The 120,631-nt window shown below is 40.8% G+C and overlaps 2 protein-coding genes across 5 annotated transcripts; one reads left to right on the top strand and one right to left on the bottom strand.

Annotated features, from left to right (window-relative positions):
• Window positions 1-1,841: 1,841 nt before the first annotated feature.
• On the bottom strand, window positions 1,842-73,136 carry mtss1lb (MTSS I-BAR domain containing 2b). 4 transcript variants are annotated; one of them, XM_035162443.2, is made up of 16 exons: window positions 72,516-73,136; window positions 51,654-51,715; window positions 50,936-51,009; window positions 23,406-23,490; window positions 22,584-22,675; window positions 21,142-21,216; window positions 20,222-20,230; window positions 18,146-18,303; window positions 17,423-17,530; window positions 17,217-17,314; window positions 15,921-16,209; window positions 15,673-15,747; window positions 13,375-13,530; window positions 12,714-12,896; window positions 11,577-11,742; window positions 1,842-11,063 (listed from the first exon to the last, which is right to left on the bottom strand). In XM_035162443.2, exons 1-16 carry the CDS (start codon window positions 72,600-72,602, stop codon window positions 10,186-10,188), a joined length of 2,595 nt encoding a protein of 864 aa, XP_035018334.1. In that variant the 5' UTR covers window positions 72,603-73,136; the 3' UTR covers window positions 1,842-10,185. The 4 variants fall into 4 exon arrangements, with proteins under 4 accessions (XP_035018334.1, XP_035018507.1, XP_035018598.1 ...); XM_035162616.2 differs by having other exon boundaries at window positions 15,921-16,068; XM_035162707.2 differs by lacking the exon at window positions 13,375-13,530.
• Window positions 73,137-91,458: 18,322 nt separating this feature from the next.
• On the top strand, window positions 91,459-99,597 carry dhcr7 (7-dehydrocholesterol reductase). The gene is made up of 8 exons (XM_035163011.2): window positions 91,459-91,555; window positions 92,253-92,361; window positions 93,826-94,048; window positions 94,185-94,275; window positions 95,408-95,621; window positions 95,794-95,998; window positions 97,325-97,456; window positions 97,774-99,597. Exons 2-8 carry the CDS (start codon window positions 92,255-92,257, stop codon window positions 98,236-98,238), a joined length of 1,437 nt encoding a protein of 478 aa, XP_035018902.1. The 5' UTR covers window positions 91,459-91,555; window positions 92,253-92,254; the 3' UTR covers window positions 98,239-99,597.
• The last annotated feature ends 21,034 nt before the right edge of the window (window positions 99,598-120,631 follow it).

Raw genomic sequence — 120,631 nt, 5'->3', positions numbered from 1 at the left:
ACAGGAAATGAGTCCTCAATAGTTATGCAGCAGCTCCCTATTAGCAGTACTTGTACTTAACCATTTGAAATTTATTGGCAACATGAGAAGGACAGAGCTGCAGATAGACTCCCACTCGCTTCTCTACCATTTCAGCCACACACACAAATACACAAAGACAGTACAACAGGCTTACAGTATTAGCTTGCTGCATGTATGAATGATGCCTCCCTCAGATTAATTGTGGCCCACTTTTTTTTAATTAAATAATTTAATCGTGTAGTTTTACGCTGGTAACGTGGGAGTAAGTGTTAAGTAAAAGAAGTCTGTCCTTGTTCCGTCAGTGTGGGTTAGTGAAAAGAGGATGAAGAGATTTGGCTCAGTTAACCGATACACTGCTCGCTGATTCTCCGGAGATGAGGCCGTGCACAAGCCTTTTTTGTCTGTTTGGGTTTTTGTTGGAAACTAAAAATCTCTCCAGAAAGTGACAGATAATGAAAAAGTTTGGGAATTTTTTTCTGGATTAAGTGCTACTTCATGCTTGAAAAGAAACACACTACTTGAACTTCTTCTATATGCATGGTTTCCGTTACCCTTCTCATACGATGTCCACACTATAAGCCCACAAAAATGAACGTCCATTCATTTCTGAGCCATCAGGAAGTCAGGCGACGTGCGGACATAAGCTGGTGTGTTGGCTGAGGACAGCACATCCTGGCTGCCTGTCTGACTACTTCTTGTACACCTCAGGTCGCTCACATATCCGCATGAAAATGGCCCATCTGTACACATCCCTTCTCCACACGCCTCAGACATGGGCAAGTAACAGGTCTTGGGTGCCCCCTGCCAGCTCACAAAAGAACACATCTAGTTTCTCATGACTTTCCTCACATCATAGGTGGAGACCATACACTGTAATATCCACCAAGGTGTGAACAGGACATAGTTTTCTCAGCTCTCAGCAGCCTGATCATTTTCTTTACAGTCTATTACTTACCAAAAATATAACTGAACTGTTTATAGTTAATACATTATAGCTTTAAATAATGTTTTTTTCCTCTTTTGAAGTTGAACTTTAGCCCAATACTTAGTTATCATGCAAATAAATCCCCTTGATCAATTGCTTTTTCAAACTGTTTTCCTGAGTTATTATCTCTGCGGGAGGCTATGTTTGTTTATCTGTTAGCAGGATTATACCATGAATCCACATTGAAGGATGTGGTATGGGTCAGGAGAGAACCCATTAAATGTTGGTGCAGATCTGGTTCAGGGGGTGTATCCATGATTTTTCTTTAACATTGTGAGATAGTGTGTTTTTCAAAATGTTCATTAATTTCTCAGAGAATAAGTCATGGATTTAGATTTTTAAAAATCAAGCCTGTTCAGGGGCCTGGTGTTAGTGAGTTTGAGCAATTTGGTGCTGATCAAAACAAAAGTCAGGATCTAGTGACTTTAAATGTGGTTTCATAAAGGGACTATGGAGCGTCTGCAGAGGTATTTACTCTGCAAGTGTGTCCTTCTAGTTATTTTAGTAAAGCAGTAGAAGCAACATGTTAATTTCTGGATATACAAGTGATTTGTTCTGTATATTTGGTGATCGTCACTGACAGATTAAGGCATATTTTTGATTTACTGCCATAAAACTGACAACCGTTGGTCATTTTTTTAATGTATGTTTTCTGATTAATCTAAATATAGTCTGTGATGAAAGGACAGTCACCTTGTTTTATGTAATGTCTTCCTCACAAAACTGTACAGTGAAATTGAAGAGTAGCAACTGCACTTTGTAGGTTAGTCCAGGACATGCACCATCTTTCTAAATTCTATACATAATATATTATGACCCACTGCACACAGCGGCACACAGTTTAAGTACAACTTTTATTAATACTGGAATCATCACAGTGCGTTTTGTTACATTAGCAGTGACTAAAGTTAACAAAAAAAAAAGACAGAAAAGATAAAACCTCAACATCAGCAACTGAAAGGCCAAAAAACCTCAGAAATTAATTCACAATAAATTAAAGAAGAAGAGCAGAAGACGTGAGAGGGGGAAAAGAGAAAAAGACAAGACCACAGTTCCTGCAGGGCTACTCAGGAGGGACGAGAAGAGCAGAAGATCGATTTGTACAGAAAGATGAAGCTGATGTCGACTCCGTCACAATGATGTCGTTTGAACAGAACAGACCCATAGAAATAACTTGACGGCTTGGTTGTGAAGAGATTTCTCTGTAGAGTGCAGAAGGAGGTTTGTAGAGGAAGAGAGCAAGCGAGCGAGAGACTACTAGCAAGAACTGGAGCACTGACAGAAAGACATTCAGTTTAGTTACAGTGACCGTAGAACCAGGAGGCCACTCCCCTCTGCATGGCTGTATGACAGGAAGTTACACTGCGTTTCATCATGACCCCCTCTAGAGATCTTCAGTGTCATGTGAGTTCCAAGAATCTACCTTAGTCGTGTGTGTGTGTGTGTGTGTGTGTCTGTGTGTGTAGTGGATTAGACAGTAGGAACGATTGACAGATTGTGTGTAGGAGGTGGGGGGAGGAACAGCAGGGTTCTGAACCACATGCAACACAATACAGTGTACACACACACACACACACACACTCAATATAACCTGGGCAGATGGCTAAAGGAGTGGGTTATACATACAGGTCTGATCATAAATACATAACTTTCCCTTCAAAAGCAAATATGTATCTAAATAATTTCAAACGGTTAAGAATTCTCCGTGCATTCAAATGCACACATCACAATCACACCAAATTTCTAGTGGGAAGTTAATGCTGTGTGCACTCAGAGAAAGTCTGTCTATTTCCCATGAATCTGAGTAACTACGGAAACTCATCTGAATGCATGGATAGTTGTCAAAATTAATGAGTGGGTTGGCCACTGCGGAATGTTTTATGGTCATTGACCATCAACAGGCAGCCCAAGCTCCTGCCTACTTTACTTTTAATCCCATTATGTCATATCTGACAATAACAAAAGGACACATTGTCGATTCCTGCGACTCAAATCTTGGTCTCTACATTTCTAACAGTGGTTGGAGAATGGCTTATTAATGAAATGGTAAATTGAGTTTTTAGTAGCTTGCCAATAATGTTATGGAAGATATGGATCTGGAAAGATGAGATCTTCATCTCAGACTTTGATGAAGAAATTCTGATGTCAAATAGTTTGTTGCCACACTTTATTAAAAGCTCTCACTGCTTCAGAGCTCATCTTTCCAGGCCCTGCATCTATCCAGGCACCAGGTTTTAGCTTTAAGTTGGCCGGGACTCATTCACCTCTATTCCACAAATGCATGAGATCGATTTATTAAAATGGGAGCAGTGCCAAAAATAAAGCACAGACAGCGCATCCCCAAAAGCAGGCGAGACAGCAGCCGAATCAGAAATATAGCAAAATGGCTACGAAGCTCACCCTCAGATTGTTTGCGATGGTAATGTGGGTAAAATATCCCTCTGTGCGTTGAATTACTACTCACACTTGCATCTTGCAGGTTTTTTGTTAACAGCTCACCAAGAAACCATCAAAGTAATATAAACAGCCTGTGAGATTGAGCCAAAAGGATATCTCTGAAAAAGCTTGATCAAAATTAATTAAAATGTAATCTAGTGCTGAGATGGAGACATCCAGCTGCTCGCTTTAAAAACCAGCTCACGTTACTGGTACAGGAGGGAGAAGTTTGCCCTGGCTGACACTTCTTTGAACAGCTCACTCTGGACCCATAATGATACCACCCGTTAGCCATTACCACACACACACACCCACATGTGAGGTGCTGCACACCGACATACACAGACATGGAGAGAGGGGGAGGAAGAGGAGTCAGGGGGAGGCAGAGAGAGAGAGAGAGAGAGAGAGAGAGAGAGAGAGAGAGAGAGAGAGAGAGAGAGAGAGAGAGAGAGAGAGATGAACTCTTATCCAGTGTGAGGAAAATAAAGACTTCATCAGAATTATTTTTCATTAGCTTTGATGGGCTGAGAGGCACAGAGACAGAGTACAGCGATCCAGACTCTATGACAAGCAATGTTTTGTGATTTGTCAGCTGGATGGCTTCCCTGTGAGTATCGATCTGTGGAGGTTAAGGGGAGTTTTAAGAACGGAAAGAGAAACAGAACAAAGAGTAAAAAGAAGACAGGGATACGGAGGTGTCTGGGGATCAGAGGGATTTGAAAATCCAGATTTCTTTTGCTTTTGGTTAAAGATGTGTGTGTTGAAAGGCAAACTCAAGACTTAATTGGCAGTTTTCATCCAGGCTTTGCAGACAATGTTGCTGTTGAGTATTTATGTCTCAGTCCAAATGTGTTTCCACCATCTCAAACAATGGATCAAAGTTTTCATCGAATGTTGAAAGGAGTAGATCAGCATTTTGGAGAATTTGGATTCTTTTGTTTTTCTTAGGATGCACCCAATGGGTGTCATGGGGGTGTGGTGGATCAGGTTGGAATTCCTGTTGGAAGTTTGCATGTTCTCCCCGTGTCTGCGTGTGTTTCCTCTCGGTGCTTTGGCTTCCCCCCACAGTGGAGACTCTAAACTGACCGTAGGAGTGAATGTGAGTCTGACTGAAGTTATTTGGCTGTATGTTGACCCTGCAATGCAATGGTGACCTGTCCAGGGTGTACTGGGATTGGCTCCCCCCACAATCCTCAAAGGATGAGTGGTGTAGATATTGGACGGATGCCCCGAATGAAAGCACAACGCACAGTTTTTGTGTGAATTCAACTTGAAACACTGGTGGATTGTGTAACGTTGAATGAGGTTTAGATTTTTCTGTTCTTCCATCTGTTTTTATGCTGAGCTTCACTAACCATCTACAGGCGGCTTACAGGTGGAATCAATGTCTTCAACTCAAAGGCGATGAATGTTTCCCAAAATGTCAAACAACTCCTTTAACATTTTACAATCTGTATGCACAAACTCAATACTCAACAGCACTATAGTCTTTGGGACTGGTTGTATCTAAAGAAAGTCTTTTCTGAAGTCATTATTTCTGAAGTCAGTTTGCATACTGTATGAAACTCCCTGCAACGTGACAGAAATGTAGCATATGTTCCATGTTTGTATTAATCTAGGTGTTATAGCTCACACGCTGGCAGACAGCTCAGAGCTGAGGATATTTAAATGTTTCCATGTCACTGAAAGATGGGAATATTTCCCACATTTTAAAATGTTTTTTTACGTTGGTTGTTCCGTTTAGACATGCTGTAGTCACGGATGTGTAGTCTCCTCCCTGTGTGTATCCTACAGTGTGTATATGTGTGCGTTTGTGTATGTGTTTTTGTGAGTGTGTGTATGCACGCATGCCTGCACGCATGTAATAGTGTCAATGTGTATTCCTACAGAATGTTGTCACTGTAGCTCTGCTTTGCTGACTTCTACCCACAGACACAACAACTCGTAAAAAATGGGCATATTGACACGTGTGTAGCAGAGCAGTTATTTCAGCTTGTTCAGACAGTTAATTCAGTACACGGTTAATACAGCATGTTAAAAAAAGAAATTATTGTTTAGTTGGATGACTTGTGCTGTTATTCGGGCGATTTAAAGGAAAATAGCAGCGTTGTATCTTACACCCATCTCACACTCATCCCATAGCCAGTCATCCTGTGTGCAGTTACATCTGACTATCTTGGCCTCTCAGTCAATGTGAAAACCCAATGTTTTCAGAAGCCTTATCCTGAGTTGTGTCAATCGTCTGTAAATGAGCCGCGTGTCTGATCTGCAGGGTGTTATAAACACTTTACTCAAGCAGTAACTTCCTGTAGACAAGTGGCAGTGAGTTCAATTGTGTCACTTTGAACTTAGAATTAATATACACACAGCACATACACATTCAGACTAGTGGAATCGGCTCTAGCAGCGTCCTTGGATAGTTTTCAAATGTCCAAATCATATATTTAGAGCCGTGCAGTATGGAATAGCTTGTAGATGGGGGAACACCAAGTATCCTCGAGTGGACAAAACAGTGGTACTTTCCTTTAACACGCCCACACTGGAACATCATGGTGAATGTACGTACATGCACACTATTATTGTGTTGCTTCCCTGCCCTTCAGACAGGAAACTTCATTCAGTTGTACAAGAACAAAATTCTAACGTTGCAACATTTCACACAGCTTGTAGTACATTCAGCATATGTACGTATATTCGTGTACAATGTGTCCTCTGAAACAGACACGTCAGATGAACATTTTCATACCTTTAACTTTTCTATTTTAGGGAGGGGGGGGTGAAGTCCGAGCCCTCTGCTCTCCCCTTCCACCCTCTCACCCAGTCTGATTCACCTGATACAACACGCATCATCAGCATGTGACAGGACACGTACAGTGTTACCCCCCCCCCCAGACAAAAACAATAAAACATCCCTTGCTGAAGCATAAAAAGAAAGAAAAGTGCTTGCAGAGGGTGACAATGTTTGAAACTTGCAAACATCCTCCTCTCTGTATCTTTATATTAAATCAACCTAATTTTATTTTGAAAACAGTGGCACACATGTCTAAAACAGTGCTCTATTCAGCAAAATATAATAAATAAGTGGACAAAAGGAGCGCTGATGTCACTGGCTATGTTCAAGTCACTGCTAAAAGCGCGTACAGACATGTTGATGAAGAGTTCACCTAGCCTACAGTTCAACAGCCAAACAAAGACACACTCGCTCTCGACCCACACACCCCGCATCCATATGTTACACAGCTTAGTAGTTTGTGTTACAACTGGAGTTTTTTTTCTTCTTTTTTTTACATTAATTAAAAGTAAGACTTAATATTCAAACAGTAGCCTACTGCAGGATGAAAAAATAATATTAACTAAATTGTCCATGTAATATTTCCAAACAAACCTTTATACCAAATCTGTGCGCCTGATTCTCGGTTACAAGTATCAGCATATACAGTACACACTGTATGAACAGGCAGTGAAATGCTCGTTCCACACATCTTTTCCTCTCTCTGTCAGCTTCACGAGTCTAACTCTAACCATTCTTCTTCTTTGTCATCAGTAAACGCATCATCACCTTTTCTTAATGTCCACAAATGATCCTTTCATTCTGCCGTGCCCTGAGCCCAACTGGGTTATCTGCAATGAGCTGGACTGAAATGCACTGGGGTAGACTGGTAGTTTTATTTAGGTAAGACAGCATTGTTGTGCTCACACAACAATCAATAGGCTAAAAGAACTTGATCAATGGAACTACATTCATTTTCTGTGACTAAATAAATGGTAGGAATGTGGTTATGTTTGAACCGTTTCCAGTGCTGAACTTGAACTGATATTGGGCCATGAAAGTACCATGAAAAATGTATTCAGTGACTTGTTAAACATTACATTACCTGAACAGTAGTCAGTAAAATTACTTTTAAAGACTGCCAAGAGCTGGTGACTTCACAGAGCCAAAAGCAAAGCTACCTGTTGCTAACTGTTAGCTCAGAAAACATTATGTGTGAATGTTGTCAGAAGACTTTGGAGTTCCTGGGAGGTGTTGGTTTATCCTTGTTTGACAGCTGCAAACCGCCAAGCTGCACCTCTCGTCCCTGCACCAAGCTGAAGTCTGCTATCTGACACACAGTTTGATGCCTAAACTGTTGATAAGTAACTGTAATGTAATATCTGGATGTCGAAATTCTTGCCCAACACTGTTAGCAACAAACTGTACTTTTTGTGCAGTATCATTTTGTATGAAACACATGATTGCTGTAGGTCATTTAATAAAGGGAGAAGGTTTTGACTGAAGTGAATCTGGGGCTAAAGGTTCAAGGCTTAACTTTGCCTCCCCACTATGCAGGATTACAGTATTTAAGACCATAATTGCAGGTAAGCCAATGTGCTGATATGTATTTATACATAAATATGAGATAACTTTGTAATATGGGGTTTGGACACAGGAAAAAACAATCCCACTGTGTTCAATTTGAAAAGTCTGAATACAGAGCTCAGAATACATACATGCCACTCGAATGTTTGTCCAATGATCATAATCTACATGTAAATTGCATCTCAAGTCTATTGTTGTAGGTTTAAAAGTCAGTGGAGCCCAATTACAAATAAACATATTCTGTGATATTCTGCTTGGTGATGGTTTGGGATTTATTCGCCCAGGTATTTGAGATTTGCTATTCCTGCCTCCAAGCCAGTACAATGGAGGTTAAATTAATTGAATCTTTTGTGCTTGCAGTATCAAAACATATCATTTAAAAAAATCCACAGTGATGAGTCTGAGAAAGTATCCAAGTTACTGTAACATCTCCTGGTAGAATATATATAGATTTAGAAAAGAGAATCTGTCGATGAACCAGAGAAACAAGACTTTTGTCTCTGGGCAGAGAAAGAGCTGTTTTTAACATGATTCTTTTAATGTTATGAGCATCACAAATAAAATTGCCTTCACCTTGATTGTTGGGGAGGAGACAGAAATGTCAGTTATATTAACCTGGACAAAATTAAACCAAAACAATCTGCATGGCTAATGAGAACATGTCTGTTCGTCGTGAGGTTTGTCACCAACCATCTAAAGCTTATTTCCAAAAGTAGCCTGACCTCTCTGTGCAGAGTTGTTCTAAGGGATTGTGTGCTCAGTCTCAACCACATCATGAAACCCCTCAGCACTATTCAAGAATCCACAGCTGGCGATGGCTTGTGGAGCCCTGAAGGGCCCTGACCTCCAGTCCATTTTTAAATAAATATTTAGCTTTTACTTCCTTATCCCATCTCTCATTTGACCAATCAGTCCACTCCAATTACAAGTCTTCTTCACTTCCTCTTTCTTCCTCTCCTTCCACAAATTAAATAATTTCCTCAGGACACAGTCTTATTGACAACCTTCTCTTTCACGCTCGTGCTCCCTAACAGACTGTATGACTACAGCGACACCTAGTGGCTATAGTACATACTCTACACTACCACCTACTGTTTCAAAGTGCTTACAGTTTTCCTTTTTTTCTCAACATTTTTTGTGATCAGCTTCCTCCCCCAAACAGAGACAGGGACAGAGAGAGAAAAAAAAAAAGGCCAAACCTGGCTTGGCATGAATTCACAGTCGATGTGTAATTTAGCATTCCTGATGATTGCCTGAATGTGACAAAGGAGAATCCACAATACTCCCATCAATCCTCTTTTTTTTTCGAAACAAGAAAATAAAACACATTTATTGCTCCATTTCTGATTTAACATTTCTCTCTGGTTCTAGAAAATATATATGAATATATCTATACGCCTGGATTACTTCTCCTAACGTCTCGTACAGTGGCAACAAGGTAAATGACGTTACGATATAAACAAGAAATTACACGCACGACACACAGGAGAAAAGCCCTGCCCTCATTGGGTAACCAGCTGTCCTGCAGCAGAGCTTTACCCACCCCCCTCGCGCACGCACACACATTCATCAACATGCGCACGCAACCATCTTTCACATTTGCCCACATACATACACATGAATGCACACACACTATACAGAGAGAGAGAGAGAGAGCGAGAGAGAGGGGAAGGGGCACTAGCACGGTTCAATGCCAACAGTATTTTTTTTTTTTAAATTGGGATGAACCAGAGGAGCCCTCTGGTTTGTTAGCTCCCCGTGCTAATACCAAAGCTTCAGTTCACTGGGCTTATAAGTACAGTGTGTTGTTGCTGAGACAGCCAGTTCAAATCCAGCCGGTCACATGGAACTCTGATCCCCCCTCCCACTTCTCCCTTTCGTCCCCAATGGCCCCTCGTTCAGTCATCAGTCTTTCATCTGGGAATAGATGGTCGGGTTAGTTAAAGAAGAGGGTGGGGAAAAGTGTAGGTTGGCAAACAGAACAGAACCCAGTCTTTCGCGCTTTCTTCGCCTCATTTTTTGTACCTGTCTTTCCTGTGAGTCTGTCCGTCCCTGGGTGAGGGTGTAGAGAAGACAAACATGCGTCCAACACACACTAGTTATAGTGGCCTGCTAGGAGCCTGTCAATATTCAGTATTTAACTTTGAATTGTCAGCATGGATTAACATTAACAATGTTATTATCATTGTAATATTATATATCATTTACTCTAATGATGTTTTAAAACTTATTTTTTGTGTATGTTTTCATTCATCTTCTTTTATATTATAGCTTTCCCTACATGGTTTAGTTTTTTGTGAATGTACTAGGCGGTTGGATTGGACCACACCAACACCTGACTCCCTATTGGCTGACAAGTATCATCTTCTTCCTGCTTCTCCTCCAATCACAAGATGCGAGGTGCAGAGCGGTCATTGGACACGGTCTTGCGAAGGCGGACTCCTCTCCTGATAGTGGTCAACATATCACCGGACCCTTCTGCCTCCTCTGTCCCTGTCTGAGCATCGGTGGAGCCGGTTGGTGGCAGGCCTGGGTCATCGGGAAGGGTGGGGAAAGGGAATTGCCCCTCCCCAAGGGCGTGTGCACTGGCTACCAACTCGCCGATCTTCTCTACTAGACTATGCCGATTGGCCGCGATCATCTGATCCTCCTCTGATCCGGCCCCTGAGCCTGTCCCCATTACAAGACCCCCATGCTGTTGGGCATAGACCTCTAATGCTGCCCCTGATCCCCAGGCAGTGTTAGGCAGGCTGAGGCGCTTGGGTGACGCCTTCACATAATCAAGCGCACCCTGTGCGTCCTCCACTCCAGCATAGAACACACACTCCTCACTGCCTACACGCACAGGTACACCACCCGAATGTCCTCCAGCTGCATACGCACCACCCCCTGCCCCAGGTGAATGTGAGTCTCTGGGAACCGTGGGGGTCTTGACAGGCACAATGGGTGGTCGGATCGGGATGGGACCCGCACTGGACAATGTGCGCCTAACACCTGGTTTAGTAGATGGGGTTCGTCGAATGGTGGCAGTGCCTGGAGTCCCTGCTCCGCCTCCAACAGCTCCACCAGATTGTCCTGATATCCCATGACCAAGCACACCACTGGGTAGGCCGGCTGTACTGGCTGGCCTCTTCGTCTGGATCATGCGCCGGTAGTTCTGGGCGATATTAGAGTGACGAGGAATGGTGGAGGACTTGTCGAACTCTGTCTGTCCATCTGGGCCTTCAGCATCACCATTCACTGAGTAGCAGTCATAGTCTGAACCTAATGCACAGGAAGAAAGACAAAGATCAAGGGGTTTTGATTACACACCACACTCGAAAAATGAAGGAGCCATTGGTACAAACAGATTTGATCCAACGTTGAGCGTGCCAAGTGATTTGGGAGAACAATTTACCAATTTTCTCGTATTCTGAGTTTTCTTTTCAGGTGCAAACTGAATTTTCGAGTGGTCCAGCCCTGTCGTAAAAGTGGTTTAAAATGATTCATGTTCGTATGAACTGACCATAAGAACAAATGTTGGAGAAATTCAGAATAAGAGTTCAAATATGTTTTTACATGAGGCCTAATATTCTATTGTAAGTGATAAATTCTGCAGAGCTTGTAAATCCTGATAAATCCTGATTAATCGAAAAATAATTTTGCCCAGCACAAGTAGACTTTTCTGAGATTGTACACAGACAATAACATGATGGATGCAGCCGGGAGAAATATAGAAAATATGGGCTGAAATGGATGAAAGCTGAGTGGAGCCTATTTCAGAGTTCAGAGCTTCACCTTGTGAGGGGATGGTGTCCTCAGAGCAGGATGGGGTTGTGGTCTCTGTGCTGTATCCACTGGAGTACTGCAGCGAGTCTCTGCTGTTCTTCTGCTGCTCCATACTCAGTCCTCTGGTCAGCACCATGGCCAGGTCACTGGCTGCTGGGGAAACCTCCTCTCCATGCTGACGAAATGCAGAGGCCACATAGACAGATGTTTACAGCTGGTAATAGCTAAACTCAGACTTTTCTTAGTGCAGACATTTTGTTGATTAAATATGGATTATGTTTTATTAACTTCCATTCTCTGCATCACACACTGAGCAGCAGGAGTGAATGTGCTTATTATTAAGTCCAAGACAATATTAAAACACAAAAAAGAATAACAGTATACTAGCCTGACTAACTGACTTCATATGGATAGAGACCAATTGTTTTGGAAGACAGTGTTTCAACATGTTGTATAGTCTGTATAGTCATAATATTTTTATTATCATACTTTTTATTGCAATGATGTGAGATTGTAAAAGGGTGAAAGTAAATTGTTGTGTATTGCTCCATAAATGAAATCATAGCTCCACTGACAAAATACATTTTCTCCATATTGATTGTCTACTGTCTCGTCTTCAAAATAAAACAGTATACAGTATACAAGTATTAAAAAAGGAGGACAAATGTCTGTGTGCAGCTCTTCTCATTCAGGTGAAGTTTTTGTGTTACACATTGTAGATCCAAATGTCTTACATAACCTTTGGCAGTTTACAAGTACTTTTTATGTTAAGACACATAACTGTATGTGCTGAAGGTCTCCATAGTGTATGTTGTTATGGTTAGTTAGTATTTTAATGCTTATTCTTATAACTCAATATTGTGCTTGCATGTGTGTGTTGGGTTCATCTTAACACAGGCAAGTGGAATCAAACTTTAAACATTAGAAAAAGTTGAATTAAAAGAATTTTTTTTTTAGATGTACTGATGTGCTGTGTTGATATATGCCTTATTATACTGCCAAATAAATATCACTGTCACAATTGATTCGCAGGTTTATTATACCCATTTTACATGGATTGCTGTATTGCAAATATCCCTCTACATATTAGCCTAACATATTCTTCTATATCTTCAACCTGCTTGTCCGTGTCACCCGCGTCATTACCTTGGCAGCAATAGTAGCCGGGGTCATCCTGGCTCTCTGGCCGTCATCGGGGTGTGATGTCCCAGCGTACCCCTGGGAGCCTGGTGATGCTTCGCTCTCCCTCAGTCTGTCGAGGGGCTCCTTTCTCCTCTGAACTGCTGCTGCAGCCACGGGCTGTTCATACTGACCTGCTTTGGACCAATCCTGAGGAGGTGAGTGGAATTAATAAGCAGGAAGTGGCAGGTAGGATTAGCATATAGAGACTTTGTCCACTATCCAGCAGTTTGAAGCCCTTCATCTGAGCGCAGAGAGAGGGGGCCTTCACAGGTGGGTGCTTGGAGGAGTATATGTGCGTGCGTGTAGAGGGGTAAGTGTGTGTGGGCAGGGGCCTTTTTGAGCATGTGCTGAAGTTGATGAGTTTGATTGGTCAGCTCTCCACATCCTGCTAAGTTTTCGTCAATCTCCGGTCGGTTAGATTGCAAAACCACTGAGTGAGACAGGGGAGGCCAAAAAAAAAAAGCATGCACACACAGCAGATGGGTGTGAATACTAGCAAAGCAAAGCAATGTGGTTATGAATGAAAATGTAAAGAAAATACACCAAACATGTTAAACTTAATGTTGGACAGAAAACAGAAGAAAAAAGGTGCAACTGAAGAAATGGAAGCGAATGGAGAACAAACCTTCCAGATAGGAACCTTTGATGTGGGAGAGGAGGAGCTGGATCCGGGGGGGCGGTTATAGGGTGGGGACGCAGGAACGGGAAGAATGACAGAGAGAGGCCTGGTGGAGCCAGAGTGAGAGAGAGCGGGGCGGAAGGTTGCGAAGGACGAGCCAAACTGCGGGACGAGAGACATAGTCGTATAATCAGAGAGAGAAAATAAAGACGTGGACGTGGACCAGGAGAGGAAGAGAGTGAGAGAGGCAGCCAGCTGTGGTGGGAGACCCCTGGGCCGAACACATGAAACAGAAAGACATCAACAACGACAGACACACACACATACACACACTCAGTGTGAAAGAGAAGAGCAGGATAAGATCAGCAGTAGGTTTGACAACAGAAAACATTAGTCACTGCTGTCCATGCATCAAAATGACTCCAAACTATGTGTGATTATTAGTCTGTAAGAACTACATCGGTGAATTCTAGGTAAACTACATACCACAGCTTGACTGTGCATATTAAAAAGGTGATGGAATGTGTTTAAGAAGCCCCAAGCATGCACTAAAAACTCTTATGGTTTGATTTGACCATTACCTCTTCAGAGCAGTAATTCTGCATCATTGTAGGACAGAAAATGGCTATTTGACTATAAATAGTTTATTTTTGATAACCTATAATGGGCTGTTTACTGCTCCCTGAGGCTGGAGCACAGACCACCTGCAACTTCAATTGGCAGGAGCTGTGGTTAAAGTGAGTGTTTAATTCCCCATTAGCCATAACACAGAAATCCCAAAACAAATGGACTCGCCACAAACAGGGGAGAATATTTTCACTCAGTCTATAGCATGCAGGATGGCTCCACCACGTCATGTTGCTGCGCTGTTAAGCCAGTGTTGTTTGATGTGGATATAGAGGAATTACACACTTGTAACGTGGAGAGAAGTTTGGATTTCACAGGTAATCCGACAAGTTTGCATTATTGTAATATTTCCTCAAGGTAACTGGTGACTGTGGTGCACATGATCCATCTTGACAATGGGTATCACTTGAACAAGAGTTGGATGCAGGGCTAACTGCCATCATAAGGCTGTTAAGGGTGATAATCCACTGAGGGAAGGAACTTGTTTGTTCAAGGTGCTGGGGATGAAAGATGCTGCTTACGATCGAACATGAATATTTACTGTGCCTCATGAGCATCATTGTATTGTGTTTGTTTTCTGCAAACAGATGTGCATAGTGCAGAGAATGCATAATGAACAGCAAAGAGAGAAGCTGTTGAACAGGAATAGAAGGAAGCTGGGGTTTCTGAGGTTTACATGGCGGCACCGACACCAAGTACAGTGCACAGCATATTTAAGCATTCCGTGTAAAGTTTTGACGTTGACCTGATCTTAATTGGTGAGAAGGACGTGGTGCAAATGGCTGTAAATCTTATAAGCAAAAATGTGATTAACACTCCACTGCACCACTTCTACTACAGCAGTGACCCACCAATACACAAAACACGAGCAGGTGAAGAAAATACTGTCTTCATGCGCAGGACAATACCATTTTTCATAAAGTGTGACTGCAAAACAAGCAACCCTCTATGTGTCTGATTCCTGACATGAAATATTCTTATTTTGGAAATCACAGGAATACATGAATTCAACCAACACCTCATGCACAAGTTGCATTTTAAAAAATAATTCTCTTGTGGATGGTGTTGAATTTGTTTATGCCAAAAATAGCATCTCTGCAAATTTAGCCCCAAGAGAGCAAATGCTACCTTGTGTGTTGAAGGTTTTCTTTAACATCTAGAGGTCAAAATCTCCATTAGACTTTGCTTTGGTAAATTACATTTTTTTTTAGGTAAGCTATACCTAAGCCAAGGATGTTTGTTGGTTTGTTGGTTGGTTGGTTGGTTGGTTGGTTGTTTTTTTTGTTTGTCAGTAAGATTACACTAAAACATCAGTATGGATTTCTAGAGGAGAACCCTTAAAAAATGTTTAATCACTTTCTTTAACATTGCAAGACGTGTTTTTTTGACATTTTTACTTATTTCGCAGGGAATCAATTATGGATATTGGTGAAAAAAATCAGGCATCTCTAGGGAAGTGTGTATGAGTGTGTGCACTTGTGCAGCTTGATTGGATTTAAGGGGACTGTTGGGGACATACTGAGGTATGTGCTCAATGACAGTCATCCTAGTTATATCTTCAAGCTGTTTTAATGGATCATTTGATAAAAAAATGTTCCCTTCAACTCATGCCACACACAGTAATTTGTAATATACTGGTGGACTACATATTATTGCAGTATGAATACCAGTACTCACAGTTGTGGGGGAGCTGCATTCACTGACCGACTGGCAGGTTTCTGAGGCCTCGGATGATGCTGAGCTGGACGACTTCTACAGCAGGAACATGGAAAGAAAAACACAACATCTTGTCAACTGATTTAGATGTACATATCAAGAATCTATATGTTCATGTGAACATTGTGTGTGCATGAGTGATATCCATCTTTTTTTCCAAGATAAATAATTCTGGTTGATATAAATATGTGTGTGTAAGGCATTTGCACCTGGCTCGTGATGTCCGAGGGCATGGGTGACGGGGGCTTGGAGTAGATATTAGCATCCTGGGACACGAAACCCGAGTCGTGGGAGGAGACGCTACTGAGGCGGTGTGCCGCGATGCCCCCCGGCGGCAGAGGCTGGTGCGGCAGGCTGCTGCGGTACCGATAGGAGGAGGAGGAGGAGGAGGTGGGTGAGTGCGGTTGGGAACCTCCACCACCACCACCTCCGCCAATACCACAACTACCACCTCCTCCTGACGAACGGGAGGCACTACTGTGGGCGCTGTTGACGCTGCTGTGGGGGGTGAAGGGTGCAGAGGAGCAGGAGGAGGACGGATTGTTGAAGAGGGGTGAGGAGGGTGAAGAAGGGATGAAGGTGACGTCAATGTGGAGTAAGGACAGTGTTTAGGGAGAGAGAGCACGATTGCAGAAAAGTGATTTAGAAAGAAGGAAATGTGTAAGATGTGAAGGGTGGGTGATGGTAGGTTGATGGTTGGAGGATGGTGTGGTTGGTTTCAGGTGATGGATGGAAGTTTCAGGAACAGTCCACAGCAAGTTGTTAGTGACACACCAGTCACAGTTAAAAAGCAAGGACCCCCAAATAAGAGAGGGAAGCAGGACAACCAAACACCCGGCAGGAGAGAAAGAGGGCAAATCACCAGTTCACACACAAACAGAAAACAGTGAGACGAGTACAGAGTGTGGTTGAGGTGAGGGGAAAGGGGGGGAGGGGGAAGGGGGGGGTAGACAGAGAGTGTGTAAGCTTATGAGGATCCAGGGCACTCACACAAATACACACTACACAATACAGGATAAAGGCTGTGATATTGCATGCAACTGCTACAACATGCAAATACTGACAGAGACTGATTCACTCATACGCTGAATGAGATTTATTTCAGATAAACAACCACAGACATCTGTTTCTACTTTACTGTATTCTTCTTGTTGTGTTATTTATCATGGGGGCACAATATGTTTGCAAACGTAACTGGAGAGTTGTGTAACTGTATCTCAAAACACATGCAAATCTGAAAACATTCTTTTTTAACACATTTACAAATCTGATTACACACACATGGACTGAATGATTCTACTACACTGAGGGTGACTGGACAAACGGTAATGATGGACTGACACACACAGAGGGACTGACAGTCATAATGAAACATAAACATCAGGGAGGGCTCCTCTTTCTGATCCTCAGTTTATACTGATGCACAGTTAAGAACACTGCAGTGCAGCTGTGAGCTCTGGTTGTGTATGTGTGTACTGTGCATGTGTGTATTTGTGTGTGAGTACCTGCACATGCTGCTCTTGCGTGAGCCAGAGCTGCTGGGAGATGAGGGAGGGGTCTGATAGGACCAGCTGTAATCTGACCCCTTCAGATCCTTAATCACCTGAGAGAGACACAGACACAGGGAGTTAAAGAGAGTTTGTTCAGCTTGTTCCTTTACACGTCTTCTGCATGTTGTGTGGGTGAGAGTGTGTGTGTGTGTGTGTTTCACCTGTTCACTAGCAGGGGGCAGTTTGTGAGGATCTGTTGTCAGCACAGTGAGGTCATCAATGATGGCCTGGAGGTGAGTGATCTCTCCCAGCATGGCGATCTCTCCGTTCTACAAAACAAGATAGAACCAATCAGTCATATATCCTGCTGAGCTCCAAGTCTACCCTTCCTATCCTTTTTCAACCAAAAGTCCAAAACAGACCCATGGATTACACAAAGCCTCTAAAGGTGTCCCTAAGAAGTTAGAGTCAGATTCTTTCAGTCCAGTAAATTGTAATCAATGGATTGGACTCTTCAGCACATCCCAGCACACAGCTCTGGGGAACACCCTGACCTCAAGAGGCTTTATTTTAACTATATAATCACATGGTCTGAAGAAGATGGCTCAACTATATTTCTGGTTCACATGCATTTTTGCTTGTTTAACATTGAGAAAATAGGTCACAGCACCAGCTTATAAATTTGATACTGTCACATATCTTGTCAATATGTAAAACCCACTTAAATTGCAGTATATTGTCTCCCAGACAAGAAAACACCTTGTATACTTGATGTATTTCAGCATCATACAACAGTCACTACTTGGGTTACTTTGGACACACCCACATCTCAATCAGAGGATCAGAGGAGCTCTGCAACCACAGGAGACTATGACACTGCACAGCAGATCAGAAAATGCTCCTCCACTCTACCACCACCCCTCCTCCTCTATCCATCCCCTCACCACAACTGGTTGCAGGAAGCCAATGAAGGTGCAGAAGCGACCCCTCTCCTCCACCAGGGCGCGGCGCACCGCCTGCTTCTCTGTCTCCTCCATCAACAGGCACAGGTCGGTGACATCCTGCATGGCACTGTCCACCTGAGGCTGCAGGTCTCCTCGCCCTGGGAGAGGAGACAGGGGGGTCAGGGAGGAGATGAAGTTAGACAGGTATGAAGGGTAGAAGTGGGGTTTTCATCGAAGAGGGTGGATGATGTAGGAAAGAAAGATAGAGGGGCAGATCATATGAGTGAAAGTGACTCTGGGTATAAAAGGTTAGAAACATGAATTTGGCTACATGGGCTCTCTCTTCATCAGCCTCTGTTTTCCATAATGCACTGCTCCATCAAACCACTAGCATACACAATGAAAACACATTGTTTGATGTTTTGGCTGTGTACTTGTTTTACTTTCTATGTGGAGTTTATTCTGTGAGTACATCACATTTCTCTTATGTCCATGTCATTAATTAACACTGACAGCAGCCTAATGTTGAGCATATTATATGTGGGACTCATGGAAGTCATATCAGAGAAGTATTTGTCACTTCTATATGGTTTTGTCCAATAGCTTGATGCCCTAAGTCTAGATTGTATTTATATGCACATAATATGATACATTCTGTAATATAAAATATAAAAATGTCCCTGTGGCAAAGGCTCTAAACCTACAATACCTATTTTGACCACTTGGGGGCAGCACAATCAAGCTGCTAGGATACTTGCATATATAAGTGTACACAACAGCATTTGTTTTCTGTGAGAGCCGAAACATTTTCGTATTTATCACAGTTTCCACTTTTTTGGAGAGATGCTCAATATAGTAAAATAATATTTTGGACTAAATGTGCAGAAAAAATGTGCAAGTGTGTTAATCACAGCACATGACACAGTACCGAGCCAAAACAATACATACATACACATGGTGTGGACAATCTCAATCCTATCTACTGTTAACAGAAATAACACACTAAATCCAATGAATGGAAAGCAAGACATATAACTCTATGTAGTCTTACAGCATGCAAAAAAGTGTGCAGACGTCTGCAGTACCAGGGATAGAATGAAAGAGAAAATACAAAAAGAGATGACAGTAGAATGAAAGTTTGAGGTGTGACTCGTAGTAGCAGCTACAGAAGTCATGCAGGAGTCAATACAGAAGAAATGACATCATAAATTGACCAAGTGAAAATTCAACTTATATAACTATACGGAACTGGAAAAGCTGAATTTAAACCAGTCACAGGAAGGCAACATTAAAACAGATAGAGTGAGGACTAGAACAGATTTTAACTGAATAGATGAAGGAATCAGATGGGCTGTAAAATGGTCCCATCTCTGAAGAGTCACTAAATGTTTTCAGGTAAAACTCATACACTAATAGACTTTCGACACCTGCATGGTTACCTGATCTTGAGGTTCTGTCTTGTTGTGGGGCCCTAACATAAAATCTATCTTTGAACCTTTTATTAATTTAGGTTTTTATTTCAATTATTTCAATTACATGTATGTTTATGGCCCTTCTTTGACATCCGGTATATCTTTGTGCCTCATTCTTGTGACATTTTTTTCAACAACCTATAACGCTGGTCATCTTTTTTTCTCATTTTTATGTACTATTATGTGTTGTATCTAATACTTGGAAGAATTGGAATATGAGCAGTATAAGGTAATAAAATTTAAATGTATTATTCACTACCGCAATGTGGGGTAAATATGAGGCCTAAGACTGATTTGTGAGGCCCCTGGTGGAATAATACAACCCTGGTTACAAATCTCTCTCTGTTGATCTGAAGACAAGATTAAAGTTTCTTCTCTACCGTAGAACAATTCTCTAATATGCACAGAAAGCTTTTCATGACCATTTGGAACAATCATATCACAATTTCAGTATCAACCATGAAGTGATAATCTGAATAAAGTAAGCTCAGTTGGGTCTCCACTACATTCAGCATGTCTGTGTATGGTAATGGGCAGGAGGAGAATGTGAGTAAGAAAGGAGGTGATGCAACAGAGCTGCAGCGAGCAACAGGCTGATACTTACCCTGGATCTCTATTACCACAGGGAGGGAGAGACAGTCGAGAGGGGGGGCAGCAAAAAGGAAGCAAAATAAGAGAGAGAAAGAGGGGACAGAGAGAAGGGAGATAGCAAAACTCATTGTTAAGGTTAGTACAAGGAAGCCATCACAAGACAGCCACAGTGCCACAGGTTAGAGCAACGTAATACTGCTGCAACCAAAAATGCCATCCAGAAATAATAATAATAACCAATACAATAATAATAATAACAGCAACACCGAGCGTCAGCACTCACAGAGCTAACAAGACACTCACAAGCATAACAGCAAAGAACACTGTTCTCTCTCACTGTCAGGTTTAGCTGTTGTCAAATGCTACTAAATGTATGATATGGATCATATTTAATGTATCACTATTTTACATAACATGTACTCAGCTAAAGTCATGGAGTTGTATTTAACAAAAGACAGGATGTCATTTTAAAGTAAGTGAAATTTTGACATTTTGCATTGATGCATTCATCTGCCTGGCAACTGAATGGAAGCTATTCCAGAGAGAAAGCACTATTTATTGGTTGTTGCATCACTGAGTGAAGTGTTTCAGGACGAATGAGAAAAAAGACCTGCAATGCCGTTAAGTGCCACTAGATGACAACATTAACCTACAATTCTTTTGACCTCAACTGTTCTAAGTCTATGGTGTTTGACCTCAGTGTTTGACTCAAGCTGCTTCACTTGTGTGTTCACATTTAAAGTGACCACTGTATTTTGAGGGTGTTTTGTGTTTTGTAGTGGTTTTATCCCCGCTCACATACACACTATAAATCAATATCATAATAAACTGTAATTGTGGTCAAAAGAAGCCTCCTTTTAGTGTGACCTTCTGTCTATTCAATCCAATGTGACATGAGCCTGAGCTGGACTGTTGAAGATTGCTGACTGTTACCTTTACGAGCCTTCTTCTGTAGTTTCATGGTGTCAGATGACTTCTTCTTGATCTCGTGGCGTGACCTCTTGTACTCTTGAAACAGGATGAACAGAGAAGTTTCAGTAACAGGAATGTAAAACCCTCTGTGTAAACTCATATTATCTTTCATTTCCCATACTGATCAAAATAGAAATGCCTCCAGAAGCTGTGCGACCTCGAGCACGCTGGTAAAGATCTTACACTGTTTGGAGGCACTGAACATTCTCTTTGTTTTGTCCAAGCTGTTTGTGCAGCGGGTGTGAAATCAATAAGATTTACATGAAAGCATGAGGAACGCTATTAAAATACATAGAAATGAGCCTCACAGTGTCTTATCACCAAACCTGTTTACAACTACTATAAACTACATACTAATATCAAATCAATCAGCAAATCACAAACTGCGAAGGAACTGATGTATATTCTTATGATATATTAATGCTCATGGTAACACGTATGCCTCAGGATGTGACAGAGGGGATTTTCCTCCTTTCCCCTGATCTGCATGAAAGACTGTTCTCCATGAGGCAGTTCATTACGGAATATTGACCACACAGGGATCTGGTGAGAAGAGGTGTTACAGTTTTCCCGTTGGAAAAGTCCCACAAATAAAATAGTGAAGTATACCATAAGTAAGATTTCAGTTTTTAGCTATTGAGCTATTTCAAGGAAGTAATGGATGTGTATTCTTAGATTTATTTGTTTGGGTTCTTTTTTAGTTATCTGTCAAACTAGATAATAAAAAAGCTCTATGATAATTATTCTCTGTATAAATTAGTTTTTCAACTGGTTTAACCGTACAGGGTTAGTAACATACCGCTGTTAAACTATGTTTTATAAGTTCTTTTTTTTCCAGAGCTGGTACTGGGAAGGGGAAATGGTATCGAATGATCTCCTGATAACTCTTCAAACTCTTGTTGATATTAGTATGGACCTGGATTTGACTTTGTCGTGTTGGTGTGGCAACATGTTCACAACTAATTTTTGTATATTTTAATATAGTGCTTTATTTTTGGTTTGAGGGAGGAATGCTCTCAATTCGTTATTGAAGCTGTGCAACACTATCTCCTAAGAAACTGTTTGTATACTGATGTGCATACAACATTTTGTATGGATTATATTTTCTATTAGCATAACAACAGTATGCTCCTAATTTGAATATTTGGATAAATTGCATCATTTATTGATGCTGAAACATATTGGCAAAATGTTGACAGAAAACATATTTTCCACGGAACAACATCCAGTCTTGCAGTACACTTTGTAGTGATCATAGCCGTTAATAAGTGCAGAGCTTCAATCATTCAAATACTAGATATGTTGGACATAAACACTTTTTTAAAAAAAAGACATATTTACTGTTGCAGTTGTACAGACAGATAATTTCTAGGGGACAGGGTGGAGCTGTGATGTGTTTGCACCTTTTGCATGATCCTTATCCAGCTGGTTGGCTGTTTTCTTCCAGTCCTCAATCTTGTCCTGGAGAGGAGTGATGAGACTCTCCATCAAAGCACTGTAGGAGAGACAGAGATTTAAGATGGTTATAAATAAATTAACATTTCAGTCCCAGGGTGAATATTTCCATGGTTTGCTGTCTTGACTATACAGACTTATTGCGTACAATTGAGACCCCCATATTCCCCCCAGCGGGCCCCACTGAAAATGAGAGGCTGTGGTATATTTATGGAGCGAGATCATTATATCAATTTCCTCCACGTGTCGTTCCACTTCATGATTTTAGTATCTGGAACACTGCCTCCCTCCTTTTCCAAACATTCATACATATGAACGCTCACACAGAAAATGTAATACTAGTGGGGCAGACACACAACAGCTTTGAGATGGCTTCAAAAGAGACCCCTGCCGTTGTCATGGCCATAGATCATCCTCATCGTCACCATCAATGTAATAGCTTCCGTGGTGGAAAAATTAAATAGTGAATATGGAGAATGAGGGAAGCAACGACAACAGTCTCTTGGTGAGGTTTCCAGAGCGAGCTGTGCTGCGTTCCAATGGCTGAATTCATTTTGCAGTGATTTAAATATGTACAGACTGAGCAATGTTCCTGATGGAGTCCACACAGCTGACAAGAAAACCTCACCAAACATTTGTCCCTTCATAATATTGGCGACATGACAGGAAGCAAAAGTAGGAAGGTGAGATGACACAAACAGTGATGAAGGAAAGGAAATGAAAGGGAAGAAAGAAGGAAGGAAGGAAGGAAGGAAGGACGTGTATCTTACTTGGTGAACTGGCGAAGTTTGGCCTCGATGCTGCGATGCCTCATGCACATCCTGGTCAGAGCTGAACCAATATCTCTGGTTGCCCCTGGAAACACAAAACAGCCAGGTTCATGTGATGAAACGCAAACACACACACACACACACACACACACACACACACACCAGTGTCTCATTGCACATTTACCACAAAAAGGCCCTTTTTGTTTGACAGAAACCACAAAAAGCTGTGATCAGTATTTACATTACAGCTATTAGTGCTCTGTGTAAAGTAAATGCTGCTAAAAGCATTGTATCCTTCAACAGATGAACCATTACACAAAGCTTTTCTTATCCTTTTTACACCCGGCCAATATTTACACAAGACCCCGATCTGACTCTCGTAGACACGACACACACTCACAGCTTTGTCCAAATAAAGAAGTATCTCATGAGCGTGTGTTTGTGGGAGAGCCGAGTGCTCGGGAACCGAGATTCGAGAGCTGCTAACCTGCAACTGTAAACACAAGTCTATTTTAAGGCCGAGTAGATCCATGTGGAAAAGCTGACCCCGGAGCTGGAGTCACTTTAAGTGATGGCAGACAGAGCTAACTTCCAAACAAGGTGCTCCGAGCTGCTGCTGCTGCTGCTGCTGCTATACAGGTGGAAACCAGCAATAAAATGATACTGTGGTTTCATCTTCATAGTATGCACTTTCAAGTTTATGAGCAGGGGTACGGCTTATACAGTACGAGGTGCCTAGAGAATTCCTTAATCACTGCTGCCACTGAAATGTACACACTGGAAAATTCAGATTAAACAGGAGCCAAATGGGATTTCCTCGAGAGACACTGTTTATCATGAGGGCTTACACAGGCTTACACGCTAAAATGCAGGGAGTGCAGAGAGAGGAAGGGCATTATTCCAAAATGTGTTATGCACCAGATTAATATTTTCAGCTACAACTGAAAACTCCTGTGTCAGACCAAAAACAGTGGGGGGTGGCAACTTCTCCAAAATGATTCAAACAACAAATTCAGAAACTGTCAGTGACATGTAACCACGTTGTTGAGGAAAGGAGTCAGCAACACTTGATGATAAAAAATTATTAAATTGAATTGAAACATTTGAATTGTAATTAAAAGCTATGGTTGGTAATCCTGGAATAGCTGCAAGAGCAGGCTACACTTTGAAGCTAAAAGACCGATACATCTAACCCCCTCCCATCGGCACTCTGGTCAAAGCTACACCCCCAAAACACATGAATGTACACTGACTGACAACGACTTTCCCGTGACTTGCTTGATATAACTTCTGACTATCGTCCTTGCTTCAGCGGTATATGGCTCTCCGGCTAAAGACCCATGGCCATGTGCAGTAACAGCACGGGTGCAGGGAACCAATTTCACCTGCTCGGGTGCAATTGAAAGTTTCAACAGGTGCAATGGAGAGGCCAAAGCAAGACAACCCCCAAAAAGGGAATGTCTTTACATGTGGTGACCACAGACAGCTGCTCTCTCCTTATCCTTCCTGACTGATTCTCCTCTAGTTTTGTCTTCTGCTAGTGTCCTTGTCACTACTGGTAGCATGAGGCGGTCCTGCAGCCCGATCAGGTTGCACAGGTAGCAAAGCTTCTCCAGGATGGCACATCCACACGTGCAGAAGAAGGTTTACTTTGTCTCCCAGCACAGTCACAAGAGCATGGAGGAGATACCATGAGATGGGCAGGGCTGTATAAGGGCATCAACCGAGCAGCAGGACCGGTATCTGCTCCTTTGTGCGAGGAGGAACAGGAGGAGCACTGCCAGAGCCCTACAAAATGACCTCCAGCAGACTACTGGTGTGCATGTTTCTGACCAAACTGTCAGAAACAAACTCCATGAGGGTGGCATGAGGGCCCGGCGTCCTCTAGTGGGACCTGTGCTCCCAGCACCGTGCAGCTCGATTGGCATTTGCCTGAGAACACCAAAATTGGCAGGTCTTCCACTGGCGCCTTGTTCTCTTGACAGATGAGAGCTGGTTCACACTGGGCACATGTGACAGGCGTGAAAGAGTCAGGAGACACTGTGGTGAACGTTATGCTGCCTGTACCATTATCCAGCATGACTGGTTTGGTGGTGGGTCAGTGATGGTCTGGGGAGGCATATCCTTGGAGGGTCACACAGATGTCCCTGTCATAGCCAACGGTACCATGACTGCTGTTCTGAAAAAATGTGGCCAGAGTGTGTAGGCAGTTCCGGGACGTTATGTATCGGTGTATCCAATGCTGCTAAGCAGAGGAGCTCCCTGATGCCCTGACCCAGGTCTGGGAGGAGATCCCCCAGGACACCATCCACTGTCTCATTAGGAGCAAGCCCAGACGTTGTCGGGAATGGATACAGGCATGCGGGGGCCATAAACAATACTGAGTCACGTTATGAGTTAACATATAATCAATGTTAGTGATGATAGTGTCAGATCGATCAAACTGGCATATAAGGTTGACATTTTTGTTTAGGAACAAAATATCTCGACAAAGTTTAGATTGAGTGTCTTGAAGACATTTCCACCATCAGGAGTGTTTGTGATAACTTTGGTTTCTCAGCATTTCTGGTACCGACTTCAGACCAACTTGCTAAGCTAAGATGGTCAAAGCCAGTGTGTTAGCATTGTAGACATGCAGCATTCAGCTAACAGCACTGCTTCACTTCACAGAGATGCTTATGTGAACATTGTATGAATGGACAGAAGTACCTGTGGTGGCGTGACAGCTGAATATCGAAATAACTATAGATTTACAGTAAATTATAGTAAATAGAATCCTGTTTCATGGTGATGCAAAAAGAGCAGTTTACAACAAACTGGGGAGAGTAAGTAGTGTGTAAATACATATATATATATATATATAGAGAGAGAGAGAGAGAGAGAGAGAGAGAGCAACAGACTGAGTATTTAAAAAGACAAAAGAGCATTTGAATGTAGAATTAGTTTTTATGATTATTTCATATGAGGAAGGAATATAATTTTCTTTTTATTCCTCATTAAAACTTTACTAATATGAATCACTCTTTAATACCAGAGTAGCAGACAGAGAGGTCAAACACAAATGAAATGAATAGATTCTATAGTGGGATTTATTATAGAATGATGAATGAATGAATGAATGGCCTCAGTGCTGGGCTGAACAACCCAGAATGCATTGCCAATGACATGTACATGAGAAATGCATATACATATTGGGCATATATTCTCACAACAGCAACACACACACACACACACACACACACACACACACACACACACACACACACACACACAGACACACTTAACACTGTGTGTTGTTCACATCCAGAGAAAAGTGTTCCATTCATAATTAACAAATTCCTCCCTCACGCCTCCTGTTCTACCCGGCAACCATTCATTAAAATAGAACCACCCTCCCCCAAACACACACACACACAAACAAACGCACACACACACACACAAACATACACACACACAGATCAAGTACACACCATGCATGCCAATCAGTTGTACAACTGAATCTATTTTCTACTGTGTCGACAATGTGATCTAATCCAATATCAATAAGTGTATCTTGACACTGACGTTGAGAGAGTAAAGTCATTTAAATAACGAAGAGAGAGAGAGAGAGTGTGTGTGTGGGGGGTACTTTGTATTGAAGGAAGAGGTGGATTGGTGAGGGAATGAGAGAAGAAGAGATGGAGGAGAGATCAGAGTGCATGAAGACGAGAGGGGTCGCCTCGCACATTTTAATGAGCTCACTGCAGCAGAGAGAACCATGGGACTAGAGTTACAGCCAAGTGTGTGCATGTGTGTGTGTGTGTGTGTGTGTGTGTGTGTGTGTGTGTTTGATCTCTGCATTTATGATGGCCCTCTTCCTGTTTGTTATGAGCAGGATTCTCAGACTCCATAGGAGATCAACAAGATTAGGGGGTGGCACCGAACACACACTCACATCTGGAATAGAGCTACTGTGTTTGTTTGTGTGTGTGTGTGTGTGTGTGTGTGTGTGTGTGTGTGTGTGTGTGTGTGTGTGTGTGTGTGTGTGTGTGTGTGTGTGTGTGTGTGTGTGTGTGTGTGTGTGAGACATAGTGTTGATTTGTTTCCAATGCAAATCAGCATGTTTCAGGACATGATTTGAACTTGAAGGCCCGACAATCCCTTTAACACTTAGCCTGACTTGATTCTTTTAAAATTCACAAAACCAAAACAAAGCAAACAAAACAAATACAGCTAAATTTTTACAATTTTAATCATATTTCTATTCAATTATGTGAGTGTTAGTTGTTCACATAATGAAGATCATCAGTGACGTAAAATTGGTTTAACAGGAACAATTAAAAAAAAAAAGTGTTTCCAATGCACTAGCACAATTGTGTTCTCATCTTTAAAATGTAAAAAATATCAAATGGAAATATCAAATAAAATACCGTGATGTATCTTTACACTAACTTTCTTTACAGAAAGCGGAAATAATCCTATTGTTATATAAGAATGGATCAAATGACATCATGTGGTGTCAAAGGTCAAAGTCTGTGTTTTACTTTAGAGAACATTTTTGTGTCTTTCAGCTCATTGTTTTGAATTCATGATTCTGATGGTAGATCCCAGATTCAGCTTTTTCTTCTAGTGAAAAAGTACTGATGAGCCCACTTTGCACTTCCTGTTCAGCGCTCTGAGATAGTGGTTAGCTGTGGACACAGCACACAATCCGGGAGCTATAGAGAGCCAGGGATTTCCCACAGCCTTGAACAGGAAGCTTAAAGGAGTGAATATTGGACTAAGACTCATCAAGTGGCTGCAAACATGACACTGAATGAATGCTAATGTTGCTCTGCTGGATAAGTGAAAGGGAAAGTGTCTACTAAAAAGTTCATTAAATCAACCTCAGAGTGGTTTCAGTGTTCAGTTTACATATTTTTTCCACTGCACCCAGGTTCATGCAGGTTTGCCCAAAACAAAATACAATATAGTATTTGATAAAACAAGGCTGTCCTCTAAATGGGACCTTAACTGTGACTATGGTACACAGGTAAACTGTTTTGAGCTAGTGTTTTATATTTGTCTGGGTTCAAAATTTTATCTCAATAAAACAGCATTAACTGTCAGCGTGTGGCCCTTTATATAATTCATTTACAGTGATTTTAGTATACTTCAAAAAGCAAAGACAAGAGCAGCCAAATAGAGTCATAAATCCTTACATTTAAAGCAGCTTCTTCTGATGGCATTCGAGTGTATGAGTGTTTGGAGTTAAGCACTGCCCTCCTCACCCCTCTCTCTATCTGTCTGAGGGACTCCCTCATGGGATATACTGAACACTTCCTTCCTCTCACTCACTCTCCTTCCCTTCTTTTAACCTCACAGAGGAAGGAGAACTAGCCTTGCAGTAGATAAAGTTACATTTATGATTTTGAAATGAGAAAACCATAACAGAAACTATACAGATCAAAGTTTTGAAAGGAAGTGCAAATTGAATACTGGTGCTTATAGCAGAGTACCAAGCATTGTGATATATGCTTTGCAATGCTATGATATGATATATGCTATGTAATGCAATAAAATTATATATTATGATATATACTATGTTATGCCATGATATACATACATGCTTTGTGATGATATGATATCGCAAAGCATGGTTTGCAATGTAATGATATATTATAATATATGCTTTGCTTTGCTTTGCTTTGACATGACATGGCATAAGTCCGGCCTGTGAATGGCACAGTAACTATTCTTCCTCTATTGCCTAGCAACTGACTTAATTGACAGGTTTGTTGCTGTTTCCATGACAGTGCAGATCTTTAGCTTGTTGCTAAGATAAGAATCAGAATATTTCTTGCTCATCAAATTGTGTGCTGCTACGGAAACAAATGAAGACTGATAGAGAGACACTGAAAAACAGAGGGAATGCCTCACACGAATACAGTATGTGGTCACACACACACACACACACCATCTGGAAATAAGTACAGTACATAATACTCTATACAAATATACAGACAAAACATACTGTATATTCTGTCACATATGCTGTCTCTTTAAACTGTCTACTCTCCAATGATAGCATATCTCTCTCTCTCTCTCTCTCTCTCTCTCTCTCGCACGCAGGCAGGCAGGCAGGCACACACACACACACACACACACACACACACACACACACACACACACACACACACACACACACACACACACACACACACACACACACACACACACACGCACACGCACTGTCTGCCTCTCTGGTTCTTTCCACCGGTGCATCTCCATGACAACTTTTATCTTTAATCTTGCAGAGGGATTCGTCAGTGTGTGTCTCTTCACTTGCTGGGTGCAACCAAACATGCAGTTCCAAAAGTGAACTGCAGTGATAGGCAGACGGCCATTTGACTTGAATACATGCACAGAGTATGTGTATGCATGTTCTGTGTGAGTATGCTATATTCCTCATCATTGTATATGTCACAACTCCAAAAGAAAGTTCCAAACTATTTGATGGGAGACACTTAAACTGATTGCACAGTGAATGTCTCATGAAGAAGTAAGACAGGTCTGTTTAGTATGTTTAGTCCAGTTTCATGTTGCAGGTTATGTAAATTCCTGACATACATTCAGAAATGTTAACTAATATTCCGTGTGAATAGAAGGGACAATGGCACTTACTTACTATAGATCAAGAGGTCAGTTATAGTACAAACAAATAATGGAAAGAAAGAGAAGAATGAAAGGAGGAAGACAATATTAGAAAGAGGAAGAGGAGGAACACTATGTAACAAGTAATCTGAGGAGGAAGAGGAGCATGGAATCAGAGATGATGAAGTGTTTTTTTTCCCCAAGTGGTATAACAAGGAGAGAGGGTTCAAGCCGGAGCAGGTGAGGCTGTGGTTTCCAAGGTTACAGACGTTTGCAGCGACCACCCATCTGTTCCCCTGACACCAGCATCTCTGCAGTGACACAGCAACAATGAGAGGATGGAGGGAAAGAGATGGGCAAAAAAGAAAAGACAGTCAGTGAGACAAAGAGGGGCAGAGAGGGAGGTGATGAGGAGACAGATTAAAGAGGGAAAGACTGGCAGAGGCACTGAGACTGCAGCAGCACCAGCGCCACAATAAAAAAGCAGAATTATACATGAGGCCTGGATTCTCCTCTTACTACAAAACCAAGTCTGAGATTGAGCTTCCCAGACAACCAGGCAGCCAGTCACCCTCGACCCAAACAAACCATCAGTCGCTGAGACAACAGCAGCTACAGTACACACACTGAATTGGGTTCAATCCTGTTCAATCCTGTGCAGCAAACCTCCAATACCACAAGCTGGAGGAATGCATAACAGCATGATACATTATACTTAAGCAATAAGCCACAAGAGGCCGGGGTTTGGAAGCGTTCTGATTGAGGAGAGAAAATGAGTGGTAACAGTGCAAAGGCTCATTAGGTTTTCTGATCAATAATGGAGCTTAACAATGCGGTGTTCAGTTATATCAGAGTGTTGATATGTGGTAATGAGTTAATAACATTACATCACATTTAGCTGACACTTTTATCTAAAGCAACTTACAATTAGTGCATTCAACATCTATGAGGGCCGTTTTTTGGGGGGTTTAGCATCAGCCCAAGGACACTTTGGCATGGGCGGGGGTTTGAGCGCCTGACCTTCTGGTTGGAGGACAACTGCTCTACCCCCTCAGCCACAGCCTTACATTTCATTTAGCTGACGCTTTTATCCAAAGCGACTTCCACTTAGTGCATTCAACATCTATGAGGGGCCATTCAGGGTTCAACATCTTTCCCAAGGACACTTTGGCATAAGCTGCGATTCAAGCAGCCGACCTTCTGGTTGGAGGACTACCACTACCACTCCACTCATGAACGTACCTGAAACTGAGAAGCTGTGTCGCCTCACTGTATTTCTAGTGTTGCATCTTGTACGATACTTTGGAGAAAAATTGCTGTTGCATATTGTTCCCAACATGTGAAAAACAACAAAAACGTAATGGCTGTTAACACGCGAACGACTGGAAGTTCAATGCGCTTCAACACTGCACAGAAAAGGCGCAGCGTCAGTGTCTAGATTGCCAAAATGAAGAAGAGGAAAAAATTGCACACATTCAATAAGGTTTCATGTTTCCATCGATGCTGTGTCTACTGAAGAGTCATTTGACCCGGGAGTGAATTGTATCCATTACCATTGCAGACAAAATCCAGATGCTAGTGGGTGTTAGCGGATTCTTTGAACAGTGGAAAAGGGTTTTAATAGTCGTATACAGTTTACACATATAACCTGAGCTCTGTTACAACATATCAGAGCATCACAAGACTATTACTGTTGACTTGTGTGTTTTTACAGACAACATATCAAGTTTTAATGAGCTCATGGTGAGTGTGTTTACCTGTCCGCCTTCTGCTTCGATCAGAGGCAGGACGATTAAAGGTTTTAATGATGTATTAAGGTCAGGGTGTGGAGACTAGTCTTTATGATCACAGGAATACTGATATTTATTCATATTTAGTCCCCAAAAAACATCATACACATATTTTACGTAAAGTATTTAATAAAGGATCTACGTCACCTCTGCTCAGCTCTAACAGCACAAGTGAAAAAAACTGCACAACCAGCTAAAATGTTTTCCAGCAGGACAGGAGCTCAAAGTTCATCTGTCAAGCTCTTCCAGTTGACAGAAATTTACACACACACACAGATGCACAGACACACGCACACACACACCAGCTTTGACCTCTGACCCCTCACTGGACCCATGATATCAGTCAGAAGGTCATGGCAAGGTCACTTCCTGTCAAAACACATATCTCCACCCCAACTGCTGTTGCCATGGTGACGGGACGGTGAGTCTGGCTATGACAGATGAACCGACACATGTGCTCAAGGCTAAAAAAGTTAAAGCATATTAGTTGTTTCCCGCAACTGTCAACTATTTTATTGTTTTTTTTTATTAATTTCCTTTACACTTCTTAATATTCTCAGTGTTGAAAACAACTGTAACTGTTTGCCCTTCTTTTCCACCTTTCCAGACTAATTTTGCTACAGTGACAAATATGGTTCAAGTACATTTCTTTCAGTCCAGTCTTTTACATGTTAGCATAATTTAAAAAAAGGATCAATTGATTTGTCTGCCCATTTATCATATTTTCCATGCAAACTCTTGTAAGTAAGCCGAGCAGCTGATTAATGCCGCTGCTGCCCTGAATCATCCAGTCTCCTCAGCGACCTGTCACACTGGTGAGTGTGACCCAGATGAGTCTGTCCTATGATGAACCTGAACAATTGATGTTCGATGTGGATTTCAAGTGCCAGTTTCATCCACTGTCCCCTCAAACAGTGCACTGCATCTGTGCATCTTTACAAAGTGGTGTGGCCGCAACTATTAAGAAGAAGAAGCTCTTTATCTGTTCAGTTTATTTGGGTGAAATACATCACAGTTTACAAAGTAGGCCAAATATTATGCATGGGTTTATAACATTTTACTGATTTCACATGTTGACATGTTGACAGTCAGTTCACATTTTCCACATAACTGTTTAAAAAGACAGATAAAGCACGCACACTGAACAGACCACAGCTAAAGGTGTCACATGCTATCCAGTCACATGCTCGGTGCTTTGCAAAGATAAATTATACTATGAAATGTCTCTAAACTCACATATTAACATATTTGTGTCATGTTAAAGATGTGGTTGACTATATAACTGCATGGTGGGACACCTGACACCGACCACGTTAGGGGTTAGGGTCTAACTGTTGGCCTTATTCTGAGTAGAGCTATGGTTAAGGTGGACAGATTATTCATTGCGTGCACCAACTGTGTCATCAACAAGACACCTTTCCATTTCATACTCTTGCATGAGGCGCGAGTGGTGCTGTCTTCTCCTAACAATAGTTATCACCACTTCTTTGTCTTGAAAAACCAGTCTTGGAGTTTTTTTCTATAGTTTCCTGCAGAATTTCATTACCAACTTCCCTAATCTCCCTCCAGGATACATCTAGAAATCTCTATGCTACCTTATTGAGGGGTAATAGAGATGTATGTGGAGATGATGCTGTTTGCAGACTTTTGCCTCCAGCTCAATTCATGTTGCGCTGCATGGCACGTGCTAAAAAGGTTAGGGGATGGTTCACCAGCCGAAACTATGCTGATGGCGCCCACCAGCAAAAATCAGTCTGAAGTCATTTCTGCAAGGATAGGAACAGTGAGCATGAACCAGGTTTAACCAGGTGTATTTTCATATGTTGATATGACTATTGTCTTGATCAGTTTAATAACGGATTATTGCAGTTTCATCAATGACTATATGTGAGTCATTGAGGAACTTGCTTTGACCAAAGGTTTTAAGACAGTCTGTTCGTCTGTTTAGTAAGAGCTGAGCCAAAATGCCGCTCCAATCCGTGTGAGATGCTGCAGCTTAAAACTGACCTCCGGCAAAACTATAAAGTGATTATAGCTTTTCAGCCCTGATTAGCTACTCTTAATGCCACTGAGTACTCAAATTAACCTAACTGGTAATTAACACCTCATCACTGCTCACATCATCAACTGATTGTGGCCTTTCACACTTGATACCAGTGATGGTGCATGTTTTATTAATAATAATAGGAATAGATAGATAAATGACACATCACAACATGCATTCTGCAGTTCATGACAGCCTGGTGGACTGTGTTAGTGCTGACAGGAGTTGACTTGTTGACTCTACTGCTCTGTCTAAGTCTGGACCTTTTCAAAAACCTAACCATGTCCCAAAAACATAACTGCATGTTTATTTCTGTTACCATGACCCTTCAGGTCGTAGCCAATCAATAAGGATGACTATGGTTTAGAGAATTTCAGCACCACAAAACAAGGCTGGGAAATGGGGATATACCTCCACAGGACATTTACAAAATGACACGGACAGCTGTGTAATCCTAGGCAGTAATCCTCAGTTATTTGTTATCATTGAGTGGAAGGTTTTTACTTGTCTGGTAATTTTTTATTCTTAAAATAAAGATTCCTATCTGTTTGTTTTAAACAGAATGGGTTTTGCCATACAAATATGCACCGTGAGAAGATTTTATCCAGAAAATTCACATCACAAACTGATAAGAGCAAAATGATAACCCTTGTGTGGATGTAACCTCTTCTATGTTTAGATAAAAGTCGCCATGATCACAGACAGTATGAAATGGAAACCAAGAGGTCAAAGGTCAGAGTCAGAAGCCTCAACTCCAAAGTAATTGGATACAACTGACTCTGTTTGTATGTGCATTTCCAGGGATAAGAGCATGTTAAACATTTGCAGCTCTACTTTTCTGTACTCAGCCGCGCTCCCTCCCTTCCTCTCCGTCTCTCTGTAATACTCACTAAATTCCTGAGATGTGTCGCTTTCCTGTCACATGGGAACAACCATCCAAACAACATGGCAGCTCAAAGCACTGACTTGAAACTGCAAAAAGCCATAACACAGCCATAACAGGGGTTTTCTTTGTATTCTGGTTGCACAGTAATTCTCCTCTTTCCCACATTGGTCATCCCAAATTAGGTCCCATGACCGAACCCTGAGATCCTGAAAATCGAACATGAATATAGCACGACCTGCTCCAGGATTACAGTGACCAGCTGGCAAACAACCCTGACATCAAAGAGCTTGCTTTAGCATCATGGAGGAAGTCCACTGCTGGACAACTTCCTCACCCAGAAAACTCACACATACCCTCAAGCCCAAGCGCCTTGGACCTATTAAACTGCGGGACACTATGGAACAGCGAGTGTGCGGGTGTAATGGTTTAGAGTGGAGTCAGCTGGGCCTGGGAAAGCATGTTCATTCTCTGGCTTTGATTACAGAAGCTTTAAATCTATCTTACACACATACTCACTTATACACAGACACACTCAAACATACAGACTGAAAAACAGACACACACACTCTCCCCTGAGACCAAGGCAGAGCTGAGCTACAGGCCTCCAGACAGGGTATATTTACTTAAAAAATGGGGGTTGTTGGCAAAGGACAATTTCTGTTGCTAAAAATACCGACACATAAAATGTATCCAGCCAGGACAGCGTGTACTGTCATTCCACAAAGAGTGCTGGAAAAATGTCAAAAGAGAAGAGGAAAAAACCTGAGTTCAGCACTTTTTCTTGAGCCTGCCTCCTTTCCTGTTGAAGGACCGAAATGTGTTTTATAAAGTAGTAAGATAAGTTGTTAGATGTAGGAGTTCTATCCATTCTGATCTGATTCTACCCGTGTGGTCAAAAGATTGGAAGTGTTTTTGTAGGTATTGTTTCTCTACAACAGATTAAGCTAAATCCTTTGGACACCTAAAAGTAACTAAATGTATTTTAAAGTAAGTTAGCTAGCTGACTTTGTTTGTGTTTGTTAGCATGCTCTAATGCTAAATAGTTGCTATCACAAGAATTGAGATATACTGTATGTATGCAGTACAATGCACGATGCAAGATTTACTGCTGCTGCAAATCAGCCGTTTGAAGTGAGCCAATGTTTGCTGCTGTTTTTCTGCTGTAGAGATTCGCACAACAAAGGATTGCAGAAAAAAGGTTTCAGGAACTTTACTGAACTTCTTGGTAAGTACAGAACATACGGCTGTTAAATCAATGGGGGCAATTATGCTGGGTTGTGGGCTGTAGCTGTAGCATAAAACAGCAATTTAGCACTGTTCATGCACCATTCAACCTCCTTAGGGAAAAACAAACTCTCTCTGAATCGCATTCCTTGTGCATGATAGTCCCGTTGAGTTAAAAATGTACCTGTTATGAGCAGAACACACCACATATTTCTGAGGGGAGGAGCAAATTTATCCATTATGAACTTTCCTAGTAGTTTTATGGCAAAAGTTAGCTGCAGCTAAGTAGCAAGCTAAAAGGTCTTACTTGTGGTTGTATCTATGCAGTGTTTTTAAGGTTAATCTGTAGCAGAAAGGACTGTGACATGCAAACAATGGAGTTCTTATATTAGTGTACTGTTTGCTCCATTATATTGAAGGTGTATTTTTTACTTTGATTAGTTGTAGGTACAGAAACTCCCAGAAGAACCACATGGCCATCTTTAGCACTCTTATTAGATAGAGAAAGAAGATCAGAGCATTATCATACAGCAAATTACAATTCCTTTAATCCAGCAATCTGACACTGCACAAGAGAGAATGGAGAAGTCCATTCTCTGCAAAACTCATTTATTAACCTTGGCAACTTGATCTGACATCTTTCCCCTAATCAATATAAATGTTGAAGTTTAGATTTCAGCGTTCAGAGTACAGTCAGTGCATCCTTTTATAATTTTGATATCAGTGTAACGTCTGAAATTCTTCATTCAAATATTAAAATCTTGTCCATAATCTAATAGGAAGCCAGAACACTCTTGTTTAAACAAAGCGCTTGTCTGACACCAGTGTAGGCGGCAGTGCTTCTCTCAGTGCCAGCTGTTGAGAGGCTGGTTTTCTGAGCTGCCTGTGCTCCTTAACCTCTTGAGTCTTTATGACACATGATCTTAAAGAGCTCTTACTGCTCCAGCAAATACTTAGAAAGCCACTCTGTATTAGGTTCAAGTGAAAGCTGCATCTCTTTTACAAATTCTTGTCACGGTGTTGATGTAAGTGCATTCTCTGGTACAATGTGTTGCCATGGTCAGCTGAACAATACTGTGGCCGCTGGGCAACTTTGTCACTTTGTACTTGCAACAGTTCAATAATGATCAAAGAACCGAAGGGAAACACTGGAGGATGTCACACAGACTTTAGAAAACATTAAATATTCTTATCAATATACTGTAGAAATATCTGCCAAATGAGTCATGCAAGCTCATCTGGAGTCTTGTTTTTCTTCCTTAAAATAACAGAAAAACCTTTGCCAATAGGGTGAGGTAATCTGGCTTGTTTTCTGAGCATATTCAACATAGGAAATTTCCAAAAGTGGTCTTGAAAGAATGAAGCTCTCTATTTTGTGGAGATTACCTCTCTTTCTATGGTTAATATTTTTGGAAAAATAAAAGAACAGTGTGACATTGTTGGAAATATGGAAAAGAGATCAATCATCCATACGTAAATATGTAGCTAGAAACTGCAGCTAGAACTGTAAAATGTTGCTTCCAATTCTTTGGGAGGGTCCCAAACAAGATGGGATGTCCATCCATAGTGCAGCATCTATGACCTTTCCTGGTGAACATTTTGACCTGTAATCATGTTTTACCACCGTCCACAGGGAGATAAGAGGTCAGGCCATCAAGCCTGCGGGTGGTGGGGAATCAGTGTCTGACTCAGGGTGATGCGAGCCCAACTGGTGGCTTTGATTAGACAACAGCAACAAAACATAATTTATAGTTTTTTTGTTTGCTTGATAGCGATGAAGAAATAATGACGAATCAATAGTCAGGTCAACTTCATATGCACTCTAAGAAATGAGCACCTTGAAAAGCAACTGTCCCACGCAGTTTGTGTCTAACATACAGGATCAGGTCCTGCGTGGAAAGGTGTGTGGAATTCCCTGCCCATCACACTCCATGTGACCAATTACACACAGCAACATGCATATCTCTCCCTGCATGCCTATACTGAAACGCCACTTCACATATGCTCGTGTGTGTACAAAATGCAAACATACACATTCTCACACAATCTTAATATCACTCACATGTTAACATGCACAATAGTAGCCATGCGTTCTGCAGATGGTATCAAGTGTAACATGCATTTATGCCATCTGCATGAATGCATCATGTGAGCTGCTTGAGGGCAAGAGATGTGTGTCAGGAGCACATACAGAGGAGGACACACACACACTTGGATATTAACCTTAACCTTAATGCCTGTTTGATATCAGACTAATGTGTATCTGACAAACATTTGGTTTATATTTAGAAGAGAAAGCAGCTGAATACCACTGATTGCAGCAATTATTATACCCAGTAATCTTTGTTTTAATTAGATGGTGAATGAATTTTGTTTTCTGGGGGTAAAAGCTATTAAAGTTATAAATTATAGTTTTTATCAAACGGAAGATGTCATATGCTGTACATATTGAATTTTGTGCTATATAGATAAATAAAATGGACATGGTTTAACATGCTTTCTAGCCATTATGGGTGTTGTAACTGACCAGTCTTTCTGAAAAATATCATTTAATAAAAATATGTGTGTAGCTGTAAATATTTTGTAGCGACCAGTCAGAGCTGTGCTGTCAGACCATAGTTAGGCTTTGCTGTGCTGAGTCACACACTGCAGAGGTCTAAATATAGCATTGTGGGTAATGTAGTCTGGGCATCAGCCTCTCTGCAAACCACTGACTCCCACAGAGCATTAAGGAGAGTGAGGCCGGGGGAGAGTTAACAGAGACTAGAGACAGATAATGTAACATTCAAACATCAAATAAACGCTCACTTTTCCTTGCTGACACACACACACACACACACGCACATACACACGGTCAGTAGGTGATAGCATGTCTGTGAGAACACTTTAGTTTTGAGCAGACTGGCTGGCAGGAGGCTGTGGGAAACACTCATCTGTTGTTACTGATGAAGTTTCTCTCGAACAGGGCATTCAGCATCCTACAACGTTCAAGAGAGCTGTTGATGTACCACAACAAATAGTGTGTACCTTAGCAGCATGGAGGTCTGACAAGATCACCTCGAGTGGACCTTTTTATGTCACATAGAGGGATGCAAAGGTCAGGAATAAAGTTCCCTATGCTAAAATAATGTAGTTGTTGATTTAACATAAAAAGTGTGAGGAGGAGTTAGACAGAAACCCCCAAAAATGTGTGTGTGTGTGTGTGTGTGTGTGTGTGTGTGTGTGTGTCTGTGTCTGTGCATGGCACTGTTGCCATGGCAACGTACCCCTTGGGATCACTGCAATGAGAGAGATGAATCAAGGGTAGAGGGAAAAAATGAAGCAGACACACACCTACGACACCTGTACACAAATACACACTATGTGCGTCATGCAAGGAAAATGGATGCAAGCAGCACTATAGGGCACCTTGCACAAATGAGGAAGGAATATTATCTTGCAAACATGGCAAAATATGACTAAATATGCCACTTCCACAGATTCAGGGCTTTTTATGAGGATCAGAGAGGAACTGTTGACAAACAGATCCAGTAAAGACTGAACACTGCATTTCTGCTTAAAATTGTCAGAAAGATTCAATAATAGCTGCTGTGTCAATTTTCTCAGGAGATAAAATCCCTCCTAATAAATTAGAAAGGAAAGATTTAGCATGTGTTAAACCTTCAAACTCATCATCCTGTAACTCAAACTAGAATACCTGGATTTTATACCACTGTCTCAGTGGTATCTGAGGAATTAGACTACTCACAACCATCCTTCAAACCTACAGAGAGCGAGTGATTCTCAAGAAAGATTTTGAGTGGACAAACCCTTGAAGTTTAGAGAAAGGGCTGAAATAAATCATGTAGTTCTGGTCATTACAGTCAGGGTTTACAGAATAATGTAGTCAGATGTAGTCAGTAGAGGGTGTGTGTGTGTGTGTGTGTGTGTGTGTGTGTGTGTGTGTGTGTGTGTGTGTGTGTGTGTGTGTGTGTGTATAGCTGAGCCAGCAGGAGCAACACCAGTTAACACGCCTGGCTGATGGCTGTTAATGCTGCGGATTAACACGCAACTCTCACTATATTCAAGCACACACATGAGCAGATGCACGCGCACACACAATATTTTGACAAATTCAGTAAGAGATATTACACATTACTAAAATACCCCACATCTTACTGAAAACACCAAATCTTTATTTTTTTTTACTCAATGATGCTTTTCATGAAAAATATATCACTGACCCACCAACATACACACACAAACACATACATGCGTACCACTCCTCAGCCTCTTGTCTCATCAAACAGGACTTGGCCTTGGAGCAGCAAGACTCACTGAGCACAGCTTCCCATGCTTACTGACTGAGTGCACTGCATGTGTGTGTGTGTTGTGTGAGACAGAGCGTGTCTTGTGTTGTTGACCTCTGGGACAATACTGCACTGTGGCATCAGGAAATGTCCTTAGAGAGCTGCCAGAGAAAGAGAGAAGGATGGAGGGAAAGAGGAGGGCAAAGGCGGAATGAGAATGATGGATGGCAGGATTTGATGGGAGAAACGTGTTGGGAAGCAAGAGGGAGTAGGGTGGGAAAAAAGAAAGGAGGGAATCGGAACAGTGCATTTAAGGTGAGAGATGAGGGTAGAGGAAGCACTGAGGAGTCGGATAAGTGAGAGAAAAGCTCCATGGAAGAGGAGGAGAGGGACAAATGGAACTGGGGGCTACAGGGAGGGAAATAAATGGATACTGTGGCTGTGACTTAATTAAAGACAATAATGTTGTTTTTGTAGGTCTCCACAACAACAGGCCTCTCAGCCATGGCCTACTTACTAAGGGAAAGAAAAAAAAAAAGAATGCAACCATCTTGCGCATTTGGAGCAAGACTCTGCACAATAGTGATCAGGGGATGGAGATGTGGTAGCGTGGTCCCATCGATAGATGCACACACGACCAATCGTGAGTCAGTCTCTGCTCCACTCATAATGTTTAACTCCATTTTTAGAGCATTTTTAGAGCACTTCAATTATTTTCGGCTTGTACAGTGTCATTCAACAAAATTTGACTGAATATTCAACTGACTATGAGCCTAGCTATATGCTTGCTAGAATTTGAGACACTGACATCAGCTGTGTCCCAATTCAGGGGTCACCTCCTTCGGAAGACACAGTCTACGCAGCATACTAAGACCGACTCCTTTGTGGGCTGTGTCCACCAAGGCTAAACCGAAATGAGACGGTCTAGTCTACGGAGTGCTTCCCTGATCTGCATCACCAGCTTGTCCCATCCTTATCATTGTCACCTAGCAACAAAGCCGTAGTTGGGCACGATGAGAACGTTTTAATGCCCCTTGGTTTTTATAACACGTGTACCATTGAGTTGAAGCATTCTATATTTAAACCTGTATTCATCGAAGCGAAATGAATCCTGGAGTAGGTTGGCCCAAGAGGGATCCACCAGTTGGAGCCTTTACTGCTGGGGGATGAAAGGAAGCATTTGTTGGATGTATTTCAAGGAGCCTTTCCAATGGGACAGCCTAGTGGCACCCCCACGATGCAATCGGTCTGCAAATGAAGCCTCTGAAGGAAGCAGCCCCTGAATTGGAACACGGCTTGTGTCAGTGTAGTGGTTTAGCCACTGACACATCACCATATAATTCTACACAGTGACGCTACACCTTAGTGTAAAAAGTAGTGCATGACTGTAAGAATTGCCCTCATTTTCTGTTTTCCTCTCCAAATAACAGGGTTTTATTCATCTAGTTTAACTGTGATTGTTAACAACCTATCTTTGTCTGACTGTCCCACTGGACACAGGAAAAACACACTGGAGTAAAAAATACACTTACATTTTAAGAATATGTATTTAGCACATTCGGGTTAATGTCAATAGCTGACTAATCGTCATGCTAACCCAGTTATGTATGGTACAAAAGCCCAGGTGCATGATAAACTGTATCAGATCAAAAGCATCTCTAGCTGACTGTGAATGGCATGCTATCTGTGAAATGCAATTAAGCCATCTTGCTCAGATTTCTCCTCTCCTCTTGGCAACAACATGGCTATTTTTTTCCTCTGCCACCACTTCCCTCTCTTTCTCTCTCTCACACACGCACTCTCTCTTTCCTTGTTGCCTGGCAACCGTGCTCGTAAATGTGATCCCACTTGTCTGCGATTGGTTGAAGGGACAACAGATACATGTCACAGTCAGAGCGAGGAAAGGGGGATGACACGCATGAATCTCACACACACACACAAAGAGAGAGAGAGAAACAGAGAGAGAGGTTGAGAGAGAGAGAGAGAGTGAAACTTAAAAATATCACTTAATTGAAATGCAATTAACCGTGGGCCTATACACTGTGTGTGCTCTTCAAGGCAATGCCCACTGACCATTCTTCACATTCCAGTTCTGGATGCTGTGGATGGACCATGCTTGAGTGTATGTGTGTTTGGTCAGAATTGCTTGGTATGCTCTGAACAGTTTACACATGTTTACACACACATACCTGTGAGCTAATATGCATGCGTGTCAGAATTGCATGTGTAGGGGGATGTGTGTGTGTTTTCTGGGGGGGGGTCTGTGTTCGTGTGAGCTGTGCTATTAAGTAGCAGGTGTCCTTGCAGCCTTGCAGGCGAGGGGAGTGCCATGCTGCGAGCTGAATAAGGGAAAACTCTTGCTGAGTTGCATGTTTGTTTGTTTGTTATATGTCTCTCTGTGTGTGTGTGTGTGCGTGCGTGCGTGCGTGTGTAGCTGTATTAACTCTAGTGACCTAACATCTGAGTGCTACCTCTTAGTCCCACTGAGAGGGTCAACCAGCATGGAGTGTCATGCTGGGCAGCTAATGAGGGAGCGTTCACTGAACGAAACACAATTTTTGACCTACAGATCTACAGTATGTCTTGCCTAAACAGTGACAGTTCAACTATTTAAACTAAAGGAACCCAGTTGGCTGCATACCTCTGCCAAGGCCCAATATGCACCTTCAATGTAATCAAGCTACACCAAATTGCAAACACTCCTAAAATGTGTCTCAATTCCGGGGCTGCATCCTTCACAGGACAGGGCATACCCGGCCCAAGAAGACTCATTTGTGGACTATAGAGGATTGCCATGTCTCCAAGCCTTGTTGCAGCCGCATAGCAACAGAGCTGAAGTTTGACAAAGTTTTAATGCCCCTTGCTTCTTTACAACATCTGTATGTTAGCTGTTCAGTTGAGTTAAAGCATGACACTAGCATCAGACGTCTGGTTGCTCTCCAGCGCCATTCCCTCTTTGAAAAAAATGGTTCATCAATGTAGCGCAAAGAATCCTGGGATAGGTTGAGCTGGAAAGGATCCACCCGTCGGAGCCTTCGTTTGTTTGGGATGAGAGGATGCATTTGTCCCCCACATTTGAAGGAGCTTTTTCAAAATGGGAGCCTTCGAAGGATGCAGCCTCACAATCTTTTAGAAAATGCAAAGAAATTCCTGGATCTGCCCCCTGATCTGCACCAAAATTGTATGGATTCTTCCCTGACACATTCCACCTCCTTGGCGAATGAAAAAATCCATCGTAGCAATTTTCCCTTTTATAATTGATACTGTTTAAAAGCAGTTAAAAATCACAAAGGGACTCTTGGCTGAATCCATCAGGACTGTGGGGATACATAAAAAAAGAAGGAAAAAAAAGTTGAGCGCTACAGACTGATGCTCGTGTCCACAGCGACAGCATAGACCTGCCGTTGAAGACGTCCTCACAATTCCCCACAACAGACCTCTGTCCATTCTCCGTCTTTATTGCTTGCTTCACTCAATGTTCTCTCGAGCATGAACCTCACTGTCTTTTCATACAGTCGTCGCTCCATTCCTCAGAGGTCTGGAACAATCTTCAACTGTTGCTCTGCATCCTTTCACTACCACTCTAACACATCAACTATCATTTCTCCACACAGCGCCACTGTGCCACAAATCTGAGGCTCTCTGTTTACGGCAAATCAATGTGTGGCTCTTAAATGTGCTGCTTGGAGCAGTTTTAAACACCAATAAACTGTTAAAATGCCTACCTTGGTAACATGACTGTGAACCCATGAGGCTACAGTCGGGATCACTGGCAGCCTACATGTCACAGCAGTGGTATTATTAGTGGTACTGCTTCTCAAAATCAAGACCACATTTCCCATAAAGTTCATTGCTTCCTGCCCCCTAGCTCCCTTCCTCTGGCTTCACCGAAGATAAACATATTGGAAAGGAGTTTTCCAGCTTCTCTTCTCTCCCTCTCACCATCTGCAGTTGAGATGAACCTGGGCTCCTGTTTCTGCCCTCGTTCAGTCACATACAAAAACATTCAGTCTTTTCCGTCATTGTATGAAAGTTTAACCAAAACAGTGTGTCTGTTTGGCATCATCAGCCAGAAAACATTAAAGTGAGGGAGTGCGACTGCGTGTGGTCCAGTTTCCTTGTTTTACACCCACAAACAGAGCTTTTCCAAAACAACTTCCAGAGTGTGTAAAACTGAAAATGTCAGCTTGGTGTTTCAGCGTGTGTGGGGTGACTGACATTATGGTGTATTCTACCTAGTGAGCCGCAATCTAATCATTATTTTAAACACAATGAGTGTCTGACTATGTTAAAACAGGTGAAAGAAATTATTTGTGGACATTTGAGGATGAAAAAGTGATTATGATCTGTTGGGATGAAGTTTAAAACATGTCATATTTTAAAGGAATTGAAATAGCTTAACTTAATATAGTATTTTCTGAAACTAAGGCCTTGTTCAGACCTGGCATACACATGCATCCTGACAGATCTGACAGTGGAAAGATCTAATTACGTAAGTTCATGCCTGGCATTACAATGGGTTGGATGCTTCGTATGTAAATAAACACATTAATAATTTCTTTGCACAAAGCCAAAATTATGCTGATTTTAACCAGTCTGACTATACAGATGGGTTTTGTTAATGTGTCGTAGTGTGTGTCTGTGTGTTGGTGTGAGACAGAGGAAGGGAGAGAGAGCATTTTGGTTGTGTTCACACCTGAGGGGACACGACCTTCTTCTTCGCCGCCCCCTCCCTCTGGAACTCTCTCTCTCAACACTTCAGACATTCTCCCTCTCTCTCCTGCTTCAAAAATGGACTCAAAACTCACCTTTTTAAATCTGCTTTTAATCTGTGATTTATTTATGTAACATAATTGTTTTTAATGTAAAATAAATGTATTTTAATTGCTAAAATGGGACCTTGTTGTTATTGTTTTTACTGTCACTGTTTTTACTATGTTAAGTGCCTTTGAGTACCTACACTACAATGGGAAATCATGGTTGCTCTGTGGCAAATGTAATCTAATGCTGTAATGTAGTGCAAAATCTCTAAATTGGTTTTGTACGACCCATGTTTAAAACACCCAAGCTGCTATTTTATTACAAGTCTAAGGAATGGGGGGGATCTATATGTATGAATGTATCAGTGTTTGTGTGTGTGGTCATAGGATTTATGATGTTCATTATAAACCCTTGCATTGGGATGCAGGCAGGCAACTTGGCAATAAAAACACCCAACATTCTGCACCACAGATCATCAACACACACACACACACACACACACACACACACACACACACACACACACACACACACACACACACACACACACACACACACACACACACACATTTTATTGCTGGGCCTTGTGCAAAGCCTGCACAGTGAGAGTCCTGGGATTGACCCAGGTTTTACTGCATCTACTGCGAAGAGAGTGTCGAGATAAAAGAGAGAGAGCGAGTGAGTAGCTAAAGACACACATCATCAACATCCTAGAAAAAGAGCTGATGAGTCAAACTGTTAAAAAAGAAAAGAGTTATGGAACAAACACTCCTTCAGGATTTAATCTAAAAACTTGAGCACATTATCATACATCATCATTATCACATTTGACACACAGATGTGTCTGGTGCTAAACAATCTGTTAAAACTAAAATATAGCGAATGTTTTTTACATGAGCATTTTTCTGTACTGTAGCTCGCAGAACTTCTTGCCAACTGTTTCAATTAAAGCTGTGTGATTCAAACATATATCTTGTAATAGCAAACATTGTATTGTTTGATATTATTCTCCATCATCCTTGAGCCACTTATTATGGGCTATTTCTTTAATTATTTTCCTTAATTTTGATGACTGTGTTCTCCCACACAGCACAAATGCAGGTATAAGGGCAACACACACAAACATGGAGGAGAGTGAACATGACATAGAATATAAGAAGGAGGCCCACGAGCAAAAATAGGTCTCGTAGCTGAAAGATGGACTACTTTTGTTGCATGGATATAGTTTGGGCGAGAAAATACCAGACCAGAAAATGTATTTTGGTAAAATATGTCGCAGACCACTCCCCACAACAGACTCAAACACCAATTACTCATTTTACCACCAATTCAAAAGTGTGTGTAGTGTGTGCAGATGAGAGTTACAAAAGTACAATCGAGTGCTCAAAGCAAACCCCAGACTCAAGATGTTGAACAGAGAGAGAAAACTCTCCATCAAAAAGACCAGTGAGGCTAATAAACCATGGCTGCTTAAAACTTGTCATAGCTGAGGTTGGACCTGCTTTCTTTAGTGCAGAAGCAAATCAGCTTCCAAATAGACATGGAATATTTCATTTGTGCAACTACGATTTTGAAAGGCTGCAAGAAAACACAATCCTGTGTGTTGTTTGTCACTAATAATGAAACAGACACACGCAGCTCCCACTGACCAGATCAGAGTAGCAGGCATGTTGCGTGTTTGTTTATTTGCTTTCATTTCATTGGTATTCTATCTCTCTTTGTCTCTTTTTCTTTCTCTATCGCTCTTAACCGCACAAACACAAAACCAGATTGCCCTGGGGAAACAAAGTTTGGGCTGTAAGAGGGGAGTGGAGAGCACATCTGAAAGTGCACTCAAATTCACCCCTCACCAGGGAATTCACAAACACTTGGACATTTCTTCCTACTGGATTCACCCATTTGGTAAATATCTCTCTTTCTCTATCTCTATCTCTCACACACATACACAGGTCTGTTTTTCTCACCCACTAGGCTTCCATCTTCATCTGTTTGAAAAATACAACTGAATGTAACTGGCAACAAAACATTAGGGGCCCCACAGAAAACAAGGCCTGGCCAAGATCCAAGCAGGACAAACCCACTGGTTCCCCAATTTCCCATTTGTCACCTTGCATAATGTGTGATGCAGTAAACAGCTTTGTTATTGTAAGCACCCATTTTATTGTATAGAATTTTAATAATCCTACAGGGGAGATTTAATAATTTACTATTACATAAGACGTTCAGGATTTAAGAATCCCTTTTCCCTAACACTCCACTGAAAGTTTCTGTTGATCATCTTTCTTGAACTAATTCTTCTGGTCCATGTCCTCATCTGACCCCCGGAAGAAAAGTTCAAAAGAAACCGTCTCTGTAATTGTTGCTCAGCATGTCTCTAAGTAGTCAACTGAGCGTCAACAGAAATGCTGGCAGATCACCGGAGCTGTACCTGGACACAGCAGTGCTGTGCGCTAAATGCTAACACTAGCATGCTCAGAGTCTATATTAATATCTGGATGATGTTATGGACCAAACAACATTGCAATTCATAGAGCCACACCACTTTGCCGAAAAAACTGAAGGTTACATCCTTTCTATATAATATGTAACAAGGCAGATTTGTAAAATTCGACCTGATTTAATCTCATTATCATTAGTGCAGAGACTCTAGACTGCAACAATCTGGACCCTGAACTCCACATTTCTTCTATATCCTGAATATTTTTTGATTTTCACCAGCAAATAAAAACATACATTTCACAAAGTGTTGGCTCACATAACACTTGAACAGCAGAAAGCAAACACAGTCCATTAACATACAGGCTCATAAATGAGAGTGTTGGTACAAGGGTAGAGCAAAGGATCATCAGTACCCATTTGGGTTTGATTCACACACACACACACACATTATATAATAAAGTGGCACATTGATGTAGCAAGAGACAGAGAGCATCATTATAAGTGCCGTCTCCTGCTGCCATCCATTTAACAAATCTATTAGAGAACATCACAAACTGTGAAAGAGCAGCAATTGTGAAGCGATCTGACAAATGGACTCCAACAGGAATGACTCAACAGTAGAGAAAGTACAAAGAGCCTCTGATGCACAGTCTGCATCTAATTGCCAACATCGTTTGTTATATTTTTGCCTCTCTCTCATTTGTGTGTGTTTGTGTGTGTGGCAGCCTTAGCGGCATGTGTAATGAGCTGACTGAGCTTGGTCATTTCCTGTCTGGCCTATAAAAGCAACACGAGCTGCTTCCTCTATCCTCCTCTATAGAATCCCACCTGGGGCCACACACACACACACACACACACACACACACACACACACACACACACACACACACACACACACACACACACACACACACACACACACACACACACACACACACACACACACACACACACACACACACTGTCTGGCAGCTGCACTAGTGTGCTACAACAGCCTCAGTTGACTTTCTAGTTTCCCTCAGTAGTACCGCAGTATAACGATGGGTTTCAGTGGGTGGTGAGTGTTTGTCTGACCTTCTCAGCTCTCAGCCCACATGCTATGAAAACTAGCGGCAAGCTTTAAGCCTACACACAGAATATCAAGCCTGTCAAGAGTGTCAAGCCAAAAAACATGAAAAAAACAATCCATTGACCATAATTCAATAGAGTTCAGTGAGCTCTCTTGGCTGAATGGAGCTTTGGGGGTGAAAAACACCATGTTGAGCTTTGTTGAAAACATCAAAACAGTCTCAACAGCCTTTGCAAAAGATGGGTTTCCCATTCAGAAACAACCGAGGATGCGTGTAAAGCAAGAGGTGATAAAGCACATTGCCACAGTGTAATAGCTTAATTACAGACATTGCCAGTAACTGGAAATGGAGAAACTTGCTGGAAACCAGAATGTTTATAGGTACAATTTTGGTGACATTTTTAGCACTGTTTTACCACATGGTTGTCCTTACCTGTGGCTGTGGATTGCTAACGTGGCAAGTCCAATGAGAAGCAGCAGCTAGCAGCATGTAATGCTAACAAAGACTTTACACAAAGTTTTAATACTGTTTAAAATACCTGCTGTTTGCCGGGCACAGAGATTAATTGCGCAGTAATGTGGTGTCAAAATAATCAGAAAAATTGACAAAAGACAGTTAAAGTAAAGTTGGAACAAAGACGCCACAACAAAGTCGGTAAAGGTTGTGGTACATGAGTTGCTGATGCCATCACTTATAGACCAATAATCATTTTACAATCACCTCTAAACAGTAGCCCAACTAGTCAAACATTCCTTTAGTCCCTTGCAAACTGGTGCATAACACCATACGTTTCAGTATAGTGTTATACACGTTTCAAATGTTTTAACTTATGTCTGTCACCCCAGTTCCTTTTTCTTTGCTCTTCATTATCATGCAAGTGACTTCAGTTCTGAGAATACAAAATTTGATTCATGTGGCTAAGCAAATTCACACTGTGGCTTTGCGTGGAGTTCAGCTTTGGTGAACTTTGGCTGACGACTTCACAGCCTTAACCAACAGCAACAACGTTTGTGTGGTTGACCCCACTTGGCTGTCATTGGCTTTGGTTTTGTTAAGGTTTGGGAGACCGGCATTGAACGTAAGTTATTGGAGTGTGTATCAATAACACATCCTGCACATTCAGCAAGCGGTGATACGTAATTCACCTGGGCAGGAGATTATCATGTGCCTGCATTCGCGTATGTGTTACTGAGCACAGAGCTATTTCCGTTGTTTATTTGATCTTAAATTTGTAATTTATTCCCATTTTTTTGTTTGTGTAGAATTTGTTGGATTCTCGAGCGATGAAGCCTTGAAAACGAATTGGTCCCAAGTTGCTCAAACCACTTTCTAAGCAAAGTCAGTAATCTTGTTTCAATCTAAGTAATGTTTAATAAACCACGTGTTTCCATTAAGGAACTTTGTCCAGGAACATTTCCTAGGAACTTTCCCGAGGAACTATTAGCGTTTGTCTTTCTACCACAGGGAACAGGGTCCAAATTAAGCTTTGGAGGAATATTTTTAGCTAAAAAGGTCCCTGGTTTGTGGGTAGCACCTTGACGTGGGACGAGCAGTGCTGAAGATTCCTGATTGGTTTAGTTTTCCAGTGCTTTATTTCAGCTGATTAATCCCCGCCATAAATTGTAAAATCTGTTTTGTTACTTAAAATCAAGCATTTCAGCTGATTCAAATATGCTAGTGCTCATCTCTTTCCAAGCGTATTTCAATCATCCCATTTGCAAAGCAGTAAATCACAATCAACAGGAGCATGATTTGAACTCCCCCATGTTTACTGTTGCTAGTGTTGCTCGATTTATATAGCATCCCCCTTGTTGGATAGTCTTCAGCTAAACACCACCTGGTGGACTGGAGTGGAACCGCTTGTTATAGCTGTCGGTTGTTTAAACATCAGGAGTCAAATTTGCCTAATGGAAACACAGGCAAACAACTGTCTCCTGGAAACTTTTAGTTCCATGGAAAAAGTTCCTGGGATAAACATTTCCAGGTAGTATAGGTAAAAAAACACTGCTAATGTTTTACTGGTTTCAAGTTTTAGCAGCTTTTCCATGCAGGTGAAATGAAAAGACAAACCACAGGGTCTTTAGGCTTCATACGTTGTCAGATTGAAAGATAAGACAGACTATCAACACACAGCAGCTTCAAAGCAACAGCTTTGAAGTGTGTGACAAAATGTAGCTTTAAATGTTTCGCCGCTGGAAACCCTTTCATCAATCCAAGGAGAACTAAGCAGGCCACCTGATAATATCTCAACAACATAATAAGACCCCAAATAGCACTCTCATGTTGAGGGCACTTCGGAGGAGCATGACACAACACATACCAATGCATACAGCTATAACTGAGCTGCTACCTGGTTATACACATACACACACATCCACACACACACCATCCACAAATACACAGCGGTTATCATACCTCTGGTGTTGGTCGCCATGTCTGCCACCTTCTGAAAGGCATCCAGGAAGGCCACAGCAGCCAGAACAGTGGTTCTACATGAACAGAAAATTATAATTACTTTAGATAAATGGAATTATGACTAAACTTCATGTAACGAGCACCTGCTTTAGCTTATTCTGCATATTTAGTGTTTAGGTTTTGCCCGGGTTTTGTAATAATGGCATTGCTGATTCGGGCAAATGAATTTGAAAGCAGTAGATATTATAAACATATATAGTATGTATGGGCGGTTACTTCCTTCACACAACTATTCCTTATGTTTAAGCTTTTTGTAAAAAAAAAAAAAATGTAATGTCAATGGCGAGCATTTATGCCAGAATTATAACACAATTTAAATATGTAATGTTTGGTAAGAATCAAGAGAAAGTTTGACTCTTTTATGCACATTACTGTTGATAACATCTGCCAAAGAGGATGTTTTGGTGTCTGTTGTTGGCAGGATTAAGTTAAAACAACAGAATGGATTGATGACACATGGGAACAGAAAGAACCTGTTAACATTTGGCACGGATCCTTTTCAGGATTTTTTTTACTGATTTCATAGGGAATAATGCAGCGATCTTGACGAGGGACTCGAATCTGCAAGTGTGTGGAATTAATGTAACTTGATTTGACTGAGTTAAAGGGGACTGTTGAGCCTTGGTGGTCGTTTCATTTAGTTGTCAGAGAAACTTACCGGAGCTGAGAATGCAGCTTGGTGGCCTTGGCGCTGAAGTCCTCCCACACAGGATAGGAGCACTGGCAACACACAGACAACAAGACATGTTAAAATAAAATGTTCATATACATCATACACTTTACAGTGAGTGCCAGAGGAAGGATAGAAACAGGAAGTCTGTGCTATGGTTTTTTTCAGCCAACTAAAATGACACCTCTTTGAATTACATTTTGTCAAATGGTAAATGGTCTTTATTTATAAAGCACTCTTCTAGTCCTGATGACCACTCAAAGCACTTTACAGTGCAGGTTTTACATTCACCCATTCACACACACATTCATAAAAGTGCATCTATGTGCAGCACTTTCTCTATGAGAAAGGGACATTTTGGGTTCAGTATCTTGCCAAAGGACACCTCCGCATGCGGACTAGGGAAGACTGGGATCGAGTCGCCGACCTTCTGGTCGGGGACAATCGTTCTGACCAATGAGCCACAGCCACCCTAAAGGTCTGAGGTAGATGTTCTCAAAAGATGCATATTGCACACATTTTTGTTTTTTTAATAGTTTCATCGCTTCATTTGTTTACATTTCACTTCACTATCACCAAACTGAATTATGGTTAATATGAGCACTGTTGTTATTCTGCATTGGCAGTAAAACTGTATCTAAAACAATTTTGTCCCTTTTGGTTAATTACATATGAAAGTTTCTCTTTTCACCCTCTATCACTATGAATATATAACTATCTCCCTTGCTTTGTTGATGTATATAAATGAAGTTTAACTTTCACCGTACAAAAAGATTTACTGACATGAAATGCAGACATAGAGTATGTATTTTGCTTCTACATTGGTATGACAGCTTAAGCTATAAGTTTCTTGCCTGATTTTACGTACAAAATGTATGATCAGCTTAAAAAGTATGATTGAAATTTAACTGCCCCCAAGTAATATAAACAGTCATTTGATTAGTTGATTAATATATTTACTGGTTTGCTGCTTTTGTCAGTTTAGTTATAATTTAAATTGAATACATTTGGGTTTTAACCTGTTGATAATTGTCTGCATCATTTGAATGCTGTTTACAATTTAAGGCATCATTATTGGTAACAGCATAATCGACATAGAGATTATTCTGAGTAATGAGTAGTACTACTTTTGATACTGTACATTCATTTTGGTGACTCTTCTTTTTAAGTAAAGAAGTGTGCTGAATAAGTAATTGTTAATAGTTTAGGTGGCAAAACAGCTTAATACAGACTGTTCTTCAGATCACACACTTTGCTCCAAGAATCTCCACCAAAAACAGCAGCCACCCCTCCTCTCCTTCGACTCCATCTATCCACACACACACACACACACACACACACACACGTTTGACAGCTACTGACATCAGGCAGCATCAAAGGAGTTAACTGGTGCAGCCTTGCTAACACAATTCAAACCTAAAGCTGAGTCTCTAATGGATGCTGCTCCCCCATCCTCCCACAGCTCCTCCAGACTGACTGCTCTATCACACAACCCCCAGCCTCCCTCAGCACATTATTACATTATACTTGATCCAGGTTAACCTATAACCCTGATAAATACTTGCAAATTGTGTGTGTGTGTGTGTGTGTGTGTGTGTGTGTGCATGTGTATGTATGTGTGTGTTATATTTTGTTTTTTTGAGTTTATTTCATTATGAGGTTCAAATAACCTCAGAAAAATATTTTTAAAGTAACTGATGTAAAAACACAGTAAATAGTGGAGAACAATTTTAGTGAGTTAGGGCAGTGGGAAGGAAAAGGAGTGTGTGTGTGTGTCGAGGGGTGGGGCATCCTGTCATGATGTCAGACTGGCACAGACAGTCGAGGCTGTATTCTCTTTGATCTGGCCTGTTTGATGTGGCTTAATTTGGTCTGAAATCAGAGTCCTATTTCCCAATGGTACCAAATTGTAACCCCTTCACCATCCTCCATCCCACACGCACACGCACACACACACACACACACACACACACACATACACTCACACAGATCCCTCCCCTTGCAGGCTGTTTGAAGTGCCCTACGGAGCTTAAGTAGTGTGGATGGGAGATAAAGTGAAGTGACGCCTACTCCTTGCACACACACACACACACACACACTCATACATAAACAGATGAGCATGCTTCAACCTCATTATCATAATTCCAGCATTTCAATCCAGTTACCGAGTCTGGTGGCAAGTGACCAAGAGATGATTGAGTGTGTGTGTGTGTGTGTGTGTGTGTTGGGGTTGAGGGTTTTAAGACCCAAGATGTAGACACTCCACAAGGCAGGTATGTATGATGAAGATAATCTAATGTAAATATAAAGGATTACAGATATTCCAGGTGGCAGGCAGGTAAACAAAAAAATCCAAACTCAAACAAATTCAAGTAACTCCAAAGAACTGAGCAGAGGCACAAGATGAGAATGGAGAGATAAGCTAACAAAGAAAGACCCGAAGCAGAATCCGAACCCAGAACCTTTTGTGCACCACCTCATTAGGAAACTTAATTTACTAATAAATGAAATATATTATTGCTTAACTAATATTCTTTATTAATTAATCTATTTTTAACCGTCGTTAACAAAGATCATTTCCAACAAGCCTCCGGGCGTTATTATGCAGAAAGTGAGACTCATTTTCACCTTGGTTTATTAACATTTGTGCAAACTGTGTTCATTCACCCCAAACGGCCAATGGATGCACCCATACAGACGATAGGTTTAAGATAGTTAACATGTACACTCTCAGTGACTAGATAAACCACAAACCCTATAGATCATATATATGTCACTGTTGAAAAATCCATCACATCATATTGCATTTTTATAACATAATTTAATGTTTACAACAGCAGAGTCACTATAAACTGGTTTGTCTTAGACAATAAAAGAGGCTCAGAGGCAAGAGGGGGTCGCCCCTCTAACCAGAAGGTTGGCAGTTCGATCCCAGTCTTCCCCATTCTGCATGCCAAAATGTCCTTAGGCAAGATGCTGCACCCCAAAATTGCCCCTTCTCATAGAGAAAATTCTGCACACGATAGATGCACTGTATGAATGTGTGTGGGTGGGTGAATGCCAAAAAAAAACTTTAATGGTCATCAAGACTAAAGCGTTATATACAGAACATTTACATTATATTACCAGATTCAGAGCAAACTAACATTATCAGTAAGACTGCAGACAGACTGCTCTCATTTTAGTTTCTCCATCACAATTCGAAATTGTCTTCATCAGAACACTGAGAATGTATAAAATATGATGGGAGACGAAGCCGAACTGTGTGAAAAAAAATCTGTCCCATAATCTGCATCGGCACCTAAATTTAACGTATTCCCATCCCTCCAAGTTTTGTGGAAATTGGTTTAGTTAAGTCCTGCATAACTCTGAAGAGCAACGAGGTGGCCGAAGTAAATACTGGTTTTCTTTACATTACGTTACATTTCATTTAGCTGATGCTTTTATCCAAAGCGACTTACAATAAGTGCATTCAACAATGAGGGTACAAACCCAGAACAAGAATCAAGAAAGTACAATTTTCTTCAAGAAAGCCAAACTACAAAGTGTTACATGTAAGTGCCATATAAGTGCTACTAAAGCACTACATTATTTATCTTTTCATTATTATTAATACTATTATTTATTTTTTATTCAAGATATAGTCGGAAGAGATGTGTTTTTAGTTTGCGGCAGAAGATGTGTAGACTTTGTGCTGTCCTGATGTCAATGGGGAGCTCGTTCCACCATTTAGGAGCCAGGACAGCAAAGAGTCGTGATTATTGGTAAGAAGTTGCTGAGATAAAGTATTTTATTGGCCTCTTACTGCTCTGACAGTGACAAGCATGGTAGCCATCACCTTAAGTTAGCGTCACTGCTCCTGGTTCACTGTGTCCAACGAAGCACCTCAGCTCTGATTGTGTGTGTGTGTGTGTGTGTGTGTGTGTGTGTGTGTGTGTGTGTGTGTGTAGAGAAGCATGCAGGGAAGACGGAGAATCAGGGCACATTTGAGTGAGACCAAACAGGGCAGGGACCCCGGGCAGCCCCGATCCAATGTAACTCCTGTGTTCACACCAAGCATGTGTGGGATGTGTGAACTTAAGAGAATCATTACTTCGTCTTCCACCAGTCCTTCTTATTTTACCTCTCATCATTGTACATAATGAAGGATGTTCATGAAGGTGTAGGATGAATGTGAAAGGTACAAGGAGGAGTCTTTGACTCACATAACACTAACCAGGGTTATGATTCATTTTTTATGTTCAATTACACTGTTTAGAATTGATGTATTAAAATAGAATTATCTTTTTTTATATTTTTATATACTTTTTTATATGTTTATATGTTTCACTGTTCAGACACACGCTAAGGACCCGTGGTTGCTCCACTATAGAGCATAAGTTAACCATCATTTTCAACCCGCTTTGTATAATTATTGATCATATATGAAGATGTGCAATGTTTAAATTTCCATTGTGTTGCCTGGACCGAGATATAGTCAATCTTTTGTTGCCAAAACTCTACCAGATTTTTTTTTTGTCATTTATGCACTTCCACATTTTTTGTACCGTTGGATCGACGGGGGTGGGGGCAGCGGAATACACTGCAGAGAGGACAGCGGTGCAGAGCTGCCTCGTGCCAGGGCTACTGGTGATGCAGCTGTGGAAAATGTGCACCAATGCTAACAAAAGAGGAGTCGCTGTATTGGAGAGAGTTCCCAGCTCCAGCATTCAGCTTCGGGCCGCATATGACCTGAGTAGTACTGGACATGTAGATTAGGATCCTGAAAAGAAACAGTAGAAAACAACCAAAGCGAGCAGTCATAAGTTCAAAAGAGGGATTGCTTTGTTATGCCGTGTTCCATTAAACCTTGAAGCTCAGAATTTCCAACCCCTGAGTCAGAAGTTTGCTACTGGAGCACGCCGTCAAGTCGAATGGTCGGAGAAACATCACCACCCCCGCCTTCAAAATCCAAGATGGCCCCTCCGTATATCAACAGCAGTGAAAGCTGTAGTTTCTACTGTTTAGTATCACTTCTGTTATTAAATGTGTCGTACACATAGTACTGTCAATTACTGTCTCTGAATGTTTTACTAGGTTGTTAGTATGTGTAAAATGCCGCGTTATGCGTTAATATTAACTGTTTTTGCTAACAATGGCTAACTGGCTAACTGGCCACTATCAACTTGGGTGATTCGGGCATGATGTCATTGCGAGGGCCGAGCTCTGAGGTGTAATGGAATTGAATTTATTGATACGTACGTTACATTGTGAAAATACACACATCTTTATTTTCAGTATATGTTTCCTTCACCCTGACCAAGAGGAACATGTTAGTTACAACTTTGTGTTACTTTATTTAATCAAATTGAATAAACTTTATTAATGTAATGGGATTTTTTCTCTGTATTTATGAATATTATTTTGTATTCATTTTTTTTTTCTTTATTATGAATTGCCTCATATATGTCCCACAGGCCAGAGGTCCTCAGCCCCTTGATCTGCACTGAATTAAAGAGAGGCTGTCTGTACAAAGATCTGTGGCATGTGATATAAGGAATCCTTTGAAATCAGCCTGAGCCTGCAAGCTGCATAAATGTGTCTGTGTCTGTTTGTCTCAACCAGGGAGCTCAAAGACCAGAAAACCATAACCACTGCTCTCATATGACTGTGTGACTTCAAATATCACGGTGGCCGAGGGGCAAATACATCAGCATGTGAGAGACGCAGAGCGGGAGACAGTGAGTGTGTGAAAAAGCTTTTGGATTGTGCACTATTACATCACCACTTCCTGTGTCACAGAAAAACTCAGCAGGGCACGCATGATTACCTCTCATTCACACACATGCACGCACACACATAAATATACAGATGCAGATGAACTGATTTATTCCAGTGTAAACAAAGCTAAATTAAAGATTTATCGCAGCTTTCTTCCCTCCCTGTTTTCCAAATTACTTTCAGATTCTAATGTATTGATGCACGGTTATGCAATCACAGTGTTTTTTATTCTATTTATGGGATAAAAAGAGAGGTACAGTATTTTCCCTTTTATTCTTTAGACCTTTATATTTCTCCTGTCCTTCTTCCTTTACACCCTCAGTTCCTTCCTCTTTCCTCTGTTGCTGCGTCTGTCAGGATAAACACTGTATGTGGCAAACTGTACAGCTGCCGCCTGTATTCATTTGCTATGAAGAACATCAAATCTCTTGAAAGCAGCCTACAATGCAGTTCATATCAAACTGATGCTGAGACAGTATTTTTTCAAATGTAAATGAATTCAAACTGCAACATGTGGCTTGTTTGTTGGTGATGGGCAATGAGTAAGTGTGAGTAAATGTCAAGTAGTAAATGTCATTGTACTCAATGCACAAGGCCCTCAGATTTGTTCACTTAAATAAGGTATGATGTTGAGCCTTTTTGACTGACAGTTGGAGAAACAGTCGACCAATCAGAGATTAGTATACAAGACTAAGTACATAGTAGTCTTTGCAGACAGACTATGTAGGGAAAAGTGGACAGACATTAGTTTCTGTTTGTTCTGTAACCAAGGATGTGCAGACAACAACCATAACTTATAGAACACATCTAAGAACACATTTCTAACACATTAGAAAACATCTAAGCATAATGATTATGAGAATGATCTGAAGTCATATGGATATAAGGTCTTTACCGCCGCCAAAGAGGCTATGTTTTCGTGTGGGTCTGCCTGTATGTCTGTCTGTTCGCTAACAGGATTAGGCAAATACTACTGGACGGATTAACACTAAACTTTGGTCAGGTGCAGATGTTGATAACGTTCTTTAACATTGTGACATAGGGTGTCACGTGTGCATGCAAATGACAGTCACATGTCACATGTCAGGTCAAACGTCACAGGGTCCACATGCACATACTTGCACACTATACAATATCATCATCGATTTCTCAGAGAACAATGCATGGATCTTTAAGAATAAAATCAGGTATATTCAGGATGTGATATTTATGAGTGTGCGGAATTTGATGCAGATCTGAAAATCAAGATAGATTGAATTTCACTAGGGGACTGTTGGGCCCTGGTGGAGGTATGCTATCTATTGAGTGCCCTTCCAATTTTTATATATCAGTTTTCATGGACTCTACAATCACATGTATGACAATTGTGTTTCCTAATATAAATGAGTTATGACTCTTTTTGTGTGCGTAAAAGACGTGTGCGTAAAAAAAAGTAGGTAAACTGCACTTTACCCTCAACTTGATTCCTGTTTTAAATCCAACAGTGTACTGGGACCCTCGTATATTCCTCTATCCTCCACTAATGATCCCTCATTCCTGATACAGAGCATTATATTGACTATTTTCTTGTCTCTTTTCCATTTAAATTCTTTCTCTCAGTAATCCTCCATTTCATCTGGTCAGGACCCTGGACTCTGTGGTTCAGTCAACAGTCCTCTGGCCTAGTTCTCACAGCAACACCAGTGTACCCAGTCTGCCCAGCAGTCCACTGACAGCTCCACTCCACCACTCACTACAGTGGATGAGAAGCTTACTGTCTCCTCTCGCTCTTTTGTTCCCTTTGTTTCCCCCCACAGCAAGACAGAAAAACAGAGGAAATCCAGCAGGAGAGACAGAGGGAGAGAGAGAGCGGGTGGAGGCAGGCAGAGGGGGGATGTAAGGATTATCCAGATTTTTTTTGTTGTACAATCGAGCCAATTCACATGTTAAAAAAGCAATGCAAGCACCAAACAAAAGAGGCTAATTTCACAGTGTTTCATGTACATAATCGAAAATAGGAGGATCAAACACGTTTTTATCAAGGTTGGGGAAGGATACATAACCCACAGAGAAGAAATGCTGTATATTATCAGTCCCCAGTCAGAATGGTGGGCTCTTTTGTCTGCACCATTACAGTGATTCAGATTCACTTACACAGGTAGAGCTCTCTGTCCTTCTTTTAAACACACAAAGGGACTGAATATCGATCATTGTGATTATTCTAAAACTGAGCTTGGTCTTATTCTAACCAATTAATACCACCGAGGAAATCATTCCTATTACTTCATTAAAAATTTAATTGATTTCATTACATTTTTCTGAAACGTAATTGTAGGCTTAGGGCTGGGCTAAAATCAATATCAACAATTATTACAATCTAACTATCACTAGCAAAATAGCCTAAGTCCAATATGTATCGATATAATGCTTAAGCATTGTGTAAGCACAGTGAGGAGGTATAACACATCAACCTTATATGTGTAAAATATTTAGCTTTTTGTCAAGTATAACCATTAAACTGTTAAATTCTAATTATGACCTATAGACATTTCCTGTTCCCTCCTGATGACTGATGACTATTTTTGGTTTTAATTATGATTTTTTTGTTGTTTTGCAAGCTCTCGGTTTTCTGTTGTGATTTGATGTATGTATTTATGTATTTTAATGTTTTTCCTTCTCGTACCGTGTCTGTGTGGCCGTGTTTCCTGTGAGTTTTTCTTCTTTTGCCTGGCTGCAAAACAAATTTCCACTCTGGGACAATAAAATTGAAGTTGAAGTTAAAGTTGAAGCTCATACGGAAGAGTTTAAAACCAAAACCTTTACTTAGGAGATAAAATTAGACTTTAAACTTAGAAAGAAAGATGAATGTGACAGTCATTGTTATAATTATCAATATCAACTGATATTAACATTTTTATCTTGATATAATTTGTGGCCATATTGCCCAGACCTAATTCACTTATAAAGGTAAAACAAGCAGTGGCCATCACACATGATCGAGGTGCCTGGTCAAACTCTATAGAAACTGCACTGGTAACAAAGGGTCTTGAATTACTAAGGTAGATACCTTACAATATTAACAGTTGACATCATTAGTTATTTAGAGCAGAATGCAAACGTAGCATAAAATGATAGCAATATTAAAACCTGTAATGGGGAGGTTGGGTTGAGTGGTGGGCCAACAAAGCAAGTAACTATACAGGGTTGTGCTGGGAAATTGTTGATGTGAAATAACTTCACTGATGCATCGTCTCCCATGAGCAATTGTGCACATAATGGTGGCGTAAATAATAGCCACACCTTGTTTTTTAAATGTATCATATTTTAATTGTTTTAACAACTTGGTTTCCTACTCTGCAATAAAACACTGCTAGAAACTAGAATTAACCTCAATCTTTCCCTGACCATAACCAACTACCACTACTCTCCTGTGTAGAAACAAACCATAACCATTAAAAAGAATCATATGAATCATTTTTGTGATGGTCAAGTGCTAAATGGTAAATTGACTACATTTATATAGCACTGTTCTTCTCTTTAACCACTCAAAGTGCTTTACAATACAAATCACATTCACCCATTCACACCCAGATTTATATCGCACATCTTTTACACATACCATTTGTATATCAGGGGCAGTTTGGGGCTCAGTATCTTGGCCTAGGACACTTCAACATACAGACTTGTGGAGCCTGGGATTGAACAAGCCTTCGATTTTCTATGTTACAATTAGTGGACGACCCGCTCAACCTTATGAGCCACAGCTGCAGCTATTTTATAGTTTAAATTTCAAGCACTTGCCGAACAGCAAAATGAACAAATAAGGGAGAAAGAAGGCAATTCTAACATGTATTGATTTGATATCTGTTTGTTGTTGACAAAAAGCATAATGCAGTATAGGAAGATACGTGGAGTCATGATTTCCTCCACCATGCTGAGTAAATCACCTCTCCCAGCACACAGGCTGGCACTTTGTTTCAGAAGCAGAGGGATTAGCATGCAGATGAGGAGACAGAGACTGCCTTGCTGCATAATTGATGGAGTGCAGCAGCTAATTCCAATCTAAACACAGTGATGAGGGGAAAGAGGAAACCATCTGTGTGTTGTTGTGTCTTTGTGATGGAAGTCCAGAGATCACAGGCTCTTTTCATACCTGACATTAACAAGCACCTTGAGTGATCCGATCACAAGTCAAAAAGTACATTTGTGAATGCAACAACAGTCATTGAGACCTGATCACACAGACAACCTTCCACGTGGTCTTGGATTCTAGGTGGTCTATGGCCACATTCTTTTATCTGTGTGTACACAAATGTGTCCCAAGCCACATTGAAGGATCAACCACTCAACTGACATCTTCATTCTCATTCAGTCAGTTCTCAAATGGTGTCAACTGGCTTTATCATAAGATATGAAGAGTTCAGAAAGCCGATAGAGATATATTACAAGTGTGTCAAAGGTATTTGGGCAATTTAGTTTACCTGGAACACGTAAGGAATAGATCATGTTTGTATTGTATTTAATTCTTCTTCTTTAATTTCCGGCAGATGACACACACACTTTAGTTTGGATCCAAATAAATTTGCAGATCCAGGAATTTTGTTTCAATGGGAATTCTGCTTCCCCCAGAATTCATTCAATATATGGTGGTATCACGGGGATTAAACTATGGTGGGCCGCCACAGACTGGATAGTTATTGGGAAACACTTCTTCGACATGCGCGGAGGTATGTTCTCTTGGAGCGCCCTTCTAGTGTCTGATATGGAACACTAATCTGAACAGAGTTTGGTTAAAACAGCATTTAAAAACCAGAACGTATGAGTGTGGACATAGTCTACAAGGTCTCCGCTTGTAATCAGATCACTCAAGGTGCATGTTAATGCCATACAAACTGGGCCCATAAACAACCATCACTGAAATATTTTTGGCTGAAACAAAAATTTTGAATGTCATGCAATTTGCCAGACAAAGGCTGCCATAAATGTACACACATAGTCAGCTGTTTAATTGCAAGCTTATGTGTGATGGGATGAAGGATAAGAAATATGAAGGAAAGACAGATACTTGCATTAGTTTGAAATACAGCTATAAACAAGCCATGTAAAAGCAATAAAAACAAATGCACAAAGAAAAACTCTACATGAAGGGGGGGAAGTTTCATTGGATTATGAGCCATCCAAACTGATTTGTCATAGTGGGCACCAATACAGCATTACTTCTATTAAATTGGCAAATTGGAGTAAAACAAATAAAAAAGAGAAAAAAATCTGTGAGCTAAAGCAAAGCAGAAGAGGCCATGATAACCTCACTTTAGTCTCTAGTAAGTAACTAGCTCCAAAAGCAGTAGACTGTGAAATTCCCATGATGCTAAGTAAACTGGTGTTAATGTGGAGTTCCCCTTTTTATACTGTAGCTGTCAGGCCAAAGCAGAGATCAGGAATGAAGCACAAAATGTAGAGAGGGAGATTTACACACGGGACAGGAAGCAACATTATGTAAGCCAAGACAGAGGCAGGTCCATCGATATTAGCTCTCATTGGATGGTATGTACCTAACCAGCCATCAATCATCCAGGCTCTTAAAGCTATGAAGATGCCACTAAGCTGTGTCTGCCCTCTTCTTCACTGGGGTGAAAGTCACTGGGATGACCACTGCTCCACACGACTGCACCAATCGTGTGGAAGGGCTGTTGATGCACGCTGGAGATGCGTCCGTCAGACCACTTAGTGTAAGTGACAGCAACTGCTACTGTGACCCTCCACACTTAGAGATATGTGTGCAGAGATAAGGAGCAGACTACCTTGAGTCTGATGATAACCAAACAGATTAGATTGTGTGGATGTGTCCTAAAAACTGAAGCCTGTGAATAGATTTGGTTCAAAATCACTACAACATTATCTGAGCCTAATTTTGCAGTAGTTGTGGCTTTGCTATTAAAATTAAAGCTGAATCTTTTTGTGTTATTATCTCCACCAAGGAGGTAACATTTTCCCCCCTGTCTGTTTGTTTTTCAGCGGGATTTGATAAAACTACTGCACAAATTTCCACGAGACTTGGTGGAAGAGAAGGATATGGGCCAAGAAGGAACCCATTCAATTTTGGCACAGATCTAAACAAAGGGGCTGATCCCTTTACACTGTCTATAACATTCCCAGGACATCCTTCATGGATCATGATTTATAAAACCCAGCATATTTAGGGGACTAATATCTATGAGTTTGTGCAATTTAGTTCGGGGTAGAAACAAAAATCCAGATCTCACAGGTTTACATGTGGTTTCATAGGACTGTAGGATTTCTTCAGTCGCTATATGGTGACAAATATAGCTACAAACCTGTAACTACCACCGATGTGTAGCTAAGATAATGCGGATTCAGTAGGGAATCAACAGTTTATATGTAGCCAAAAGAACATGACAGATTTGGCGTGGAATTTAAGTGAACTGTTGGGCCTTGGCGAAGGTATCTGATCTACTGAGTACTATTCTAGTATTACTAATAGATCAAATAACATTGTCCACTTTGAGAGTTGCTCATAGGGACAAACCCACGTTCCCCCTTTCCACCAACATCAACCTAGTTCTGGGCTAGTGCTAGTATCAGTTCAGAAATGGTTCAAGTCGCAAACCTTCTACAAAACGGTTTTCTTTACCACAGGATAAAGATGCCTGCCATATCACCATAGAGCCACGGCATTAGGTCAGAGATGTATAGCTGTATAAATCTCTGCTTTCTCCAGCAATACTAGCACCAAGCACAATGTTGGTCAAAACAATTCAAGGAAACCAGTGTAATATGAACTTTCTATTGCAAAGCGGCATAATGTGTAAATTTCGTTCGTTCTTGGGTTGTCCACCCAACATGTTCTAATGTAAAGCTATTTAAAGACCTGACAGGGAGCAAGGCGGGGCTCCGCAGTACTAGAGCATGCCATTAGATGTAGTGCTGATTGACAGGAGGGGGCGGAGTTTCTTTATGGCTGAAGGCAGAAGCTTCATTGTAATTTTTCTCCTCTACATTTCTCTGCAGCTGCACCATTCAACTCAATACTGGAGCTTCCAGCATGAAAGACACAACAGGCATTGATTCACATATACTAATACATTAACAGTCCACAGTCTGATACGACAACTGTGCAAGCCCACACAACTCTGAGTTGAAATCGAACACAGGCACATCTTTCTAAAATGAAGATGTGATATATAGAGCATGAAGAGAACCTGTTTTCTTTCAGTAGCTTCTTTCTGAAATGAACAAGAGAATATTGATTTGAGACATTCATTGTTATTCTCTGGCCGGTTTCTGTCCTGTTCATAATCATCAGTGTGTTTTACAGTGAACAGCTGAGTGTGATGAGAAGGCTTTGACAGGCCTGACAAAGGGTTCAGTGACAGAGGCTGTCTTGGCCGGCTCCCAGCAGCCTCCACGCCTCCCACGACCGGCCCTCACAATTCAGCTCTGGCCCTAACGAGCCCCGGGGCCCTGACGGCTTCCGAGATTTTAACGAGCCCTAACGAGGGGGATACTTCTTTACGTGTCCTGTGATTCTGCTGGCACCTTTTTACTCCTGTGCCTGAAAATGTTTCAAGGTCAAAATCATCTGAATCAATAAAAAACTAAGTCATGCATGTCAATGAGGGTAATTTACCTTGAGCTACGAGAAGATCAAAACCTGTCCTCAACTCACTCTCTCCTCTGTAACTTTACAAATCTGCTTCTCTGGAAACTACATTGATTCTAAACTAAATCCTACTCTCACCTTCAACATTAATTTGCGGGATGAATTTTTTTAATTACAAGGATGTTTAAGGGATGCATCCCCAAAAGCCTAGAACCACAACATTGATAGCAAAAGATAAGACTGAAACTAATTCATTTGAAATGATGTTGCTGCAAAAATTGCAATCTCTTAAGGGGGGGAAGTTAATTCAGGCAGAGTTTTAACCTAGTGTTCAATTTTCTAAAACTATCTGAGAGAAAGCTGTCATATAAACTGCGACACACCACCCAGGTTTATATAACACCACTTTTCCAGAGTAACTGCAGCTGACTATCCGGTGAGCTCGCCATGCAAGAAGTCAGTCCATCACCACGCTTCTGCTACCACTTTTTTGGGGGGGATCAGGTCAAGTCTTCATACACGTATACAGCACTCACGAGTATGAGAGCTGTCTCTGTCATCCGCTTTCTATTGACACGCATCCCGGCCTCTGTTTTTTAACAACAGCGCTACGGTGGGAGTCCTCTGGACCACACAGACACAAACACACCGCAGACTGGACTAATGATACACGTCGACAGAGCATCTTCAGTTCTGCAGCATGGCCCAGAGTCACAGGGCATCATTGTCACAGGCTTTTAAAGGAGGCGACAACAATGGGCAGTCTCTGTGAGGCCACTGACCACTTTACTTCCACTTCTCCTGGTTTGCTGATGTTGCTGTTTTTACAGCTTACCACTTTAATGAGCCTCGTGCTACAGTGTCCACTGTACTTCCTCAATTTTGTTCCCTAGCACGGATTAGATTTTCTTCCTTCTTGTAGAACAATACTTCATTCTTAAAATCAATGTATGACTTAAACCATTCAATGTGTTATACAGTGTGTATTGAGTCATATGTTAGCTCACTTTTCTAAAAGTCTAAGGCTACAACCATACTACTACGTTTTCATTTGAAAATAGGGTTTTGAAACTCTGTTTTATCCCAATCCATACTAACAGGCCTGAAAACGCATATCAAGGGACCACTCACATACAATGGTCACGCTTGTTCTGGTGTTCAATGGAATTGCTTTAATAATAACTTGTCTCTTCTGCATGTAAGGAGTTAAACAATTTTAAAATGCAGAATTTAACTGCACAACAGCTGCTGGCAAAGACAACAGGGTCAGCAAAGTTTGTATTTGTTTTCTTCCAGAGGGGGTCATGTGATAGTTACGTGACGAATCAGGGAAAGCTACGTCAACACCGATTAGTTTCTGCTTGTCCAGACGAAAAGGCAGCCCCAGAGTTTTCTAACTAAAACAGGGCCAGCAGCGTTTCCAAACTTCTCTGTTTGCCGTATCCATAGCAGAGTTGATGCATTGTCAAATGAAAACATAGTGGTGTGGATGTAGCCTGAATGTAAACTCCAGGAACAAGGTTGCCCAATGAAAGCCAGGTTGATAGTGAACGCCACTTGACACTTCACCTGGAGTTAGTCAGATTGTACTTGAAGGTATTTGAGGGGATCAGGAAAAAGACTTTCTCAAATCAAACTTAATGTGACCTTTATTGCATGAAGGCCACAAGGTGCGACAGTGGATCAAGACAAAATCACATGGATTATTTCGTCCCCGTGAGGCAGGGTGGTAGCATGGAGCTAGGTGTTTTGCAGCAGTACGGAAAAGAAGACTGCAATTTAGAGGTGAATTAAAAGTTGAGTGATCAATCAAACTGTTTATCAATTCATTGAGAAAATAATTGTGGGATTAATCAATAATCAAAGGCCAATGCTATCCTGTCTGAGAAGGTTTGAGGAAGATTTGGTCAACCTGAAATGCAGATTTATATTTTCACTGTGATGTAAATTCCATCACCTGCCAATTTCTGCAAAGAATGTGCACAGACCATAGGACTGACTGCACGTGTGTGAAAATATGAGCGTAAACAGACAGCAGAAGTCATATAAACTGAACCACCTGCAAATGCACTGTTCGAGTCTACGTCTAGTTTGGACCTTATCTATCTCCAGAGAAAGCTTCAGGAAAGTTTGCTTTTTCGTGCAGGGTTTGTGATCGGAATCATATATTCTACATTTGAATACATAGAATTGCAAAGTTTTTAAAGACACATTTTCTCAATGTCACAGTGGAACTCTCACACTCTGACCCAGATGAGTGTTTCATGGTAGGCTACACACACTGCGGTGTGAAGCAGAGAATAAATAAAATATTCATTCAAAATTTATTTTATTTGAAAGCACCAAATCAAAATATATATTATTACCTCAAGTCACTTTACATAGTCATGTAGAACCCTAACAATATTATAGAGGAATCAACATTTCTAAAAGTATTTATATACAGTATGTGGATAACTATTTATAGGAATATCAAATAAACAGTTTGGCTAAAAAAAAACTGTAAACTCCTTAGCAGAATTTGTCCAGGATGTATTTGACTGTGCATCTAATCTCAAAATAGAAAACATGGATATTATCGGCATTAAAATAAAATGACTGCATCTGTTGTGAATAATAAGAAAAACAACCACAACTTAACAACAAACAACCACATCAAATGAGGATGACACAAGCGGAAGGTGATAAGGAAGCACGTCGTGATCTCCATGTCAAAGAAATGCACTATATCAAAGGGCAACAAAAATGTGAAATATAAAAAGGATGAAATACGACTGTATATTTGAACACCTGAGACAAAGACCAAAATATGTTTTGCTCATACAATTTTGGTGGGAAAAAAATAATCTATTCACAGCAGCCTTTTTCAAAATGTGCAGCCACTGATTTATACAGCCCTTTAGATGAAGGGGCAGAACTGTGACTAGTTAAAAACACACTAAAATGCCTTTAAAAGGATTTCTCTGTTGTTTGTTCAAGGACCAGGAAATAATGTTCTTCTTTACTCCATCCTCCTGCTGTTGTCGACAACACATTACCAGCATCCATTGGTCCACAGCCAGCTGACCCAGAACATGACCCCTGTGTCTCATCGTGTTAAACCTCTGTGACCTGGGTGTGTGTGATGAGTGAGTGGGTGAGTGAGGTGTGTGTGTGTGTGTGTGTGTGTTGTTTGTGTGTGGCATTATGTAGTTGTCGCCTTGAGGCAATGTATCGTAAATTGCACACAAACACACACACAATTTTTTTTTGTAATAATCTTAAATGGGTCGATTTGACCTGAACACCATAAGGATTTGGGATTATTGGTACATACAAAACAAAAGAGACCATAGGCAGCTTGTACATATCACAGATGACACACATAGAGCAGACACACAGGGAGCGACTGGCCGCCTCGGGCAGAAGATCTGCTTTGGAGAGAAAGAGGAAGGGAGGAGCTGGGGAGGAGCAGGATGAGGAAGAGGAAGATTTTGGGATAAGAGGAAGAAATACTGCTGTCTAAACGGCTTGGAGTCAATCTGCTGCTGAACTGCAACATTTAGTTTGGCTCTTCGTGTGAACTCATCAGCCTGCATGACACATAAAGACACCAAGTACCAGCTCTAGCTGCAGCCCACATAGGTGATGACGATAGGACAAATGCCCTGAAAGTTTAGTAATGCAAAATTTCAAACTGCTGTTATGATCTGTTAGGCCATTGAATAAAAGACACCATGATATTAAAAGTTAAGACAAAGATAATTGTTCGAATGTATTTAGATGTTCGTAACTTTGTTTTTAGACTTGCATTGAGACACGTCAACTTCCAAACTCACTGTGACCAACAAGACGTGCCAATAAACAACAACAAGAAAATGAATAAAAGCAACTGTGGTGTCACTTAAAGGGATAGTTCAGCAAAAATGAAAATGCACTCATCATCTACTCACCCCTATGCCGATGGACGGGTGGGTGAAGTGTTCGAGTCCACAAAACATTGCTGGAGTCTCAGGGGTAAACGTTGTTGCAGCCAAATCCAAAACAATTGAAGTCAATTGCGACCTCTTCTTTAGACATAATAAAACAACTGAAAAAACTTAACATGCCTCCATGCTGCTCGTGTAGTGTCATACAAGTGTCTGCAAGTCCCGATATTCCTATTTGACTCGAAACTGCATCATTTACACCTGTTTTTAGCCTCTGATATCTTCCTACGATGTGCGTTCACGGACCCTCGGACACACCATCGTGTGGTTACATCCGCTAGCTGAGCTACTTCTGGTAGCGGATTTTTAGGCTTAAAACAGGCTTTTTATGTTTTTCCTGTTGTTTTATTACGTCTGAAGAAGTGGTTGCATGTTTACACTGTTTGCCCCTGAAACTCCTTAAGTGTTCTGTGGACTTAAACACTTCATCGAACCCTCCATCATCAAAGTGAGTCGATAATGAGTGAATTTAAATGTTTTGGTGAACTATCCCTTTAAACTGTTCACATTAAGTTATTCGATTGGACTAACCTTAAGGGTTACAATTGTTTGCATTATCAGTTTATATATAGACTATTTACATGTTCTCTGTGAATTGTAAGAAAATCGTGAAGATACAGTTCACTATTTCCTAAATCCATGCAAAGTCACTTTCTGCAATCAAATAAAACAGCAGTAAAATAAGAGCTTCAATGTCATCTAACCGTTTGATTTGATAAAAATGTACTAGTCACTTCACAAGCACTGATATCCGGCACTCAAACTGTCAACCTCAACTATCTGATCACATCCGCTGAGTAAACCAAGCTGTCATAACCAGCCTGTTTCCAAGAGCCAGAGAAGAGAAACTTCAGGTCCATTTGTTTCTTCTGTCAAATGGCTTTGTCTTGTTGAGCTACAAACACTGACTGAAGTCACATTTTGAGCCAGAGTGAGTTCCAGAGGCTGTTGACTCAATGATTCTCATCCACTCACTGACGTTCACTCATCGTCTCCTCTGGGATTCAGGCTTTCATCCAATCCAGACAGACTTCACTCCACACTGGGCCAGCAGGTTTTTTTTCCTTTGGCCCAGGTTGTAGTGACCCATATATTTTAGAGTGAACTGGATAACACAAACATGAGGACCATTAGAAACCAAGTGAATAATAAATGAAGACGGAGAGGAGGGAGAAGTCTTTAAAGTGGTATTCTCCGAACACTGACAAATACTCAGTTATACTCTGCACTGTGTGCGTCAGAGCAGGAGAAACAGAACTACTGTTTTTTATAACAACGTGTGAATGTTCTCTTGAGATGGTTTTGCTTATAAAACCTGTTCAAATCAATAGAAGTCCTATAAGACAGCCTGATTATGTCAGTTGGTTCTGGGAGAAGTTAAAGAGTCAGCTGAAACCACAGCTTCCTATAAACTACAACGTGACACCATGTTGCTCTGTACTCCGGGGGGCAATTCATCTAGAGTACATCTTGTGTAAAATCCCACCCGTGAAAAAAACACAACTTGTTTGAAGAAAAGCATCTGAGGTGTAATTTACTGTCCCAAAAGAAAAACTCTGACAAATACATATTTTGAAAAACAAGCAGATTTGATTCTGAAATCTAGTACCGCAGTACCTGCTCTTTATCCCTGCATCCCGAACTATGTGAAGGAGCATCACAGATGCTGTGTCATAGGTGCTGATGTTGCTAAGCAACCAACCTGAATGGTTTTCAAGCCGATGAACATTTCCACAAGTCTGTTATCGTCCCTAAATGGTCGCATTTGGCAGAATAATGATTTTCCCATTAGCAAACAATCCTTGAAACGGCCTCTGGTTATGATCTGCGCGGTAGGGTGCATCCTGTTAGTCCTCCATGTTAACCAAACACAAATGAATCAAAGCTCTCTCTGATGCATTGTGGGAAATGTAGGATCCAGTGCTCTTGATGCACAATCATACTACTACAACCATAAGTCAGAGTATTTCTACTGCCGCTGCTTCATCTTTTACTTCTTTGTTTTAAAACTCTGCCATAATCATTTGCCAGTGTTATAGAAGCCAAATGTTTATACATTTTTTTTATTTTATTGAATTTAAATAATATGAAATGCTGGATAAAGATGAACTGAAATTAAATAATCAATATATTTCTATATTCTAAAGGACATTTACGATTGGACATAGTTTTTTCTCTGTGTATAATGTTCTGTAAAAGTATCCTGGAGCTGTCACATGTGTCACTGTAACAACAGAAAGACAATAATCTCTCCTTGTTGTTCACTAGGAGTGCAGCTGACTATGACCTCTACCACTGGGGTCACACCAAATGTGTCAACATTTCATCACTAAGGGACAAAGCATTTACTGATATTGCTGCTAATGCAGCAGTATCATCGTCAATGATGTGGGGCTGCACAGGCCACAATATCTGGGACCGGAGAGACAAAGAGGGGGAAGATCTGGAATGACAGACAGACATGTAGAGCTGCACTGGTGTCTGACAGCACAGAGGGCTCTGTATCATGAACCATGTACCATGATGGAAGCTTTCATCCAAAGCATGTTGAGGCAGCACAAGTGCATGTATCTGACCTGCTGTGAAGCCTGGTGGTGCCATGCTGGAGCACCACCAGAATGTTTGACAGACCGGTTCAGACAGACCAGTTCAGACAGACAGGCAGGCAGGCAGGCAGGCAGGCAGACAGACAGACAGACAGACAGACTGAGAGGCAAGGATGAAGGGAGACCGGGTGTCTGACGGCTGCACCGCTTCTCACGCCTTCATGTTTTGCTGCCATATCAGCCTGACAGAAAATCAATGACGCTGCACTCTCACAGAGACGCACAGTAACCACGGAGAAAAGGCGAGAACGATAGTGTAGCGAGGCTGAAAATGCAGGGGTCATGTCTGTGGGCTTCAGCTCGGGGAGTAACCAAGATGATGATGATGATGATGATGATGGTGATGATGATGATGATGATGATGATGATGATGATGAAGCATCTCAAGCAATTACCCACCCAGGTCCACATGTATAGGTTGGCCTGTGTAACGGAATGTGCCGAGCTATTATTGCTCCTGGCTTATTTAGGCACCAATCACTTGCACAGGGTTTGTATAGGCAGGCCAACGCAACACTAGATAAACCTCAGTGAAAACATCAGACTGGAAGATCTGCGACTGTGCTCCTCTTGTTTTTTAAGGTGGAAGGGAGCTGAATGCCATGTTAAGTGCGTCCGATAATGGGTGCACTGACGTTTGCATGCGCAACGCAGCCAACATCCTTTGGATGGAGGAGGTGGAGGGGCGGGTTTCGCCCCAACAACCCACCGGGCCGCCGCATCGCTGTCAGTAACACGGTGCCGTCACTGTATCTTAATGTCAAAGACAACCAGAGTCAACACCAGTTCATTATTGTGTGCGTGTATCACACATTTAAAACGTGCCCATGAGACCGAGGCAGCAGTGAGATTGTTCTCAGGCACATGTGTTTAACCATGGAATCGGGACACGATACAAATAAAGGTTTTTATTTACCTTCATGTCGTTGACAATCGCCTGGAACAGACCCCCGAGGGCCCCGCATTCCTTCTCCACGCTCTCCATGTTTGCCAAATCCACCATTCACCGGAATTTGCAGAGGCGCGCACCGACTGCGCGCTACCAACACCCAGCAGGGAAAAAAATATTGCAAAAAATGTATTTCCACAAAATCACGACGGGGCTGTCCGGTTCCTCCTCTTGATGAAGAGGAGACGCAGCGAGGAAGATGAGGAGGAGGAGGAGAAGAGAAAGATGCCGAAACAAACGGCTGGCGCTGCGGTCTCTCCCAAGCGAAGGGAAGATGGGTTTTGAGAGAGGAAAGATGGTCTCTCTCTCTCTCTCTCTCTCTCTCTCTCTCTCTCTCTCTCTCTCTCTCTCTCTCTCTCTCTCTCTCTCTCTCGCTCTTTCCCTTTCTCTCTCTCTCCGGGTCAGTCAGTCAGGCGGTGAGCCGCTCACATCGGATCCCAGAGACCACGCTCACCTTGGCGCAGAGAGCGCTACTCGGAGTCGGTGGGGACGCATGTGAAGGCTGCGGAGAATCGGAGCGATGGATCATGACAGTGTGCGCGCGTGTCTGAGGGTCCGCGTCCGTGCATGCATGTGCGCGTATGTAAGGGCAGGCTGTGATTGGTGCAAAGGCGGTGGGCTCAGCGGTGCAGGGAGAGCAGCCAGTAATACGATCCATGCTACTGCAAAGGGAGTGTAACACAAAAAAGGAGGCTGGACCACTGTGGACGGACTGTCACATGGCCACACGCACGCCCAGACACCACACGTTTACACGCACACCGCAGACCACCAGAGAAAAATGAGCAGGGGGTAAATGCCAAATAGATTTAGCTTCCAGAGGAGTGTATGCCAGTGTGTAGGAATGTGTCCTGCTGACCCTGATGAGTCACTTTATAAATATCACTGTCATAGCCCCTCAGTGACCTGTGAGCACTGTTATTATTAGATCCATTACAGATCAATGAATTCATTTCTTATAAAGACACACCTAGTTGGTCTATGGGGGAAATTATACATTCATTCATTCAGTTGGCTAAATCTGAAATCCAGCTATGTTTTCTTTCCTGATGACTTTCATCTGTGAACACCCAGCTCCTAAACTGGAGACAATAAAACAGATACAGTCATAACCACAGAAGACAGAGTACTTCCCTGCAGACATCAAGTTATTTTATGTGTTTTATTTTGATGCAGATATGCATTTTGTTTTGACACAGTGGTTGACAAAATGTTGCCTAGTGGGCTCCAAGGCCTACTGCTCAGAGCCTATCTACATCAATCTCATTTCATGGAGTACTTTGCTATTTTAGCAATCATTTTTATTCAAGGTGAGGGTTCAAGTAGTTATCCAAATTCTGTTTAAACCACCTTGTGCAATAGCGATTTACTTTCACTGTGTCCAACCTATAGATTTTTCGAAATGTAAAACAGTTCTTATCTTGTGACAGGCTGGAATGGCAAACTTGAAACTTTATTCATATTTCTGTTACTATTTGTTCACTGTTTATTGTATTAGGTGTGATTCTTTGTGCATAAGACAAGAGGTGTTGAAACACTGCACATTAGTAATGCCACCAGAGTGTGAGACTGTTAATCATACACTGAGTGACCCTGTGAAAACAACTACTGTTACTATCACAATGCCTGCATTGCGGACTGTTATATAAATGTGTGTAAAGCCACATAACTACAAAGCAGTTGTCTGAGGCAGCTCTCACATGGGTGAAAACCCTTTCAGTCAGGGTTTTCTTATTTAATGTGGATCTATCTCAGTGTCTATGTTAGTATCATAGAGGTAAATGTTATAGTTTGGATAATGTTTCGGATTTTTTGTCGTATTTTAATATACATTTTACGATAAAATAGTGGACAATATTGTAGTATGCATTTGTGTATAAATACATAAAGCATCGTAAATAGAATGTACTCTACTTACACGTAACGTGATATTGTAAGTAACTGGACTGATGTTTAAAAGGTCACAGGTCAGAGTGCTCAGGATATTCTTGTGACCACACGGATCATGTGCTTGGAAACTAGACAGCAACAGAGAGGAGGGGTCTTTCTCTTGTATCAGTTTCAGGCACTGCGATGTTGTTGTCACATGATTGACTCAGAACGCTGTCTTGATACTAGATTTTTACTGAAACCACTTATGTGTCGAGCTTCAAGAGCCACAAATGGCCTGGCCGCAGTTCAAAATATATTTCAAATCCGAAATTCAACAATTGACTATCAGATATTTTTGTTGTGTTGTAGATATCACCATTACCACTACAATATTTAATCAATTTGTTCATCAGTTAGCTCCAGAACATTTTTTTGCAGTTTTTAAAAAAAACACATAAATCAGAAATACCAAAAGTACGACAGAATTTTTTTTTTTTTAACATGTGCTTCAGGATGGTCACCTCCATGTGTATGTTTAGATCAGATTCCGGGTGAAGGAAATACATACATAAGCTTTGTGTTATTTGCTGACAAGTATCCTGAAAAAAGTAGCTTTTACCACATTTCTACAAAGACAATGTTACACATGTGAGTTTTGTACTGTGCAAGATAAAAGGTAAGAAGCTGAAACCTCATTCAGAGATATCATTTGTGAAGGAGCATATTCGCTGCTGCAGAGCTGCAAGAACCAAGGTCTATTTAAAAAGGCAGTTTGGCACAAGATTTTGGAAAGAAAGGAAAAGGAAAGATAATGAAAAAACCCCAGAAGAACCTCAACATAAGAATTCAGATTAACTCTCTTGGCAGCGATGAAACAACAGCAAATATCAACCAACTACTCATTTTGTGAGTGGAATCACTGCCAAGTTTGATACAAAGGAGGAGTTGCAGTCTTTACAAGCCATGCATGGTACTACCACAGACTGTATGTAAAGATGGATGACATGTCTCCACTTCCTCCCACTATTCAGAAATGAAGCAGAAATAACCAGAATATAATAATGTCACCATCTTGCAGATTTGGAGCAGAGTTTCACCCCATTTTTATAGCATCAAATGGCAAATCAAAACCTTTTCTTAAAAATGTACACATACATCAGTGTGATAAGATTCACCGCAAATGACAGAAACCACCTCGAGAAAAATTTGTTTTGTCCCATCCACGAACATGGAAGAGGCAAGGACATAGGTCCTTCGTCAATTTTTGGACCTATACAGCTGCAAGCCACTGGTTGGTGATCTAGACACTTTGGGTTGACTTTTTTGTGTATCTGTATATACAATAGATGGGTACTACCTTAAGTGAGGATTAGTTTGGTCAAGTGGTTTTGGCTAAAACCACCTACATGTCACATCATCACCATCACTACCATTTGACATCAGATGCATCGATGAAGAGAGAGATGTTAGTGTGATATATGCGTCCAACAATTCACTGTGGCCCTTGAGGGACGATACAAAAATTTAAGTAGCCCTTGATAAGAAAAACAGAGTCCAGGACACCAGTGAACAGTCATGTGACAAACTTTGTGATGTACTATATATAGGGACAAAATCATACACAAATACATGATTTTGTCTAAGCTTATGCAACATCTCATATGGATACAGGAGAGGACACCCCCATGTGAGCACCCCTGCTGTGTATGTGTATAAATACCATATGTCAAAATGTATATGTGCATATTTGTCCATTCATGTGGCTACAATGGTCCTCCATGTCGACCATGGTAAAAAGAAAGGTGTAATAGATATCACATCATCAGTGCATTCTTGTAAAAGCTTAAACATAACTGTGTATTTATGTTTGTCCTTAAATTCATGCATTGTCTTGTGTTTCCAGCACTCGGTTCTTTCACACATTCTCTGGATGCCCAGTCAAATGAATGCTGCTTTACATGGATGTGGTAGAAAAGAGAAGAGCACGAGTTCAGGAGCTGTAAATTCCTCCTTTAGTTCTGCATCAGATCAGTGTAGAAAGTAAACATACTTTAAAGAGTCGTGAAAACACTGCAGGTATATTAACAGCTGTGCACGGTGAAGTGACATATTCCAGCCAGTTTAAATCAATTCAGCGAGGTCTCACAGTATTTCTCACCGTGGAGCTGGCTTGTATTTAAAGTTGTTGCAACAAAGATACTGGAGGGTCAGACAGTTTGTTTCTTTGCTGTCATTACACCAACCAGTTACATTTTCTCAGCTCTTATCCTGTTGGTATTAAACCAACCTTTTTTTTGTGACCAAGTCAACGCATTTAAACTAAATTCAATCACAACCAATTAAAAAGGACAGAAACAAAAATCTATAATAATGTTCTAACCTCCATCTACACTTGGATCATACATTTTTACCTGAGTTCTTTCTTCTTTGTAGCTATAAAGTTAGATTTGATTAAATTCCTTTCTTGATTTCTTTTCTTTTCTCTTTTTTCTTTCTTTTTTACTCTTTTTTCTTCCTTCTTCTCTTTCCCCTTTTCCTTTCCTTTTAAATTATTATTACAGGTCGTACAGAAATGAACCTGCTGGGTTATTATATATATATATATATAATTTATATATACATTTTCGTACTTAACATAACCATAGCATATCTTGTGTCTTTTCACAATATTTCATGAAGCTACAGATGACTCATAAACTAAATAAATAAACATAACATAATTTAATGAAAAAAAATGAATGAAAAACATTCTATGAAAAACAAATCTACCTCTAATTTTCCATTTCATTGTAGTACCTGTCATGTGTAAGTGTCGATACATTACAATGAGAGTTGACGTTGTAACATCTGTGACCTGTTTGCATTGTCATTCATAATGGAATAAGTGGTTGAGCGATTAATCAGACGGCCTGAAGGCCAAATGCTTGGAAGCGTGAGGCTAAAAGATATTCAATTGTTTGCAATCTGCAATCTCTCCACTGGATGCCACTAGATTTATTTAGGTATTCGCTTCTCAGAGGAGTTAAGTTAACAGTTTTTTGGAGGCTCTGTGTGAATATGACTACTCTATACTGATGTTTCAGAGTATTTTTCCACTTTGTGTGCTGCTTATGTTCTCAATTCAGAAGAACAAGTAACCCCCATTAACCTTATGTGAAAGAATTTTATACCAGAAATGTTGTGCTAAAGGAAAGAGCAGCTCTGAAGCTACAGGAAGTGGGCAACATACTATGTTGTTGATTTTGACCTAAATGCGACCACTGCAACAAACAGGAGTTACAAATGAGGCACCAATAAATGTCATTGCTCTGTTACTTCTTGTAACTGAGAGTCTTTTTAGTCTTAGTCTTGGACTTTTAATCTAATCTTCCCGTAGATCACTTCTAGCTCTGAGACATTTTCTTGTTCTCTTGAATTGTACAGCATGTTTAAGATCTAACTGTAGATTTTCAATGATGTTCATGGCAGGAGATTGTGTCCTGAAGAAGTTTGTGGTGGGTGCTAAGGTATGTCCTGATGCAGAACAGTTCCCCTTTCTTGACTTACTCCATGACATTTGAATTCTGAAATTACTGTAGTCCTATATTCCTCCAACAGTATGTTGCCTGCACCACTGGCAGTCAAACAAGCCCAGAGAATATTTAACACACATACTTTAAAGTTGGCAAACACCTTTGATGAGCTCTTCATTGTCCACACTCCAAAATGATTCTGGCTTATCCATTGTTGTCCAGATGTTTTACGAACATCAGACATCCATCTGTGATGAGGTCACAGATGAAGTGTCATTCTTACAACTCTTCCATGTAGACCCTGTGTTCGTATCAGTGCTTCACAGTGGAACCATGCCTGTGTCAGCTGAACCTCCTTGCAGGTCCTCTGCAGTTTTATGGGAGATATGCAGTTTAGGTTTACCAGATCTTGTCTGGATTTACGACTATACCTTGAATAAAACTTTAAAACTAACAATTTAGTAGCACTTAAATGGCACTTACTTATAGCACTTTGTAGTTTTGCTTTTTTGAAGAAATTGTACTTTCTTGATTCTTGTTGTTCTGGGTTTGTTCCCTCATGGTTGAATGCACTTATTGTAAGTTGCTTTGGATAAAAGCATCAGCGAAATGTAATGTAATGTAATGTAATGTAATTTCCACAGTTCCTCCTTTACTGCCATTTCTTTATAACATTGAAATCATTGTAAATAATCTGGAAGAATTCTGCTTCACAGGCATCGTGGCCTCTTGTCAGACCCTCATTCAGCTGCTTGAATGAGCCCATGGCTGTTCAGTGTCACCACAAGGTTTGAAGTGTCAGAGAAATGCCACTAGCTGCCAATTCCTAATGCCCTTGACCTGCCTGAAGAGTCAATTAAAAAGGTAATGAAGTTCTGAGATTATGTACCCCAAATTGTCCACATGCCACAATTACAGATTTTTCCCCCTATTATTTATGTTTGTGAAATAAACAGTAATAGTGCATCACTGACATTTGGAGCAAATTTTGACATACTTTTTTGCAGGGGTTGTACTTACTTCACTTCAAAAAATCAATAAAATATAGACAAACACACACACACACACACAAAATAATCTCAGGCCCTATGTCCCAATGGGAGGGGTCAGGGATCAGATGTCAGATGACCATAAAACAAGATGACGAGGCGTTTTTTCTTCTTCTTCTTGAGGAAACAGCAGAACTTGAGCAACCAGTGTTGTCCACTGAAATCAGATGTGAACAATCCTCTGCACCATCACTGTGTTCTGCAGTACATGAAATTAAAGCTTGCTCGTTGCTCGTGTCTCTGGTGAGCTGTTCTCCTGACAAATTGATTGATCATCAGCTGAGTGTTCTTTCAAAAAGAGTGAACTTTCAATTCAGTTGTATTTGTATAGCACCAAATCACAACATACATGATCCTGACGCACTTTACACAACAAGGTTGAAACCCAACAGTTTCCCAATAAGCAAACACTTGGCGACAGTGAAGTGTTTCGTTTCAGTAAAAGAGGAACTAAAAGCAGCAGTGACCCTTGATACTGCTGCATTTGTCAGCAACATATAATCACAACAGATTTAAATGGAAGAGAGGAGAAGATAGAACCACATTTAATCCACCATAGTTACAGATTTTATATATTTGTAAATGGCAGATACCAGAGGCGGACACAATAACAGAAACTCAATGCAGTCTCAAAATGTCCTGTATTTTCACAGAGAAACATTGATATAACTCTTCGGGGCAAGTGAGAAGAAGCAGCTGTTTGAAATCACAGTTTAGTATCCTTGAAATTTAATCCATATTCCATTTACCCTGTGATTTAGGTCCAGTGCCAGAGCAGGAAGGCCACTTTATGTAGCAAAACACAGAGTCAAGATGTGGAGGCTGGGGTGGTGAATGAACGTGACGTAAATCATGCAGGAGCAGTGGTGGATCTAGGATTTTTCTGAATCAGGGGCCATAAACTGGCCAAAGTTTACACAGAGGGGCCAATAATATGTCCAACATCCATGTGGGTGCAAATCTAAATCAATCCTTGTTTATTGTTAGCTCTGTAGCTTTGAGCCAAATATCATTGAAAATTTTTGCTTGTTGATTGTGTTTTCAAAAAGCTTTGCTTTTTTCACAAATTGTCATATTTATTGATAGTATTGTAAGTGACTAGTTTTTTAAAGAATACTGATAGTTACAGGGGGACTTCAGGGGCGAATCAGATTTCAGATGGGGCCAGTGTCCCCCCTGGATCCGTTACTGTGCAAAAACTGTTTTTTGCCCCAAACCAGTTTTCTTGTAATAGTTGATATAGGTTCATTTAATGTTGTCTCCAAATATTAAGGTAAAATCTAAACGTTAAATATTAAACCTAAATGGTGAATCTAAATATATGTTATATCTAAATGTTAAATATTTGTAAGTTGACAGTGGATATGATGCTGATAAAATTATTATCTAATTATTAAAATGTATTTCAAAGCAGTGTGCACCCCTCTCTGTCCGTGTCACGTGGTTATGAACCTACACTTGAAATGCTGCACGTCTTTCTCCTCGACTTTCTGTATCTGGTCACGATTTTCTCGTTCCACAGTGACTTCCCCTGCATGTGCTGAGCAAGTCCCTGTGTCTGTCAAGTGTCACAGCAGACAGGATGAAGAGCTGAGGAGAGGGCGGAGGAGAGAGAGAGAGAGTGGAGCCAACAAAGATTGGACAGCACAAGAGAAAGGAGTGTGGGAGGATGCCATAGAAAAGAGGGGGATAAAGGAGGGAGGTGAGGACAGGAGAGACCCCAATTTTCATTACCCTCCTGCACCCCTCCTCCTCCTCCGCCTCCGCCTCTGTATGGCAGAGCAGAATGTAGGTCTGCGCTTGCCTACAGCCATCAGTAACAATCAGTTCTGCCCCAGTTACTGACGCATCTCACAGACTAAACACACACACGCTTACGTCACAACAGGCAGAATTACACAGATGCAGATGCACAAGAAACAGACACACAATATGCTTGTAGACAAGGAAGAACTTTCATATTTAACAAATACTTATTAAAATAGTGCCACTATTGTGCATATGCTTAATCTCTGATGCACAAACATACACACACACATTTGTGCAGCTAGACTTATACTTCAATTAATTGCGGACAGCCTAACCAAAACCCTATCCCTAACCTAAACCATGACCAATTCATGCCGAACCCTAACCTTAACCTACCAACTATTCACAACTGACCACTAACCTTAACCAGAACTAAAAAATCACGTTTAGCCTCATTAGGACCAGGAACAGAGGTAACAAAAAGGGTTCACACACACAAACCAGTCTGGTCAGTCGCACACTGCAAGTTTTAAACACACATTTTCATGAAATGTGAAGAGTATGACTTAACAAATTCTTTGTATCTAAGTCAGATATAAATATTTACAAAAAAAACCCACCCCTGATGGATGGATGGATGGATGGAGCATTTAACTTGTCAGGATAAGAGGGATAAACACTGGTGATGGCGGAAGTGATGAAACTTGCCGTATTGTGAATATGAGTCATGAAGGGAGAAGGCATGAGGAGACTTCTCATCCTGTCGGGCTGAGGTCAACCAAAGAAAATCTTATCGTATCTACATTTCACGCAATAGATTGGTCATGAGGGTTATCTTGAGGTTAGTTGAATCCGCCACAGTGCACTCTACCCAACATCCATATTAACCTAAATTTCGTATAGATAAAAATAAAAGGCCAGTATTTGCAGCACATTATAGTATCATTGTTAAGTTTTCGGCTCCTAATGCTATAAGTTACAGACTCATTTTCAGCTTGAAAGCCCAGTAACCTTGAGCAAGTTTACAGCTGTGGCAAAATCTCTAGTGTCCAGGTCATTAAGTGTTTGAGATGATCATGTTTTAATCTTGTTATTTAAGTGTTTGTCTGTTCATAACTTTTACTTTTGAAACTGTGTTGCTGCTATTCTTGGCCAGGTCTCCCTTGTTAAAGAGATGTTTAATCTTAATGGCACTAACCTGGTTAAATACACGCTAATAAAATAAAAACTTAATGAAGAGACCAAACAATGGAAATATTATTTTTAGTATAAAAAGGCTTTGAGCCTTAACACACAGCTGACGGAGCATCCTAACACAGACACGTCAGCTGACCATTTTTAGATGATGTGATATGTTGTTTGTTTATCTTTGGTACATAAACTGCTGTTTGCAAAGACTGTTTTGTTGTGCAACAAAATGCAGTTGCACTGAATTTTTTGACATCATGTCAATTACTTTAGAGCTGACTGAGAACAGTTATAACTTAGACCTGGCTTTTAGAAACTTCCAGATTTAATCCTGGAGAGTTGATGTAACTCTCTTCTCCTCATGAGCATAACCGACCAATGACAATTCAGATGGATGAGAGCGTAAAAGCATGTTAATGGGTAAATTGGTTCAGTTATAGACTCAGTACTAGCTGTTCATAGAATCGAGATATTGAAGGCAACATGGATGACAAAGGTTTGTTTCTCATGGTACAACACTGTAAATGCACTTTATTGTGTTATTTAAGACAAACTTCCTGAATAGTCCGCAGACCACATAGACAACAAAAGACATCCATAATGTAGCCTCATCTGTCAAACATGCAACACAAATCAAGCTTTAAATTTAAGCAGCTCATCAGTGATGATGTGACACACTTCTTTTTAAACAACACTGTGAGCCCTATTTCAAGCTCCTCTGTGTTTCTTATTTCTCTGAATAAATCACAGTGCTGTGGCTCATCACGATGCCCATATGGACAGCTCTCTGCAGGCCCCATGAGGTGCCCTGTTTTTCTTCCATTTCACATCCTGTCAGTGTGCTCTCACACATTAGCCTCCACACTCCTATCATGTATATCCTGAAAACTACCCACATTTTCATACATGCAGTACAAATACTTGTGGGAGTGTTATGTGGGAGAGTATCTCCAGATTATTTACTTTTGGAGCTGATCAAAGGTCAAAGGTCAATATCAACCACAATATGGGCAGAGAAAAATACATCTCCCTCAAACAATAGGGCTTGAGAGATAATAACAGCTTATAATGAGAGTCATTGAATGATAACATATGATAAATGACGCCATGAAGAATGACTTTTTCAGGTATCTCTGCATCCTATGGGACTAAAGACACAAGCTAAAGCTTATAGGTTGAAAAAAAATGTCTACATTGGTTTTCTCTGACTACTCCGGCTTCTTCCTATAGCACCCCCAAAAATATACATTTTGGTTAGGTTGATTGGAGACTTGAAGTTGACCTTGGATGTGAACGGTTGTTTGTCTCTGTATATCAGCCCTGTGTTGGACTCCCGACCTATTAACCTCTCTCGCCCCAATGTCAGCTGGGACTGGCTCCAGCCCAACTACCCTTAAAGGATAAGTGGTAAATAATGGATGGATGGAATTACCTCATCCTCACATCACTATGAAGTCAGGGAATATACGGGATCTGCAGATTATTTAGATTAACCAATCATATGGTATACATTATGATGACATCTTTATGGTGGAATATATCAATGACAATTTATGTCAGAGACCCTGCACATGTATCACATGACTGTTTTCTTTTTTGTGAATTTACAAACTTTTTGTAGGATTAATATACATTTTCAGAGTCGGCTTCAAATGTACATACAGTATACAATAATACAGTATAATGATACATTAAAAAAAGCCAACAACCAGAGAAGCAACCGAAAACACATAGAAATATATCAGCTGAAATCTTCATATATTTTCTTTATCCACACATCAAACTCTCACATTCTTCCTCTTACACTAGGGCCTCATCACCAAGAAGGTGAGAACACTGAACAGCATCAAATTTGATCAAAATGTGAGGGAACAGGCACAGAAATGTAAATAATTTTCAGTAAGTAGACAATGAAAAGTGTACGGATTCGTAAATCTTAATGTTGATGACAAAGCTAACAAAGTGGTGAGTGGAGGAGGAGAAAGACATCCACATCAGGACAGAAGGAGGGGGGGTGCAGAAGAGAGGATTTGCTCCCTCATTAATTTTTCACTTTCATTTATCGTAAATTATTTAAGAGCCAACTTGCGCTGCGTGTCTGATACAGCACGGACCCTCGTATTCGTAGGACACTTAAACACCGACAAAGGGGCAAATACACACAGTCGCACACCAACCATGCACACTCCTAATCACACATGTACACTCACAATATTCATAGATTCAGACACACAGTGTTATGCACACAGACAGAGCTACACCATCCCAGGGGAGCTGATTAGGGTAAGATTTGTCAGGCAACCTGCTCCCCCACCCACATATGTGCTATGCATTCGCACAACCACTGCCAGCTCCTTTTATATTGATCACACAAAAATATGCACACACACAGAAGACAGACCTACCTGCACATGATAATGCCATATTGTTTTATATTAACCTGGTTAAAGAACTCATGAACTGCATATTTGTGACAATGTCCCAATAAGAAATACTCAAAATAATCAGGCTGTTTATATTTAAAACAATGTACCATAATTCGTATATAACTCATGTAATCATCAGCCAGGACCTTTGTGCTGCTGGCTGCTCTTTCTGTTCAACATATTCTCATCCCTATAATCACACAGTTTAAAATTTTACTTTTGTGGAAATTCACTCTGTAGTTTTTGCGGTATCCTGATCCTACAACAAACAAATAAATGGGCAGGGTGGAATACATGACGTTCTTGGCAGAAGTAATAAAGTGGGATGCAGACAGTTTTCACTTCTTATTTCGAACTGTACATTCAGTACATTACTGTCCTAACTACAATAGCTGTGAAGGTCTTGCTAGCTGATGACGCTAGCTATCCAACCAGCTTGACACTCTGGGGCGAGGATGTTAACTTTCACACCTAATACAAAGAGCTGTCTGTAAATAACACAAATAAAAACTAACCGTGAACTATACCGGAGGGATTTACACCTAGAGTCCTGTGACGCAGGAAGCAAAACACTTTGCCTGAATATGGTCATCTACCACAACGTGGTGCTGTCACATAGTTAAACAGAACACATACTGTAAATGAGGTGCAGAACACTCCCTGTCTGGGGTCTTCAAAGATCCCACATCATTTAACAAGAGCACGACCTTGCTATCCGTGTAGTATGTGATGTTTTCGAATGCTACATCCATTTCCGCAACTATCGCTCAGCGATCTCGACTGCGAGTACAGCCGCACACAGTTAGAGTCCTGGGATTGTAAGTCCAGGATGGGGAGCCAACTTTGTTTTTCCGAAGACAAAGCTGACCTCAGTTTGTCCTGCATGGCTGGTCACCTTAATGCAATGTACTGCAGGTGCAAAAACAAAAGAAGTCTGCGAAGACACAGAGTTCTTTTGTTATTGCACTTACAGTAGAAAAAGATAGATAAGGGCGGGGTATCTGGAGTTCCTGTAAATCTGGGAGTGACTCTTTCCACCTAGTCCCGTCAATTTCCATTTCATTAGGCAGTGGTGAGTCCCAGTCTTCTGCTTGCATGGTTAGCCCTGTGAGTATCAGCCTTCCACGCACAGAGACTGGTGCAAGGAACCCAAGGGGGTTATATAGACTGTTTACCATAGACAATACTCCTCTGCGGGTAAACGGCTTCTGATCACCTGCGATCTGGAACGTGAAAGCATCTGTGCGAATGTTTCAGGACAACCCAAGGCTACGTTGATTGGGTAGCTCATCAGCAAAGAGGTCTAGGTATTCCACATCATTGGGGCGATCCTCAAGTGGGAATGCCTCAATTTAATGCAATCTTGTGCAACCTGAGGCCAGAAGCTGCAAGCATTTTCGGTATCACTCGGAGTACACTCACGGTCAACAAAGCTTCTTAACAACAACACAACAACCCGTCAACAACAAACCATCCTCGGTCCAGCCTTTGAGCTAACGGTGCGTTGCCTGGACCACTTATCTGTTCACGGACCTTATGGACCCTGAGAATGTCTCTGCCCAGTAGGAGGAGCATGTTTGGCATCGGGATTGAAGGGTGGTATTACGTCAGAGAAGTGTGCTGCGCTCGGGGTAAGTATCTCGGAGCTGTTATTGGGAACTTGGTTGCACTCTAGAAGTGTGGGTAGAGGGAAGTGTAATCTCTTGTCTGCTGACTCTACAGTGAACCCACAGGCTCTCCTCCTGGTTGTCTCTTTTAGTCCAGCACATGGTTTTAATGTGTACAGGTAAGAGGCCCCTGAGATTTTGAAGACTTCAAAGAACTTGGAGAGTGCCAAGGAGCAGTAGCTTTGCTCATCCAGCATTGCATACATTTTGTCTGCCTCTTCTCTGTGTCTGGCTGGAAAAACACTTACAAGGCTGTGGAGGTGAGGGGGCTGGGAGAGGACCCTCACCTGCTCATAGAGGATCAATCAGCGCAGGTGAGAGCTGTTAGCTGATTGGTCCTCGTGCTTAAAAGGCAGCGTCTGCGCTGCCTCAAGGAAGAACTCAGGAGGAACTCAGAGACTCAGACACTGGAGAGACTGAGACACTGGAGAGATGCCTGGACTGAGCTGCAAAGCCAGTCTGCTTTATGTTTTGGTTTATGTTTGGTCATTTAATAAAGAATGTTTAGAAGTAACACTTCCGTCTCTGGCTGTGTATGGGAGACCCCCGTGGCAAGGTTGAATGCCACAAAGGCATATCTTAGAGCATGTTCTTGAGCTTACTCCTTCACCACACACTTGTGTGCACCTCCCTGCCATGCTCTGAAGCGGGAGGGGACGGCTTAGGTTTCCAGACACATTGTCCTTGGTGGAGCTCTGTCACTTAACCGGTGCTCCCATATTCCATACATTTGACCTCAGCTGAGCAGTTCCTGGCGAGATGATCCGTAGAAGAGCAGCAGCGGAAGCAGAAGGAATGTTCCTTTAAAACCTGTTTGCGTTCCTCTAGACTCTTCTCTCTTAAGCCTCTGCTTTTTTTTAAAGGATGAGGTTTTTTATGGAGGGGACAATGTTTGTTTGAGTCTACTGATTTCTTATTCTCTCTGATCTCACATTTTTTCAGTCCAGCACCTGGATGCCTGATGTCTTCGTCTCAACAGCTGGTTGTAATGCCGTCTTTTCACTGTGAAGGTCTTGCTAGCTGATGACGCTAGCTATCCAACCAGCTTAACACAACGTTGTACTCCAGCGACCCGGCCAGCAAAGGACCAGAATCTATTAACTTATCGATTGCTTTCTTCTCTGCTGGAGAACAGATCCTGATATTTTCCTTGGTGAACCAACCAACCAGGGCTCCACAGACATCCCCATTGGTTTGGCTGCTAACAGGTCCCGTGCCTATCTCCTGCGGAAACATTTTTTGGATGACCTGCACTGGTTCATCAGGTCAATGTACTGGTTTCTCCCAATGCCAAGCAGCTGCAGACCTTTACTAAATCCAAGTCAATCTCCAACACATTTGCCAGCCTGATACATTTGTCTGCTCATCAATCGACACAAAGATTTTGTAGAGAAGCGTTTCAAAGTAATTGCCTTGTACACGGTTCATGATGAAGCCTTCAAGTGGGGGCACTGTAATGCAGCTGTCGTCAGATATGGGAACATCCAAGTAGATGAAGCCCTGGTTGTACAAGCTTAACATGTTACCTGAATATGGTCATGTACCAAATTTCAGTTAAAATTTGCACAGTGCTTTTCAGTGCTAGTGTCATTTTTAGGTAGTAGTGTCAGTAAATCGCCAGCAGGTGTCAGTGTCACAGTCTATGGTCACCACACATGCAGCGAATGCAATGGTAGAGTCATGGGGAAATATGGCGTGAGGAAGTCAGACAGCGAGAATCATGTGTGTCACGGAAGGCAGCAGAAGAAGCAGAAATGTTTTTGAATATTGCACAAAAACATTTATTAAATACGTAGCATCAGATTGAGCCCGTGTGACATAATTCTGTGCAGCGCCATACGCTTACTGACACCAAGGCCCAACAGTCCCCTTATATTGACTATTAAAATGTTGAAAAATGCCCTCTCACAATGTCAAACAAAAAAGTCCTGGATCTGCCCCCTGATCCGGATCTGCACCAAAATTTGTATGACTTCTTCTTTGACCCATACCACATCCTTATACCAATTTTTGTGGAAGTCCCGTTAGTTATTTTTGTATTATCTTAATTACAAACATACCTACCAACCATCCAACCAACCAAACAAGTTAATGCAAGAGACAATGAATCAAATTAATCAATAAAACACACGTCTGTAAACTATAAATGTATTTTTACCTGTATTTTTCAGGTTATGAAAGATCCAAACATCTGTTCTGAAGGCACCTCTATGTGTGAATCTAAATTTGTACAGTGACGGAAACAATGGGAGAGAGAGTTACATCAGGTTATCATGGATATGAGGTAAATTAATCATCCAAGCCATGAAATGTAATTTTTATTGAATCATAAATCACTGTCTGCTACTGTCACTGTTTCATTAAACTCATGATGCCAGATTTCACTTGAGTGAATAGGTACTGTTCATTTTACACTTCATACACACATGCACAAGCAATGTCAGTGTTTTTAATGACCTATATTAATTATGTATGTCTTATTGTGTCTGGACGGTAATGTGTTTTACTTAATGCCAATACATTCTTAACCATTTTCTGTTTTAATCCAGTTTATTGTTTTTGATTTTAAAAAAGTGACGCATTTTAAACGCAAGCAGTGAAAATGAACTCAGACATTTGTGTGAGTTCCTCTTTCCAGGCACCTTGATGTGATTCATATGGAGGAGGATTACAATCTGAACCATCTACTTGAATCCTGAAACCAGATTAACAAAACTCATTAAAACAAGCTCCCTGAGAGCAGATGTGTGCATTTTTCCACATCAAGTTTCACAAGGTAACACAAAGTAGCAACAGCACAAAATCTCCTCTTTGTCTCAGACGCATTGTATATAGCAGTGCCGTCTGCTGCTTGGCCCAGATACATCACAGTGTCTGGATACAGCGCAGCAACAAGGCATCTGATCAAAGAGGGTAGGAGAGAGGAAGGGGAGAAGAGGAACAAAGTAGAGACTGTGGAGACAGACAGAGAAAAGTGGTGGAAAACAAAAACACAAAGAATCGCAGAGGGAAAATGGGAACGAGATTAAAACACAGAAAAAGCTGAATTTTTTAAGAGCAATAAAAGGAAAATATCAGAGAGAGAGATAGAGGCCATTTGATGATGTGGGGTGATGCTTGAAGAGGCGCTCTCATTTAGGGAACCAGTAAATCTGGAGAAGAACGAAATCAGGACAAATTTCTTCTGTCTTCTTTCATTTGACTGATTTACTCGATATACAAGTAGGTTATACTTAAACAGCTACATTTCTTTCCAGCAGAAGGAGTTTGGTGTTGATTTCATGAAGGGATAATTCAATGGTGGAATGTCTAACTTGGCACAAAAAGCCACGAGTAATGAGACAGGAATTTATCCCCACTCCTGATATTAGAGGCAGTTTAGTGCAAAGAAAATACCCCAAATCAACTGTTCATATTTCAACACATGCCAAAGGGGGATGTAAAAATAAACAGAACCGCCACTCTCAATATGTACACACATACACACACACACACACACACACACATACATATTCTACATTATTCAGTCCAAATCATATTGAGAATGTACAGATTTAGATGGTAGTCAACACAACACAGTTGTTCCAACAAGAGTAAAAGCAACAGTGTAGGTTTTCTCAAATGTCCAGAATTTCTCTAAATGGAAGGTTGATATCTTCACAATAACACCTGTTTCTTTTCATTATGTACAAGACCTTTTATGTTATATTAAACAATTAAATAATATTTAAACATTGGTGGTGGTTTATTTTTATATCCCAATGGTGGTTTTATTCTGCACTTAGTTTTTTTTCTAAAGGTTTGCTGCAAGAATCCATCTCTTCAAAACACAATAACTTGTTGTTTCATGTAGACTGGAATGTAATTGGCAGAATATTCATGAGATCATTTAAAGTGTACTTGAAATTAGGATCCCACTCAGGTTGAATATCACGTTGCCCACTTTCCTGCAAATATGATTCTAGCCAGGCACAAACATGTGTTTAAAATAATTTGTGCATTTGAGTATGTCAGAAAACAATATGCAAGACTTTATTAAAACTGTTTCTGAAAGGGAATTTATGTCATGGAGAAACAGAATTTTTCAAATAAGAAGCTGGCAGAAAAAATGTCCTTCTCTTCTGGAGGACTTTGAAAGACACCTTGTTTACCTTGCTGTAAACATACAGTTCACGAGGAGCAGATTCTGTGCACATCCCCCCATGTGAAGAGCTGGTGCTGGAATTTAACTTTTGTCACTTCACTTGTGCAGCGGTTTTTAAAAAACTGTTATGCAAGCACCTAGTTCTGTTACAGTGCTACCCTCTAGTGGTTAGCTTAAGTACATGCACCTATAAACAGGACCAATCACTAGATGTTCGGTACCTGCAGCATTTGTTATCAGAGTGGTGCAGAATGAAAAAGTATTGGGAAACAAACAAAGAGTAAATAACTGCTCATCCACCCATGACAAAATATAACTTTCATTTCATTCAGTGTCCTCTGTGGACTGATCTAATCCTGCATCAGAACTCACGGAGCACCATGAGGGAAAGTACCACTGGGCCTCACGCTGACCTTTTTGTGCTTTGTGTTAGAGATATGTGCTCCGGGTCATGAATCCACTTGTTGATATTGTGTGTTTCTAGTTTAAGTTGGCCTGAACATCCCTCTAAACATTTCTCAAATAAGTTAGATGTTACTTTTTTATCCAAGTGTTTTCTTCCTAAAAACACACACATACATATGATGTTGTTTTCTTGATTTCTGGCCATTGAAGTGAATAGTAAAAGATGGCAGTTAGTTTCTTTGGTTGTTTGTGCATTTTACTGATATTAACAACAATGTATTATTATTATCATTATTATTATTAGTAGTAGTAGTAGCTGTAGTAGTAGTAGCAGTAGTACTAGAGGTAACCAAAAGTAGATATTTAATTTAAAATGAATCTGATTTTATTTTATTTTAGATTAGTTTGAGTTCATTTAAATCATTTCAGTCTAATTAAAAAACAAAACAAATCAAAATAGAACAATAAACTTACACACATACATATAAACATTTCATAAAGAAAGAAAGCTCTAATATTACATGACCTGCTCTTTTCGTCCCTTTTTTTATTTCCTTTCTTTTCACAAATCACAAACAATCAATTACACATTTATAGGCATAACATTAATATGACTCAATAAGTTGAAACTGATTTTCTTAAATTGAATGATATTTGAGCAGGATTTTAAAAGATTGTGCAGAGATTTTCACTCCACAAACACACATCTGTTGTAATGTCCTGGTGATTTTATTTGTCTTTACTGGTGGTGGGGACTTTCATAATGTTCCCTGTCACTCAATCCACCCTGCAACCTTGTGAGGTGGCTCCAGTCAGGCGCAGCCAATCAGAGGCCAGGGACCGCTCCCCAGGCCCTCCTTTGCCGGCACGCCATTGGTTGAAGTCTAATACATGATGGCGTTATGGGCGGAGCGTGCAGGCTGCAGTTATGTGATGATCCACTGCTGCATCTGAAGAGACGAGCAGCTTGTTCCACTCCGAGTGTGACTTCACAGGTGAGTACACACACACATCATCATACTGCACATACAACATGTAATACATGTAACGTATTATTAGTATTAGTATTATGTGGAGACACTGTTATGTTGCAGCAAACAGAGGGTGTCGCTCGTTCTGTTCCTGGTGGTTAGTTCACGGACATTTAGAAAGTGAAACGGTGCCAAAAGTCACGCTGTTGAACATGTACATATTTATTTAACTGAAGCTCAACTCAGCGGGTTGCTCCCTCCTCCCCCTCCTCTTCCTCCTCTTCTTCTCCTCTTGTTATATCTGCTGCTGGAAAAAACAACCAGGCTGCATATGGACATGTTGGATAAGAGGCGGATGTTGCTGCAGAAGAATAGGGTCAGCACGTTCAGACAACCTGAGGAGATGTAGTAGTGCATGTGTACACAGGCAACTGGACGGGCTTGTATTTCTTCAAACAGCAAATACTGAACATGACTTGAGAGTCTTCACATATTCATGATATGCAGATGAAGAGAACAACCCGTTTGCATTATATATTAATATGGGAGTGTGTGCAAGTATATATGATTACATGTATTTTAGTTAATAAATGGTAAATATGGTGGTATCAGTCTGTCCAGATTCAGTTGTATAAATGAGCCAGGTCAAGCTGCTTTTGTGTACAAAGTGCAGTGTGTCACTGCATAACTGACTCACCCTGATCATTTTGTCCTTCACCAGAGATGAACGGTGCAATGGCCATGGAGGCCACCAGGAGGCGAGCTCAGCCCAGTGCCAATGGGAAAACATCTGAAGAGGAGGAGCAGCCAGCACAGTGGGGGAGAGCATGGTGAGTTGATATGACACAGGCTGCTATAGGGCTGGTTTCCCATCAAAAATGCATCAGCCAAAGGGTTCACACCGAGTATAAAGCGTCACAAAACTCATCAGGATTCATGAATACCTTAAAGATTTGTGCCAATCTCAAGTAAATGTTGTGGAATTTCCACAGGATATGTGAAAATGAGAGGAACCTGAACATCTGCACAAACCTTCAGAGGAGTCATTCTGTAGCTGTTGATTTATGAAGGACTGACCGACAAACACTGACATAACCAAATACAGTACATGCTGCTATACATATCTGTATGGGTATGACAGGCAAGAGATGAGCTTAAAGGTAGACCGCTAATGAAACTGTATGCAAATTTCATTTCATGATTACAGCAACTGAGATGATGATAGCAATCAGAATGATCATGATATTGTAATAATGTGCTGAAAATGGGCAAAAAGTACTGGAAGAAATTTTATTCTAAATATTATAAGGATTGTAACATTGTTATTCTCACTCACTCAGTTTATTTTTTCTTAATCTCTCTTATTATTAACCTGAATGCTTGTCTTTGCAGTTTAAATTGTAACTTACCTATGTTAACTAAGTTTCCTGATGCCTAACACCACTTCCATCCCAAGTGGTTCGAACCACACAGCCGGCTGGTGTTGAGACAGCCAGAGCTAAAACATATCTGAGGAGCACAGTGGTCTTGAGCCGTATGACCCACTGGCACAGGCAGCTGTATTAGCCAGTGGGTCAAACAAACAGTGTGTCCGTAGACAGCTGCGGCTAAAGAAACCGTTTCTTAGGACATGGAGGGGCACGAGAGGATGGGGGACGTCTCTGAGCGGTAGATGATTTAGTGGTTTAGGGGCTTGGTTTTAACATAGACTTAAAACCATACCTCCACCTTTGATTGGAGGGTGTAAACCTTTCAAAACTATATATGATTGTCATGAAATCGTGACATTCCAATCTGTTGACTCTACGTAAACTTCAAACAATCCAAGATGGCTTAAAACGGTGTTATGAACAAAGTAAAAAATATTTAATTTATGTGATAATAAATGTGATTTTAAAACCAATATTAATGTACTTCATCAAAGAGTAGTTTACGATTCAAAAAGCATAGAAGTGTGCTGTATCTCTGTCTATCACTGAATAGCGTTTTCACTTAAAGCTGGTTGTTTTGTTGTTTTTCCTGGCAACAGAGGTGTACTAACATTATCTCAGGACTATATTGTGCAGCATGCTGGTAGTTAAATGTTATTTGTAATACTCTCATGCTTTTCTTGCTATGACAGTCAAAAAGGTCAGAATTGTCCGGTGTAACAAAGTTCTGTTTAATACACAGTGTCTACCGAACACTTAGAGATGTGTTTTTGTGTGATGGATTCAAACTGAAATGTTGCACTCATTTGTTCAGTACATTGTCTTTATACTGTATTTGTTTGTTGTTCTGTGACTCGTCCTCAGGGAGGTGGACTGGTTTTCCCTGATTGCCGTGATCGGCCTCCTTTGCTTTGCCCCCTTCATTGTCTTTTACTTTGTGATGGCGTGTGATCAGTACCAGTGCTCCATCAGCCAGCCTCTTGTTGATCTGTTCAATAAAGAGACCACCTTGCTCTCCATGTGGGCCCACGCATCCTCCTTCAGCTGGACAGCTGCCAAGATATATGCAATCTGGGTGGGCTTCCAGGTAAGAGACAGGAGTGAACTCAAAGTAGGAAAGAATAAATAGGCAATGCATGGCAGTGAAAAGACAGAGTGGACCTTGCTGTAACCAAAATGCAGAAAATGCAAATCAGCTAAAACAAGTTCTGTTTGTCCATCAGGTGATCCTGTACATGTGTGTTCCCGATGTTGTCCATAAGTTTATTCCTGGCTATGTTGGTGGAGTGCAGGATGGAGCACGAACTCCTGCTGGTAATAAACACACACAAACCATGCTAATCAGTCCAACATATGTTTTAACTGGAGGGAGGCTTGGAGAGTGCATACGTCTGTCAGGGATAAAAACCTCACTTGCCATGTTAAAGACAGTGCAAAAATATCCTGAATTTGCCCAGCACTGTTATGAACAGACATTCTCTACAAATATGAACATCTGTGATTTCAGACTTTCTGAGCTCATAATTTGTGACAGACGTAGTTTGACAGATTTTCTGCAGTCCGGTTCATTTCTGCAGTAAAGACGTCAGGAGAAGCGAAGAACTCGTTTTCACTCCTCGTGAATTGATTTCTTCTGAGACGTGACAGCAGCATTCCGTGACTGCAGGTGTAACGGGATAAAACAAACTCTTTAAAGGCGGATGAACTCTGGTAGACTTACTATAGAGTATTAAGTATTAAAATACTCGCTGGCCGAGCAACATAAGTTCGCAACATATAACCCACAATAACTGTCTCCATTAAAAATGAATATCTGTTGTAATGAATGAGGGCACAAGTGTCTGTGCTAAGTTATATTAGAGTCATTACAGTATCTGCTGTCTCTAGAGCAGTAGAGAACTCTCATCATAGTATTTCTGTTCACTCGGATGGATGAGGAGTCTTATTGGCAGAGTTGTAGCGATGCGAAAACTACAACGCCTGTATTCTACATTTATGTGCAGCCTCCTCATAATGCACCCACATGACATGTAGACGTTTATTTATTTGAGAACTTTTTTTTACAAGGTTATAAGTTACTATGCTCAAGAAATATATTTTTAAAAAAAGATGAGTTATCTGTGGATTTTCACTCATACTCAAAATACCAGTTGCTTATTATATTGCAAATCGAAATATTGTCCACGATAATCACAATATGACTTTTTCAAACTTTACAAATTTTGCAGCCCGAGAAGAGAGGATGATAAACAAATGGCAATGAAAACATACCTTCTTAGTTGAGACCTAGAGTATTAAAGCCATCTGATTTAGTGCTTTGGAGCATCTGATCAAATATTGTTGTCATAAAACAATTCTTAATTAAAAATACATGATTGACATTCATTATAATAGTAGTGTATAGCTAATACCTCCTAAAAATCCACCTTCCTGTGTTGTTTCCTAGGCCTGATCAACAAGTATGAGATCAATGGGCTGCAGTGCTGGCTGATCACTCATGTCCTGTGGATTGCCAATGCCCACTATCTCCATTGGTTTTCTCCCACCATCATCTTCGACAACTGGATCCCTCTGATGTGGTGTGCCAACATACTGGGCTATGCTGTTTCTACCTTTGCTTTCGTAAAGGCCCACTTCTTCCCCACCAACTCTCAGGACTGGTGAGTATTGATGCTGATAGGGCAGGATGACTCCAGCACTCACAACAGTAAAATAAAAATCTATGTCTTCTCAATACTTTATAAAATCTTTAAACTCATCGTTAAACTAGTTTGCATTGATACATAACTTTATCCACTTGTCTTCCTCCCTGTTTACTTTGTACTTTGACAGCAAGTTCACAGGGAACATATTCTACAACTACATGATGGGCATCGAGTTCAACCCACGCATTGGCAAATGGTTTGACTTCAAGTTGTTCTTCAATGGCCGACCCGGCATTGTAGCCTGGACCCTCATCAATCTGTCCTACATGGCCAAGCAGCAAGAGCTGTACGGCCAAGTCACCAACTCTATGATTCTGGTCAATGTACTGCAGGTAAGTTCTGAGGAATTTTTGTCCATCCTGTCTAATTCCACACACACTCCCTTCTCTCCAAGCAGTACCCAAGGTCAGGTTATAGATAAAGGACCAACTAAGTACATTGTAGTGTCTACGTTCATGGACTTTCACATCTAATTCAGATGCCCCACACAGAGAGGCATCAACTTCAACTCTCACCAACTTTAACTCTTTTTTGTATCTCACCAGTGGTAAGACGTAAGGACCCAACATGATTTAGGAATGCATACCTTAGGCTAACTATCCAATAAGATGTGAACACCTACATGTAACATAGAGAGTGACAGCAATTCAGCCATTCATTGATGTGCTTTTATACTGGGTGATGCAAGTAGAGGAAGATATATGGGGATGCTGTGGGAGACATCTTCAGACTTGGGGGTGACAATTGCTCATGTTACTCTGTTAGCGTTTGTATATTGTTCCTTGATGCATGAAGTCTACATTCCAATCTTTAAGCTGCTGCCTGAGTTCTCCTTTCACCAGCTTCCAGAAAACTGTAAGGATGAGTGAGGACGATATTTAGTAAATATATTTAGTATAAAGGTGTCTAACCCACGTTTGTGTAATAATCCTGTGGAAGCTTTGTCATGGAAGACACTGAAGATGAACGTAACCATAGGCTGTAGATAATGATGGATGACGTGTCTCCACTTATTCCCATTGTACCAAAGTAGCTCAAATAATCCCGGACACAGGAGCCGGCATCTTGCGATGGTTGTAATTTGAATCCAGTCTGCACAGTGGTGATCATGTAGTGGGTTAGTGGTGTCAGGCATCTCACCCATACACACAATCAACTTATTGCAAATCAGGCTCAGCTGTCAATCTTAATGTTCCCCCCCGTTTTTATAGCATCAAATAACTAATTAAAACCAAACTTATCAGAAAAAAATAAACACTTGAAAATAGATTAGTGTAATAAGAACAACCTAAATTCACAGCAATTTTGACTTCTTAGTTTGGTCCATGTCCCATCCACCAACATGGAGGAGGCATGGAGTAGAAGTGAGCTGGATTGAAGCCTATCTGTACATACACTCTATGAGCTCAACTTAATCTTAACTTCTTATCTTGGCTTTGAGTCTTTGACCTTAATCATGTGTAATTAACCAGTTGTTTATAATGTAATGTTATCTCACCTAGGTGTGGAGTGTTTGCTTATCCTCCCCAACTCATCTTACATTTGCCACTAAATGTTGAATGTTGAAGATCATTGAGATGGAGGACACTGCTCAGTTAGTCAGTAGACTAGTCAGTTCATACTAACTTTATTATGGTGTTGTCTGTGTTTTCTCGTAGGCCATTTATGTGTTGGATTTCTTCTGGAACGAGGCTTGGTACCTGAAAACCATTGACATCTGCCATGACCACTTTGGATGGTATCTGGGCTGGGGAGACTGTGTGTGGCTACCATACCTCTACACACTGCAGGTAACAACCATACACTACATTTGTTAACACAGACACAGTTATAACACTGATGTCACATATTTAGTGATTCTCAACTGCATCTTGTGTAAATACCTGTCTGATATCAGGGAAACAGGTTATTTAAGAGTGAGATGATATCACAATGCAAAACTTTAATGTTGATTTGTAGTTGAATCGAAGTTGAATCTTGTGTATCCACCCGAGCCTTTAAATTTAAGCATCTACACAAAAGTACATTTATGCATGTAGTTTACATCACACATTATAGATGAATTAAGCAATAATGAGTGTAAATACATGTGTTTCTGTCTCTCCAGGGTCTGTACCTGGTGTACCACCCAGTCCAGCTTTCTAACACCCATGCCCTGGCTGTCCTCCTGCTGGGCCTTGTCGGGTATTACATCTTCCGCTCCACCAACCACCAGAAGGACCTGTTCCGCCGCACAGAGGGAACCTGCTCCATCTGGGGGCGCAAGCCAACGTACATCGAGTGCTCATACTACTCCGCAGACGGTGGCCTTCACCACAGCAAGCTCCTGACCTCTGGCTTCTGGGGCGTGGCCCGGCACTTAAACTACACAGGCGACCTGATGGGCTCTCTGGCCTACTGTGCTGCCTGTGGCTTTAGCCACATTCTGCCCTACTTCTACATCGTTTACATGACCATCCTGCTAGTGCACCGCTGTGTGCGTGACGAGCACCGCTGCAGCAGCAAGTACGGCAAGGACTGGAAACGCTACACAGATGCTGTGCCTTATCGGCTGATTCCTGGAGTGTTTTAGAGAGGAGGAGGGCGAGAGGGAGGGATTAGGGAACATTATGTACACCTATTGAAATGGGGTGGCAAGAAAAACAGGTATGTGTGTGTTTTATTCATATCAAGAACTCACAACACCTATTCTTAACATACATACTGTCATTTGAATACAGCTCTCATGTGTTCTCATCACTGCTGTATGTACATAGAGGTACAGTACAGTTTATTTTGTCTGCCTTGGTAAAGGCAGTTTGATGAACTACTCTGCTGCTTTCTACTGTGGCTGGGAAGTCTTACACGAACACATTAATGGATAACACAAACGTAAAAGCCTAAACACAACTACAGAAGCCACGCAACAAAAACAAAACCACAGCGGAAGGGAGTTAGCAGATGTTGACAATGAAATGAGCAGAGTTACTTTAAAATGTAGTGGTTGTCTATCTGAGGTGTTCCAGTACAGGTGCTGGAAGCACCTTGAAAGAGCTAAGATGTTTGTGTTCTTCCTTTTTGGGTGCTCCAAGCATCCGTACCTGTGTTTTCCATTAATGTGCTTGTGTGAGATGTCTCGGTCACTGTAGTTTTCTTCATGCAATGACAACTAGCACAGTTAAGCTCATTTTTAAAAGCTCTACAATATTTTTTTTTATGAGACAAAGCACAATTTGAACCAGTTTAAGCTAAAATCATTCCTAGCAACAGAACCACTTCTGTAGTAGATTACACAACACTGTGACATTCCCATAATATAACTTGATATTGGTTATATGTTAACTTGATTAATTAATTAGTCAAGTTAATAAGAGAAATAATAATATAAAGTTATTTTACAGTTTGAAACTCATTCATCAAGACATGATCAAAACATGACTGGTTCCAGTTTCTAAAATGAGAATTAAGTGTCTCTTTGCACTCAGGAATGCTATGATACAGATATTTCATTGCTTTAGCTAATTATAATTAAATGACTAATCCCAATAAAAGCTGATGAAGGTTATCCTCTACTGACCTAAAGGAACAAAAGGACTGTTGGCTCCACTGACTGGACCTGCCTCATAAAAAAGTGATCTAATATTTGTGTTGTCTGAGACCTTGAACTTATTCACAGTTATCTGTTTGTCTTGTTGAGTTTCTCTCTCTGTGGTTGAGAGAACATGTTCACATGAATCAGGTTTGTTATCGACAGGACAAGGATTTATTGTCATTTATAATCATCAGTTTCAGTTCCAACTGATGAGCTGACCAAATACTGTGTTGATTAAAAAAACTTTCTGCATTTTATATCTCAACAACACATCTGTTTGCTTTGGTTTTACTGCCTCACATCTCACCTTTCTTTTAGTGATGAAATAACAAATAAAAATTGAATTTTTGTTATGAATAACAAGTGTTTTGGTACTTCTTGAAATTTCAACTCAACCATTCTAGCAATGTCTGATATTCTACATTTCAATGAAACATTGCAGGAGTGGTCAGAATCTGGAATTCGTAATTATTTGTATCAGTGGAAAAATATTATCATTGAATTAATATGTCCCTATGATCCTGTATATGTTGGGGAATGTGAGGGTCTTAGTGACTCACTCAGTGACAATAATACATGTATAATAGCATCGAAAGGTAACAGCACCTCATACGACTGTATTTGTCAGTGTGCTTTTTATGTTTAACACAAGGGGGCAGCATAGCCAATGCCTGTGATCAGTCAGCTATAGAGAGATGTATTTGTAACATTGGGTTAATTCCAAAAGGAAGCTTAAAGGGATAGTTCACCCAAAAAATCACTCATTATCTACTCACCACTGTGCTGATGGAGGGGTAGGTGAAGTGTTTGAGTCCACAAAACCCTTCTGGCGTCTCAGGGGTAAACAGCGTTGCAGCCAAATCCAATACGATTGAAGTAACTGGTGACTTGTTCAAACGTAATAAAACAACAGTAAAATACATAAAATGCCTCCATACTGCATGTGTGGTGTCATCAAAGTGTTTGTAAGCCCCGAAATTCAAATTTGACTCGAAACAAGGTCATTTACTCCTGTTTTTAGCCTAAACGTCCTCTGATATCCACACACGAACGTGGCTCCAGAGGAGGATATCTGAGGACATTTTTGGTTTGAAGTCAGAATAATGCACGGGTTCGACTTTATCCTTGAACTTGAAACACAAATCTCCCAGGTCACACAGTAAGCAAGCTCAATTTTGGTCTCATTGGAACATAGAAGCTTCTTCAAAATATCTCTTTTCCAATTTCACATAAAGCTACTGCTGGAGGAGCATCGTTTCCCAGTGTCTGTATCCACAGCCTCTCCTGTCAAACCCCTTCAGAGATGTTGAAGGTCTCTTGGCGGTGTCGCTGGCTGATAACCTTCGTGCCTGCTCCCTCAGGGTCTGAGGATGAGGCAGAGCAAGTTTTTTGTATTTAGATTATTAACTTAGTATTCAATTTAAAATTAAAGGAATTCAAGATTTAATTATATTTTGAGTCAATAACACCAGACAGCATAGTCACTTGAACATTTCACAAAGAAAGCTGAAGAAATGTCTGTTTTTAGACAGAGGGAATGCCACTAGACTTATGTGGCTAATGTCAAAACAGAAATGTGGCCTAATTAATATCCACATCCAGAAGTGTCATTCAAGAAATGCTGCAGGTGAGGTTAAAGACAATTGAAAGAGAACAAATTTATAGTATGGAAAACCTGCTCTCTCTCTTAGTTTTTATCTCCCACACACACACACACACACACACACACACACACACACACACACACACACACACACACACACACACACCAGTTTCCACTGGCAGCAAACTGGCAAAGCTAATTCCTTTCTGAGGCTTGTCTGACATTTACTGTATGTTCCCAGCCCATCACCAGTCCTTGGCACACAGTCACATTTCCACACCCCAGCTCCATCTGCACACCTCCCATTTCCCCATTCACACCGTCATTAACATCACATTCACAACTGTGGATTAGCAGGTTAGCTGAACGTGCTGTTACTGGAAGATTGCTGTTGGTGGAGACTGTGTGTGTGTGTGTGTGTGTGTGTGTGTGTGTGCTGCTGTGCGTGTGTGTGCGTGTGTGTGATAGGATGGTGTCTTGAATTGTACATGCACTGGTGAGTGTGTGTTAAAAAAAATTCAATATGTGGTGCCTGTGGCTCAGGAGGAAGAGTGTCTTGTTCACTAATCAGATCGACAGTGGTTAGATTCCCGGCTGCTCCAGTCAACCTTTCCATTGTCCTTGGGCCTGAGACTGAACCACAAATTGTACCAATCAAGACTAGACTGTATATAAATACAGACCATGCCATGCCACTTTTTTAGAACCATTCATCAACCCTGACCTCCTCCCTCTGTGGACCTGACATGACACTGCTGGGACACATATAGGTCACATTTACACCCATCTGCTATCCTGAGGTTTGAAAGAAACACAAGGTTCGACCCATGACCCCTTGGTGGTTGTAACTGTTCAAACAAGTACTTTGCAGGCCAAAGTGGAGAAGGGTTCCATGTGAACAGCAGTTGAACATGGGTCAGTGGGTCCTTAGAGTGTGTCCATGGTCGTTGATGCTGATGAATTCAACCCCCACTCACACATTGCTAGTGCAACCATCAGCCATGGGACATTTTATAAAAAAACATTCTGAAGTATAAGATCTTTTTTGGAGTGCAGATCTGTAACAGAGCTGACGGTCTGTGGCTTATCCAACTCTTATCCTCTCATTGCTCTTATCCTCCATTGAAAACCACAAATCATGAGCTATGTTTTCTTATTTTTTGTCATGTGATGCCACTGTGCTGTTACTATTGTCAACTGCGTATCAAAACGCCTTTGCTTTATTCCATGTACTTGTAAACTCAAAATTACAGTGCCAGTGTTTGTGATATAAGTAAACACATCATCCATCATCTCATGTAAGAGTTTTTGAACAATAATGGAGCTCTGAGACACAGATAAAACAGCCTGAATGGCCTTGGATGGATCAGAAGGTCATCAGCAAGAGTGACAACAGGTTTGCTCGATCAGGTCTCTGAGGAAGGAAGGGCTGGGCAGACTCAACGTGACAGAGAATGGGTGAAGTGCTGCATTGGATTACATTTTTAGTCAGGACGTTGTATTTATCTTTTGTATTTTTGCAGATAGATTGAATTGTGAGGACAGCAGAAGCCCAGAGTCCAAACTTGGTCTTATGTTGCCTGTGGTTTCTACTTGTCTTTCTGTTTAGCTCACCCTATACTTTGCAGCTTGCTGTGATGCTGCAGATTTTTCCGTATCTTATATGTTTTACTTATGACTGGATTGAGGATGTCTGAGGTGACGTTGTTTACCCAGATAATGTACTGTACCAACTCATGTTTTCAGAGTTGGTTTACTGTGTCCCAATGTTGGATAAAGCACAGATTGTTAGAAAGTACACTAATATTAAACATAATTATTCAAGATACATGTTTAAAAGTGTTACCTTTATTATAACAAGCATTAGGCCAACCAGGCTTTGAAACACAGATACAAAATATGATGGTAGTGTTTACAAGTTGAACCTTTACTTACAATTTCTATGACCAGGCAAGTTTTTAATGCCAAAAACACTGGTAAGATGTACTGGAATATGATTGGCATCCCTTCAGATCCATGTATGGTTGTAAGTTTGAGACTTGATTAGTGTTGATTTAGTTTTGGTGAAAATAGTTCATTTGTTTAAGCCTCATTTTAGTCGATTGCTTTTGTTGGGTTCTGTTACGTCCCCAAGCTGGTCGAGGGGCTAGATACTGTAAGTGACATAAAACCAGATGAAGGATTTTAGGAGTCAGGGGTGACAATCTTTCAGTTGTTTTATTGCCAGTACGAAGCACAAAGTCAAACAAAGTCTAACAATAACAAACAGAAGCTACAGAGAATAAAAATTAAATTCTTTACTTCAGTCCTGTTTCTCTTAAAAAATGAATTTAAAGATGATGTATATTCTTTGATGTCTTTCCTAACAAATGTTTTAATGCAATATTTAGCTTTTCGTCTTTTAATCCTGATATTAATTCCCTTCTTTGTTCATTATACACTGCTCAACAAAATGAAGGGAACACTTAATCGTCACAGTATAACAGCAAGTCAGTTAAACTTCAGGGATATCAATCCATCCATTTAGGAAGCACAAGTGATAATGAATCAGTTTTACTTGCTTTAGTGCAAATTAAAGTGACAATGGCACATCCATTCGCGCAGAAGAAGATTTGCTTTGTCTCCCAGCACAGTCTCAAGAGCATGAAAAGATACCAGGAGACCGGCCGTTACGCAAGGAGACCTGGGCAGGGCTGTAGAAGGGCATCAACCGAGCAGCAGGACCGGTATCTGCTCCTTTGTGCGAAGAGGAACAGGAGGAGCACTGCCAGAGCCCTACAAAATGACCTCCAGTAGGCTCCTGGTGTTCATGTTTCTGTCAGAAACAGACTCCGTGAGGGTGGGATGTGGGCCCAACGTCCTCTAGTGGGACCTGTGCTCACAGCCCAGCACCATGCGGCTTGATTGACATATGCCAGAGAACACCAGAATTGGCAGGTCCGCCATTGGTGCCCCGTTCTCTTCACAGATGAGAGCTGGTTCACACTGAGCACCTGTGACAGGCGTGAAAGAGTCTGGAGACGCTGTGGTGAACGTTATGCTGCCTGTACCACCATCCAGCATGACTGGTTTGGCGGTGAGTCTGTGATGGTCTCGGAAGGCATATCCTTGGAGGGTCACACAGACCTCCATGTCATAGCCAACAGTTCCCTGACTGCTGTTAGGTACCGGGATGAAATCCTCATATAGATTGCCAGACCTTATGCTGGTGCAGTGGGCCCTGGGTTCCTCCTGGTGCAGGACAATGCCTGGGCTCATGTGGCCAGAGTGTGTAGGCAGTTCCTCGATGACAAAGGCATTGATTCCATAGATTGGCCCTCTTGTTCCCCTGACCTAAATCCAATTGAGCACCTATGGTACATTATGTATCGTGCATCCGACGCCGCCAAGTACCGCCACAGACTGTGCAGGAGCTCACTGATGCCCTGATCCAGAAGATCCCCCAGGACACCATCCGCCAACTCAGGCAAAGCCGGTGCCAATGATGTTCCAGAACCTCCTTAGGAAATCATTGGACAGACCATCGATTCCAGGTGCTCATCCTGATGCCATCTAGTTAACAGCATCCGTCAACTCCTCTAGAGTCCAGAATGTCTTTCTCCTCAAGGCTAAGTTGAGGTAGTCCCTGCAGCAGCTCCTCACGGCACTCCATGCTGCATGGTTCTGCACCAAAGAGGTCAGTGTAAAAATCCGATGCATGGCTCCTCATTTCGCCTGGGCTGGTGGGTGCTCTGCCTCCTGGGAGTCTAAGGCAGGTCAGCTGTTAAGCAGTTGGAGCATTCATGTCTATTAGATGGAGGAAACGAGACCTGACCAGAGCTCTCTTAACCCTCTCCTGCAGGTAGGAGCTCAATTTCATCTTTTTTTTCCTGCAGTAGACCTTCTCCTGTGGTGGTATCTGTAGATAATCCCTCTTCAATGTTTTTAATTCTGAACACTAGTTCCTGAATAACTGCCTTAGTTCTGACAGTGGAGTGGGAGGTGATTTTAATCCATAGTGTCGTTTTTGTATTTAGCTTTTTATCATACTAATTCTTATTCTTTTTATTCAGACCAGTAATTCAATATAACTGATATTACACAGTCAAGTGACTTTTTGTTATTCCTGGTCACTTTATTAGGCACACTTTTAAAATCAAATTAATGACTTTATTGCTTTGTCATATACAATTTGTAAAGGTATAATTAATGGTTAAAAGCTAAAAGGTTATAAAGTTATATTAAAGTGCAGAACTAACAAGTGTACCTTATAAGGTGGTGACTGAGTATATAGTTATTTCTATATACCCCTCTCCTGTATTTATCAAAATGTTACAAAGGACCACTGTGCTTTGGAGTTTTTGCAGCATATCAACTACACACCAAGTCTTTCTTTCCGAGGCCATGCGTCACTTTGGGGTGCATGTGCAGGAACTGTTTGGTCTCAGCAAGGTAAATGTTCTCTCCTCCTCTGATGATCGTTTATTTAATTCTGCCCAGAGTGCAACAGTATCTACAAGCATCCACGCTGCCAATGTCACTGCAGGAAACAGAAAACATTTAAAGGATTATTGGTTAGAATTTCTGTTATGTTAGAATGAGCCTTATATATTAACATATACTGCAGGTCGCACTCCCACGGACCTCGCCATGCATCGCCATCTTGCTACAGTTACCTTGAGTGGAGAAACTGGTGGCGTTTGTATCAATATTGATGCAGCAGCATGAATTCAACAGACATCAAATCATTTGTCACAAAGTTGAAATTTACATTTATGCTTATTTTTAAATTGTACATATGTTATTGTCTCAATCAGACCAACTGCAGACATAGAGGCAGGCCTGTATCTAGTGTTACAAATTATCTTCGAAATCTAATACTTTACATTATGCCTGTGTAATAAAATAGTTACTGTTATTTTCCTTCTAAAATAATAAGTACTTTTCAGGTGCTGAGTACAAGCATTACAAATTACTTTCTGGATGCAACACATTGCATCCCCGTAATTATGTTATTACCTATTAGTTAATATTACAAATTACTGCTACTGTTTGTGGTGTCTGCCCGTGACAAGCCTTACTGATGAAAGTTAACAGTTGAATTAGAATGCAAGAAAAAGCATTTCCCCAAAATAAAGTTTGCATAGCATCTCTATTATTTTCAGAATCTCTTCTTAAGGCCACCAAGCTGTTTTTCTCTCTCAATGTTTTTAAGAAAGGTGCATATTTCTAAAATAATACCTCCAATAAGATATACATGACATACCTCAAGGTGTATATCTTTTTCATTAAAAAAAATTGAGTTTATTAATAATGTGGTTGCCTGCTATTATTTCTTACACTTTGAAGCATGATCACATTAATGCTATGGCCTTTTACAGTTTTTCAATATTCACATTATTGTTGTCGTCTCTAATCAACAGAACACTAGAGGGCGTAGGATCATAACCTGTGTGCTGCACCATTTACTGGTGCAGTAGCTGCAGACTTCACAATGACAGAGCGTGAGATGCTTTGGGAACTAAAATGAGGATTATATTAATAAGGATAATTATTGAGTTTTCTAATTGTCATCAATTAAACATTTCTAACATTTTGACAATGTACAATGTAAAATAATTTTATTGTATTTTTACTATGAGAAGCATTTTTCATTTACTTCTGATAATTTTCCAAAGCAGAGCTGAAGGTAGTGAGTGCGTTCACCGAGGCCCAGGGCAGCAGATGCTCTGTCTGGATCACTTTTTAGGTTTCCTGTTAATGTTGAAAAAGCAGAAGTGAGGTGAAGACTTAAACGTGCAGTTTGTGTGTATCTGGAGGGAGGTGAACCTGTATTGATTTGTCAAATCACAGTCTCCTATAAGCGACTGGACTGATGTGGAGGACAGACTGACCGAGATGCACCAGAAAATCACAGAGACAAGAACTGTAGATTCAGGGAGATCACAGGAAAGTCAGATTAGTAGAAAGAACTAGGCACCAGGAAGCCGAGCAGGAAGGTGCACGGTGGTGTGGCATTTTTACACTGTGGTTGGTGCATTACAATAAAGATCTACGATTTTAGCTCTGGTGATATGATGATTGAAGCCAGGTGTGGATCTCACGCCAGGTGCCAGGAGTGGATACCGCGCCCCCGCACACACACTCACATAGGGAAGGAGGAGGAAAGGAGGGGGAACACAGAGAGCAGGGAAAACACCAGAGTAACGGCCTGAGCCGTGACAAATACAAATAAGTACATTTATGCCATATGCATAACAAGACAACTGTGAAATTATATTAACGTTAAAAAGGCCATCACAAATGAATTGAATCAAGAATATCCAAAGTGCAGCCACAACGACAACTGTGTATTTCGCTTGCAAAAAAGATAACTTTCACTGCCGACTATATACATGACACATTGTGATGCCTTGGTTACAATGTTACAGGATAAATATCTTTCACAACCTCAGATCTAAACGACAAATATCCACAGTGTAGCCACAAGTTGAATTGCATGTCATCCTTTCCCCCCTCCGATCCGAAAATGGTCCATGGCTTACATAGGTATACTATGTCCATGTGTAGACAAATCTGTAAACGTGTAATGAGACGTGTTCATGTGTAGACAAATCTGTAAAAACCCAATAACACACATTCATATAGTTTTATCTATTTGCAGAGCTTTCCCTATAACTGATACACTGCCAGCATAGCTGTCAGGGGCAGTTTGGGCTTCGACATTTGCCAAAACGACACTTTGGCACGCGAGAGACTGGGATCAAATTGCAGACCGTCTGGTTAGTGGACGACCCACTATACCTCCTTATCCACAGCTGTGTATGTAATCCAACAATTCAAAAAAACAAACAAATAAAGCTTATTTTTTATCAAGTTTATTGCATAATATAAGAGGAGACCGATTTCAGTACAGACACATGGTCTGTTGGGTTATATCCTAATGATACCCTGACTCCTCCTAAAATTGTCACTTGTTTAGTGAAATATTCCAACATCTAATGAATGAATAAATCTGAGTTTTCATGGTTGACAGGCCTGAATGTATCCTAAGGTTTAATAAGAATGACTGACCATGCCATACATTTCTACACTACATATTCCCCATCGCTTTGCTGTAAACCTGGTGAAGAGACATTTCTAAGGTCCACAGAAATGAGAGAGGCTTGCATGCCAACCTGCTGTGTACTTATTAGCTCGCTTCTCTCGTGATGGGACTGGAACGTTATGGTTTCAGACAGGTGAAAATTAATGTCAGGTATGACTCAGGGACGTACATGGACAGCCTTGCTCAGGGGTTCAAACTAAGTGTACTTGAGCTTGGCCTTAACTGGCATCACAGTAATAAAAAGTGACTTTAGTCCGCAGAGAATCCAGAAACACCCACATCATTATTATTTTAGACCTTCATTCCCCCCCGATCTGGCCGATAAATGAATCTCTGTCATTCTATAAAGCCCCAATATTCCTCTGTCAGGTCAACATCATATTGAACATATCATGTGTTACATGACTAGGTGACACAGTGGTGTGGTTGTCCAGCCCATAGACTGTATATAAAAAGGTCCAGCTGCAGTGACTCATCTTCACACATGAAGTATAAGCTCATTTTTTAGTTTTTTTGTCTGTGTGAGCCTGAAATGACTCTGTTTACCTTTTATATATTCCCTGAGAGAGAAAACAGCTATACAGGGCTAAACATATTCCATGTGGGTTTTCTAATTCATAAACCTTCCCCACATCTGCTGCAAAGCAACCCTGAAATGGTGGAGGCCTGGCATAGGCGACATAGGCGGTTGCCTGGGGCGCAAAATGCCGAGAGGGCGCCACAAGAGGCTGATTTATCATGACGTGATACATCCACTGATCCAGTGCAGTGACGTCACACCATCCTCTAACCCCGGAGACACACCGGAGGCAGAAGCGCCATGAAGCGTCACGAAAAGCTTTTGCCTTCTTTCCGCGCCCATGTTAATCAATTGGGCTGTTCAGCCCGGCAGCGAAGCACCGCGAAGCGCCGCGAAGCGCCGCGAAGCGCCGCGAAGCACCACTGCCGGATCACGATCTGCAGCGATGGTTTCGGCGTTCAATTTGTTTCGCTTGCCGCGATCGAATTGGGCCAGAAAACACCGATATCAAACGATATATATTATATATATTATATCATTATCAATATATTGTATCAAATATGCATCCCATACTTTTGATTTTCCTGCTGTTCTCCTGGAGTTTCAATTTCCCCCATTTTTGCCCCCACATGATGAAATTTCTTATCTTTAATTATATACTTATTCCACACATTTGTCAGTTGTGTCTAAACAGACAGACACACACAAGCACGCTTGCTGGTTTGCGTGTGTATGTTGGGGGGCCTGGGGGGCGCCAAAATATGAAATCTTGCCTAGGGCTCGAACATTGCCAGGGCCGGCCCTGTCCACATGTATGTACTCTATTGATCAATGTTTCATAATTCTTTAGATAAAGCTCTGTCTGCTCATTTCTGTTCTTATCCCATAGCTGTTTTAAATGGGGTCTGTTGACATGTACATTTTCCAGACAATACATTTTTTTCCCCAATTTCATCACGAGGTCACTGTATTTAACCTGATTTTAGACATCAGACTGATGACCCAGTTCAACTTGATTATAGCCAACGGCCTATTACAGGGTCTTGTTTCTCTTTCGATTACACTGTAGCTGCCTTGTTTAGTGTAGATTGCAGACCAGACTTTGTCTCCTAGGTTGCATTGGACCTGCCCACACAAACTGCAGCTAAATTGAATATAAATTAAATTGTGGAGTATTATTTTAATATGTATTGGATTATGTATTTTAAATTATATTTAGCATTTTAGTTTCTCTTCTGTGACCTCGTCTATCAGAACTACAGAATTGTTTCAATCTGTGGTTTTTATGTTCTCCACCAATTTAATGCATTTCACCAAGCCAGTAATCGAGGTCCATAAATTAACATTAAAATGTGTGAAATTGTGATTCTTGTACTGCTGTAATCTGCTAATCTCTTTTTTGCATTGCCTAATTCTACAAGAAACAATTTGCATGCACAACAAACATCAGTAGACCAAGGTCGCTGCCTTGTGGAACGCCGGAGGAAACCTTACAGGACAAGAGAAGAGAGAACAATACAATTTCTGTGTGCCCAACATCTAATACTGATCAAAAAACATTATATTTCAACACTAAAGTACCTATACCATACCTCTACTAGCCCAATTATCTCCTTAAATTGAATCAAGCTACACCAAATTACTGACTCTCATATATATATCATTTCCCAAAATGTGCTAGAAGTTTTTTTTATTGAGATCCATGAATCATTCCCGTCAATGAAAATGTCAAAAACATCCTATCCTGCAAAGTGAAAGTGATGGCAATCTCCTGGATCATCCCCATGATCCTGATCCACACCAACATTTAATGGGTTCTTCCCTGACCCATGCCACATCCTTCCACAAAGTTTTGTGAAAATACAAACATACAATCCAACCAACAAATGGACAGGGGCAGAGATAATTATTGAAAAATATTATATTGAAAATAGAATGTTGTAGTAAAAAATGATGGTAATTCAACTTCATATTTCATACCACTAAATATAATTGAATGGAGCACTGCAGGACACAAGGTTGTGGCTGATCAAGTACACTGTAATCCATCAATTCTTCAAAAAGTTGTATCCTCTGAGCAAGTGCTCCACCCAACCAGTAGTAGTCACTAATGCTTTTTCACTAGTGTGCTATACTCAGTTAGTCCTTAGAGCGACATAAAAAAAGATTCATCTCTGATTCAGTCAGTTCACAATACATTGTTGATGTCGACAGTGTGAGTAAAATGTTTTATTACCGAATAATGTCGTATTTTTCGGATTCTTTTCTTGTTAGATGTGGCAGGGATGTGCTGTCATTGTGTAGATTCATCCTCATATATTTTGACCTGACATTGTGCTTTTTGACTTTGTCTCCATCGCAGGCGTCTGATTGATAACCCTCCACCACAGAACACCCCATGAGTGCTTGTACTCCGATTTTTGTATCTGTTATCTCCATGCACAGATGAGTCTGGCTGAGTCATGTTGAAAAGTGTGTATTAATTATCTTGTCATTGTGCATGAGTCTGGGAATCAGAATGGAGGGCAATTATTTTTCATCTTTGCTTTGAGATAATAACTGAGCCACAGGTGCAGACCTGTGTAGGTCTGCCTATTATTTTAAATTGCAAGTGGTTAGTGAATCCTCACTGCACATGTGAGGCTCATAATTATGAGTACATCAATTTTAAAAAAGTGCATTGGGCAAATAAATTTGGTTGCAAAACTGACTCAAGTACATTTACACAATAAAAACACAATAATCTGAAAATAGGAGAGGACACTTGGCTCACACCATTAGAGAATATATAACACAAGTATTACATCAGAATATCTGAGTGAATCACTGACACCTGCGTTATTGTTCGACAATAACCGAACTGCAGGGGTGTCTTCCTACAGCATATTCTCCTTGCAGAGTCAGCAGTGAAATTTTGTGTAATTAAAAAGACAATGATGGATAATAAAAACTGAACACAGGACAAAAAGTTGTATTTATATTTTCTCCAAATGTTACTGAAATTTGTCAAACATATTTAAAACCACTAGCATTGTCCTTTTTTATTTTTATTATTCTTTTGTTTAGCCTCCACATATATGCAATAAATGCATATACTCTCTACGTGCAGCAGGCAGCAAAGCACATTTGCCTCTGGATTTGTCAAAGCTTTGCCATCAATTGCATATAAAAATTAAAAGGAAACTCAAAGAGGGCATACCTCCGCCAAGGCTGATCGGCCACTTTATCACCATATTGTGTGCACATGTATTCCGCACTTTACCTTTTTATAGGTATTAGCACTTTTTTTTCATAAAGATGCATTATTTCTTGAGAAATGCACATAAATGTTACAAAAATGCCCAATCTTGCAATGTAAGACAGATAATTGCATCCGCTCCAAAAGTTTATGGGTTCTTCCTTGCTCATTGACCCCCGATCTGAACATTGAAAATCTGTTGGTGGATCTAAGAAATTGCTGTGCAGGAAAAGTAGCCAAAAACTAAATCTGAAAAAATAAATATATTTGAATTTGAAGTGAAGTGAATTGAAAAGATGAGAAGAATCAGGAATCAAGTGACTTTTAGCTGGATTTCCAAAAGTCTTTACAAACTGTGGTATCTGACAAATAAGATGTTAAGTGACCATTTGCATATACCTCATCACTATTTTGTTGTTACATTTTTGTGTATGATGTAATGAGAAATCATTATTATTTTTGATTATTAATTTTAGGTTATTTATCATACTTCGGTTCAATTAGTTCGTGTATTTTAAATAATCAGTTCATTTCTTAGCTTATTAATTCATTCATGCATTCATAGACTGAACAAATTTACAACTGCGGTCTTGTGGTCTGTCATTTGTTTTTTATGAAAAAAATACCGGAGACAATCGTTGAAAGTTTAATGACAGATGTTATGGAAATTTGATTTGGCTCATATTAAACATTATTTTTAAATAATAGTTTTTTTTCACATATCACTTAGCTGACGCTTTCATCCAAAGCGACTTACAATAAGTGCATTCAACATAATCCTTGAGAGGGGACACAGATATTTCACTTCACTCTTGTTCATGGTGACCGCTACTCTTAGCATGACAGAAAAGAGTTTACTGTAGAATTTTTGAGAAAATTAAAGGCAAATTTGGCAACTTTCTCATAACCTGCTCATATTAAATATTATTCAAAAAACAATCCTTGAGAGGTGACACAGACATTTCACCTCACTCTTGTTAATGGTGACCCTCCACTGTCTGTATGACAAGTTTTGAAGATTTTATTGTAAATTAAAGGGAAATTTGGCTACCTTTTCCATTTTGGCACTCATAACTGTTATGGAAGTTTTCTGGAAGCTGGTGAAAGCCGAACTCAGGCAGAAGCTGATGTCTTATGCAGAAAATTTTAATGTAGACTTGATGCATCAAGGAGACCAGAAGGTAAAACAATATAACAACGCTAACAGAGTAACATGAGCAATTGTCACCCCCAAGTCTGTCCAATCCTTGAGAGGTGACAGAGATATTTCACCTCACTTTTGTTCGTGGTCAGTATGCCAAGTGTTGCCAGATAAGTGGATTTGAAAGGTCTCTCACCTCATTCCTGTTTGCTGGTGACGTTATCAGTTCAAGGCAAAAAAGACCATCAGGCCACCAGGAATTGTCCCGGTGCTCAAGATAGTCCACCACTGGTTGCACGTCATGTTGGATTTCTCCTTGAGTTTGGCCAATCTCCTGCTTCAGCTAAAACCAAGTCTACTTGATCTTCACCACTGGATTTCCGTCAGACATACTGCTGCCTTTTTCTTCCATTTGCTGCTTCATCTTCTCCTGCTTCTCGTTGATCTCAACCAGGACTCTGGTCCTTTCTACCACCGCTTGGCTGCGGTCAGTTTGGCCTGACTGTCACGGTACTCCTGGATCAGATGAGTTGTTTGTTGGTGCACTTCTCTCTGCTGCTCACCTTCTCCGGATTCTTACTGATGTCCTCCTGCAGTTTGTACAGGTAGCTCTTGGCCTCTTCGAGTGGAGACCTAATTCTGTCTCTGTGTTGATGCATCTGGTCCACGTGGATCCTTCAGTTCTTGTCTGTCTTGATGGGGACTTCGGGCTCAGGCAGGACTCTCTCCACCTCTGTGGTTTGTGTCAGGTAGGTTGGTGCTTTGAATGATAAGCCCCTCTTCCTCAGAGCCTCCTTCCCCAGTTGGTCCAGCATGAAGCAGACAAACATTTCCAAACAATTCTCTATCACAACAAAGTGCAGTTAAGCTGCTCTAGGACCACGGCCATCTTCATCTCCTTGCCATTTTGTGCTTTTTACCAGCCACTTGACAGACGATGAAATTTCAGAATAAAACTGGATGAAAATTGAGGTCCTGCTTACAGTGCAATGTGAATCCTAACTGAAGAGCTCTGCTGAATCACGCTTAAACTGTAGGAATGATCAACTTGTATCAACCTGGGAGACCGTGAATGTTTGAATGCAAATTCCTGTTCATCCAATTGACCAAACTACAGAGATACAAACTGACATTACCTTCCTTAAAAATGTCTGTAACTTGGACACAAACACCAACACAGCAACATTATAACCCAGGAGTATCGATTACTGCAGTACAGAACTGGCCATGAATTAGCACAAATATGAAAATGGATAAATCCTAGAACATTTTAGTGCAAAGCGCTGGTACATTATCAACAAGCCTTATTCATAATTAACTGACTGAGGTTGTTCATGTACCTGCCCTGATTCTGCCAGGAGGACTCATGACGTGGATGAGTAGGGATGATGTAACCTCGTGAGGCAGCTGGATTTCTCACAGTAGCACTGAACAGTGGTTCAGACCAATCAACTTCTTATGAGGATGGAACTACTGGCAGCTATGAGTGTGTCATAGGTTTGACAGCAGTGGGAAGTTAGTAGAGAGGTTTGAGTACATGCTGCTGTAACATCAGAAGCAAATGTTAGGATTTATAAAAACAAACTTGAAGGGAGAATGTGCGCACTTCCACAAAAAGTCTGACCCATGCGTAGGAACATTTTGGAGACAGGAAAGTGGCGATGCAGACGTGAGGAGGTGAACTGAAGCCAGATTATTGATCCACTTCATCATTAACATTAAAACACACAGCTTTAGTTGTGCTCGTGTGACAAAACTGTTCCATAAGAACCTTCAATTGAAAAATATATAAAACAACTTACAGCAAATTACGTTCAGATGATAATAAACAGCAGAGTCATTAATAGTTTTAAATAATATCTTCTAAGACTGTGCGTGTATCATCAAGTACGAGTAAAATCGCTGCAGTGAACGTGGCTGTGCCATCAGGCGCACAGGAGATCACTCACAAAAAATAAAGAAAAACTATTCACTTTCAAACTAATTCAAAATAATATCCCAGAGTGGAGGTTAGGATCCACTGATGAACAGGCGATACAACAAGTTCCCCCACAGTCTGACTGTGAAGTGATAATGTTTTGTCTCCACCTTTGAATTCGATTTTTTGTTATTCACTTTCACTTTAACTCACTGTATTATCATCATCAGCAGCAGCAGCAGTGTATCAGTGTATATTCTTTATTAGTGACATCACTGCTGTGGCCACCAAACAATCTGTCTTTCTTCACCTCCACCTCACTGACCAGCTCCATGATGTCGGTGTCAGAGAGTTGTGCTTCTTCTTTTCATCGCTTGATGCCATGATTCAACATAGAAACCCATTGGTCAGCAGGATAATTTAATATTCATGGCATGCTTTGTATTGACCATTTATAGTTGAATGTAGGCGTGTAGGGGGCAGACTTTGAGGCAGATTCACTATACGCACGTTTCAAGGTAGAGCGTGATTTATAAAGTGAACACTGCCTTATATGTATATAGATTTATAAATCTGAATCTTTTTTGGCGCACATACACTTTTAGTATGAATCCTACGCACTGTTAATTATAAATCAGGCTCCAGGACTGGGCTTTTTTTGATGGAAAAGATGTTTTTGCTCCTCTTCCGCTTGGCTAATAGCAATAGACAGATGGATCATCCAATCTCCTGCTACATTTTTTAAAGTGCCTTCCCTTATCCAAATAGTTCCCAACAAGTCTTCCCTGATGGTTCTCTGTAAGAAAACATTTCATGACAGTCAGACAGGAGCACAACCTTTTTGCAATGTAGAAAAAGACAAATCATTGTTGACCCATTTCTAAGAGGGAAAACGTTTTTTAGCGTGCAGTCCATTGGAAAGAAGCCACATTCAGTTAATCTCCTTTCTCCTCAGGGGCCGTCAGAGACTACTTACAGCTTAGTTTGCTGGCAGGTAGACCTAAAGACCTGAAGGCTACCTGTCAGGTCTGCTGTTGTATTAACAGAACCACAGAACATAATATACAGTAATGCAGAATATTTGGGTACTCGGGTTGTTCTACACAGTATGTTTGTTTTTGATCATGTGTTTCTACATATATTTAGGAAATTCTGTTAAATTGAATGAATATTGTCCTCTTACTTAGACTCATAGCTTTAACACATTACATTAGAGTTTGTCTAATCTTACCTAAATGATACATGTATTAACTCTACATTTTATTATGTTTCCAACTCTCTGTGTTTTATTTAATCATTTGCTTCTCCCATTTTCAGTACGGCAGAGCCATATTGATGAAAATAATTATTTAAATTTAGAGAATAATGTCGTAATATTACAAAATGAAGACATAAATGAGAAACAAGAGAATAAAGTCATAATTTTATTGAGAAAAAAGTCCTAATATCACAAGAATAATGTTGTGATAAAATGAGAATAAAGTTTAAAAAAATGGAAATAAGTGACAACAACAATAACTTCCCAGTCAACCTCTACAAAACATTTAATCTTCTTCCTTCATGTTGTTCCGTCTTCAGAATAGACTCAGTTTCTTGCACCAACTTTTCAAAGTCCTGAAACTAATAATAATTTGGTGCTAATGTGACAAAGATGTTTTTGTTATTTGTTATTGATCTTCTGATATCCCTCCCTCTAAAATGACACAGTCTAAAAGGATCACTTTATTCTCCTAATATTATGACTTTCATCTTAAAATCTCAAAATTGCTTTTCCTTTAAGTGGCCCTAATACTAGCTTGAATTTTCAGATTCTGTACTAAACATGCATACACTAAATACATACACTGTCTTTAAGTCAGCGGGTGCGTAGAAAAAATTAGACACACCTTTAACATATAACAAATAATTCAACAGCAACACTAACTATAGCGGAGTTCACTGAGAACCTGAGTGTGAACAAAAACAGCTTGGTACAGTAAAGGCAGGGCTGTGATGCAGCAGATTGCATTAGATATATTTAGACTGACAGGGAACAGTAGGTGTTTCCAGAAAAAGTAAAGTGCATCCATCAAACTGCCTTAAGTGCATCAACTAAAGAGAAGAGAAAAAAGTCTAATCACTTCAAATTAAACAGTTCATTGCTCAGTGGTAAGACTGCACTTACTTGGATCACAGAGGGTGGAGGGTAAGACGTATACTTCTATGTTAGTATGAAAGTATGAAAAGCACCAAATAAACGAGAAAAATATAGACAAGAAACAATATAGACTGATGCTAAGACACTTGGAGAAGTTGTGGACCTACAGTCCTCTTCACATCCACAAAAAGAGTCCCTGTTATTAGTTAAGAAATCTTTTCTTGTCCTTGAAGTTCATCTTTTGTGATAACCTGCAGGCTAAAGCAAATCTGTGTATGCTGAGTGTGCTTTCAGTATCTTAACACATGTCAAATCAACTTTTAGTCAAAGTTGACGGCTCCTGCATTGCTGAATGTAATTTATCCAATGCCCTTGCACAAGGCAAATTCATAAAGTAAAAAACTTGTATATCTTTAAAAAAAATTCTGTGTTATAAAACAGAACAAATCATATAATAGTAGCTCAGTCACGAACACTTCTTCATGATTTAACCATTTATTGCACAAATGGGAAAACAGTTATACTTGGCACGGACGGCTCCATTCTTTGGATGTTCCCTGGATTAGCCAAGCAGCATGCTAAGATAAAACAGGGAACACGTGCAGAACCCCCCAGTGGGCATAGCAGGCAAGATATATTGGTTCAAGATGAATACCATTTACCACAACCATGTTTGGACTCAGTGCTAAAAGGTGGAGGCTGGGGTGGTGGAGGCAAGTTGCCGGCAGCAGAGCATGAGTGGCAGTGTAGCTGAGCAGGGATCAATGAGGAGGAGGTCGTATTTAAGGGGACCACTTTGCTGAGAGCACGGGCTGTGATTGGTAAGGGAGTGAAGACCCATAAACTATCTGTAGCTGACAGCTTATGACAGCTGAGCACATGGCTCAGTGTCCTGAGCCATGTGCTCAACGCAATTTTAAACAATGTAACTATCACTGCACTCACGTGTCCCTTACATTTGCATGGTTGTTGTGCAATTCATCCAGTAGAGGGCAGTGCAGAGGCGAGAATTTCTTACACCAACAAACATGTTGATGGTGGTGGAGGTTGGTAGAAATGTCTTCCTTGATCATCTCACTTGAACTAGTAGCTCACCTGCCCCCCATGATTTTTGGTGGTACTGCTCCGTTTCATCTGTCTCGTCCGTATTTGCAATCTTTCAGGTGATGAGCACAAATATGGACGAAATGAAAGCAGAGTTCAGACAGAAGGATAGAACCGTTTCCATGTACTTATCTAACGTTGAATATGAATGAACCTTAACATGTCTTTCAATGTGGTCCCTTCTGTCTGTATGCATATGTGCTCGCAGTCAAGGTGAAACGTGAAAAATGATGTGTTAAGTGTCATTTCTGACAAGCATCATGGCGAAAAGAAAAGAACATGTTGTGCTTGGACAAACAATTCTTTGTTGTTGTATTAAAAGAAAACCAGTGTGTCTAGGGACAAGGGCTTGGTGATGAAAAAGGTCAATCTCAAGCTTCAATACAGCTCAAAAGGTGCTTCACTGGATGAGCTGTGAGACTGAAGTTATCTCTCAAGAGGAGTTTGTGTGTCCAACAAGCAGCTCTCACAAAACCACATCAAGACAGGCACTATATCTCCTGAAATAGCACCCCCTACGTGGCAGGCCATTGTCTTCATGGTAACAATAGTGCAATAATTGGTTAGGTTTAGGCACAAAAACAACTTGGTTACTTGTAGGGAAAGTTTTGGTGGTTTGGGGTAAAATAAATACTTCCTAAAGGTAAGACAACTTATGGTCGAGGAACAGTCACCAGAAAAGAACATATATTTCCTGTTTTGTTAGAGTGAGGAGCAGGGTCCACCCAGGACATGGCTGACATGCAGAAAAACCACACAGAACATGCAAACTCCACACAGAAAGACGCCCAGAGCCTTCTTCCCATGAACGACTGCGTCACTGTGCTTCTTTTATTCAGCCAGTATAGTCCTAAGTCACATTGACTGGAAACCTCTTTTGTATGGGAGAAGTGGCATGATAAAAAGTTGCAGACAAAACCAGGCAACACAACAAGGGTAAATAATAGGTGACAAAGATTAAAATAAGCTCAGAACAGTTACATTTAACTTAAAGACATTCTTTTCCATTTATGCTGTTATTTACATTTGAGACAGAGCTCGTAAGATAAATTCAGTGAAGTAACTTTGAAGATGACAACAAAGACACAGAAATGGCCACTCTGATGAATGAGTTGTTTTGCACCACAGTGCTGACACATTCATGTATGACAGGTCACCATATTGTAAGAAATGGGAACAAGTTGGCACCAATCAACATTGGTGTTAGGACAGACGTGTTGAGACAGAGATGTGTCAGGGCTGTGGTACTTAATAATAATGCAGGTGGTGGTACAGCAGAGATCATGCTTCAATAGAGGTGTTGTGTGAGATTTAATATATCTAATGGTTGACTAGGATACTTAATAATACTTAATAATTAATTAGTAATAAATATATAACTGCAGTTTTATGTTACATGCACAGTAAAGCCTGAATGACCTGGTGAAGCCATTATTGATTCAAACCAAAGTGGCTCTTACATGAGTCACTGCTTCTTTGTCCGTGGACAAAGGTGAATGAACACATGTTTTTCTCGTAATTATCCTGTAACAGAGGAGGAGCAGCTCAGCACAATATGTCATGTCCAGTTAGGTTTGATCCTGATCATAACCTGTACCACAATGTAATTCTATCTCAGCATCATTTCAGTAACTTTTTTCAAACTCCCTATTGTCTAATACAATGGTTCTCAAACTTTAGCAAATCAAGGAGAACTAAACTGAATTTAAAAAAAAATAGTTTACAGAGGTTTTATGACAAAAAGTGTATGAAAGTGTATGAGCTTGCTGCTCCCTCACTGCGAGCTAGCCACTCAACAAAATCTCGACTCTTTGCTGTCCTGGCTCCTAAAGGGTGGAATGAGCTCCCCATTGACATAAGCACAGCAGAAAGTCTACACATCGTCCGCCGCAGACTGACGACACATCTCTTCAGACTACACCTTGGATAAAAATGTAAAAAAATACTATATTTAGTAGCACTTATATGGCACTTACCTATAGCACTTTGTAGTTTGGCTTTCTTGAAGAAAATTGTACTTACTTGCTTGATTCTTGTTGTTCTGGGTTTGTACCCTCATGGTTGAATGCACTTAATGCCAGTCTTGAATGCACTTAATGTCAGGTAAATGAAATGTAATGTAATGAAATTCAGGGCCGTAAACATTCTGTCAGTGTGTTGGATGGATGAATTACATTTTTTACCAGCACGTTGTACATCAATGTAAGTGAAGTCGTCGATCACAACAACAGATGTGTCACAACAAAGAGCAACGATAACTAACTCAAGTTCTGAGTTGAGCTTCACTGAACTCTAAACGAACAAGTGAACAGCTCTTTGTGTAGCGGTGGTGGTGCAGCTTCAGGGTTCTGTGGACTGAGTCCAGCTGCAGGTCTTAACTTTATGTTGCTCAAGTACTGCAGGTCACTTTTAATTTCAGAAAGAAAACTGCAACCAGAATCACCACAGGCCAAACAAACCCATTCCGAACAGGCAGGTTTAGAGCCGACACTACATGAAAAGGTCCCTGGACCACACTTTGAGATCCCCTGGTCTAAAAGCAGAATTCATTCATTGGTTTTCACTTTGATCATTATTGCAGTTTTATTCCTTTTTCAACACATAGAAAAACAACCATGTTTGTGGTTCAGTTTGAGGTTTGAAAGT

This window comes from Hippoglossus stenolepis, chromosome 1 (genome assembly GCF_022539355.2).
Source record: "Hippoglossus stenolepis isolate QCI-W04-F060 chromosome 1, HSTE1.2, whole genome shotgun sequence".
In the NCBI taxonomy this organism is placed as follows: domain Eukaryota; kingdom Metazoa; phylum Chordata; class Actinopteri; order Pleuronectiformes; family Pleuronectidae; genus Hippoglossus; species Hippoglossus stenolepis.
The sequence above is the reverse complement of the archived record's forward strand: the minus strand, read 5'-3'. Positions and strand labels throughout refer to the sequence as shown.

Excerpts from the sequence above, each read along its gene's own strand:
- mtss1lb (XM_035162443.2), bottom strand. The coding sequence starts at position 72,602 with ATGGTGGATTTGGCAAACATGGAGAGCGTGGAGAAGGAATGCGGGGCC. Across the intron at positions 12,897-13,374 it reads CAAAGGTTCCTATCTGGAAG|GATTGGTCCAAAGCAGGTCA; the intron begins GTTTGTTCTCCA and ends TCACCTCCTCAG. Across the intron at positions 11,743-12,713 it reads CGGCTACTATTGCTGCCAAG|CATGGAGAGGAGGTTTCCCC; the intron begins GTAATGACGCGG and ends GCATTTCGTCAG.
- dhcr7 (XM_035163011.2), top strand. The coding sequence starts at position 92,255 with ATGAACGGTGCAATGGCCATGGAGGCCACCAGGAGGCGAGCTCAGCCC. Across the intron at positions 92,362-93,825 it reads GCACAGTGGGGGAGAGCATG|GGAGGTGGACTGGTTTTCCC; the intron begins GTGAGTTGATAT and ends ACTCGTCCTCAG. Across the intron at positions 94,049-94,184 it reads CAATCTGGGTGGGCTTCCAG|GTGATCCTGTACATGTGTGT; the intron begins GTAAGAGACAGG and ends TTTGTCCATCAG.